At 31.8% G+C, this 123275-nt stretch overlaps 2 protein-coding genes across 3 annotated transcripts; both read left to right on the top strand.

The window, feature by feature from the left end:
- Window positions 1-8337: 8337 nt before the first annotated feature.
- tsnax (translin-associated factor X) lies at window positions 8338-24105 on the top strand. Its single transcript, XM_051126986.1, has 6 exons — window positions 8338-8651; window positions 8756-8848; window positions 8927-9041; window positions 11069-11199; window positions 19734-19846; window positions 23419-24105. The coding sequence occupies exons 1-6, from the start codon at window positions 8636-8638 to the stop codon at window positions 23797-23799; spliced, it is 849 nt and encodes a 282-aa protein (XP_050982943.1). The 5' UTR covers window positions 8338-8635; the 3' UTR covers window positions 23800-24105.
- A 7011-nt stretch (window positions 24106-31116) lies between these two features.
- Window positions 31117-98866, top strand: disc1 (DISC1 scaffold protein). Of its 2 annotated transcripts, none has more exons than XR_007828964.1 (14): window positions 31117-31678; window positions 44016-44851; window positions 46290-46359; window positions 49308-49461; window positions 51307-51403; window positions 51610-51821; window positions 55022-55076; window positions 60104-60206; window positions 61669-61857; window positions 74044-74104; window positions 80668-80908; window positions 81279-81317; window positions 83825-83869; window positions 90476-90574. XR_007828964.1 is itself a non-coding variant. In XM_051126226.1 (14 exons), exons 1-14 carry the CDS (start codon window positions 31585-31587, stop codon window positions 98221-98223), a joined length of 2460 nt encoding a protein of 819 aa, XP_050982183.1. In that variant the 5' UTR covers window positions 31117-31584; the 3' UTR covers window positions 98224-98866. The 2 variants fall into 2 exon arrangements, 1 of the variants encoding a protein (XP_050982183.1); XM_051126226.1 differs by lacking the exon at window positions 81279-81317 and adding an exon at window positions 98039-98866 and having other exon boundaries at window positions 90476-90593.
- The last annotated feature ends 24409 nt before the right edge of the window (window positions 98867-123275 follow it).

Raw genomic sequence — 123275 nt, 5'->3', positions numbered from 1 at the left:
TGCCTTAAACTGAATTGAAAGCGATCTTAACTTAATCTACTAGTCTAACTAAAACCTAGAATTGTTTTCTTCTTCTTCTTTATTTATACTAATTATTTGTTTAGATGGTTATTACACCTGTTTGTTACACAGTTAAGAACATAAAGACAGTAGATCTACTTTCAATGCATTGTTAGTGCTGGAAATGCGTTTTGTAATGTCAATCATGTAAATAAATGGTATTGCAGCATAGACAGGGCGAATAGGTTACTGGATGGACTGATAAATGCACTATAAGGTTACAAACATATTATACATCTTTAGTCTATATATTCTCAGTTCTGGGAGAAAAGAGATTGGCCTACACTGTAAAAAATAAAAAACACAATTTGTTGAGTCAGCTTAAAATAGTTTGTTACCCTGCTGCCTTAAAATTTTACGTTCAGTCAATTAAAATAAGTTTAGTCAGCTTGAAATGCTAAGTTGTACTAAGTAGCAACTTATATATTTTTGTTTGCTAAACTTAACAGATGGGTAAGTAACCCAACTGCCTTAAAATTTTAAGTTGATTCAACTCAAATATCTAAGTTGTCACTTAGTATAATTTAACATTTCAAGTTGAAAAAACTTTTTTTGAGTTGACTGAACTTAAAATTTTAAGGCAGCCAGGTTACAAATTATTTTAAGTTGACTCAACAAATTGTTTTTTACAGTTTAAGGCAGGGGTTTGCCAAGGTGTCCCTTAAAGCGTTTAGGGAAAAACAGGGTTGAAAAAAATGACAAATGTGACCCTGGACCACAAAACCAGTCATAATGGTCAATTTTATCATCATCTGAAAGCTGAATAAATAAGCTTTTTATTGATACATGGTTTGTTAGGACAATATTTGGAAGAGATACAACTATTTGAAAATCTGGAATCTGATGGTGCAAAAAAATCAAAATAGTGAGAAAAAAGTTTAAAGTTGTCAGAATGACGTTCTTACCAATGCATATTACTCATTCAAAATTAAGTTTTGATATATTTACAGAAGGAAATTTACAAAATATCTTCATGGAACATGATACTTAATATCTTAATGATTTTTGGCATAAAAGAAAAATGTATAATTTTGACCCATACAGTGTATTTTTGGCTGTTAATAAACCCGTGCTACCTAAGACTAGCTTTGTGGTCCAGGGTCACAAATAAGGTTAAATTAAATAAATGAAAATTAAACTATTAAATAATAAATAAATAATATATAATAAATTGAAAATATACAAAATATAAAAAATAATAATCAGTGTCGGGGAAAGTTACTTTTAAAAGTAATGCATTACAATATTGAGTTACTCCCTAAAAAAGTAACTAATTATGTTACTTAGTTACATTTTATGGAAAGTGATGTGTTAATTTTGCGTTACTTTTTAAATCTGGGCAGGACTTGCCTGTTTGTTTTTTAATATAAAAATGTCTATTTTTGGCAAATGTAAAAGCCTTTTCACACCAAAAGCCTCAGGCTTTGAGAAAAGTAAATTCACGTCTGTACAGTAGACCGCAGAAGAAAAAATAACTCTTCAGCAAGAAAAAAAGGAAATGTTAGATTATCTTGAGTAATTTTTGCTTATTGGCATGGTTGAATTGGACCATCGAAGGTCGGCAGCAAAGACATCGGTTAATAAAATGGTATTAAATGCATAAAGCATATTTGTATTATTTAATGTTTAATTATTGCAGGTTTGCAGCATACTCTGAGTTGAATTTCACTGTGTTTATTCATTTTGAGGAATACTGAATCTGTTTTTTTTTGTGAGCGAGATCAATTAATTCATGTTTACATTTGTGACCCTGGACTACAAAACCAGTCTTAAGTCGCTGGGGTATATTTGTAGCAATAGCCAAAAATACATTGTATGGGTCAAAATTATTGATTTTTCTTTTATGCCAAAAATCATTAGGAAATTAAGTAAAGATCATGTTTCATGAAGATTTTTTTGTAAAATTCCTACTGTAAATATATAAAAACTTAATTTTTGATTAGTAATATGCATTAGTAAGAGCTTCATTTGGACAATTTTAAAGGTGATTTTCTCAATATTTTGATTTTCTTGCACCCTCAGATTCCAGATATTCAAATAGTTGTATCTCCAAATATTGTTCTATCCTAACAAACCATAAATCAATGGAAAGCTTATTTATTCAGCTTTCAGATGATGTATAAAGCTTGACCATTATGACTGGTTTTGTGGTTTTGGGTCACATTTATTCTAGAACTAACATCTTACTCCCGATTTCTCTCAACATGAGACAAGAGAGCTTTCAATCAATAAATGGGGGGGAAAAGTAACTCAGATATTTCTTGTCAATTAAAAAGAAATGCGTTACTTTACTAGTTACTTGGAAAAAGTAATAATATTACGTAACTTGCGTTACTTGTAATGTGTTACCCCCAACACTGGAAATAATACAACAGTATCAGAGAAAAAAATGTAACGCAATAAAGAAATATTTTCTAAATAACATTTTAGATATATTTTTCACAGTATAAATTGGGTCACAATTTATAACAATTTAATTTTAGGATGGGGGTCTCATGCATGAAGACGATTAAATTTGGAGGTCCGTAGCATCCGAAAGATTGAAAACTCACTCTAGTCACTCAATTTGTGCAGGTTGCCAAGTAAGCAAAAAAAAAGTATGGGATTGCAATAAAATGTGTAGAAATGTCATTTGATGATTATGAATGTGTACTTTGTTGTCCACTGCCCCCTATAGGAACATGCTGGCACCCATTCAGATAGTGAAGACGCTCTGTGCTGCACGTACACAGTTGGCATGAATCCTTCAGACAAGGTTCACAGGGAGGAACAGTAATCTGATATACTGTATGTGAAATCAAAGGAAAGGGCCTCTCAGCTAGCTTTCATTCACAACACTTGTGTGTATGTGTGTCAAAGACATGATATGTGTGTACTTGTGTGTGTGTGTGTGTGTGTACTTGTTTTTGCTACATTATGGGGACCAAACGTCCCCACAAGGATAGTAAAACCTGAAATTTTTGATGTTAAAAATGTTTAAAAAATTATTAAAAATAGTAAATGGTGTTTATCTGAAAATGTAACGATGCAAACATGTTTTCTGTAAGGGGTAGGTTTAGGGTTAGGGTTGGGTTAGGGGATATACAGTATCGTTTAGTATAAAAACTATAGAAGTCTATGGAAAGTCCCCACAATTCACAAAAACAAACGTGAGTGTTTGTGTGTGCCCGCGCGCATAATTTAAAGATTACCACTTTTACTTATTTTCCTACCACTTTTTTAAACATGCCTTGGTATATACAAAACTTAATGCAATCCCAAAAAGTCACAGCAAAAAGTAAATATTAATAATAATAATAAAACGAAGATAATAAATCAACAAAACGATTTCATCAACAAAAAAAAAAAAAGTTTCCACAATTTACGTTTTTTGTTATGACATTTAAAGAAATCTTTAAGAATCTGAATTTGTGATTAAAATAGTTGACCAAAACTGCAATATTATTAAGCAAAAAATCTGTATCCAATTTCAGATTGAAAAAAATATATATATTTTATAGTTTTAAAATAAAAACCAGGCTCTATCTATCTATCTATCTATCTATATATATATATATATATATTAATATGTACAAGTCAGAATAAGCATGTTGTTTGAATTTTTACAGAAATATTGTGTTACACTGAATGACAATGTAACATTATTTCAACCAAAAACGTAATTAAAACCTGAAAAGTAGACACTTTACTTACATTTAATGTGCTTTCTATAGACATAAAAAATCACTTTTGTAAATTTCTTTTGATGTGGACATCTTAACGTTTTCTACAGATGGTTAGTCATCCCCGTTGCCAGGCACACTGCGGTTGGAGCGGTTAGCCAGGCCCGGTTGTATGAGGTGCTAGACGGTGCTAAATACCCTCAAATGAAAGCAAAAGCAACTGAAGATCTGGCAAACTATGCAAACTATTTTCGGCCCGAGTCCGACCTGAGCCCGTCTTTTCCCCCCTTCTCCCAAAACAGCTTATACAACTGTTTCAGTTATTAAAATAGTTCAGTTTTGTATGCAATGGCAAAGTGGTTTTATTTCGTTTTGAAGCTTTTTTTTTTTCGTTAAATATAAGTTTTTGTCTTTTAAAGTAACGACAAAGCGGTCAGCGGAAGACTGATCATAGATTGATAAATGTTGCCTTCTTAAATCATCAGGACTTGCCTAAAATAAAATCTATAGATATAACAGTTGAAGTATAAAACAATGTTAGTTTAAACGTTAAACCTAGATAAATGTGCGCTATTAGGCGTATATCCAATCATTTGTGCAGAGAGTGGAAGCTAAAGCGGCTTTGCAAGTCACGGAGGCGACAGCGCGATCACTTGCATTTTTTTCAGTGTAAACAATGTAAAATATTCCGTAATTTTTACTGATAAAAGTAAGAATAATGCATCATTCGCAACTGTAAATGGTCTACTTTTATTTGTGTGCACTCACAATATCAGCAAAACATTGCAAACAGTGCTTCTATAAAGGAAAGAAAACAAACACGACACGCTTTCTGTTCTCAACAGGAGCGCTTCACAAAAATGAACCGTAACTCAGCGAATACTTACCTCACAGACATGATGCATATATCTATAGAAAACTTTAAATTATAACTTAACGAAATACAAAGCAAATCGAAAACAAAAACTCTTTCATTATGTAATTTGTAAAGATGCATTTCTCTCAAAAGCCGCATCCAAGAGAAGATGGCGAGTCAGGATCGGCAACTTCATCCTCAGAAAACACTAGTTTATTAATAAATAATTCAAAAATCACCTTACTATTTCCCCCCTACAGATTCATGGTAATAACTTTTGCCAGTGCTTTGCAGCAAGCTTTAGCCTGTAGACCAATTATCTGTTTGTAAACATTCGGGATGCGCGCGCAGCATGGTTGCAGAAAACCGGGAGAGATCGCCTTTACAGCTAGAGAATTACAAGGATACGGCACAAAATACTTAGATTTAAAAAGAGTATAGACTGTATTGATTAGATGTCATTTTCAAAATGTTATTCGCATATTACAAGAGCTTGTCACCCCGCCATAAGCAATGTTATTCAAAGAAACTGGCGTTAGATAGTGGGATAGTCTTACAGATCCAAAACCGGGATGACGTTTTTAAGGGCGGTTCAATTGGCAGTCTATGGAGCCATGGAATAAAAGAATAAAAAAGGTCAATTTGATGTTATATTTCAAAATCCTGACTTTATTTTTATATCTCACAAATCTAGAGGAAAAACAACTGGTCATTCTCTCTTTTCCCCTCGGCTCAGAGTTTATATCCCACACATCTGGCTTTTTTTACTATTAGTTTTGTTAAATCGAGTTATAAAGTCTGAATTAGTAGATATAAACTTGCATTTGTAAGGAAAAAAGTCAGAATTGTGAGATAAAATTTAAAAAAATTTCGGTAAAAGGTTAATAGGTTTAAATAATATTTCATGCTGTAACTGTAGGGCTAATACAGTACATCCCCTATGAACAGCATATGTGAATATTATGTGTTTAAATCAAATTTATGCTTTAAAAGTAGAGTAATCATAGCAGTTTTCATCCATAGTATGTCCGTTTAAACGTCTGCGTTTAGCTTCAAATGGCGTCTTTGACTACAGTATTGTTTAAAAATTATTTGCATTCCGAATGTGACATCAAAAGGCACAAACATGTATATATAGAAAAAAACATGTATATATACATGTATAGACTGCATCTTTCATATATAGAAAGTATTCAGACCCCCTTCAATTTTTCACTCGTTATATTTGTTATATTTTTTCCTCGTTAATGTACACACAACACCCCATATTGACAGAAAAACACAGAATTGTTGACATTTTTGCAGATTTATTAAAAAAGAAAAACTGAAATATCACATGGTCCTAAGTATTCAGACCCTTTGCTCAGTATTTAGTAGAAGCACCCTTTTGATCGAACACAGCCATGAGTCTTTTTGGGAAAGATGCAACAAGTTTTTCACACCTGGATTTGGGGATCCTCTGCCATTCCTCCTTGCAGATCCTCTCCAGTTCTGTCAGGTTGGATGGTAAACGTTGGTGGACAGCCATTTTTAGGTCTCTCCAGAGATGCTCAATTGGGTTTAAGTCAGGGCTCTGGCTGGGCCATTCAAGAACAGTCACGGAGTTGTTGTGAAGCCACTCCTTCGTTATTTTAGCTGTGTGCTCATTGTCTTGTTGGAAGGTAAACCTTTGGCCCAGTCTGAGGTCCTGAGCACTCTGGAGAAGGTTTTCGTCCAGGATATCCCTGTACTTGGCCGCATTCATCTTTCCCTCGATTGCAACCTGTCGTCCTGTCCCTGCAGCTGGAAAACACCCTCACAGCATGATGCTGCCACCACCATGCTTCACTGTTGGGACTGTATTGGACAGGTGATGAGCAGTGCCTGGTTTTCTCCACACATACCGCTTAGAATTGAGGCCAAAAAGTTCTATCTTGGTCTCATCAGACCAGAGAATCTTATTTCTCACCATCTTGGAGTCCTTCAGGTGTTTTTTAGCAAACTCCATGCGGGCTTTCATGTGTCTTGCACTGAGGAGAGGCTTCCGTCGGGCCACTTTGCCATAAATCCCCGACTGGTGGAGGGCTGCAGTGATGGTTGACTTTCTACAACTTTCTCCCATCTCCCGACTGCATCTCTGGAGCTCAGCCACAGTGATCTTTGGGTTCTTCTTTACCTCTCTCACCAAGGCTCTTCTCCCCTGATAGCTCAGTTTGGCCGGACGGCCAACTCTAGGAAGGGTTCTGGTCGTCCCAAACGTCTTCCATTTAAGGATTATGGAGGCCACTGTGCTCTTAGGAACCTTAAGTGCAGCAGAAATTTTTTTGTAACCTTGGCCAGATCTGTGCCTTGCCACAATTCTGTCTCTGAGCTCTTCAGGCAGTTCCTTTGACCTCATGATTCTCATTTGCTCTGACATGCACTGTGAGCTGTAAGGTTTTATATAGACAGGTGTGTGGCTTTCCTAATCAAGTCCAATCAGTATAATCAAACACAGCTGGACTCAAATGAAGGTGTAGAACCATCTCAAGGATGATCAGAAGAAATGGACAGCACCTGAGTTAAATATATGAGTGTCACAGCAAAGGGTCTGAATACTTAGGACCATGTGATATTTCAGTTTTTCTTTTTTAATAAATCTGCAAAATGGTCAACAATTCTGTGTTTTTCTGTCAATATGGGGTGCTGTGTGTACATTAATGAGGAAAAAAAATGAACTGATGATTTTAGCAAATGGCTGCAATATAACAAAGAGTGAAAAATTTAAGGGGGTCTGAATACTTTCCGTACCCACTGTATATATATATATATATATATTAGTGATCGACCGATATTGATTTTTTTTATAACCGATACAGATAATTTGCATAATCATGTCCCCGATAACCGATATTTATTTACTGTCATAAAGTAAATCAGTGACTGAGTGAAGTAAGTCCATACTTCACTTTGGTTTTTCCTCCTTTCAGTCATCTTAAAAAGTGTTGAAAATTAGCAGTCTTTCGTGTTAAATTTAAACTTCATATTACTAATTACAGCAAAGCAAGAAAGCAGGCTATGCTTTACCTTTGCACGCCGTTATGTCGGGTCTCCCCTATCTCAAAACTCAAAACACCCACAAGATGGCAGATTTATCGGTGTTTATCGGTGAACCCGATATTACAAAACCGATAACCGATTATGGTAAAATGCTTAAATATCGGGAAAAATATTGGTAAATTGATATATCAGTCGATCTCATATATATATATATATATATATATATATACAGTATATACAGTATATATATATATATATATATATATATATACAGTATATATATATATATATATATATAGTATATATATATATATATATATATATATATATGTGTGTGTGTGTATATATATATATACACACACACACACACATATATATATATATATATATATATATATATATATATTTTTTTTTTTTTTTCATTTGCAGATTTTCTATATTCATGAAAATACACGTTCCAGTGACTATATCTGCTTCAGAAAAGTCTGTATCTGAGGAAGTCATTACAATGACATTACATTCATACACTTATACATTCAGAATTTCAAACCGAACCTTTTTAGTCTTCAGGAAAGAAGGGAAATATAAACCTTTAAATAGAAAATAGAGTCACTTTCTCTTTGGTGAAAACTAAAACATGATTTTTCCTTACTTGACTAAAAACATCCTCATAAGTCAATGGACCAGTCTAAACTACATTACCCAAAATGCCGTGCGGTGCCACGCAATTAAGACGCGCAGGTCCCGTGTAAACAATGGAAGTCCGTTCGCTTGCCAGTGTTCAAAATAAAAGGAATCACAAGCAACACGCTGTTTTGACAAGGAATACACGATATTGAGAGCACATTTATAAAATACGTTGTTTCTAGGTTTCATACATGAGGAAGTACGTCATCACACAGGCACATGTGAAAACTCACGATGAAGGCGTTCAGCTGGATTTAAACACACTAAAAACCACAATCAGCTGATAAAATAAAAGCAGTTTACTGTGCATCCATGAACACACGTGTCCATTAAAACAGACTTCATTACAAAAATGAGTAAACGAGAAGGTAAAGCCTGACTGCGTCTTTCACCGTAGTTTGTTCATAGATTATGATAATGGTGAGTTGTGCTTTTGTTTATGTTAGTATAAATGTTTTGAATGTTCTCGCAGACGAGGGATGCCACCGAAAACGAAAGACAGAAGCTGGACCGAAATCAGAGGATTGTGTGAATCCGAATTCTGCTGTCATCGCTGCTTTCAAAGGTGAGCGACAGAGGTGTGTTTAGCGCTACAAATGAATGAATGTTATACATTTACTGGTTTGTTTTCACACTTCGACAGTATTCCAGCAAGAACTCGACACCAAGCATGATAAATATGAGCGTTTGGTGAAAATCAGTCGAGATATCACCATTGAGAGCAAAAGGACCATATTCCTCCTTCACAGAGTCACCAGGTCAGATTCATGATTTATTTTCCCCCCCAGAAAATTTGTTTGTTTTTAATTTGTTTGGGTGAATAAGAAAAAATATTTTTGCTCTAAATGAAAGGAAAAGCCTATATATTTTTAATTCAATAAATTAAAATGCTACCACACTGCATAAATAAATACTGCATACATGTATGTACGTATGTATGTATGTGTGTATGTATGTATGTGTGTGTGTATATATATATATGTGTGTGTGTGTGTGTGTGTGTATATATTTATTATATTTGTATATATATATATATATATATGTGTGTGTGTGTGTGTGTGTGTGTGTATATGTATATACTTGTATATATGTGTATATATGTATATACTTGTATATATGTGTATATATATATATATATATATATATACACACACACACACACACATATATACACTACCGTTCAAAAGTTTGGGGTCAGTACATTTTTATTGTTTCTTTTTTTTTTTTTTTTTTAAGAAATTAATACTTTTATTCACCAAGGATGTATTAAGTTAATAATTAAAAGTTTATTAAAAGTTAATAATAAATAATTTACATTGTTATAAAATATTTATATTTTGAATAAACACTGTACTTTTTAAACTTGTTATTCATGAAAGAATCCTGAAAAAAAAAAAAAAATCACAGGTTCCAAAAAATATTTGGCAACACAACTGTTGATATTATCCAACACTGATCATTCTAATAATAAATCAGCATATTAGAATGATTTCTGAAGGATCATGTGACACTTAAGACTGGAGTAACAGCTGATAAAAATTCAGTTTTTCATCACAGGAATAAATTCTATTTTAAAGTATGTTAAAATAAAAAACATTATTTTATATTGTAAAAACATTTTGCAATATTACTGTTTTTTTTTTTTTTATATTTTTAAATCAAATAAATGCAGCCTTGATGAGCATAAGAGACTACTTTAAAGACTATTACAAGTCTTACTGACCCCAAACTTTTGAACGGTAGTGTATATATACAGGGGTTGGACAATAAAACTGAAACACCTGTTTTTTTAAAAACAATTAGTACGTTGTTGAGCCTTTTTGTGCCCAATGCAGCATCATTTCATCCTGGGAATGACAAATATAAGTCCTGCACAGTAGCCAGAAGGATTTTAAGCTATTCTCCTCTTGCAAAAAAAAAAAAAGTGTCCAGGTCACTACGTGATGCTGGCGTAGGAAAACTTTTCCTAACTCGCTCTTCCAAAACATCCATCAATAATATTCAGATCTGGTGACTGTGCAGGCCATGGGAGATGTTCATCTTCACTTTCATGTTCATCAAACCACTCTGTCACCAGCCTTGTTGTGTGTATTGGTGCATTATCATCCTGATACAAGGCACTACTTTCAGGGTACAATGTTTGATCCATTGGGTGCACATAGTCAACCTTCACTCTCTGCTCTTACTGGTGCAGTGTGCAATCAGTGAAGATAGGCCACCAGGCTGTGCAAACATATCCATGAAACCTCCAACACTATATTGGCCAGTGTTTCAGTTTCATTGTCCAACCCCTGTATATACAAACTTGTATATATGTATATGTATGTATATGTGTGTGTTTATTTATATATATATAAATATGTATGTGTGTGTGTGTGTGTCTGTGTGTATATATTTTTTTTATTTATTTATTTATTATATATATATATATATATATATATATACATACATATATATATTTTATACAAAAAATATTTTTTGCTGTTGCAAATAAAACAAGGATTACTGGAATACACTTAACAAGAAAATACTATTTCTGCCTTTGTATTTCACAATTTCACATTTAATTCAGTGTGTTTCTTTGCCATTTCTATGTAATTATTTGTGAAATTAACTAGCAGTGTTTAAGTGATAATTGTTTTCCAGTGTAAATTTTATTTATTTTGTCCCCAAATGCAAGATAGATAAACAGATAGAGTTGTTCCTGCTTTAATGAAATGCGGAAAAATTACATGGTTTGGAGCATCTGCTGAATCAGTGTAAATAAGCATGAGTGTTTTTCCAGCGTTCCAGATGTTGAGGAGATCCTGAACGAGGCAGATGTGAAACTGGACAGTGTGAGGCAGAAGATCGGACAGATCGCAGAGGAACTGAAAGGAGAAGATTTACACCAGTTTCATAGAGCGTTTACACCAGGTGCGGCCACAAACACTTACAATAGACAGATGATGTGTCATGAGACTAAATAATATTTGTATTGCAATACAATATATTTGCAGATTTGTAAACATGAGTAGATAATGTTATACATATTATGCACTATTCTTAGAACATCTTAAGTACAGGGTTCAAACAGGTTCTAGAAATCCAGGAAAATACTTGAATTTCAATGTTGTATATTCAAAGTTTAAAAAGTGCGTGAAACTTCTTGAAAGTCCATGTGGATTGATTATTTATATATTTACAGAAAACGAAACCTCTTATTGCATATAGTCAAATTATATCAAGTCAAAAACTTGCAACTTAATAAGCTCTTAAAAATCGTCACAGATCTACAATCACTTTAAAACAATCTTTCAGTGCATCCTAAGGAAACAGACTTGTTAAAGGAGAAGTCCACTTCCAAAACAACAATTTACAAATAATTTACTCACCCCCTTGTCATCCAAGATGTTCATGTCTTTCTGTCTTCAGTCGTAAAGAAATTATGGTTTTTGAGGAAAACATTTCAGGATTTTTCTTCATATAATGGACTTCATTGGTGCCCCGATTTTGAACTTCCAAAATGTAGTTTAAATGCAGCTTTAAAGGCTCTAAATGATCCCAGCTGAGGAAGAAGGGTCTTATCTAGCGAAACAATCGGTCATTGTTTTCAAAAAATAAAAATTTGTATACTTTTTAAGCACAAAAGCTTGTGTAGCACAGGATGCGCGTCCATGGATCGTTCTTGAACGATTTGTTCATTTTGACCAAACTTTATAGTGACTCAGGAAGAACGAGTCGTCTCCGGGAGTGATTCGTTCAGTCGTGCATGCGCAACATCCTATTAGGTTCTGTACTGGAATTAGTTCACCTGTTTTGAGTCTTCGGGTTTTTCAAGTCGTTCGTTCATCTTATGGGGCTGTCGCATGATGCTGATTTTGCTAAAATGAACGAAATGACTCAAAAAGATTTGTTCATTTTGCTGAACGAGACTCAAAGATCCGAGTCAGTAAAATGATCCGAACTTCCCATCACTACTACGAATCACGTCTAAGTTCATCGTCTGTGTACTCCGGCTAAAAAAGGTAGAGTATGACGAAAAACTCCATCTTATTTTCTCCTACAACTTCAGAATCGTCCAACATCGTTGTAGCTTTTTGTTTGTAAACAGCGTTTGACTGACTTGCACTTTCTTAGTCTTTGTGCATTGTGCATTGGGTCATGAACGCGCCACCAAAACCTGTGCTACACAAGCTTCTGTATTTAAAAAGTATACACATTTTTATTTTTCCCCAAAAAAAAAAAGAGCCCTTTGAAGCCACATTTAAACTACATTTTGGAAGTTCGAAAAAATCGGGGCACCAATGAGGTCCATTATGTGAAGAAAAATGCTCAAATGTTTTCCTCAAAAACCATCATTTCTTTACGACTGAAGACAGAAAGACATGAACATCTTGGATGACAAGGGGGTGAGTAAATTATTTGTGAATTGTTATTCTGGAAGTGGACTTCTCCTTTAAGCAATGAACAGTTTGTCCACTAGCAAATTGTTATTTTGTTTAGTTTTCTAATCTTTTTTTCTCCAGAATCGTGAGAGAATCATGGTCTCCAATTTATTAAAAACAAGGGGGAATCTCAATTTATCCAGAATCGTGAAGCTCTTTTTTAAATGTTGTTTATTACTGCATATAATTCATTAAAATGGAAGTTTAATTTCATAAAGTTCAAAATGCAACTACATTTTTTTGCATTGACTTTTTCAGTTGAATAAAATACTATTTTCCCTATATATATTTGAGGATTTCTTAAGAAAAGTTTAAAAATCTTGTCTCGATCTCGTGAACCCAGTCTCGTGTCTCGTCTTGTGGGATAAGTGTCTCGTCACACCCCTACATATTGCTGATTTTATTTTATTTTTTTACTTTATTCTTGAAATATTGTGACTTCAATCTAATATTGCTGATTTTATTCTCATAATTTTGACTTTATTCTCAAAATATTGCAACTTCAGTCTCATATTGCTGATTTTATTCTTTTTTTTTTTTTTTTTTTTACTTTATTCTCAAAATATTGCAACTTCAGTCTCATATTGCTGATTTTATTCTTCTTTTTTTTTACTTTATTCTCAAAATATTGACTTCAATCTAATATTGCTGATTTTCTTCTTTTTTTTTACTTTATTCTCAAAATATTGACTTCAATCTCATATTGCTGATTTTATTCTTATAATCTTGACTTTATTCTCAAAATATTGCAACTTCAGTCTCATATTGCTGATTTTATTTATTTATTTTTTTTTAATTTTTTTTTTTACTTTATTCTCAAAATATTGACTTCAATCTCATATTGCTGATTTTATTCTCATAATTGACTTAATTCCCAAAATATTTTGACTTCAGTCTCGTAATCCTAATGTTGTTTGCAGTGTGTTGTATTTGAAGACTTTGTTCCTATTGTGCACAAGTTTGTGCTGTTGGTCTCCACTACATAATATCTCAAATTGCTTAATGTTTCAGAGGTCACTGTGCTTTTGCAGCCATTATTATTTCTGTCTTTCTAAGAGGAGAATGGGCAGACACGATGTCTGCGAACTTCTGAGAAGAGCGTGGATAAGGCAGGGAGGGGACCTACCAAATTCTGCAGTTATCTAGCGGTGAGGGGAAGTCATTTTTAGATTATAGTCGCAGAGAAATCATCGGGGTCTTTCTTGCAACGTGACCGAGGTCAGAACCTACTAATTAGCTTTCTATTTTTCTTATTATCTGAAGAGCTTTATTGGGCTGTGACCCTCAGGCTCAAGCGTTGGGAAAGCATTTCATGAGCTTGTGTTCGTGCAGAAGCCATTAAAGGTGCTCAGGGCTGAACTTGACAGTAATTGCCGCAGATGCGGTGGTCTGATTAACATCAAGTTTAAGCTGCTTAAGAGGTAGCAGAAGATTTTAATGCAGCTGGCATTAGTGCATAAACAGGTGATATGATGATAAGGTGACCTTCTGTAATCAGAAGAGTTTATTAACTGAATAGCAGCTTAATTTAAGTTGATTTCAAGTTGTCAGAATGAGCTTATTTATGAGATGAGTGCACTTAAACACAGCAATAAAAGACAGTGATTTAAAAAAGGACAGACTTTATGCATTGATTTAAGAGTAATAGAGGAAAAAATAGTGTTATTGTTATTTACTGAAATTTTATTTGTAAATGTTCATTGTACAGTTTAGTTAGCATTTTCCATTTTTATCTGTAAACATCAATTGTGCACCTAATGCACAGTTATTGTTCATTTTGTTGTAGTAGCACTAAACAAGATTTTTATTAGGATTTAAAATGGAAACTAAGAATTCTTACATATGTATGTATTATTTATTTATTTATTTATTCATTCATTTTTTCCTTATTTTGTTCACGCTTATCTCTTTTTTTATTTTTTCCTTTTTTTGCCAATTTTTACTTATTATTATTATTATTATTATTATTGTTGTTGTTATTATTAATTGTGTCATAATAAAAAAAGTAATTATTTGATTAATAAGTTAGAAAGAACAGCATTTATTCAAAATAATAATCTGTTCTAACAATACTTCTTTTGTATCACATTTTTTCAAATCAGTTTAACACAAAAAGTATTAATTTCTTTCAAACAAATAAAGAAAAAAGTGCTAACCGCAAACATTTGAATGGTAATGTATATTGTTACAAAATAAATGTGATATTTTAAATAAATCCCGTTCTTTTAAAAGTGTTTATTCATCAATGAGTCCTGAAAAAAATATCACAGGTTTAAAAATAATAATAATAAAAATATATTTATAATATATTTAATATATTAAATATATTTATAATATATTATAATATAAATAATAATTTAAAAAAATTAATCAGCATATTATAAATGCCGTTCTTTTAAAAGTGCTTATTCATCAATGAATCCTGAAAAAGAAAATCACAGGTATAAAAATAATAATAATAATAATATAAATAATATATTTATAATATATTTAATATATAAAATATATTTAAATATATTTATAATATATTATAATATAAATAATAATTTTAAAAAATTAATCGGCATATTAGAACGATTTCAGAAGGAGCATGTGACACTGAAGACTGGAGTAATGATGCTGAAAATCCAGGTTTAATCACACCAATAAATTACATTTTAAAATATGTTTATAAAGAAAACAATGATTTTAAATTGTAAAAATATTTCAGTATTTTACTATATTTTTTGAGTGAATAAATGCAGCCTCGATTAAGCTTCTTTAAAAACAAAATAAAAAAACATTAAAAATCTTACCAGTCCCAAAATCTGTTTGTTTGTTTTTTCCTCAAATGCATGTTTTATTTCAGCCAAAATAATTAAATGCACTTCATATAATTTATAATTATGACTTTAGAACTTAAGCGGCATCATTATCTAAATCATTCTTTTATCTTTTCAACAATAGAAACCATTTATTCCTCTGCTAGTCTCGGTACTGTCAGAACATTTAAGCAACAAAAGGTGATGACAGCATGCTTGCATGAAGAGTTTCCTGGTTCATCGCAGACAAACACACAGTTTGTTTATTATCCGAAACGGAGTGCCATTGCTGTGCAGTGACCATGAGGAGTGATTTCTACACGCTGTTCCTGATAGAAATGAAGATAATGCATCACCCGTATTAGAAGTGCCGCTTTTCTTTCATGCCTGGCACCGAAATTCTCTATTGCACAGCCTTTTGACACAAGCACACAGCCTTTTGGCTCAGTCTGACATGGATGTTTTATACATATTTTGTACTGTATAAATGATTAAATGTATTGTTAACAAGGTTTTTGTTTTTCAGAATAACTGAAATCAAAGAAAAAGGGTCAAACAGCCTAAGCTAAGTTGAGCTGTAGTTAGTGTTTTGGATTAGCAGCCTCCGTGTGTTTACATGCAGTAAGGTGACTGTTCTGTCAAATTAACCTCCAAAGAAATGTCTTGCAAAGGGAGTCTCCAATCTCATGCTTGATAATGTTATCTCATTTCCTGTTGAGCCTGAGAATACAACAAAACCTTCTGTACGTTGAGCGTTTGTGGGAACCGCGACGCCCTGCGCTCTTTCACGTGCTCGGCGTCGTAGAGCCGCCGCGTTCGGAGCCGAGACTCACGTTGGGATGCAAGTAGAGCTGTGAGCGGGGAGCGACAGATAAGAAAGACTTTGATGTTAATTGCCACTCCAAAAGTAAAGCTTAATCACAAAGTCTTCCGTCCTGTCATTATTGGCTTGATGTTTATACAAGAGCGGGACATAAATATAGAGGTCAGTGTAACATCATCTGACAGAGACGAAAAATACTGACTATAAATGCATTTGATGCTTTTTATAAAAGCATAGTTTTTTGAAGAGATGTGCAGTATAAATACACAATCTGAAATAAATTGTACAATTGATATTACCAAAGTGCTTAAAACATGCACCGTTCAGTTGAATGATAAAGTTGACCCTCTTTAACTTTATCTTTTGCTGTTTTGTGTTCATCTGCTTCTTCCATTTGCTCTTTTTACACTGACTAACACTCTATTTGGACTAATACAATCATATGCAACAATAATTTCTCAAATATTTATATACAGACTTATTGAACATGTATTTTAATAGTATGAGATGACCGGATGCTCTCAAATGATTTCCTATTGAACTGTCACCAACTGAACTTAAGTGTTCAAACTATTTCAATCCGGTTTAACCAGTTGCCTCATCTGAAAATGTTTGTAGATTTGTATTAGATGTTATCTTTGTAATGCAAATACTGATATTTTATTTGTACACATCTTAGCTTAGCTTATTTCAGCTAATGTCATAAACCTACCGAGCTAAGCCGGTAGTATTGGCAAGGTTGTGTAAACAGACAAAGTGATTCAATTGAGTGAGTTTGAGTGAGTCATTTCAATCGGACCGCGAATCATTTAATTCAGATCGGAACTTCAAAGCGGCCGGATTTGCGAATCATTTCGGGAAATGATTCAGTCGGATCGTGAATCATTTGATTCAGATCTTTAGAGCGGGTTCGCGAATCATTTTGCGAAATGATTCAATCGGATCGCGTATCGCGAATCGTTTGATCAGATCTGGATTTTGGAGCGTGGATCGCGAATCATTTGATTTAGTTTAAAACTTCGGAGCGGGTTTGCGAATCATTTCGCGAAATGATTCAATCTGATCGCGTATGGTAAATTATCTTATTCAAATCGGCATTTTGGAGCGCGGATCAGAACTTTAAAGTGGCCGGATTCGCGAATCATTTCGGGAAATGATTCAATCGGATCGCGAATCATTTAATTCACATCGGAACTTCAAAGCGGCCGGATTTGCGAATCATTTCGGGAAATGATTCAGTTGGATCGCGAATCATTTGATTCAGATCTTTAGAGCGGGTTCGCGAATCATTTTGCGAAATGATTCAGTCGGATCGCGAATCATTTGATTCAGATCTTTAGAGCGGGTTTGCGAATCATTTCGCGAAATGATTCAATCTGATCGGGTATCGTAAATTATCTTATTCAAATCGGCATTTTGGAGCGCGGATCATTTGATGTTGATCGGAACTTTAAAGTGGCCGGATTCGCGAATCATTCGGGAAATGATTCAGTCGGATCGCGAATTATTTGATTCAGATTTTTAGAGCGGGTTCACGAATCATTTCGCGAAATGATTCAATCGGATCGCATATCGCGAATCGTTTGATTCAGATCGGGATTTTGGAGCAGCCGGATCCGCGAATCATTTTACGAAGTGATTCAATCGGTTCGCGAATCATTTGATTCACATCGGGATTTTGGAGCGCGGATCATGGATCGCGAATCATTTGATTTAGATCGGAACTTCGGAGCGGGTTTGCGAATCATTTCGCGAAATGATTCAATCGGATCGCGTATCGCGAATCGTTTGATCAGATCTGATCAAACGATTCGCGATACGCGATCCGATTGAATCATTTGGAGCGTGGATCGCGAATCATTTGATTTAGTTTAAAACTTCGGAGCGGGTTTGCGAATCATTTCGCGAAATGATTCAATCGGATCGCGTATCGCGAATCGTTTTATTCAGATCGGGATTTTGGAGCAGCCGGATCCGCGAATCATTTTACGAAGTGATTCAGTCGGTTCGCGAATCGTTTGATTCACATCGGGATTTTGGAGCGCGGATCATGGATCGCGAATCATTTGATTTAGATCGGAACTTCGGAGCGGGTTTGCGAATCATTTCGTGAAATGATTCAATCGGATCGTGTCGCGTATCGCAGATAATTTTATTCAGATCGGGAGCGTGGATCGCGAATCATTTGATTTAGATCGGAACTTTGGAGCGAACCGGATTCGCGAATCATTTCGCAAAATGGTTCGGTTGGATCGCGAATCGTTTGATTTAGATCGGAACTTCGGAGCGGGTTCGCGAATCATTTAGCGAAATGATTCAATCGGATCGCGTATCGCAAATCGTTTGATTCAGGTCGGGATTTTGGAGAGCAGTTTTGAATTATTTGATTTTGATTGGGATTTCGGAGCGGGTTCGCGAATCAGTTTTTCATTAAACATGGAAAACATTAAATCATTAAGGCAATACAGTAAGGCAGGAATACACAATACAAATCCCCTAAGAAAATTAGCCATGGTTTTACTATAATAAAAGTCTAGTAACCATGTTTTTTGTTGTTGTTGTTGTTGTTGTTGTTGCTGTTTTTCTTTAAAAAAAAATAAAAAATAAAAAATAAAAATAAAACCATGTTCATAAGGGATGTGTTCCCAGGTTAACAACAACAACAACAACAATAATAATAATAATAATAATAATAATAATAATACATTTAAACCATAAGAGGACACATAGGATGAATATACAGGGTGGGCCATTTATATGGATACATCACACATCAAACTTATTGGGAATTTCACAAGAAAAACAATGGTGTGCTTGGTTTTAATGTAACTTTATTCTTTCATGAGTTATTTACAAGTTTCTGACCACTTATAATGTGCCACAAACAGGACGTTAATATCACCAACCATTCCCATTTTATTAAGGTGTATCCATATAAATGGCCCACCCTGTAGAGGTACATTTTTATAGCATCAGAAGAGTGACAAAAACAGCACCTTACTTGAGTGTTTGACTTATATTATAATTAATATAATTTGGATTTACTCATCAATCTGTTGTTTGACATCTTGCAATATCCAGCGACTACTAACTTGTCCATAGCAATAATTTTAATCAAACAATTAAATGTCTGTTGTCTGCTGTTATGTCCCCACCAGTGCCAAAATCAAACCTACGCTCTTGTTATTGGCTGATAATGAGTTATTCAGTTAATCTCTAAGCAGATTCAGATAATCAAAACAGCGGGTTTATCATAGTGCATGCTTTTATTTTGAGCTATTATTGAAATAAATGAGCGTGGGCTTTTTGAAGTGTTGTAAAACAATCAAATGAACTCTTTGAGCACTATCAAATGACTCAACCGTGATAATGGAGAGAGTGTCCTTGTTTTATTTCCAGGTATTCAGGAGTATGTCGAGGCCGTGTCCTTCCATCACTTCATCAAACATCGCTCGCTCATCAGCCTGGAGGAAATCAACGCTCGTCTGGTCTTCATGAGAGAAAATAATAAGGTATTTTGAAATCAACATTATGCATCCGTCTTAATATAAACACGGCCTCCTTAGTGTTGTCTTGCCAAAACAGACGCGCTTCGTTCCCAAGAGCACTTTCACCAGGTTTATCAGATAGCTGACAATCGCTCCATCTTTTGCTGCCATTTTTAGAAGCAGTGGTGGCTGCCTGCTTTGCACGTCTCTCTGTAATTGAGATATTTTTAAATGCACTGGACCAATTTGGGGGAAAATGTTTGCCCACTCTGTGGGGCATGTGTAATTTCTCAGTTTTTTAGGTGTTTTGTTTGTAATTCAACTCTTAAATATAGTGTTAAAATATGCCTGTGGTGAACACAAGCTCAAGATATTTTTGCGTTTATTCCATGGCATGAAATACATCAATAACACCCCACTCAAGATTCTTTTTTAAAGCTTTTATTTGTCTTGAAAAATGAAAACAAGTGGTTATATGGGACTACTAAGGTTGCTGGTGACAATAAATGTTATTAAACAAACAGGTAAACTCATCTACTCACTAGTCACTTTCACAGCCTCTCATTATACATTATCACCAGTGTTTTTGTCAACTTGTTTTCTTTCAGTTAGCACATGTTTTGTGTTTCTTTTTGAAACAGATTGGTTGTAAGGCTTATTGATCTGAGCTTTTGCATGGATAATTTTGGTAATATTACATAAAATATGAAAAAAACGCATCCCAGTTAAAGGAGAAGTTCACTTCCAGAACAACAGTTTACAAATAATTTACTCACCCCCTTGTCATCCAAGATGTTCATATCTTTCTGTCTTCAGTCGTAAAGAAATGATGGTTTTTGAGGAAAACATTTCAGGATTTTTCTTCATATAATGGACTTCAATTGTGCCCTTGATTTTGAACTTCCAAAACGTAGTTTAAATGCAGCTTCAAAGGCTCTAAATGATCCCAGCTGAGGAAGAAGGGTCTTATCTATCGAAACAATTGGTCATTTTTTTCGAAAAATAAAAATTTGTATACTTTTTGAGCACAAAAGCTTGTGTAGCACAGGATGCGTGTTCTTGAATGATTCGTTCATTTTGAATGGATCTTTAATGTGACTCGGAAAGAATGAGTCGCCTTGGGGAGTGATTCGTTCAGTCGCGCATGCGCAACATCCTTTTAGGTTCTGTATTAGAATCAGTTCACCTGTTTTGAGTCTTCTTGGTTTTCAAGTCATTCGTTCATCTTATGGCGCTGTCACGTGATAAACGAACGACTCAAAGCCGAAAACTTTAAGCTTTTGTGCTTAAAAAGTATACAAATTTTTATTTTTCGAAAAAAATGACCCTAGATAAGACCCTTCTTCCTCGGCTGGGATCGTTTAGAGCCTTTGAAGCTGCATTTAAACTACATTTTGTAAGTTCAAAATCAGGCCACCAATGAAGTCCATTATATGAAGAAAAATCCTGAAATGTTTTCCTCAAAAACCATCATTTCCACAGTAGTGTGCTTTAATGTTTAACCTGGAATGTTTTGAAATGCTTTTATCTTTATCAAAGTGGCACACTTGTAGTGTCAAAAATGTCTGGTCTACAAAAAATAACGTGTAAGTTTCTTGCCATTTGTAGCAGAAATACAAAACCTGTCTTAATTGAAAGAAAACAAGATGACGAAAAGATTGAATGCTGTATGTTTGGTGATAATATAGCATAACAATCAATTTACAAGCAATTTTTAAAAAACAGATCATTTTTGATCGTGAACACCAAAAGTGTTAAATAAGGACTGAAAGAGTTGTCAGAAACCATTGTGTAGTTCGTTTATAGCCTTTGTTTAGCTTTACTTGTGGCAATTGTATTTTGGCTTCAAAATTCATAAATGTTGTGTGCATCAATATTATCACGAACAAAACATGCAAGAATCGTAAAGTTTTTATTCAATTTATGAAAGTGCTGTAAAATTTAATTGTTATATGCTACTAGTCAAAAGGTTTTTTTGTTTTTTAAAGAAGTCTCTTCTGCTCACAAAGCCTGCATTTATTTGATCCAAAATACAGCAGGAATATTGTGAAATATTTTTTACTATGTAAAATAACTGCATTCTATTTGAATGTATTTTAAAATGTAATTTATTCCTGTGATCAAAGCTGAATTTTCAGCATCATTACACCAGTCTTCAGTGTCACATGATCCTTCAGAAATCATTCTAATATGCTGATTTGCTGTTTAAGAAACGTATGATTATTATCAATATTTAAAACATTTTTTTTTCAGGATTATTTGATGAATAGAAAGTTCAGCATTTATCTGAAATAATAGGTTTTGTAATATTATACACTATACCATTCAAAAGCTTTGAATCGGTATACTTATTACTATTATTATTCATTTATTTATTATTATGTTTTGAGAAAAAAATTGTAGAAATTAATACTTTTATTTAGCAAGGATGCTTTAAATTGATCAAAAGTGGTGATAAAGACATTTATAATGTTACATTATATCGCTGTTTTTTTGAGCAGTAAATCATAATATTAGAATGATTTCTGAAGGATCATGTGACTGGAGTAATGATGCTAAAAATTCAGCTTTGATCACAGGAATAAATTGCATTTTAAGATATATTTAAATAGAAAACAGTTATTTTAAATAGTAAAAATATTTCAACATTTTACCGTATTTGCTGTACCTTGGTTCAAATAAATGCAGGCTTGGTGAGCAGAAAAACACGAAATCTGGTAGTGTATGTTCTATTTTACAAAACTATCATATTTTGTTCCTTTTACCTTATGTTTTATTGTAAATGGAAAATAATTTCATTAATTTAACCAATTTGCTGCCAATATAGACTGTATTCATTGCATCCATCATGTTTTCTTAAATAAACATCTTCCTCTAAAAATCCTTAAATCAAGATACATTTACTTGACATGCAAAATAAAGATAAGAAGTGTAAAAAAATGAGTTTATGCTTAAAACAAGAGCAAGGACACCCTCAAGTTTTTCTAAACTTGTATGAATTTCTTCTTGTGTTGAACACAAAAGGAGATATTTTGAAAAATGTTGGTAGCCAAAGATGTGCTGGTAGCCATTGACTCCACAGTATGGGGGGGAAATACTACGGAAAGCAATGACTACCAGCAACTGTTTGGTTATTCTCTACAAATCTTTTAACAGAAAATCTTACAGGTTTGGAACTACATAAGGGTGAGTAAACGATAACAACCTTTTCATTTTGGGGTGAAATATTCCTTTAAATTTATTCCTTACTTAGTCTTAAGAAGGTCGTAAAAAGGCTTAAATTTTCTTTTATAAAACCTGCAGAAACCCTGTTATTGACGCCCTTAACTCAAAAACATGGATTGTAAAGAAAGTTTAGAGTTTCCCACCCATAATTACAACTTTGCTGTGGCTTTCATGTGTTTGACTCGTAAAAATTATGTTTCCAACATAACTACAAACTACAAAAATACATTACTGCAGCTCTCTATTGGTCAACCTGAAGATTAGAGTCACCACTGATTAGCCATTCATTTATTAGTTAGAATAGAAAATAATAATCCAAAAGCCATTTTTGGCAGTAGAAACATATTGTTTGCTCATCTCTTTCTCTGAAGGGTGAAGCTGAGGTTGCATGGACCGGCCCGAGCGTATTGACCTTCCATATAACGCCGACCGACTACCTGTTGGGCGTAGCGGACCTAACGGGCGAGCTGATGCGCATGTGCATAAGCAGCGTGGGCAACGGCGACATAGACACGCCCTTCCAGCTCAGCGGCTTCCTGCGGGAAATCCACGACGGCTTCTCCTACATCGGCAACACGGGACCCTACGAGGTGTCTAAGAAACTGCACACGCTGCGGCAGAGCCTGGGGAAGGTGGAGGACGCGTGTTACACCCTACGCGTGCGCGGATCCGAGATTCCCAAACACATGCTGGCTGACGTGTTCACCAGCAGGGCGGCGGCGCATTTGGACCCAGATGATACGATGGTGTGAGATTCCGAGATGCAACGCGTGTCCTTTCATGTGCATGTTGGACTTTGCAAACTGACTGGGCAAATTATTGGTGTATTTTAGTGTAAGACTCATGTGTTACAATGGTTGCATGTTGTTAACATGTTTGCTTCTTCAGTTTTGAGCTGTTGTATTTCATATAAATTGCTAAGTGTTTAACAGGTGTTGTTCCTTCGGTTCTACCTGAAAGTTATAAACATGTTTACTATTATTTTGAAATCAAGAAGCCTCAGAACTGTCAATAAAACTGGTTTTGGTACAAACTTTGACCCTCTGGCTACATCTCAACAGTTCAGTAAGAGATTAGTTATTTATTTCTTAAATACCCCATTTGTTTTACCCATCTGCACTCAGTTTTATGTATTAATTGATTTTTACTTAAGAAACTTTTTCGCTCACTGAAATGAGAGTTGGAAGGATTTTCAAAGATGAGAAGTGACACTGAAGTCAGCAAGATCTATTAATCGATTTCAAATCTTTTTCTGAATTTCAATTTTTTTTTTTTTTAATGCAGAAACACCTGGAACATTTAATAAATTGACAGTTTTATTAAATTAAATATTTACATTTTTAAATAGTGTTGCTAATGAATATACATAATGTGAACATAAAAACGCAATGCGTAGTCGAATTTAAAGTTTGATTAAAAAATTCACAGGTAACCATAACAACAGAAAATCGCTTGAGCAATCGTAATGGAACGTAAATACTGCGATCGCTCGTGCAGTGTTCTGTTGCTATGGTTACCTTAGCCTAAAGAGCACTTGTGTTGGTTGACTTTAATTCCTACATTTATTACGATTTCTTACAATAAGTATATTATTATTTACTATATATACACAGTGCTACGTAATGCAGAAAGAAATTGTAGAAATTAAAATCGTAAGATATTACGATCGCTCAAGCGGTGTTCCGTTACTACGGTTACCTCAGGCGAAGAGCACTTGTGTCCGCCAACTTTAATTTAATTTGTACGTTTATTACACGTTCTTACAGTATGCGTATTATTATTTATTACTATATATATACAGAGCGCTGCATAATGCGTAGAAATTAAAATCAGCTGAGGTTACCATAGCAACAGAAAGCCGTGTGAGCGATCACAGAAATTGCATTCCATTACAATTGCATGAGCGGTGTTCTGTTGCTATGGTTACCTCAGTCGAAAGAGCACTTGTGGTCGCCGACTTTAATTCCTACATTTATTACACTTTCCTACAATATGTATATTATAATTTTTACTACATATACACAGCACTACGTAATACGTAAAAATTATAAATCGGCAAATGCAAGTGCTCTTTGGCTGAGGTAACCATAGCAACAGAAAACCGCTCAAGCAGTTGTAATAGAAGGCAAATTTTATGATCGCTGGAGTGATGTTCTGTTACTATGGATACCTCAGCCGAAGAGTGCTTGTGTTGGCCAACTTTAATTTAATTTCTACATTTATCATTCGTTCTTACAGTATGTTTATTATTATTTATATTTATATACACAGAGCGCTATGTAATGCGTAGAAATTAAAATTGGCGAACACAAGTTCTGGTTGGCTGAAGTAACCATAGCAACAGAACACCACGAGAGCAATTGTAGTGTTTGCATTTCATTACGTTCTGGTCTGTTGCTATGGTCACCTCAGCCGACTTTAATTAATTCATACGTTTATTACGCATTCTTACACTATGTATATTATTTATATTTCTACAGTAAATACAGAGCACTATGTAATGTGTAGAAATGAAAATCGGCAAACACAAGTGATCTTCAGCTGAGGTAACCATAGCAACAGGAAACCGATCAAGCAATCATAATGGAACACAAATGTTATGATCGCTTGAGCGGTGTTCTGTTACTATGGTTACCTCAGCCGAAGAGCACTTGTGTTCGCAGGCTTTAATCCCTACGTTTATTACAGTTTCTTATAATATGTATATTATTATTTATTACTATATATACAGAGCGCTACATAATGCGTAGAAATTAATATCGGCAAACACAAGTGCTCTTAGGGTGAGGTAACCATAGCAACAGAACACTGCTCCAGCGATTGTAATGGAACTCAAATACTATGATCGCTTGTGCAGTGTTCTGTTGCTATGGTTACCTCAGCCAAAGAGTGCTTGTGTTTGCCAACTTAAATTTAATTCCTATGTTTATTACACTTTCTTACAGTATGTATATTATTATTTATTACTATATACACAGTGCAACGTAATGCGTAGAAATTAAAATCAGAGAACACGTGCTCTGTTAACCATAGCGACAGAACACAGCTTGAGAAATCTTAGAATTTGCATTCCATTAGAATTGCTCAACCATTGTTAGCAGTTTTCTGTTGTTATGGTTACCTCAAGTGAAGAATGCTTGCCGATTTTAATTTCCACGCATTACGTATCGTTTTGTATATAATTAATAATAATATACATACTGTAATAAATGGCATAATAAACGTAGGAATTAAAGTCGGCAAACACAAGTGTTCTTCGGCTGAGGTAACCATAGCAACAGAACACTGGGCGAGCCATCGTAGTATTTGTATTCCATTACAATTGCTCAAGTGGTTTTCTGTTGCTATGGTTACCTCAGCCGAAGAGCACTTGTGTTTGCCGACTTTAATTCTTACGTTTATTACACTTTCTTACAGTATGTATATTATTTTTATTACTACATAGACACAGCGCTACGTAATAGATATACATTAAAAGTCGGCAAACACAAGTGCGTTATGGCTGAGGTAACCATAGCAACAGAAAACCACTTGAGCAATCCTATGATCACTTGTGCTGTGTTCTGTTGCCATGGTTACCTAACTACAATCACTCGCGGTGTTCTGTTGCCATGGTTACCTTAGTAGGAAAGAACACTTGTTTTCACTGATTTTCCTACATGTATTACGATTTCTTACAGTATGTATATTATCATTTATATTTATATATACAGAGCGCTGCCCAATGCGTAGAAATTAAAGTCGGCAAACACAAGGGCTCTTTCGGCTAAGGTAACCATAGCAACAGAACACTGGTTCTGTGTTCTGTTGCTATGGTTACCTTAGCCACAAGAGCACTTGTGTTCACCGACTTTAATTCCTACACTTTCTTGCAGTATGTATATTGTTTTTATTACTGCATATACACAGCACTATGTGAAACAAATTTAAAATCTGTGAACACAAGTGCTTTTTGACTGAGGTAACCATAGCAACAGAAAACTGCTTGAGCTGTGTTCTGTTGCTATGGTTACCTCAGCCGTTGAGTACATGTGTTCGCCTACTTTAATTTTCTGCGCTTTCTTACCGGAAGTCTCACCCATAAGCTTACTTTCGCGCTGAAGAAAAAGGTGAATAAGGTATGTAGCTTGTATATATTTATCACAAATACAAAAACTAAAGTAAAAATTGAAGCATATATATGCCCCTGTCATGAATGGGTATGAATGAATAAAAAGCATATATTTTTAAAAGCATGCATTTGTTTACCTAGTCGAGCACTGTAATATTCTCTCAGTCTTTACTGTATTCTCTCTAAACACCGTTTCAACACAACTCCCCTTTGAGAGATTTTGCGTGAGGTTGTACAATACTGACACATAGTGGCTGTCTCAAGTAATTGCATATCCACAATAATTCGACATGCAGTTATTCAAATATTACAGTATGATGGGTAAATATAACAACTGTGTTTAGGTCTCAAGCCAGGATGTTTTTAAGTAAATAAGCTGGAATATAGACAATATAAATATAAAACAGTTGCACATTTTGTGACTACACAGTTTCACTGATTTATCATGCCATTTGTGTTATTCCATATAGTTTTGATGACTTTACTAATATTATAAAACGTGAAAACAGTCATAATAATAATAAAAAAAAATTAACTGGTAGTATCTTTGACTTTCATGTGTCAGCAAATGTCAAAGGTTAAAGTACTATATTTATACAACATTTCTTACTATATATTTATATTGTTTTTAAGAAAGAACTGTCTTTTGCTGGTTCAGTGGTTCATTGGGTCCTAAAGTCACGAGATCAGTTGTTAATTTGATTTAGCTGCTTCAGTAAGAGACTTTGATTCTGACGCTCTGGGCAGTTTAGCTCAATTAAACCATTATGAGACAAACACAGACCTCGAATGAGACTTTCCACTGGCTGTAGAGCATGACACAAAGAGCGCCTCTGTTCGGCCGCTCACTGCTGCTTCCTGGAGCTGAACGAGACAAAAAGACAGAAAGACACACAGCGGGAACACATTCAAGCAGTGATTGCATTTAGCAAATGAATCAGATGTCTGATTATTCCAGGCAGTTTATTATTCCAGTTTATACTTCATGATAACGGAATAAAAAACTCTCAATTTAACATCCATGTAAATGATACATACATGTATTAAGAGTATAGTCAAAACCAACTGGTTACAGAACAGCTTCAGCCCAGACATCTGCTAAAATCGGCTTTGAAACTTAAAATATACTGATAACCAACATATAACAGGGAATGTTATAAAAACATTCTGGCAACATTCTTCCAGTAACATTAATAGAACATTCGTCCAAATGTTCAAATGCTTTTATGCACATCAAGGCTGCATTTACTTGATCAAAATTAGAGAAAAAACACTGAAATATTATTACAGTTTAAATGAATGGTTTTCTATTTTAATATATTGTAAAATATAATTTATTCCTGTTATGAAAAGCTGAATTTCAGCATCGTTACTTCAGTCTTCAGTGTCACATGATCCTATAGAAATCATTCTAATATGCTGATTTATTATTTTATTATCAATGATGGAAACAGTTGCTGCTTAATGTTTTTTGGAACCCTGTGCTTGTTTAGGGATTCTTTAATAAATAAAAAAGATAAAAAGAACAATATTTATTCAAAATAGAAATATTTTCTAACAATGTACATCTTTGCTATCACTTTTTATAAATTTAACACATCCTTGCTGAATAAAATTTTAAATGGTAGTTTATAGATTTCTATTTTAAATAAATGCTGTTCTTTTTATCTTTTTATTTATTAAAGAATCCTGAAAAAAGTATCACAGGTTCCAGCAAAATATTAAGTAGCACAACTGTTTTCAACATTGAAAATAAATTATAATGATTTCTGAAGGATCTAGACAGTATTTTATTGTGTTGTAATAAAATATAGCATCGATTTTACATTTATTGTATTACCAGTTAGCAGGTTTTTACAAAAAAGTTTATGAATGTCACTGAAAAAATATCAAGTGTCTATATGTGTCTCAAATGCTTCACTTTTCTTCATTTCTTTGCTCGGTGTCTTTGAACAGCAGGTGTTTTAGTGATTTTAGTGGATGTCAGTTCTCCTCAAATTCACACAGGTGTTCTAGCAAAGTCATTAAAAGTCATCTGTCATGACTTTAAGACATTTTAAGATCATGTGTGACATAAGTGTCCAAATGTGAACCGATTTTAATGCGTAACTTTAATGCTTAAATGGAATTTTAATGCGATTTTAGTACAATTTTAATACACTTCGAGTCAGGTGGTTCTTGGCCTCCACGTTGTGCATTAAAATTGTTTAATGCACAGCTATTCGTGCATTATCCCTTACATATTGTCTCTGGGGAAAAAAATGAATAGTATTTTATTACTTCATTGTATTGTTGAATATATAGCATGTTGTGTCTTCTTATCCTAGCAAGTAATAATGACTCATGACGACTTGACGTAAAACAAAGGAACTGCTTTACTGAAGTTTCGAGCAGGATTTATAAAAGGATGACTTTTCTAAACTGCGCACACACATACTCTATCATTCACTTCTTCTTCATTCTTGTGCACGTTCACGATTCTGAAGCATTATGAGCAACTATTCTTAAAGGGGGAACTGCTCAATAAATGAATGTATAAATTATTTCTGTTCTTATTACTGAAATCAACAAATTAAACATATGTTAAGCATTTATGAAAATGTTTAAGAATGTTATTGATAAAATATCAAGTGTCTGTATATGTGTGTCTCAATAAATGCGGCAATATTTCTTCATTTCTTTGCTCAATGTCTTGGCAGGTGTTTTGGTGATTTTTAGTGGATATATGAAGTCAGTTCTCCTCAAATTCACACAGGTGTTCCAGCAAAGGAACCACAGGTGCATTTCAGATATCATTTTCAACACTATATTCATTGCTTAATCATTTCAAACCTAACAAACTTCTGTTTTGTGAAATGTTTTGTTTTGCTTGTGCATCTATGTTTAAAATAATGCCACTTTGTTTAGTATTTGTCATGAATTTAAGACATTTTAAGATCATCTGTGACACAAGCATCCAAATGTGAAGCCATTTTAATGCATAATTTTAATGCATAAAATAAATTTTAATGCGATTTTTATGCACTTTGTGTCAGGTGGTTCTTGGGCTCCACGTTGTGAAGGTCGTCGGGAAATGAACAATATTTTATTACTTCATTGTATTGTTGAATATATAGCATATGTTTTACATTTATGTCCTGTTAAATCCAAAACAATTTTCCAATGTTGTATGGTTACAGTTAAACCACCTAGCAGGTTTTTACGAAAAAGTTTATGAATGTCACTGAAAAAAAGATCAAGTGTCTGTACATGTGTGTTTCATGTGACTTTCAAACATTTTAAGATCATGTGTGACATAAATGTCCAAATGTGAAGCCATTTTAATGCATAATTTTAATGCATAAAATAAATTTTAATGTGATTTTAATGCACTTTGTGTCAGGTGGTTCTTGCCCTCCACATCGTGCATTATAATTGTTTAATGCACAGCTAGCCGTGCGTTATTCCTTACATATTGTCCCTGGGGGAAATGAACAATATTTCATTACTTCATTGTATTGTTGAATATATAGCATATGTTTTACATTTATGTCCTGTTAAATCCAAAACAATTTTCCAATGTTGTATGGTTACAGTTAAACCAACTAGCAGGTTTTTACGAAAACTGTCATTAAGCATTTGTGTCTCAAATGCTTCACTTTTCTTCATGTCTTTGATTTATGTTTTGGTGATTTTTAGTGGATATATGAAGTCAGTTCTTCTTAAATTCACACAGGTGCATTTCAGATATCATTTTCAACACTATCCATTGCTTAATCATTTTCAACCTAACAAACTTCTGTTTTGTGAAATGTTTTGTTTTGCTTGTGCATCCTTCTTTACAACAAAGCTTGGTTTGGTATTTGTCATAACTTTCAGACTTCAAGATCATAATGTGAAGTCCGTCCAGTGTGTGAAGTTCATGGGAGTTTCGCTTTGGTGTGAATCAGTGAATCAGAGGAGTCAAATTCCAGCAGACGTCACACAAACTCCACCACAACACGTCACATAACGGGACAAAGTGCGGCTGTGATCCGGCTCTCGTCTGCCTTTTTTGACAACCATGTCCTGTGGCTTCATTTTTCCAGAGGATGAAGGCAATTAAACAAAGAACTTTGAAATATTTGCTATGCATTAAACAGAGGAACTCAAACGCGAGGTTTCTTCAGGTCTCCCTCAGCGTTTCTCTCTCACAGGAAACACGCCATTTACGTCTCAAGTTGGATTTTTGCGGATCTGTTTTTATTTAAGCGTCGATTAAAATTGCATATCTGACAACCCTGCTATTTGCAAACTGTTAAGAGGCAAGTGTAAACAAACAATTCATATATCCGAAGGAAAGTGAACGCGTTCGGTTCATGCGCAAATGCGCTTGGAGAATGACGCGCGGCGTTTGGAGTTTAACTGACCGCAACTAGTTTTGTGGATTAACCGGCTTTAAACCATCATGATGTTCGCAGGAATGATAAGGGTGGAAAACAACTCAAAAACACACAAAACTGACACCGACTCCACGTGTCACCGGTGCGCTGTGAGGACAGGTAAGACAAAATACCATGGTATTTCTTGATTTACCTTATCACTTCCTGTAAATAACTTGGCACTTGGTTCGTCTGATGCTGTTATCTTTTTAGTGCTGTCATAAATTGAAACACTAAGGATTAATCATCAAAATACCATGGTATTACTGTGTTTTATTGAACATGATATACTGGAATAAGTACTATATAACAGCTGTACCATGGTATTTTCTAAAGTAGCTTGTGAATACCATAGTATTCCTTGATGTAGGTTGGCACTGCATGAAAATAGTTCGGTGTGTTGTGTAAAATGACTATTTGAAGTTTATTGGAGTGTGTTTGGCAAGAAAATGCTATTTCAGTCTACCAGTCAAAAGATTTTTAATGTTTTTTAAATAAGTCTCTTTTGCTCACAAAGTCTGCATTTGTGTGATTAAAAATGCAGTAAAATCAGTAAAAATGTGAAATATTATTACCATTTAAAATAAATGTTTTCTAATTTATTATATATAAAAATACAATTTATTCCTGTGATCAAAGCTGAATTTTCAGCATCATTACTGCAGTCTTCAGTGTCACATGATCCTTCAGAAATCATTGCTGATTTGCTGTTCAATAAACATTTTTTAATATTTAAAACAGTTGAGTGCATTTTTTTTCTGGATTCTTTGATGGATAGAAAGATCCAAAGATCATCATTTATCTGAAAAAATAAAATAAAATAAAAAATAAATAAAACAAATCTTGGAGACAGTATGTTTTTTTTAATCTTTTATTTATCAAGGATGCTTTAAATCAATCAAAAGTCATGATAAAGACATTTATAATGGTACAAAAGGTTTCTGTTTCAGATAAATGCTGTTCTTCTGAACTTTCTATTCTTCAAAGAAAACTGAAAAAAATCTACTCAGCTGTTTTCAACATCATCATAATAATAATAAATGTTTTTGAGCAGCAAATCAGCATATTAGAATGATTTCTAAAGGATCACGTGGCTGGAGTAATGATGCTTAAAATTCAGCTTTGAAATCACAGGAATAAATTATATTTTAAAATATATTCAAATAGAAAATAGTTATTTTAAATAGTAAAAATATTTTACTGTCTTTGCTGTACTTTGGATCAAATAAATGAAGCCTTGGTGAGCAGAAGAGACTTCTTAAAAAACATAAAACTCTTACTGTTCAAAAACGTTTGATGTATGTGTGAAATCTACTAGCAATATCTCCGCCAATTTCTTACCTTGTTTTTGACCATATTGTTGCTTTTTAACCATGGTAATTCATTAGGTACCATGGTAATATCAAAATATGATGCTGTTACCATCTCATACCATCACTCTGCCACCGCAGTATTTTGTACTGTGACTAATGAGATATTTTCTAAACTTTAAGCTTCATGTTTTGATTCCTAATGTGCAATATGATCTTTGGGAACGTTGTCTTTTCTTTTACTCCTTTTGCCACAATCCCTTCCCACATCAAAGCTCAGCAAACAGTGTCAGAATACATGAGGACGGAGCATCTGGTGGTTCAGCGGTTTAATTATTTTTAGACATCCATCAGAAGGTTAGATAAGTTTTCACTGTGTTTAATGAACTGTTCCAATCATAACAGGCCTTTGCAATTCAGATCTGGCTTTCAGACATAATATTGTTGGTGCCCACAGGCAGGCGGCTCTGGAGAAACGTGAAACTCGTGTAAATACACTCGATGTGGAGAGTAACTTGAGCAAACATTCAGATTTAGTCTGAAAATTCTGCCTCGTCACAATCTGTAAAATACTTACGAGACAGATTTGTGAGCGTATGTTAGCAGTTGGCATGCTGCTAATTGGCACGACAGAGATTAGGGTCGACAGCCATTATGATTAGAGTCAGTAGAAGCTACTTAGATGCATCTGTGTTGTCAATCTGTCAAAGTCCCTGTTTTGTTTTTACGTCAATGATTTAGGTATTAAGGCCAGTTTGAGCATCTAACATCAAGATTACAGCCATGTAGTGCATTGGAGAGCTTTAAAGAAAAGTTCATTTGCGTTTTATTTGTATTTTATGAAAGCAAAAAAGGTCTAAATTGCTTCTACTGGTGTATAGGATTATTTTTGTCAAACATAAGGGTTTGGAACAACAAGAGGGTGTGTGATGACAGAATAGACTAGTCCTTTTTGGGAGAACTATTTCTGTAATGTTTTCTGTTACAGTTTCATAGATCTTGTTCTCCTTTATCATCAGATTTGCTTATGTTCTGAGCTGTTTATGTTCAAATAGTTTGCTCAGTTCACGTGGTTTAGTGTGTGTGTGTGTGAAGTGATTTTCAGCTGGTTTGTGTCTCTGTGAGCGAACAGGAAGTGCGTCGAGACTTTTGCCAGAACTTCAACAGAAGTGCAGCTGCTAAATTTAAAAGCAGTTCGGAGGGTTTCTTTTGTTCGCAAATTCCCCTGTGTATGAGTCCCCACCTTAACAAATTAGACCATAAAATGATCCTGTTCTTTGAGAAGTTGATGACTCATTATTAGAGTTATTTAATTTGCTATAATGTATTAACCCTTAAAGACCTAGGACCTAAGACACCTGACACGCCTGCACTTTTCTTTGGTTTTTCAGACCTATTCTTGCAGTCAGCATCAAGTGCTACATATCATTGTAAACAGGAGAACTTCGAAAAACTTGAAGTTTCAGTCTAGCTAATTTAAAGGCCCAATTTTCCTTTTGTCTTCTCTAAGAATGAAAGAATTTCTAAAATTTTAAGAAAATCGCAAGCAACAATTGGAGGTTTTTTACAGTGCGCTCAAACAGAAACTCATGAAGTTTGGATTTTTTTCTTTAGAAAGTTGTATTTGGGTGTTTTACACTTAAAAATAAAATTTTATCTACATATCTACAAGTTATAGCCATTTATTACAATATTGTTATAGGCGCTTTTCAGTAAAAAAGACGTCTATTTAGTTTATTGACAACACAGATGTGTTCAAAAATGTTTAGGAAGTAAAGTAAATGGGAACAGTATTATGTAATAAGAAAACACAGTAAAAAAAAAATTAATAAATGAAAGGTGAGTTTTTTTTCAGAGAAATATATTTTCAGAGAATGAACAACAAACGCAAACAGTGCAGCAAGTAGTGAAAACAATCAATAGGATAAACGGTCTTGTGCAACAAATACACAAACAGTGCAAATGATTCACAAACTAAACACAAAATGAGAGAAAATATACAGAGTGCAACAGAAAAAAATAGTGCAAATGATCTTTATAAACTATACGAGAAGAATTACCATAATATAACAGTCAAATGGATCGATCCACTGGCTGTATTCGAGTTTTACTGGGACAGTGCATAGAGATGTGAAAACAAATTTCAGCGCGTTATCAGATATGTACTGCTGTTTCATCCTTTTTTTTGTTTTGTTTTGTGTCAGAGTGCTCTGTCGTGTGTTTTTCTATGCTATTTCAGAGAGTGCTGTCATGCAAATGTGCTATTTTGTGTTCGTTTTCATGCACGCACGACATACTTTACTTTCACTTTGAGTTTGTTCAAATTTCCAAAGAAACATGCTAACTGGTGGTTCAAAAGTCCAAAACTATGTTTATTGGTTGAATAGATAATAGTTTGAACCAATCTGGGCACGTGAGAGGGACTAAGCGTCAACAATCGTTCCTGCTTGGCTGAGAGGAACAAAATGCATTGGTTTCCTCTGACGAATCAATGCGATCAAAATGTGATGACGTAATCACGTTCACTATGGAGCCTCTGAATATCCAAATGAGGCAAGCTTGATACAGGACAAAAAGCAGAGAATCTCAGCTTTGCGGTACTTTTTAAAGCATTCAGATTGGATGAGCAGTTCAAAAGTTATTATACATTTGATAACAATAGTTATTTTTAGCCGCGGGCGGCTGTCTCGGTCTTTGAGGGTTAAGAAAACCCTACAAATAACAAGTTTATTGCATCAATCTCTAGCTGTTGTTTTATCTATCTGTCTATTGATCTGTCTAAAAAGTTTTCACCAGTTTCAACTTAAAAATTTAAGTTCAGCAGCTGCCTTACAATTTTAAATTAAATCAACTTAAAACTACAAGTCATTTCAACTCACTGCAATAAAGAGTTAAAATGACTTGTGCTTTTAAGTTGATTTAACTCATGAGTTGAAATGACTTGTAGTTTTAAGTTGATTAAACGTAACATTTTAAGGCAGCTGTTAAACTTAAGTTTATAAGTTGAAACTGGTGAAAACTTTTTACAGTCACAGGACTTTGCACCAGTGTTAATTTTAATGGCAAATTTTGATTTAGTCTTAGTCATAGTCTTTTAGTCATCTGAATGGATCTGAATGGGTCAGCGATCTCCAAGTCTCGTAGAGACTTGAAACCTGGAGGGATGGTAGTACTTACACCACCTAAAACATGACCAAGGCTCGCCCCAATCGGCCTGACGGGGGCGCTACAGCGAACAAAAGTATGAAATCACTCATAACTCCCAAACCATCAGTCACAGGCTCAAGTGTCTTATGTCGCTGGAATCCTTGGCTTACGCTGGTCAAAATGCTTGCCTCTGTTGTGATTGTGATTTTCGGGTATTTTGGATTTTTTAAAAACTAGTCCTAGGTTTTTCGCCTGATCTGAACCAGAACGCTGCAAAAAGATTGTCTGGAGACTGAATATCAATCAAAAAAAGTTGAACTTTCCACTCGCCGTCGCAAAGGGACCCCAAAACATTTGAAAGGGGCGGGGGCACTTTTAGTAAAATGCCTATAACTCCTGAGCGGAATGAGATATCTTCACCAAACTCAGAACACTTACGTAAGAACTCAATCTGAGGTCACAGGATATGCATTAGTGTCTGTGAATACTGAAACGCAAAAACACGGTTTAAATAAGAATCCTGCATGTTCCGTTTGCCTCTGTATGTATGAATGGCAGAGACGTGGATTTGTTTACTACGTAAATATTAAAGCACGCGTGACGCTCGCGGTGATTTCCGGCCTCTACGTCTCAATATATGACGACATGAACACTTAAACTTAATCTTGCTGAGTCACTTGCTGTGAATTTTACCGTTTCATTTGAGAAAACTAGCATCATATCATACAGCATACAAACAGAAACTAAACAGCAACCCGTCAAAATAAAAGTACAATTTAACATGTAACAGAAATATATAAGTCTTGTATTACTTTTGTACAGTAAAATGTAGGTCTTTTATATATATTCCTATTTCTTCCAAATTTAAATAAAACAATTAAATGATTAAAATGAATATTACTGCAAGATTAACCACTTAATTGTAGAGAAAAATACTACACTTATTATTAAAACTTTTTGAACTGAATATTCATAGAATTTGCCTTCCATGTATTAATTTTAACAGTAAACCTCTGTAAAAAAATAAATAAAAGGGTTTAATTTTCATTTAATAAAAAAAATGTTTAATGCCTTCATTTGGTTATCAGAAAAATAAAAACACAAGAATTTCTGGGGGGAAAAAAAAATATATATTGTAGGGCCCTATTGTTTAAAATGTTGAAATTGAAAATTTTGGGGCTTCTTTTTTAGCTGAAATAAATGTACAGTACAGAATAAAAAGTACCGTTGGGTAATGGCACCAGCTCCCCCACCCCCCCAAAGCTGTAAACCTAGGGGAAACACTGAGTTTTAATTACATTTTGAATGTTTTTTAAAAACATTTCTAAATAGTTTTATTTTTATTTCAGTTTTAGTGTTTCATTTAGCAATTTTAGAACTTCAACTTTCAGCTGTTTCACTTAGTTGCCAAGTAGTATTTCTAATTTTCATGCAGTTTACACTTTATAATCTAATGTTTGATTCGATTTCAGTGGATGTTTTCGTTTTCGTTAACAGTTAAAACACTGCTGTGAACATCGTGTTTTGGTTATTGTGGGCACACAGAGAGCTGAGCTTGCTCTCACTTTTGTCTTGCCTCTGCTGTGTTAAAAAAGAGAAAAAGACTTGCAAAAATTGACCGTCGAACTCTCACTTCCTCAAACACGCTGCCGTCATTGGACGACTCACATTATACATGCATGTGTAAGTGTGGTGAATCAGCTCAAATGCTGAAACTTTTACTAAAACGGATTGCCGTTTTCTCCTCAAACGTTTCCTTTCCTCTTCACGACCTCCTGGGCATACCACTGTGTGCGTGAAGCGTTCGTGAGCGGCCAATGGGAGGCAGAGTAAAGCAGAAGTGTGTTTGGAGAGGGCCTCACTAATCGACAAAGGTAAACACACATGTTTCTCTCAGGGCCTTCAGCTCACTGGAAAACAGCTTTTCAATATTGTTTGGTGTTTTTGTTAGTGGTTTAAACAGTTTATCAGTAATTAGTGGCGTTTGCTAAGTCAAACAGATGTTACTGTTGCACATCTCTCCAGACAGAAATTATTTCTTAAATCATCTGTGTTGTTGAGAAAAGGTGTGATGCTGCAACACTGACACAGTTTTTTAACCGAATTGAATTAAAATTAATCATTATTTTCTTTGTTTTTTCACTTTTATAACACAAACCACTCAGATATTTGCTGTATACTTCTCGTTTTTTCTGTTTGATGTTTTTAAAGAGGTTTCATCTGTTCTTTTTGGGAATTGTGACAAGCATGTGTCTTTACAGAGACTTGTGAGCGTTTCCTTCCCTTTTGAAGGGGAGAGCAGTCCTTTATTTGGCTCAGTGGTGTGGTATCACTGTTACTAGTCGTCTATTAAAGGTTAAGTGATCTAAAGCTGAACTAGACGGTGTCTGTGACAGATGGAGGATGATGGTGCGTCTCAGTTGTGGTTGTAATTTGAGTGCAGATGTTCACAGCGATAGGTTCGTGTTTGTATGGTCATGCAAAGATGATCTGCAATGTATATTTTCATTCATGCTGCTCTTTCTGTTTCTTTAAAATATGTTTTTCAGTGTTCCACAGAAAAATGAAAAGGGAAAAATTAGTGTTTTGCATACGTCATAGAGAGTAAACAATCATTGTAGGTGAAGTACAGGGTTTTCCAAACAGGGGAATTGCAGGGGGTTTGAGTTGATGAAGAGCTGATTAACGTAATTGTATAAATAAAAGTGACCTGAAATGTGAACTTGAAATAATAAATATAAACAATCTGTATTGTATAAATTGTTATAGAATTAATAATTAGTTTAATCGTGACGTAAGGTGGATGAAAAGCTAATAATTACTTGAATCATAAAATATAAACATTCTGTAGAATTAATTTAATCAAATAAAAGTGACTTGAAGTGTGACTTGAAGTGGATGAAAAGCTAACAGCTGATTAAAAATATAAAGTATTGTAAAATATAAAAAAAAAAATACTGTAAAAATATACAAGTATTGTATAAAGTGGTGTATAAATAAAAGTGACTTGTAATGTGACTTAAAGTTGGTGGATGAAAAGTTAATTACTCAAATCATAAAATACTAACATTCTGTTTTGTATAAAGTGTTAGCATTGAGAATTCATTTAATCACATGAATAAAAGTGACTTAAAGTGGATAAAAAGCTGAAAAAAAAAACATACAAACTTTTGTATAAAGTGGTGTATAAAAAAAGTGACTTGTAATGTGACGGACAAAAAGCTAATAATGACTTAAATCATAAAATTTAAACATTTTGTTTTGTATAAAGTGTTATAGAATTGAGAATAATTTAATCATATAAATAAAAGTGACTTAAAATGTGATGTAAAGTGGATGAAAAGCTAAAAACTGATTAAAAAATGTATACGAACTATTGTATAAAGTGGTGTTTAAATAAAAGTGACTTGTAATGTGACTTAAAATGTAACAAAGTGGATGAAAAGCTAACAACTTTTAAAAAATATATAAACAGTTTATTCAATAAGGTGCTATATAAATAAAAATGACTTGAAATGTGAACTTAAAATCATAAAAATATAAACAATCTGTAATGTATGAATTGTTATAGAATTAATAATTAGTTTAAACATAAATAAAAGTGACTTAAAATGTGACAAAGTGGATGAAAATAAACTGCTGTATAAATAAAAGTGACTTGTAATGTGACTTAAAGATGGTGGATGAAAAGTTAATAATTACTTAAGTCATAAAATATAAACAATCTGTTTTGTGTAAAGTGTTAAGAATTAATTTAAGAATTAACTAAGAATTAATTTAATTAGTGTGTGTGTGTATATATATATATATATATATATATATATATATTTATATATGTGTGTGTGTGTATATATATATATATATATATATATACATATATACATATATAGACACACACAATATATCAAATGTTTTTTTTTTTATTTACTGTAAAACAGCTCTTTAGGGTTGCTGCAAAAAATATTTTAGTTTATTTAATTTGGTTAAAAAATTGAATGAGTGAATGAACTTCAAAAATATTTATTTATATTAATTTGTTAATCAGTAATATTACTGCATGAAAATATATATATATATATATGTCCACCCTCTTTGTTTCGATGTTGGAGCAGGGATGTAAGTTAGACAAGAATATCTCTGATTGAGTGATTGAGGTGTTGTGTTGCTGGATGTAATAATGAACATAGTGGTCGTCATTTACTCCCGACATCTGAGCCGCTGAAGATGCAGTGGATTACGTTTGTTTGTGAAGGGAGTGCACCTCCCGATCTACATATATCCGTCTATGTTCACGCGAATCATTCATGATCCAGCTTCACCTACGGCAGAAGTGTGTATAAGGGGTTTTTTTTATGAATCTTTGAGATCGCCTTTCCTTATAATGTGCTAGTTAGCAAGTTTAGCTGCTAAACGTGCTAAATGCGGCAAAAGTAAACAGGCTCGTCGCTCCACAGAGAGTAGAGAGGGGCGGGGCGAGCAGAGCTCATTTGCATTTAAAGGAACAACCCCTTAGAATGAGGTGATTTTTGCAGAGCTGATTTTGGCAAGGTAAAAAGGGTGTTGTTTTACAAAACCATTGAGAATTTTTAACCAAAGTATATTAGAGACTTTTCATTAAGACCCTGAAGAATCATATCAACTTGTGGAAAATGGGCATCCGATGACCCCTTTAAGTAGCACAGGTGTATTTGTCGCAATAGCCAAAAATACATTGTATGGGTCAAAATGGTCGATTTTATGATTATTATCATGTTCCATGAAGACTTTTTTTGTAAATTTCCTACCGTAACTATATCAAAACTTAATTGTTGATTAGTAATATGCATTGCTAAGAACTTCATTTGAACAACTTTAAAGGTGATTTTTCTCAATGTTTTGATTTTTTTTTTTTTTTTGCACCCTCAGATTGCAGGTTTTCAAATAGTTTTATCTCAACCAAATATTGTCCTTTCCAAACAAACCAAACATCAATGAAAGCTTGTTTATTCAGCTTTATTCAGTCATGGTTTTGTATTCCAGGGTCACAAATGAAAAGAAAATTGACGCTGACTCTGTTGTTTTCTGTAAAGCTGCTTTATAGCTGAAATCAAATTTGTTTCATAATGTTAAAAAATTAACATCAGAGAACTGTGAGCATGCAAATTAAACTATTAAAATATTAACTTCATATCTCATGGGGACGTAAAGTATAATGTTATGTAAAAAGGGATCGGGTGTCAAAAAGGCTGCTTTAGTCGACTGCTGAACAAGCTCCTTTTGTTCAAGAGGATGTGTCTCTTTCTCAAGCAGCTCTTCCTCTCTCTAGAAAACATTCTTGAGCCGTGACATCATCTGCTCTTCATTAGCTCCGTGTAAATTATGGTGAAAGATCGCAATGCCAGAAGATAAAAAGAGATTCTTTGCCATCATTTTTCTTGCCTGACATATTTAAAACCTTTTTTTGAGAACAATATGCACACCATTTCAAAATATAGAAATATAGTAAAGTTTTTATTTTAAACATTTCATTCTTTTTTGGAGGTCAGGTTTTGTCTCACTGACAGTCTAGTGTGTTTTCTCGGGTCTCACAGTCGTGTGAATGGACTCTCTGTTATCTGTTTATGTTTAAAAGATCTGCTAGAGAGACATTGAACTGCAGCTGTTCTCACTTTGCATTGGCTGCAGTGAGGGATTGTGGGAAATGCGTTTAAAGAGCCAATCACAGCTGCAGACAAAGAGTCCGTTTGAGAGTTTTTCCACTGATCCCTCCCTTTCACCCTCAGAACAACAGACCGATGTGTTTTGTTGATTATAGAGATGTTGAGGTTTTGGTTTCAGACTTGTTTTGTCTTTGTTTTGGGGTTCATAATTTTATAAAGGCTCTGTCATTTATGCATTTGAACTCATTAACTCATTTCAGCTCAAAGTACAGTCAGTTTTAATCATCCAGAGGAAAGTTTTATTGCTATCATAGTTTGGAAGATTAATGAATCTTAATGAGGTGCCAAATTAATTTCAGTATTTTTAAATGTATTGTTTAGTTCACTATAAAACAGCTCTTTAGGGTTGCTGCAATAATATTTAGTTTAGTTTATTTAAATTGTTTAAAAAATGAATGAATCTTGGTTGACCAAGATTTTTTTCTTACTTTTTTATTTATTTTTTTGTCATCCCAAAACTGTTGGTCGACAAAGATTTAAAATGATTTTTTATTAAATTTGATTTATTATATTTAATATGAATTTTAAAGTGAAGCATTTTTTTATTTTTTGTTTAGTTTATCTTGAAATAACAAAAACTGAATAATGAACTAAAATTATATATATATATATATATGTATATATTTATATTTATATTTATTTATATTTTTTAATTTACTATAAAACAGCTCTTTAAGGTTGCTCCAAAAATATTTATTTTAGTTTTAATTAATTTTGGTTGACCTTCGAATTTTTTTTTTTTTTTGCTATATATCATCTCAACATTGATGGTCTACAAATATTTAATTTAATTTAATTTAATTTGTCATTTTTCATGTTTAGTTTATGTACTTGATGTGCTAAAATAACTAAAACTGAAATAAAAATTTGTAAACACCATACAGAAATATGAAAAAAAAAAACGTATAAAAATCATAAATACAGCAAAAAAATTACCTAAATTTTAACTAAAAATTTAAATATAAGTAAGTAAAAATCTAAAAACTAATTCAAACAAAAACTTCAGCAATAACTTAAAATTGATTGTCAACAAATATGTAATTGTAATTTATGTAATATTTATATTTTATATGAATTTTAAAAACAAAGATGTAAGTTTAATTACATTTAATTTTTATTATATTTTATTTCATAATTATATTTAATATGAATTTTAAAATGAAGCCTTTGTAATTTGTCTGTTTAGTTTAACTTGATGTACTAAAAAATGTGGATGTACTTAAAGTTAATATATGTTATTTACTATAAAACAGCTCTTTAGGGTTTCTGCAAATAAGATTTATTTTAGTTTATTTAATTTGTGTTTAAAAAATACATGAATGAATGAATGGTTGACCTTTTTTATTTAATCTTTTTCTTCAATTTTAATTTATTTAATATTTATATTTAATATGAATTTTAAAGTGAAGCATTTGTGTGTGTGTGTTTAGTTTATTTAATTTGTGTTTAAAAAATGAATTAATAAATGAAAGAATCTTGGTTGAGTTTAGTTTAACTTGATGTGCTAAAATAACTTAAACTAAATAAACTAAAAACTAAATTTAAAAAAACTATATAGACATGAAAAAAACAATAGTCACAAATATTGAAGTAAATATTAAAGATTAATAATTATATATATTTTATTTATTTATTGACTGTAAACAAATATTAATATCTCTTCTGAGACTCTAGAGGAGACACACCTAAGATTACTCAGATATTAGATATTAGCAAAAAATCTCATTAAAGAGTAAAGTAAATGCATTAAGTATTAAAAAGTAAAGTAAATGCGTTATTAAATATGATTAAATGTTAAATATAATGATCTGAAACCCCAAAGAGATGTTTTGCTAAATTAAACAATCCATTTCAAATATTAAAACATAAAAAAGTAAATAATATAAAAATGCAATATTTAAATTTAAAGACGTATATTTAAAATGTACTTTTTTTTATTTGAATGTAAAATAAATTTAGCAAAAAATGTACAGTATTTAATGATGACCATGTTATTGAAATGTCCATATTTTTTATATTTAAATTGTGTCTTAACACTGTTATTGAACTCTTACAGTTGTTTTTACTGTGCATTTCCTCAAGTGCCATCCGTTTTCATTTCTCAACAGCTGTATTGCATTTGTCACACCGATCATAGGGAGATTTCATAGCTGAAACCCATGACAGCAGCTGTTACAGCTCCTTATTTGTTTACAAAAATGCCATTGTGAAAGTTTGCACATCGGATATCCAGTTATAAAGCCCATTTCACAGTTTATTATCACGACTTAAGACGTTTAATCAGTAATCTGTTCCCAACAGGTGGTGCGAGTCCGACGGCGGCAGCGGGAAGCCATCGGAGGAGGAGTTTCAGACGGCCGGGATACATGCGCTCGGATCCGCTTAACCAGTCATGTGACTTTGATCGAGAGCGTTCCAAAACTCCAGTTTCTGTCACGCCTACTAATGAGAACACTCAGAAGAGCGCTTCAAAAATACCCAGCAGCCCTAGTGAGCGATGGCTTCAGGATGTTTTCGAGAGAAACGACGATCGGGATTCTTCCAAAACTCAGCGTTTGCGTGACGAGGAGGAAAATTCCTCAATGCCTTCTTGTGATGTTTTCAATTCAAGCTTCAGTTTCATTCAGCAGTCGCTAGAAACTAGTGATCTAAGTAGTGATGTGAGTAGGCGATCTGAATGGGACCAAAAGTCTGAAACATCAAACACAGGAACTTTAAACCCTCACCTGAGCCAATCAGAGATCAGCACTGTTCCAAACAGCGAATCAGAACATGAGGTTTTCTCATTAAGCAATTCGCCTTGTGCGATTGGTCGCTCGGTGCAACAAAAAGGGCTGTTATTGGACCGAGAGCTTTGGCTAGCGGATCTGGACGTACCCTGGCGTTGTAACAGACAGATGTCGTCCTCCATGACGTCTTATGTGAAAGAAAGCATCCAGGACTCAGACTCTGGCTCTTTGGACACCGAAGTCACGTCTTCGCTCTCGATTGACTCGTCAGATTCGACCTCGGCATCGTCGGTCACGTCCGGCTATGACAGCACGACCCCATCATCAGATCAGAGTCGGGACGGCTTGATAAAGAAGTACGAGGATGTTCTGCAAGACTGTCTTCAGAACAATCGCACAAACACAAAGGTCGGTATGACACAATTTAAAGGAGAAGTCCATTTTTAAAACAAAGATTCACATGTCATTTACTCATCCCCTTGTCATCCAAGATGTTCATGTCTTTCTGTCTTCAATCGTAAAGAAATTATGTTTTTTGAGGAAAACATTTCAGGATTTTTCTCCATATAATGGACTTATATGGTGCCCCGAGCTTGAACTTCCAAAATGTAGTTTAAATGCAGCTTCAAAAGGCTCTAAATGATCCCAGCTGAGAAAGAAGGTCTTATCTAGCGAAACGATCGGTCATTTTTTCCAAAAATAAAAATTTGTACACTTTTTAAGCACAAAAGCTCGTCTAGCACAGGCTCTGGGATGCGCGTTCACGTACTATTGAATCATGTCGAAAGGTCACGCTGAACGTAGGCGGATCTACAGACCCAGTGTTTACAAAGCGAACGTGCAAAGACTAAGAAAGTGCAAGTCAAACGCTGTTTACAAACAAAAAGGTACAACAATGTCGGACGATTCTGAAGTTGTAGGAGAAAATAAGAGTTTTTCGCCAGACGATGAACTTAGACGTGATTCGTAGTAGTGATGGGAAGTTCGGATCATTTTACCGACTCTGACTTTTGAATCTCGTTCAGCAAAATGAACGAATCTTTTTTCCGAGTAATTTCGTTGATTTTAGCAAAATATAATTAAAATGTTACGTGTTACTTCCCTAACACATCTACTACTTACACAAACGTTGATCACACTACAAACAAGACAAAACTATAATGCTATAAGAAACAGAAAAGATTCATTCATTGTTTACCTGGGACTTTAGTCTATGATTAGCTCACCTCACCTCTTATCTGACAAGTTTTCGAGTTTGAGTTGCTCGTTCGTCACGTGACAGCCCCATAAAATGAACGAACGACTCAAAAAACTCGAAACAGGTGAACTAATTCCAGTACAGAACCTAATGGGATGTTGCGCATGTGCGACTGAACTAATCACTCCCTGAGACGACTCGTTCTTCCCGAGTCACTTTAAAGATTCGTTCAAAATGAAAGAATCGTTCAAGAACGTGCATCCCAGAGCCTGTGCTACACAAGCTTTTGTGCTTAAAAAGTATACAAATTTTTATTTTCCGAAAAACACGACCGATCGTTTCGCTAGATAAGACTCTTCTTCCTCGGCTGGGATCGTTTAGAGCCTTTGAAGCTGCATTTAAACTACATTTTGGAAGTTCAAACTCGGGGCACCAATCAAGTCCATTATATGGAGAAAAATCCTGAAATGTTTTCCTCAAAAACCATAATTTCTTCACGACTGAAGACAGAAAGACATGAACATCTTGGATGACAAGGGGGTGAGTACATTATTTGTGTATTGTTGTTCTGGAATTGGACTTCTCCTTTGTGTCTTCACTCGCCATCTTTAACAGTTTTTAATGTTTCACAATGTTTTATCCTCTCAGATCGAGTCCATAATGATGAAGCTTCAGAGATTACAGCACAAAGCAGTTCTGGATGACGACTATGACACAGGTCGGATGTTTTACATCCTCAGTGTTGGTTCGATCATTATTTGATGAAGTATGGTGGATTTTCTAGCTAGTAGTGTTTATATGAAGTGTTAAACAGAGTTGATTTCTTATTCTAAAGTATAATTAACACACTAAAATTAACATTTAATCTTACCGAATGACCATGTATGTGAATTTCAGCGCAGTTTTGTGTCCTAATAAGTGCACAGCTGATGACAGAAGACAAAGATGGTTTCGTCACATTCATGTGGTTCAAACACACCCAAACACTCCCAGCTGATCGTCTGTAGTCAGCGTTAGTGACCTTAAACTAAACCAAAAACACTAACTTGTGATTGCTGACTTCATAGCAACAATATAGCCTTTTTACACGTGTTTGTTTGATTAGCAATAACACAATTAACACTCAGCTATCTGGAAAGGAACATTACCATTCTACTCACATTATTTCTGTACACTGAATTTATTCTCAGTAGGATCCCTTATGAAATGTTTGTTTTTGCATCAGGATTATTATCGTTATCCAAAAAAACAAAAAAACAAAACAAAAAAAAACATAAAAATAATAATACTTTTTTTTGGTTACTTGAAATAAAATAAACATAAGTTAAACAATTTCTCAAAATACTAAAATAATTAATAAATAAAAACAAATAAATACTATATAAACATATAAAAAACAAAATAAAAACTAATATAGATGACAAAAACACACAACAAAATTACTAAAAAATGTAACTAAAATTAAAGTGATAACAGAAAATATAAAAATAATGCAACCCAAAAATGTTTTCTATAAAACACACAATATCAAAAAATATCACAACTTTTATAGCATATAATAAAATTTTATTGCATGTGTATTTTCTTCGGACTGAGCTTTGAAATGTATATCTTTGCGTCATGATTATTTTTCATTAACTAAAACTTAAAAATTAATAATAAATAAACATAAAGAAACATTAGCTGAATAATATAACATTATTAAACTATAACTTAAACTTTAAAACTTAAGTGTATTTTTTTTCAGTTCCTAAGGCATTTCTTAAAATACTAAAATAACTTAATAAATTAAATATAAATAAATACATTAATTAATTAATAAACTTGAATAAATAAAATTAATAAACATTATTTAGACATAAAAAACAAAAGAATAAAATTAATAAACACTATTCAGACATATAAAAAAACTAAAGAAAACAAATAACAAAATCACTAAATAAAATAAATAAAAAATAAGCACTATTTAGACATAAAAAACAAAAGAATAAAATTAATAAACACAATAAACATAAAAAAAAAAAAAAAACAACAACGACAATTTCTAAACTAAAGCAAAATTACTAAACTAAAAACTTAAAATAAAAGTGAGAACAGAAAATTTATATTTTATTTCAGTTCCTAAGGCATTTCTTAAAATACTAAAATAACTTAATAATTAAATATAAATGAATACACTTAAATAAAACTAATGAACATTATTTAGACACATAAAAACAAAAGAATAAAATTAATAAACACAATTCAGACATATAAAAAAAACTAAGGAAAACAAATGACAAAATTACCAAACTGAAACAAATAAAACTGATGAATAAAAATCTATAAGCACAATAAAATTAATAAATAAAAAATGAATAAGCACTATTTAGACATAAAAACAAAAGAAAACAAATTAATAAATTAAATATAAATAATGAACTTAAATAAAATTAAGAAATGTTATTTACACATAAAAAAAACAAGAATAAAATTAATAAACAATTCAGACATGAAAACTAAAGACTAAAGACTAAAGAAAACAAATGACAAAATTACTAAACTGAAACAAATAAAATTAATAAATAAAAATTAATAAGCACTATTTAGACATGACAAACAAAAGAAAACCAATAAATGAAATATAAATTAATAATAAATTTGAATAAATAAAATTAATAAACGTTATTTACACAAAAAACAAAATATTACAATTAATAAACACAATTCAGACATAAAAAACTAAAGAAAACAATGGTCAAAATTACTAAACTGAAATAAATAAAATTAATAAATAAAAATGAATAAGCACTATTTAGACATAAAAAAAAAACTAAAGAAAACAAACGGCAAAATTACTAAACTAAAAACTCTAAAATGAAAGTGAAAACAGAAAATATAAAAATAATAACAAATATTATTTTAATATTAAATAAAACTGACAATATCAAAACATTAACAAAAAGGTTTGTAGTATATATTAAAACACATTGCATGTGTGTTGTTTCACATGCTATTTTTTAAACATTATTAGACCGTACAATTTTGAGATGGATCTGTGATTCAGTGTTGAACAGCGCCATCTGCTGGTTATTAACACATTTACACAAGACCAGCATGCTTTTCATGCTTTCAAGCAGCAGTCTCATAGTTTTTATTTTACTTTGTAAATTCTTTATCCTTTGATTCACTGCTTAGTTGCTGTACTCAAAAGTGTCCCTCGATACCTTCAGTGTGTGTCTGGAGAATCATCTTTAACTTCTTCTTTATCAGATCAGATGATTGACCTACATTTGTCAGCTGGAAGTCTTTTTCCCCCCTTTTTAAGCATGACAAACCTTGTGACTTACATAACTGGACTTTTCCCAGAGCCTGATCTGTGTGTGTGTGTGTGTGTGTGTGTGCAAAGTGGGTAATTTGTGTTTTTGTTTACACACACACACACACACACAGACGTTTCCTGCAGTGTTTTAGTTGCATATTAGAGCATAAGTGCTGCAAAGTGACTTGTTTTTGTGTAAGACTGGGTTTTAATGAATGATAGATCAATATATCTTCATTTAAATTTGTTTTAAAGTTGATTTCAAGAGAACAGGAACTTTCAACATTTAATTTAATTGTGTATTTGTGGTTTTGGCCATGAAAGACTGCTGAAAGATGAAGTCTAAATTGTGTTTGTGTGTTTAGCGGAGCGTTTCGGTAAGAAGCTAGAGGAATTGAGGAGAGAGCGAGCGACACTTAAGCCTGGTTTACCGTCCAGACATCCGGAGGTCGCTGGATTTCTAGAGCGTCTCAGGACGGCCGTTCACAGCGTCATTCACAGGACACACGCGCAATGCAGGTTTGGAAATGTTAAAAACTCAATATGCCCTGTTTTCTGCTCACTGAGGCTGCTAAAAACAGTTAAATATTTTTAGAATTAAAAAAAAAGTTTTCTGTGTAAATATATTGTAAAGTGTAATTTATTTAAGTGATCAAATCTGAATTTTCAGCATCATTACTCCAGTCTTCAGTGTCACATGATCTGTCAAAAATCATTCTAAGATTCTGATTTGCTGCTCAAGAAACATTTCTGATTATTAGCAATGTTCAAAACAGTTGTGCCGCTTCATATTTCTGTCCAGTTGAAAGTTAAAAAAAAAACAGTATTTGAAATAGAAATCTTTAGTAACATTATAAATGTATTTACTGTCACCTTTGATCAATTTAATGCAACCTTGATCAGTAAGTAATAATTTGCTATAGTATATGTCACTGTTGTATTTCAAGGCTGGTTAGTTGATAGTAGTTTCAGAAATAACCCAATAAACAGGAAAGCACTCAGGTGGGGCACCAGATCTGCTGGAATGTGTCTAAACAGCACTTCCTGTTACGTATTGTTTCCATATGTTTATCATCGTACAGTATGGAGTCTGTAACTGAGCTCAGAGATGCATCAGCAAAGGAAAGACACTAGATTATAAATGATCATAACTAAAAGCTGAAGATGTGGACATCATTTTTTATATTACATTTATTTATATTTTATATATTTTAAATTATATTTATTTTTATATTAGCTGTTTTTATTTTCAGTGTTTTTTGTCATTTTTACTTAAACATGTTAAACATTTTTTTAATGTCTATGATTTTTTTAAACTTAGGTTTAACTTTTTAGTTTTCAAGTTAAACTAATATATATATATATATATATATATATATATATTGTATTTTTGCACAACAACATTTTTATATTGTATTTTATTTTCAGTTTATTTTAATCAACCTGCATTTAAATTAATGTTTTGACTTTATTCTAGTTAAATTTATTTTCTGTATTTATTTTCTATCTATTATTGATTTTTTTTTTTTAATGGTTTTGGTTTTAGTTTTAGCTAGCAATAGTAACTCTAGTTATAAGCAACTTTTTTAACAGCCAAAATCAATTAATTCACTATAATCATTGAGACATTGAATAGAAATGACACAGATCTAGTGCTATTTTAATATTTATTGATTTATTAATTTATATTTTGCATAAGTCTTTATTTTCATATTTACATTTTTCATTTTTGTTTAGTTGTTTTAGTGATTTTGTAATGTGCATTTGTCATGTTTATTATTTATATTTTTATATAAAATATAATATTATATATATATATATATATATATATATATATATATATATATATATATAAAAATATATATATATATATATATATATATATATATAAAACTTTAATTTATTTTTAATTCACTTTTAGCTTTAGTAATTTTAGTACTTCAACTTAAGGTTTTTTTATTCTAATTTACAAGTTTGTTTTTATTTTTATTGCAGCTTTATTTAAATTACCATACAATTTTATTAGTGTTTTAGTTTACAACTGTTTTATTTTAGTTTCCTCGAGAAACTATAATAGTTTTTGTTAATATTTTGAATAAAAAATTTATATTTTCTGTTTTCATTTTGTTGTTGTTGTTAATTATTTCAGTTTTTGTTTAATTACATCAAGTTAAACTGAATGAAACTTGCAGAAAAAAATAATCTCAGAAGTCTTTATTTATTTATTATAATTTTTTATTTGAATGTTATTTTATTTTAGTTAAAAATGTTACTTTTTAGGTTTATTTATATAATACTCGTTTTTAAAAATAACATTTCTAGTCATGTTTTATTGTAAGTGATTATAAATACTTTTTCAAACAGGCAAAATGGTGAATCGAGTGACGATCGGGGATCAGGCAGCTCTCAGAGTCGAGCTCGAACACGAGAGAAGCTGTTAGAAGAAAAACAGAGGATTCAGGTGAACAGAAATATATGATCATCACTAATATATATGATTAATGAGAGCATAATATATGCATGTCAATGACTTTTGACTGTTAGCGTGAAATCTGGTTCTTTTTGTAGCTTGTTTTTGGCTTGAGACTATCTGACCGATCTGTTGTGAAATGTTGATTATAGCTCAGTAATAGGTTAAGAGGCTGAATATGTGTTGTGCTTGTACAGAAGGAGATGTGTGATCTTCAGCGGAGGCTGGAGGAGCTGCAGGAGCAGAGCAGAGCTGTGGAGGAGCAGCTGGAGATGGAGGAGCTGGAGGAGCCCGTCCTGAGAGCCTGCGATTCGGCTCAGCTGCGGCTGATGGGTCGAGCGCTGGAGGACATGATCGGCTCCGAACATCGGGCCCAGATCAGCGTGTCTCCACCTGCAGACATCATCAGGTGAGAGGAAACAGCAGCAAAATATGGAAAAATATGAGCTCTTATATCTCATTTACACACATTCAGACCTGCATGTCGCTAATGGTCAAGACACACCAGAAGAGTATGATGTGTTTTGAGGCACTGTTTTGAAAAGCACAAATGTAAGTGAGGTTTGTGAGGTAAAATCATACAGGTTTAGAAAAAGTCAATGTGAAGGATTCCTTTAACTTCCTAAAATCATAAAAAAATTGCAGATTTTTGATTCTGTAAAACAGCAGTAGCAGCGTTAAGTTATTACTATTTATTATTTTTGAAGATGATGATTATTATTGTCATTATTTATAATAACAAAATATTAAAACATTAAAAAAATCAATATTAGTGTTATTAGTTTTATAAGATTATTTATTATAATATAAAATATATATTTATATATAATAACTACAACAGTATGATAATGTAAAGATTAATTACTATAATGATTTACTATCGATTATTTTTAATAATAATTATTATTGATATTAATAATAATAATAATAATCATGATGATGATTTGTTGATTTATTCTTGATGATAGTTCTATTTTTATTTTCTGTTTACAAATGATAAATCAATTTTTATTTCATGTTATTTATTTAAATATTATAATATTTAATATATTTATTATTATTATTATCATACAATAATAATGTAAAGATTTATTACTATGATTTATGATTGTTTATTATTACTATTATTGATCATTCTATTTTTCTTTTCTGTTTACAAATGATAAATCAATTTATATTTCATGTTATTTATTTAAATATAATAATATTTAATATTTATTAATATTATTATTATTATTATTATCATCATCATCATATGTAAAGATGTATTACTATAATGATTTATGATTTATTGTTGATTTATTATTATTGATCATAATTCTATTTTTATTTTCTGTTTACAAATGATAAATCAATTTATATTTCATGTTTTTTTAAGTATTATAATATTTAATATATGTATTCATATCATAATAATGTCAAGATTTATTACTGTAATGATTTACTATTGATTATTATATCATTATTGATAAAGATTAGTATTATTATTTATATTAATAATAATACTAGTGATGGTTATGATGATGATTTGTTATAATTTACTGTTGAATTATTATTATTATTGATCATTCTATTTTTATTTTCTGTTCACAAGTGATAAATCAATTTTTCATGTTATTTAAATATTATAATATTTAATATATGTAAATTAAATTATTATTATTATCATAACAACAATAATGTAAAGATTTATTACTGTAATGATTTACTGTTGACGTATTTTATTTTTATTGATGAAGATGAGTATTATTTATATTAATAATAATACTAGTGATGATGATTTGAATTACTGTTGATTTTTCATTATTATTAATGATAAAGCTATTTATATTTTGTTTAGAAATGATAAATCAATTTATATTTCATGTTATTTATTTATGATAATATACAAATATTGTAATATTTAATATGTGTATATATATATATATATATATATTATTATTGATAATTCTATTTTTATTTCTGTTTACAAGTGATAAATCAATTTATATTTCATGTTATGTATTTAAAATATTATAATATTTAATATATGTATATTAATTATTATTAATATTATTATTAATATCATAGATTTACTATTGATTATTTTATTATTATTAAGATTATAAGACCAGCATTATTATAGTATTATTAAATTAATAATAATTGTATTGATGATGATGATTTATGATTTAATGTTTATTTTTCATTACTGTTATTAATAATTGTTTAATTTTTCTGTTTATAAATGATCAATCAATTTGTATTTCATGTTATTTATTCATAATAATATACAAATATCATCATATTTAATATATGTTTTTTTTTTTTTTTTTATTGATGTCTGTATATCAGCTGTTTTGCAGTGAATTATGATGTGGCTTATTCAGTCAGGTTTAAGATCCAGAACTATGTGTTGTAAACAGCATTATGTCATCGGGTTAGTAATCAATATTCACTAGCGTTGACATTTGAGACTGACGTGGTTCCGTTAAATCTTCTCTTCAGTGCATTTAGTTTTTAGAGGAGTTTCAGGGAGATGCACTGGTGAAAAAACAAAGGTCATCTCTAGCGGCGATGAAACGTCCGTCTCTGAGCAGAGAAATATTGAACTCTAGATTGCATGACTCCGTTTGGTCTCTCACAGATTGATTTTGATGCATATGTAGATTTATTGGAGGTACGGTGCAGATTGAGGTCATAACACTGAGCTGAGCTAAACAAACCCTGCTGAGAGATTGATTTATTTTCTCCTGCACTGAGGGCCACTTTAAAGCGAGTTTTGAGGAGAAGCAGCTGAGTCCACATGGATTCTCCATGCAATCCTCTCTCTTTTATTGTATTTTTACCTGGCACTTCTGAAAATAGACACACTTTTCAGCACGGTTATGAATTTTTATTGCTTTCAGGCCTCACAAAGTTAATGGTTTCAGATGCTGGCGTGGACGAATATCAGTTTTCTGTCCAAAACCTCTGCGTAATACTTAAGAAGAATCGCTCAAGGCTCTTAAAGAGAAATGACTGATATTTTAGAGATGTGTTTCTGACATCTTATCCACTTATTAAACCATTATATAACCAGCAGGAGGTGCTTTATCCATTTGGGTTAAATCACAGCAGTGTTATTTTAACATAGTTGATATCCTGTTATATGTTTTTGTTAATATTTTTAATTAATGTTATTTTCTGTTATCAGTTTTAATTTTAAAGTTTTAGTAAGTTTGTTGTATATTTTCATCATTTTTAGTAGTCTTTATTTTTTAAATGTCTATGAAATATTTCATTTTTATTTATTACATTTTAGTACTTAATCTAAATGAACATGAAATAAAATAATAAAAGTTTAACTTTTTTAATATTTTATTTTAGTTTACATTTTATTTTAAGGAATGATTTTTTTTTTCAAGTGTTTAAAATGTTTTTTAATTGTTTTAGTTGCAGTTAATGATAATAACCATGAATCACAGTATATATTGCATCAATATTGTTTGCTTCTCTGTATTTATTAGTGTTGTTTGCCAAGTCAAGCATCATTATTACTATTCCTTGTATATGGCATCATTTTTAAGTGTAAAATTCATGTTTTTACTGTTCATTATTGACATTTATATGATTTACCTTTACTTTCAGACTTCAGGAGCAAGAGCGAGCGCTGAGTTTATCCATCAAAGAGGCGACGGCTAAAGTATGTCCACCTTTTTATCACATATTAATCATCTGTTCTTGCCCTATTTTATTTTATTTTATGTAGGTTGCATTTAATATCTTTTGTTTTGTTTTATTTAAAGATAATCTCTTAACGAAAAAAAGTTTGTGGCAAAAATATTGTATTAAAGATCTTTTAGCCAGTGAACTAACCAGTCAGAATTAAATCATTAAATATGATAACACCTAATGTTGCTATTGTGTGTAAGTTGGGTAAGATGTGTTTAATACATGTCAGTAAGCTGAAGTGTTTAAAATGTACATCCACAGTTTACCCTCTTTAACTTCATCTTAACATTTTATGCTGTTCTCCCATTTGCTTTTTACATTGACTATCACTATATATGGACTAATACAATCAGATACAACAATAATATATCAAATATTTATTACAATATGTACTGCTAAATTGAACATTCACCTAAATGGTATAAGATGCTTTCTATTGAACTGTCACCAAAATCAAGAAATCAAACAGAAGAATAAATCGCGAACTCACTCCAAAATCCTGATTTGAATCAAATGATTCGCGATCCCGCACCGAAGCTCCGATCTGAATCAAATGATTTGGAATTCGCGCTCCGAACTTCTTGATCTGAATTGATGGTTCGTGAATCATTTAATTTAGATCAGAACTTCAGAGTGGGATCGCGAATCATTTGATTCAAATCTGGACTTCGGTGCGGGATCGCGAATCATTTGATTCAAATCGGGACTTCGGTGCGGGATCGCGAATCATTTGATTCAGATAAGAGCTTCGGTGCGGGATCGCAAATCATTTGATTCAGATAGGAGCTTTGGTGCGGGATCGCGAATCATTTGATTCAAATCGGGACTTCGGTGCAGGATCGCAAATCATTTGATTCAGATAGGAGCTTCGGTTCGGGATCGCGAATCATTTGATTCAAATCGGGACTTCGGTGCGGGATCGCGAATCATTTGATTCAGATAGGAGCTTCGGTTCGGGATCGCGAATCATTTGATTCAAATCGGGACTTCGGTGCGGGATTGCGAATCATTTGATTCAGATAGGAGCTTCGGTTCGGGATCGCGAATCATTTGATTCAAATCGGGACTTCGGTGCGGGATCGCGAATCATTTGATTTAAATCGGGACTTCGGTGCGGGATCGCGAATCATTTGATTCAAATCGAGACTTCGGTGCTTGATCGCGAATCATTTGATTCAGATCGGGACTTCGGTGCGGGATCGCGAATCATTTGATTCAAATCGGGACTTCGGTGCGGGATCGCGAATCATTTGATTCAAATCGGGACTTCGGTGCGGGATCGCGAATCATTTGATTCAGATAAGAGCTTCGGTGCAGGATCACGAATCATTTGATTCAAATCGGGACTTCGTGTGGGATCGCAAATCATTTGATTCAAATCGGGACTTCGATGCGGGATCGCGAATCATTTGATTCAGATAAGAGCTTCGGTGCGGGATCGCAAATCATTTGATTCAAATCGGGACTTCGGTGCGGGATCGCAAATCATTTGATTCAGATAAGAGCTTCGGTGCGGGATCGCAAATCATTTGATTCAGATCGGGACTTCGGTGCGGGATCGCAAATCATTTGATTCAGATCGGGACTTCGGTGCGGGATCGCGAATCATTTGATTCAAATCGGGACTTCGGTGCGGGATCGCGAATCATTTGATTCAAATCGGGACGAATCATTTGATTGTGGGATCGCGAATCATTTGATTCAGATCGGGACTTCGGTGCGGGATCGCAAATCATTTGATTCAAATTGGGACTTCGGTGCGGGATCGCGAATCATTTGATTCAGATAGGAGTTTCGGTAAGGGATCGCGAATCATTTGATTCAAATCGGGACTTCGGTGCGGGATCGCGAATCATTTGATTCAGATAGGAGCTTCGGTGCGGGATCGCGAATCATTTGATTCAAATCGGGATCGGGATCGCGAATGCTTGATTCAGATAGGTGTGCGGGATCGCGAATCATTTGATTCAGATAAGAGCTTCGGTGCGGGACCGCGAATCATTTGATTCAAATCGGGACTTCGGTGCGGGATCGCGAATCATTTGATTCAGATAAGAGCTTCGGTGCGGGACCGCGAATCATTTGATTCAAATCAGGACTTCGGTGCGGGATCGCGAATCATTTGATTCAAATCGGGAGGAATCATTTGATTCAAATCGAGATCGGGATCGCGAATCATTTGATTCAAATCAGATTTTCGGATGAATCATTTGATTCAGGGTTCGCGATTCTTTTTTCTGATTTTTTTTTTTTTTTTTTTTAAACAAAACGAAGGAAAAAGAAAGACGGAAAAGATACACAAGAAAATTAAGCATGGTTTTTATTATAGTAAAAATGTAGTAACCAGGGTTTTTTGTGCTTTGTTTTTTTTGTATAACCACAGTTTTACTAAAACCACTGTTAAACTATGGTTAGTATAGCAAAAGTGTGTGGGAAATACAAATTTAGTGCTTGTTTTTTACGTTTGACATTAATTGCATTATACGAGTTCATTTCAAGCACATTTCAGATGATAAATAAACTGACTTGTGTTCAGGGAAATATGGTACTGGTGTCAATCCGAACGTGAAGTCTTCAGTTCCAGTTGTAGTGCATTATGATGTGTTTGAGTTAGTTAGCATGTGTCTATCTCTCCCATGACAATCAGACAGAATGAGCTGCTTTCCTCCTGTGAGCAGCATGAGAAACAGTCATTTATCTGTGTGTGTGTGAGCTGGTGTCTGGGATCGGTGTGTGTTTTCACCGCGGGTGGAGCTGAGAGGAGATGAGCTGCCTGAAAAATGGCACAGTGTGACTTTGCCCTCTGGTACGCCATTATCTGATGGCAGAGCCGCGGCGCGTCCGGCTGCAGCGCAACCGCCTTCACATCGGGGGACCAGCGTGTCGTCTACTGTGGCATCTGGCCCACCATTACTGGCTTCCAGAATGCTCAGTGACACAAATGTGCTGTTTTATTTAGGGGTTTTTTTATTGTATTTTATGTATTTTCTTTTAAATGTTGTATGTAACATTTTTATTTTAGCTATTATAATTTTTTTATTTTATTTCAGGTATTATAGTTTTAAATTAGAGACAAAAAGCTCTCACACTTCTTATGATATGAGGTGTTACTTATTTATTTATTTTTTATGTAAGCTTCTCTTTAAAACGTTTATTTGGCACAAATGTTGAATTTAAGATTAAAAAAAATATTTTAAGATATCTTAAAAATGTTTATGTGGCACAAAGGTATGATGTATTTAAGAATTTTATTTTATTTATTTATTTTTTATTTTATTTATTAAGGTTCTCTTAACAAAAAAGTTTGTGTGGCACAAATCAATGTTGTATTTAAGATTTTTTAAATTATTTTATTTTATTTCATATATTATCTTAAAAATATGTGTGGCACAAATTTATGTTGTATTTAACATTTTTATTTAATTTTAATATTTATTTTATTTATTAAGGTTCTCTTAAAAATTCTGCTTATGTAGTGTGTATATATATATATTCTCTTAACAAAAAATGTTTATGTGCCACAAATGTATGATGTATTTAAGAATTGTATTTATTTTTTATTTATAAGGTTCTCTTTAAAAAGTTTGTGTTGCACAAATCTATGTTGTATATTATAATTTGTTTTAAATTATTTTATTTAATTTAAGATATTATCATAAAAAATGTTTATGTGGCACAAAGATATGATGTATTTAAGAATTTTATTTTACTTTATTTTATTTTAATTAAGGTTCTTTTTAAAACATTTGTGTTGCACAAATCTATGTTGTATATAATATTTTTGTTTTAAATTATTTTATTTTAACATTTATTTTATTGATTAAGGTTCTCTTAACAAAATTCAGTATATGTAGTATACACATATAAATAAAATATATTTTATTTTTATATATATATTATGCCAAGATATTCTCATAACAAAATAGTTTGTGGTACAAATGTATGTTGTATTTAAGAATTTTATGTTGTTATTTAGTTTTATTTATTAAGGTTCTCTTAACAAAAAAGTTTTGTGTTGCACAAATCTATGTTGAATATAAGATTTAAAAAAAAAAAATAATAAATATATATATATATATATATATATATTATTTACAATATTATCTTAACAAAAATGTCTACGTGGCACAAGTGTATGACGTATGTAAGAATTTTATTTTATTATTTTATTTTGTTTTATGTATTAAGATTCTCTTAACAAAAAAGTTTGTGTTGCACAAATCTATGTTGTGTATATAAGATTTTTTAAAATTATTTTATTTAAGATATTATCCTAAAATGTTTGTGACACAAATGTATGTTGTATTTAACATTTTTATTTTATTTTATTATTTTATTTATTAAGGTTCTCTTAACAAAATTCAGTATATATATATTTTTTTTTTTTACTTTTTTTTTTACTTTTTTATTTTTTATATATATATATATTTATTTATAAATAATATACTTTTTTTTGATAGATTTTAATTAATTTTAATTTTAATATTTATTTTATTTATTAAAGGTCTCTTAACAAAATTCAGTATATGTAGTATTTGAGATTTAAATAAAAAAATACATTTAATGCAAGATATTCTCTCAAAAAATAGTTTGTGGCACAAATGTATGTTGTATTTAAGATTTTCTTTTAATCATTTTTTTTTAAGATATTATTTTAACAAAAATGTTTATGTGGCACAAATTTATGATGTAGACTTTCACACTTCTTACAAAATGGGGTGTTATTTGATTTTAAAATCATCCGATGTGAAATTGGGAAATTTTCTGATAACCTCTAAATGTGCTTTACTTTTTAAGAGTTTAACCACATAATTTATTGCATTTTCTACATGAATAAACATCTGAATATTAACAGCAGTCATGCAATCACATTAAGCATTTATGGCTAGAACATTTAGTTTTTTCAGCTGCATTTTTTGTTAGTTTTAACTTTGATCTCAGTAACTTTAGTGACTGCTCTTTTCTTCAGGTTTATGGTATCTGTTTCCTCTGGTTCAGGTGGTGATGAGTCAAAGACTGGGCTCTAGTTTGCGACGGAAGGTCAGCGAGAGTGAAACGCAGCTGCTGGCCCTTCACGAGGCGAAGCTCGCGGCCATTTCAGGTACCACCGCACCTCTGCGCTCCTCTTTCTGTGCTCCTCTGAACCCGTCGCCTCCTGTGGCTGTTTCAAATGTCACTGTCACTTTGTGCTTGACAGCACTAGACAATACAGATGTAAGAATACTTTGACAGACTCAAAGTACAGCCCGTCCTCCACTGGGATATTTTAGCACTGTCTACATTCACTTCTGTTCAAAAGTTTGGGGTCGGTATGATTTCTTAATGTTGTTGGAAGAAGTTTCTTCTGCTCACCAAGACTGCAGTTTATTTTATTAAAAATACTGTAGAAATTGTGAAATATTATTACAATTCAAAATAACTGGTTTCTATGTGAAGGTATGTTAAAATGTAATATATTGATGAGATCAAAGCTGAATTTTCAGCATCATTACTCCAGTCTGCAGTGTCACATGATCCTTCAGAAATCATTATAATGTGCTGATTTGCTGCTTAAGAAACATTTTAATTATTATTAATGTTGAAAATTATGGAAGCTTATTTCTACAACTGAATAAAAAAGACTTGTGATATATATATATATATATATATATATTTATATATAATTTTACATTTTTCCAGTTGTCTTAAGTTTATTTTATTTTATTTTATTTCAGTTGTCTTAGGTTTGTGGCTTTATTTTATTTTATTTTATTTTATTTCCAGTTGTCTTAAGTTTGTGGCACTAATGTATGTTGTATTAAAGATTTTGTTATTTTATTTTATTTTATTTTATTTTATTTTATTTTATTTTATTTTATTTTATTTTATTTTATTTTATTATTTTACTTTTTTCCAGTTGTCTTAAGTTTATTTTATTTTATTTTATTATTTCCAGTTGTCTTAGGTTTGTGACATTATTTTATTTTATTTTATTTTATTTTATTTTATTTTATTTTATTTTATTTTTTTATTTTAAGGTTCTGTTAAATAAAAAATCTCAGTTATGTTTTTTTCAGTGGCAGAAACAAGCTTGACTTTTTTCGCTCATTTGCGAGTTTACATGTTATATGTCATAATTCTTAGACAAAAAAAAAACATAAAAGTGAGGCAAAAAGTCTGATTTGTGACAAACTCAAAAAAAAAAGTCATGATTGTGACATGAAAAGTCAGATATCTTTTTATTTTTTTATTTTGTGGTTGTGCAGCTTAATGTTTTTTTCAGAAATGGTGATTATATTTTATTTTTCAGTATTTTTCAATAAATAAAATATTCAAAAGAACTGCATGTATTTGAAATAGAAATCTTTTGCAACATTATAATTGTCTTTAATGTCACTTTTAATTAATTTAATGCATACTTGCTGAATGAAAATATAATTTAGTCCCCAAAAATCCTTTAAATCATAGTATGCTGACAATACTATTATTTTTGTTAGTTTTTTTTTTTTAAGTGTTTGGTCTTTCGACTAATAGTTTTGATGTTTTTCATCTAATATTCTGCTTCTGTTTGGTTCTTACTCCAGGAAACGACTTCAGCAGCGCGAAGGAACTGAAGGCAGAAATCAGGAACGCGTACGGCGAGAGAGATCGTCTGGAGGGGCTGGAGAGGAAGCTGCAGGCGCTGAGCACAGGAAGTGGACGGGATCTGAGTCGCATGAAGGAGCAACACAACCAGATCAAACTGGAGCTGCAGGAGAGAGAAGCCCAGTACGGTGAGTAACGTCCGGCTTTAATAAAAACTCAAGACTAGTTTATTTCTGCTGACACAGGGGGGAGCCATTTCTTCATGGAGATCCAGATACGTCTCCGCTAGCAATGTAGACGTTTTCTCTAGTTTTCTAGGGTTTAGTATTGATTTACATAGAGAGGATCTCTCTATTCCTCACATTTGCTGTCAGTGTCTTTCTGAATCATGTGTTTGCAGTCAAATTACAGTATAAATTGTCCCTTGACAGTGAATCCTTATTGTATGAGTATAATATGACGACAACTCTATTATTATTGATTATGTTGAGTTAAATACGGCCGAGTGATTCTCACAATGAAATTCTCATATTTCAGAGCAAAATTAAAAGGAAGAAATTATATTAGTAATATATGCATAATGTTTTAATATGTGCATAAAGAATATAATATAATATAATATAGTCTAAACCTATTTTTGTGGAGCAATTTTTGTTTTTATTTTAGCATTTTCATGACAATTAAACATTTTTACAAAAAGCGTATTACTGTAATACGATTTAAAAAATATATATATAATATAATATAATATAATATATAATATATAATGTAATATAAACCTATTTTTGTGGAGCAATTTGTGCAGATTTGTTTTTTAGTGATTTTCATGACAGTTAAACATTTTCACAAAATCCTATTACTGTCAAAGTGAAATTAAAAAGAAAAAAATATATTTATAATATGCATAATATTTTAGTATGTGCAAAAAGAGAATAAAGAAAAATATAATATAATATAATATAATATAATATAATCTTATTACTGTAATACATTCATTAAAATCAAAATTCACATTAAAATGAAAGGGAAAATATATTTGTAATATATGCATAATATTTTAATATGTGCATAAAGAGAATTTAAAAAACTATAATATAATGTTTTTTTGTGGAGCAATTTGTGCAAATTAGTTAATTTAGTCTTTTCATGACAAATAAACATTTTCACAAAATCTTATTACTGTAATACATTAATTAAAAGAAAATTTTACAGTAAAATTAAAAGGAAAAAATATGTTTATCATATATGCATAATAGTTTAATATGTCCATAAAGAGAATTAAGAAATATAATATAATATAATATAATATAATATAATATAATATAATATAATATAATATAATATAATATATTATAATGTAAATGTAAATGTATTTTTGTGGAGTCATTTTCATGACAATTAAACATTTTCACAAAATCTTATTACTGTAATACATTAATTAAAATAAAAATATATTTCTAATATATGCATAATATTTTAATTTGTGCATAAGGAGAATTAAAAAAAACTATAATATAATAAATATAATATAATATAATATAATATAATGTAATATAATATAATAAACCTATTTTGCTGAAGCAATTTGTGCAAATTTGTTTTCATTTTGTCATTTTTATGACAGTTAAGCATTTTCACAAAATCTTATTACTGTAATACATTCATTAAAATCAACCTATCCAGGCACACACGTTATTTAAAACAAGCATTAATCAAATTCAATGTACAAATATTGTTATAATGCATGAATAGAATTTCATTTTTCTTTTTTTAATTCATTATGTCAATTATGCAGAAGGCTTCATTATTTATTTATTTATTTATTTATTTATTTTTATATTTTTTTCATTAATGAAAATCATCCTATCCAGTTGTTTGTATATTTATTTATTTATTTATTTAGAAATTAGCTAATTAAATTCAGTGTATAAATAGTGCCATAATTTATGATTTTTTTTATTTTTCTGGGATTTTAAATCTTGCAATTCTGACTTTTTCCATCAGAAATGTGAGTTTATGTCTTGCACTTCAGTTTATTTTTTTTTTTTACAAACTTTTAGACACATTTCTGAGATCAAAAGTAATAAAATTTGCGGTTGCCAGTATCTTGCAGTTTGGTCCCTGAAGTTTGAGCTTTTCCGCTCCATTTAGGAATTGTTTAGAGGGTGAGATCACGACAACAGCTCTTTGTTTCTGCACAAGCCGGGGCAAAGACTCATGTTTAAAAATACCATTTAATATGCGTAAATATCTTCCTAATTACGCAAGCGCCAACCCAACAGCAAACTACAACCCCGACGTGACAAGTGACGCACGCGAACCCTTTTTCCTGTGCCCAAAACAGTGATTTGATGGCAGTTATGTGGCAAATGCGTGTGTCAGCGTGTTATTACACGAGTGGGAAGACAGGCTAATGAGAGCCTAGCGGGAGCGGCCCGTTCATGTCAAAGATCTTTTGTGTTCTGTATCATATTCGCCCGCTTTGCATATTTAGCATCAGCGCTCAGGCTATCATTAGCTCACGATCTCTCTCATCCCGGCACAAAGACGTGGACCGGCCGAGCTCTTTGTTGAGCAAAATGTGTGTGTGTCAAATTAAGCAGACGAGTGTAATCCCTCTAACGGCTGGCCGGATTCCCGTTGGCTGTCAGCCGCCGTCTCCTCCTGTTGTTGGACGTGTAGGGAAGCGAGTAAATGACAGACCACCTCCCGCAATCTCCGTCCCGCGAATCCTCGTGGGAGGACGGAGCCAAGTCGAGAAGATTTTAATGTGCATCTGGTTATTATCGCCAACAAGTCATGTGATACCAGACCGGTGAATTCATCTTAATGTGCCTCTAGTTATTATCGCCAACTTGTCAGATGATACAAGAACACCGGATTTACACCAGTTGACGTTTTGACATCCTTGAGCATTAAACACTGGGTGAATTTCACTAAACATGTCAAAAGCATGTCTAGATCATATTGCACCTCAAAGACAAAAGGAAGAGTAGAAGAAATAATCATTTGCATGAAGAAAATGAAGCTTATTGCATGATAGTGAATATAAAATTAAATAAATACATTCTAAAATCTACATTATGCCAATATTTGTACAATTAATTTAATTCATGTTTATTTGTAAATTATGTGCCTGCATAGGATGGTTTTAATTCATGTAAAAAAAGGTGAAATTATAATTTGCATGAAGAAAATGAAGTTAACATTAACGTTAGCAAATAAAGAAATGAATAGATTTTAAAATATATATTATGATAATGTTTTTACAATTAATTTAATTCATGCTTTTTTTAAGTGTTAAAAAAAATTGCATAGGATGGTTTTAATTAATGTAAAAAAAATTATAAATTAAACAAATATAAATAAATAAAATTTAAATAAATAAAATAAAAAATTAGACAAAGAAAAATTTAAATTAAAAAGTGCTGTGTCTGCAAAAAATATAAAATTATATTCTGCATTAGGAAAATGAAGTTAAGTTACAATTAACATTAGTTAATATAAAATTAAATAAATGGATTCTAAATATACGTTATGACAATATTTGTACAATTAATTTAGTTCATGCTTGTTTTAAAAAAAAATGTGTCTGCATAGGATGGTTTTAATTAATGTAAATAAGAAATTATAAATTAAACAAATATAAATAAATTAAATAAAAAAAAATAAAATAAAATTATAAATAAATAAAATAATAAAATTAAACATTTAAATGTAAAATTAAAAAGTGCGGTGTCTGCAAAAAATATAAAATTATATTTTGCATTAACACAATGAAGTTAATTAAGTTAAAATTAACATTAGAAATATAAAATAAAATAAATGAATAAATTCTAAAATATATATTATGACAATATTTGTTCAATTAATTTAATTCATGCTTATTTTTAAATTAATTCATGTAGAAAAAAGAAATTATACATTTTATATTTATATATATATATATATAATTAAAATTAATAAAATTATAAATAAATTAAAGAATAAAAAAGATAAAATTAAACATTAAAGAATTTAAAATTAAAAAGTGCTGTGTCTGCAAAAAATATGAAATTATATTTCTCCAGAATTGGTGGGCCAGAAGGTGGACACTGCCAGTCAAAAGTTTTTAAACGGTAAGATTTTTTAGGGGTTTTTTAAGTCTCTTCTGCTCACCAAGCCTGCATTTATTTGATCCGAAGTACAGCAAAAACGATAACATTTTTAAATATTTTTACTATTTAAAATAATTGTTTTCTGTTTTAATATATTTTAAAATGTAATTTATTTCTGTAATTTCGAAGCAGATTTTTTAGCATCATTACTCCAGTCACATGATCCTTCAGAAATCATTCTAATATTCTGATTTGCTGCTCAAAAAAACATTTATTATTTTTATTATGTTGAAAACAGCCGAGTGGATTTTTTTCAGGTTTCTTTGATGAATAGAAAGTTCAGAAGAACAGCATTTAACTGAAATAGAAATCTTTGTAACTTTATAAATGTCTTTATCATCATATTTTAATTAATTTAAAGCATCCTTGCTAAATAAAAGCATTAATTTCTATAATTTCCTTCCTAAAAAAAAATAAAAAATTATACTGACACCAAGCTTTTGAATGATATAGTGTATAATGTTACAAAAGCTTTTTAATTGCAGATAAACGCTGATCTTTGGATCTTTCTATTCATTAAAGAATCATGAAAAAAATACTGTTTTAAATATTGATAATAATAATATCAATAATAATAATAATAATAAAATATTTTTCTTGAACAGCAAATCAGCATATTAGAAAGATTTCTGAAGGATCATGTGATACTGAAGACTGGAGTAATGATGCTGAAAATTCAGCATTAAATCACAGAAATAAATAAAATTTTAAAAAATATTCAAATAGAAAACAGTTATTTTAAATAGTAAAAATATTTTAAAATGTAACAGTTTTTTCTGTACTTCGGATCAAATAAATGCAGGCTTGGTGACTTCTTTAAAAAACAAAAAATCTTACTGTTCAAAAACTTTTGACTGGCAGTGTAAAATATGCACAGTTTTAATCATATACCTAATATGCTGAAAACCGCTAATGGTTAAGTTTTCTTGTCTCATCACATTCAGTTATGAATCACATAAATCAAAATTTGGCACAAAAAGACTAGTTGCAACACTGGGTAATATTGGGCAGTTTTAAGATATCTATTGTAAAACAATTGTCAAATATGAGATGTTTAGCTACTTGCATCTTTCTTATAATCTTTGTGAATTAGTTACAGTTATTTAACCTTTTGACATGCATATAATTTGCAGCTTGAAGAATAACACATGCATTTTAATGAATAAGTGCACAACAAGTCTCTCGTTACATGCAACGAGGACATTTATGTAGGAGTCTTAAAGGCGCAGCAACAAAAAAATGTCCCATTTAATTCTAAGAGAGAGAAAATGCTCTTTATTCGTTTATTAGTTTATAAATGTCTATTCTAAGGCTGTATAATATACATCGGCGAGGACCACGCTGCAGTACCATCATCTTTAATGATCGAAGGTTTGAGTTGACAGGACTCGCTGTTTCAGCTGAGACTCATGTGATGCTGTTTACATCCATTAATGCTGCAGAGCTCCTGCTTTACTCAGGTACCGCTGTCCTGTGGAGCAAATGAAGGTGCCTCGTTGTTGGGTGAAGTGTTTTGTCCATAGGTGGAGATATAATTAGAGGAGGAATAAATGGAGCGGGCAATGTGAGCAGATGACAGAGGCTTTCAGAAATAAGGTTGTGTGTGTGTGTTTGCTGTGCTTTATCTCTGGGTTTCTGCAAAGATTCACTCACAAAAATAAATTCTATAATGCATCTCTTTTTGTGTTTGCTGCTACTGAAGTGACAGACCTTTCATTTCTTATTGACTAGATTCAGATTGTATTGGATAACCATTTTGTGTATTTTGTTGTGCTTACTTAATTTGCACAGCAGTGTATTATAGTTTTTAAATATATTGATTATATAATAATATATAATAAAAAAATAAAGTTTATTTTTTTTTGAAAACAATGTTTTTTAAATATCTGTATATTTTATTCATGTTTATTTTATTTTTATTTATTTTATTTGTTTTATTTTACATTTATTTATTTTTACCTTTTCATTAAATTTAGGTTGTATTTTGTAATTTTGTTTATTTGTTTTTTAAACATATGTAGTTTTTGAATTAGTATTTAATTTTATATTTTCTTTTTAATTTATCTTAAGGCTTTGGTAAATTTGTGGGGTTTTTTGTCATTTTGTAATGGCTTTTTTTTTTTTTTTTTTTTACGTCTATATATTTTTATTAATGTTTTCAATTTATTTGTACTTTTTCATAAAAATGTTTTTGTTTTTGTCATTTTGTTTATTTGTATTTTAAACGTATATAGTTTTTATTAATATTTTGAACTTGTATTTAATTTTATATTTCTATTTTAATTTATCTTAAGGTTTTGGTAAATTTCTTTTTTTTTTGTAAATTTGTAATGATTTTTTGTCATTTTGTAATGTTTTTAGTTTTTTTAATGCCTGTATATTTGTATTTGATATTTTATTTTATTATTTATTTATTTATTTATTTTTACTTTTTCGTAAAAGTTAGGTTGTTTTTTGTTTTTGTAATTTTGTTTATTTGTATTTTAAACGTGTATAGTTTTTATTAACATTTTGAATTAGTATTTAATTTCTGTTTTAATTTATCTTAAGGTTTTGGTTAATTTGTGTTTTCTGTAAATTTGTAATGTTTTTAGTTTTTTAAATGTCTATATTTTTATTAATATTTTAAATTATTTATTTTATTTATTTATTTTTTTTACTTTTTCATATTTATTTATTTTTTTAATGTCTATAGTTTGTATTAACATTTTAAATTAGTATTTATTTTTATATTTTCATTTTAATTTGTTTTGGCAAATTTGTGTTTTTTTGTAATTTTGTAATGGTTTTAGTTTTTTAAATGTCTATATATTTTTATTAATGTTTTGTATTATTTATTTAATTTTAATTTTGCATAAGATTTAGAGGTTTTTGTTTCTGTAGTTTTGTTTATTTATTTTTTTTTAAACATCTACAGTTTTTATTAACATTTTGAATTAGTATTTAATCTTATATTTTAATTTTAATATATGTTAAGGTTTTGGTAAATTTAGGTTTTTGTCATTTTTATAAATTTCTGTTTTTTGGCTTTTATGGTTTGTTAATTTTTGGTGTGTGTTTTTGTCAAATTTAGGTTTTTGATGTTTTAAATGTAGATATAATTGTTCATTAATATTTCGGAATTATTTTTATTTGATGCGTTTATTTTAATTAAATATTTAATATGTAATTTTAATTACAGTTTTTAATGTAATTTTTTTTGTGTTTATTTCTCTCCATTTTATTATTTTTTTTAAGGTATGTGTCATTTTTTAATAAATATTTTGGCGTTTTTATTTTTATATTTTGCATTACCATTTTACCATTTTAATTAACATGTTAATGTTTTGTGTTTTCATGATTTTAAATTTTTTTAACATCTGTATTTTTTTAAATTATTTTAATTCAGTTTTAGTCATTTCTGATTTTTATTTTTTTTTAATGGAAATTTAATTAAATCAAATTAAAAAAATAAAATAAACAAATAATTAAAATTAAATAATATTTTTATACATTTTATTTCAGTTAACATTTAATTCCAGTAACATTTTAAAAGTTTTAGCTTTAGTTAATGAGTATAACCCTGACACCAAGTATTAAGAAGTAATAAAAGTACTTTATTGTCCTTGAAAATACCTCGAAAGGTCACTGCATGACCTTTTTGCCACTAGCTTAGCATATTGCTTTGAAAATCAAAGCTCATGTCAAACAGCGCTAACACCACACCTGTTTATGCTCACGGTTCGTGCTCAGGAGGTCAAGTTTGGATGCTCCTTGTAACTACGACAACAGTCTGTGCGTCTGTAAGTGCTGACTAAGATGCTTTTGTGCGTCTCTCTCTATGCTGTTGTGCTGAAGCTCAGAAATTCAGACAGAGGCCCATTAATCACAGCCGTCTCCTCTGACTCAATTAATACGACAGGCTATTCCTCTTATTGCACCAGCATTTCATGCCCACGCATCTGCATCTGCTGCGAAACGCACGCTTGCAGGTGTAGCGTCTGCTTTTGAGGCCTATTAATGCTGTGAAAGAGGCTTTGTGTTCTTTTACACACGGCAAATAATTACCAGCTTCCTCTATAATAAATGCATGCACTTTTTGCGATCATTAGCTCATGAGCGTCCTTCAGATGCATTAGCAGGATGTTTCTGTTTGTGTTCACAGCACAACGCATGATACTTTGATTCTCAAGTTGTCAGAAAAGTGCTAATTAATGAAGTCATTTCATATTTTGTCACATCTGAGGTTGCTTTATTAATGAGGCAAGACTTACAGCTTGTGAAAGCAAGAAAAATACAAGCTTTGTGTTGTTTTAATGCCTCCGAGTGATGTTATGCATGCTTTTATTCACAATTATAATGATCAGAATAGCATGCTACCATACTACTCATACTATTTTTGCAGTGTGCATACTGTATTCAGTATGTAAATGTGGTTTGCATGCGATATTGTTTGCAAAAATGAGCAGTTTATACTGTATACTGTATTGCATAATGCAATTCACTCAACTTGACCTTGTATTTTAGGTTATAATTAATATATTTTTAATATTTTACTCATTTGACTAGACTGCTTAAAAATCCTTAATTCAGTTTAATTAAATTTAAGGTAATAAAAAGTCTTATATGATATAGCAAAAGTCTTAATTATCATTTAAAGAGGTCTTGAATTGTGATATGGCTTGATTTCATTATCAAACTTCAAAAGCAAATGTTTAAATTTCATAAATATTAGCGCTGTTTGCTTATGGTCTACTTTTGATGAAGTATGGCAGTTTATTAATAGTTTTTATGTTGTAATTTGTTATAGACGGTTGAAAGAATGCATTAAATAAGCAGTTGGAAGTAGTAGTATAGGCATTTCAAAATAAGAGAAAAAAATTTCAAACTTGTTTATAATTAAAAGTCCTGCATTATTCTGGATATTATTTGTATTTTGGTTACACAACAAACTGCATCTGGCATTTAATTTGACATAAGCTCTTGTGTCTTCTCCTTGGACTGTCATAAAACAAGAAGAAAAGACTATGAACCTTAATCAATATATTGGTTTTGCTAGTATTTTACAGCACAATAGTCTGTTTATTGCCTTTCTTTAAAAACGTTACTATCATATCAGCAAAATCCAATATCAATTCGCCTATTTATTTATTTATTTATTTTTACCTTTTAATAAAGGTTAAAAAAAAAATTGAGATTTCATGAATTTGTTCTGTATGGACATACGGTACAAAACATTTTTGTTGCTTTAAATAATAAAATAAAATAAATTATTAAACAAACAAAAAAAACTTTTAATTTGTTTCAGCAACATTTCTCATTTTCATTTAATTTAAAACTTTAAAATTAAAACTGATATATAAATAATTTTTGTTTTCAAATTTTTAACTATATATTTTTAATTTTTTAATTTTAATTAAATTTTATTTTATTTTATTTAAGTTTTATTTTAAAAACTAATACAAACAAAAAATACTAAAACTACTTAAAATCAAAATTTACTCAGAAAATATAAAAATATACACTACCAGTCAAATGTTTTTAAACAGTAAGATTTTCAATGTTTTTTAAGAACAAAAATAGAATTTTTAATAATTATGAAATATTTTTACTATGTAGAATAACAGTTTCGTATTTTAATATATTTTAAAATGTAATTTATTCCTGTGATTACAACACTGAATTTCAGCATCATTACTCCAGTCTTCAGTGTCACATGATCCTTCAGAAATCATTCTAATATTCTGATTTACTGCACAAAAAATATGTATTATTATTATTATTATTATTATTATTATTATTATGTTGAAGTACAGCATTTAACTGAAATAGAACTCTTTTTTAACATCATCAATGTCTTTATCATCACTTTTGATCAATTTAAAGCATCCTTGCTAAAGAAAAGTATACATTTCTATAATTTATTTAATAAAAAAAATGCTGATCTTTGAATCTTTCAATTCATCAAAGAATCCTGAAAAAATGGTTTTAAATATTGAAAATAAAATAATAATAATAATAATAATAATAATAATAATTATAAATGTTTCTTTTATTAACAGCAAATCAGAATATTAGAATGATTTCTGAAGGATCATGTGACAATGAAGACTGGAGTAATGATGCTGAAAATTCAGCTTTGATGACTGAAATAAATTACATTTTGAAATATATTCAAATAGAAAACAGTTGTCTTAAACCATAAAAATATTTCAGAATTTTACTGTTTTTGCTGTACTTTGAAAAAAATAATAAAATAAAAAATAAAAAAATGTGTGTATATGTATATATATGTATGTATGTGTGTGTGTGTGTGTATATATATATATATATATATATATATATATATATATATATATATATATATATAAACTGTATTTTTAATTAAATTTAACATTTTGTTTTATTTTAAAAACCAATACAAATGACAAGAACACAAAAATTCTAAAACTACCTAAAATTAAAATTAACTATATTATATTTATATATTTATATTGTATTATCAAGACTGTCACTGGCTGGATTTGAACCTGCAGCTCCCATATGAGCACCACAGCCGGTGCATGTACACATGCTGCTAGGCCATGACTCCAACAGCGCTATATTTGCATTCTCACAGTGTTTTCCACTCGCTGATGATTAACAGATTGCTGCATGATCTACTGTCCAAAAAAACCCAAAAGCATGCAACACTTCTTCACTGTGCCACTATCACCATCTGCTGCTGAAGATACTTTCATCTCTGCAGTATGTTGCGAACAGCATCTCACACCGTAAAGACATCGACTCGCTCGTCTGTGGTTTGCTGGGTAAAGCTTATGGACCAGTGGGCCGCATTACAGCACATTTCAGTGATTGAATCTGAATTCATGTCTGTCATGAGATCAGGTTAAGATTGAATCAGGGCTAAAATTCACAGATTTTTTCTCTCTGTGGGATTTTAGGTCTGTGTGTGGTGTTGGAGTTGAAATTGCATTAGGAGGAGATCACAGTTTGAAAACGGCACTGTCAGGCTCAATGTGTGCATGTGTCAACACAGACAGCCGCGTCCTGTTCACTGGAGATTGCGCTTGACGCTGTTAAATCAAGATATAATCAAGATAAAATAAAATAAAAACCTTAAATACAGCATATATTAGTACCACAAACATAAAACAACTGGAAATAATAAAATAAATTAAAACAAAATAAAATAAAATAAAATAAAAATCTTTATTCCAGCATATATTAGTACCACAGACATAAAACAACTGGAAATAATAAAATAAAACAGAACAAAACAAAAAATTAAATTAAATTAACATAAAAATCTGGAACTGGAAATAATAAAACAAAATAAAATAAAATAAAAATCTTTAATATAACATTAATTAGTGCCACAAACTTAAGACAACTGGAAATAAAATAAAAAATAAAATAAAATAAAATAAAATAAAACAAAATTAAATTAAATAAAACAAAACAAAACAAAATAAAATAAAATAAAATAAAAAAAGTCTTTAATATAACATTCATTAGTGCCCCAAACTTAGGACAACTGGAAATAAAATAAAATAAAATAAAATAAAATAAAATAAAATAAAATAAAATAAAAAATCTTTATTACAGCATATATTAGTACTAACATAAAACAACTAGAAATAATAAAATTAAATTAAAATAAAACAAAACAAAACAAAATAAAATGAAACAAAGCAAAATAAAATAAAATAAATAAAATAAAATAAAAATCTTTAATATATCATTCATTAGTGCCACAAACTTAGGACAACTGGAAATAAAATAAAATAAGATAAAATAAAATAAGATAAAATTAAACAAAGCAAAACAAAATGAAATAAAAAAAATAAAATAAAATAAAAATAAAATAAAATAAAATTAAAAAAGTAAAAATCTTTAATACAACATATGTTCGTGCCACAAACTTAAACCAACTGGAAATAATAAAATTAAATTAAATTTTATATTTTTTATATAATATATGAATAAATTCAGAATAATATATAAATAATTAAATTGTAGTAGTAGTAGTAGTAATATATAAATAGAAATATAAGCAATTATATATATGTCTGTGCATTTCATTTTAAAAGATTTAATTGTCATTGAAACATGATCTGGACATGTGATGTGAGTTTCGTTCAGGATATTCAGGAAATGACAGTCTTGCCCAGACATGAATATGCATGATATGGCAGCATCTCTGTCTGATGTACATTATGTTTTTCTTCTCAACAGAGCACAGTTTAAAGGAACACACTGTGAAGTATATTGAGCTTCTGGAGGACAGACTTCACAGGTAATGGATATTTCTCATCTCTCTTTCACACAAACAGCCTCTCGTCTCGTCCCTCGGGTGATTTTTCCTTATTTTTTAGGCAGTTCACACTGTCTGGTCTTATTTTGGTTCTGTCTCTCTGGATGTTTCAGTGTATTAAATCATTCAGGTCTGCTCTGACTGCATCAGTCTCTTTCTGATGAGCTCGTCTTCATCTGTCCAAAGTGACATCTCAAAATTAGTGAAACGACATGAAAAAAAATGGAGAAGTGGACTGCCACTTTAATAAACAGTCTCACTAAAAAGTGTATTTGTTTTGAGCACTCTTGGCTGTTTTTTTCTGTGTTTAATGATTTTTAGAGCTCTAGAACCACTTGTGACATGTGAAGTGACCAATCAACTTATTTAACTATATAACTAACAGTTAGGGTGGGTTTTTCTGAAATAATAATAATAATAATAATAATCATCATAATAGTAATAGTAATAATAATAATTGATGCTAAATGCATTATCAAATGCAATGAATTAAGTAACCATGTGTGGTCAGAATTATTATTATTATTATTATTAATAATATAACTATTATTTTTATCATTATTATTATTATTTTAAATATTTATATTTTTAAGCCTGGATATCCTTGAAATATATATAATAATTATAATTTGGTGATAATCACCAAGGGTCTGCTTTACATTTGACAAAGTATCAATAAAAACTGCTTATTTTTAGCATCATTCTAACATGTCAAATCCTACTGGAATCAAACATTCACACATCGAATCAACACATCGAATTCTATTGGAATCCAAGATTTTCCCATTATTCTAACATGTCGAGTTCTATTGGAATATGACATTCTGGCAACATTCTAACACATCCAGTTCTATTGGGATCCAAGATTTTAGCAAAATTCTAACATGTTGAATTCTACTGGAATCAAACATTTTGGCGTTATTCCAACACACTGAATTCTATTGGAACCCAACATTCTAACATATTTTTAGCATAGTTCTGACGTGTCGAATTCTACTAGAATCAAACATTTTGGCATCCTTCTAACACATCGAATTCTATTGGAATCCAACATTTTACCAATATTCTAACACATCGAATTCTATTGCAATCCAAGATTTTAGAAACATTCTGATTGGAATCCAAGATTTTACCAATATTCTAACACATCGAATTCTATTGGAATCCAACATTTTACCAATATTCTAACACATCGAATTCTATTGCAATCCAAGATTTTAGAAACATTCTGATTGGAATCCAAGATTTTACCAATATTCTAACACATCGAATTCTATTGGAATCCAACATTTTACCAATATTCTAACACATCGAATTCTATTGCAATCCAAGATTTTAGAAACATTCTGACATGTCGAATTCTATTGGAATCCAACATTCTGGCAACATTCTAACACATCGAATTCTATTGGAATCCAAGATTTTGGCATCATTCTAACATGTTGAATTCTACTGGAATCAATCATTTTGGCATTATTCCAACACGCTAAATTCTATTAGAATTCAAAATTTTACCAATATTCTAACACGTCGAATTCTATTGGAATCCAAAATTTTGGCATCATTCTAACATGTTGAATTCTACTGGAATCAATCATTTTGGCATTATTCCAACACGCTAAATTCTATTAGAATTCAAAATTTTACGAATATTCTAACACATCGAATTCTATTGGAATCCAAGATTTTGGCATCATTCTAACATGTTGAATTCTACTGGAATCAATCATTTTGGCATTATTCCAACATGCTAAATTCTAGGGCTGCACGATTAATCGCACGATATTGTGAGGCGCGCTTAGTCAATGAAGCTGGTACTTTGATTAGTAGTAAAGCTCCAATATCGTGCGATTAATCGTGCAGCCCTACTAAATTCTATTAGAATTCAAAATTTTACGAATATTCTAACACATCGAATTCTATTGGAATCCAAGATTTTACCATCATTCTAACACACTGAATTCTGTTGGAACTTAACATTTTTAACACATCGAATTCTATTGGAATCCAACATTTTACCAGTATTCTAACACATCGAATTCTATTGCAATCCAAGATTTTAGAAACATTCTGACATGTCGAATTCTATTGGAATCCAACATTCTGGCAACATTCTAACACATCGAATTCTATTGGAATCCAAGATTTTAGCATCATTCTAACATGTCGAATTCTGTTGGAATCCAATATTCTGACAACATTTTAACACATTGAATTCCAATGGAATCCAAAATTTTACCAATATTCTAACATGTCGAATTTTACTGGAATCAGACATTTTGGCAAAATTCTAACATGTTGAATTCTACAGGAATCTAACATTTTAGCAACGTATTAATACGTCAAATTCCATAAAATGAAAATTAAAAATCTAAAAATAAAAAAATTATAAATTTAACAATAAATTCAAAATATTTCTAAAAACTATAATAGTATTCCAGTGCTACTAAAAGAAGACTAGATAAACATTAATATCCTTGAAATGTATTAAGCAAAAATATATAAAAATAATACTAAATGCAACTAACAGCTGCAACTAGCCATCAAATTATTATTGATTTAATTATTAGTATTATGTTAAAAAAAAAAATCTCTATTTTTTTATTTTATAAATCTAGATATCCTTGAAATGTATAATGTAAAAATATATAAATATAGAAAAATATTGTTAAATGCTTTAATATTATATTTTGCATGGTGTTTAATGCATCATTAATAATTTAACTTTAATTGCATTTAATGCGTTATTAATAATTTAAGGACTTTACCATTTAATTTTGTACGAGAAATAATTATGGGTGGTCATTTGGTGTTGAGTGTAAAATTTGGGTCCTGAAGCAAAACCATTTGAGAAGCACCGGATTAATTAATGTGAAAATGGGAACACCATCCCGACCTGTTATTTCTGACCTTGTGATATTGAGTCCACATGATTGGAGGACCAGAAGCTGTAAATTTCATGCATAGTAATGGAGACAAAAGGTTAAACGAATGCCAGACACTCAAAATCCAGCTGCAAATCTACACGAGCAACGTAGTTTTATTTAGCATTTCTCTCGACATAAATACGACACAAATTGGTATAATTGAATGAGTTATTAGTTGCCGTACCCAACCGTAGAAATGTAGCATTCATTACATTTCAATAAAACACTATGGGCGGCCATCTGGAGGGAAGCGTGGCATATGGTTTACCGTTCGCTCCTTTGCAAGAGCACATGCTCGGATGCCAGAAGCGCTGTCTGTTGCCAAGGTGATTACTGTACGAGTTGCAGAGGAGGGGCCGCGGCGCGGGACTCTCTCCGGAAACCCTCGCTTCTCGCTTTCCTTCAATTTTATTTTAGCCGGTGTGATTGTTCTCCTTGTTACTCACCATGGAAACCTGCCCGCGATGACTCTGAAAGCAGGCAGGCATTAGCCGGCGGTCACACTCAACCCCGCCGTGGGTTCTTTTGTTAGCCGCTCTCAAATAAATGGACTCTGCCTCTTTTTAGTTTTCTGCAAATGGGAGTATTAAAGCAATAGTTCAGCCAAAAATGAAAATATACCATTCGCTCACTCTCAATGCTAAATTTGCGATTTCTGAAAGATCAGGTGACACTGAAGACACTGAAAATGCAGCTTTGATCACAGAAATAAATGATCTTTTAATCTTATTTAAGTCCAAATAATATTTCACAATATTACTGCTTTTACTTGGTTTTTGATCAAATAAATGCAGTTTTAAACACCAGCTACACTGTCACACGCGTATCTCTCACTCAAGGCCATTAAAAAGCAACAGCTGTGGGATTTGAGGTTGTAAAATCAGGTCACTGTCTCACTCTAGCACTGACTGTCCCCGTCACCTCCTCCATCAGGGGATTCCTTTTTGTTTGTGTACATGTAGACGTTGAGCTAATTGACTGGTTTTCCCTACTTGCGGGTTGTGAATTCAAAAATTCCACTAGCCCTTTTTCCTGCAGGAGGATCCTGTCAATCATATTACTGTGTCTGTTTGATATCAGAAAACACAGACAGGTGATTGTTGGTCTTTTTTTGGTGCCAAATTAATCATTTTCATTTTTTTAAAGCATCAATTATAGCCCTCTTAAGTCATCTGGTGATAATCACCAAGGGTCTGTTTTACTAAGCATTTGACAAAGTATCATTTAAATACTTAATGGTTTTACTACATTCACTATTATACCCAGCAGTGTTGTGTGTTGTGAATTTGAGCAACATTATAACACATCAAATTCTATTGGAGTCCAAGATTTTAGCAACATTCTGTCATGTAGAATTCTCTTGGAATTCGACATGTTCTACTCTTAGGTTTTGAATTCGAATGGAATCCAGGATTTTAGCAACATTCTAACACATTAAATTTTATTGAAATCCAACATTTTACCAACATTCTAAAACATCAAATTCTGTTTGAATCCAACATTTTAGCAACATTCTGACAGATCAAATTCTATTGGAATTTAACATTTTTGCACTGTTCTAACATGTCAAATTCTACCAGACTCCAGTGTTTTAGCAACATTCTAGCATGTGGAATTCTATTGGAATCTAACATTTTAGCAGCATTGTAACACGTCGAGTCCAAGATTTTAGCAACATTCTAACATGTCAAATTCTACTGGAATGCAACATTTTACCACTGTTCTGACATGTCAGATTTTACCAGGCTTCAGCGTTCTAACACATTGAATTCTATTGGAATCCAAGATTTTACCAACATTCGAACACATCAAATTCTGTTTTAGCCCAACATTTTAGCAACGTTCTAACACATCAAATTCTACTGCAATCCAACATTTTAGCAACATTCTGACAGATCAAATTCTATTGGAATCCAACATTATAGCGCTGTTCTAACATGTTTAATTCTATTGAAATTCAACATTTGAGCAAGATTCTAACATACTGAATTCTACTGGAATTCAGCATTTTATGAACATTCTAATAAAGTTTTATTAGAATTTAGCATTTGAGCAACATTCTAACATGTCAAATTGAATTTGAATCCAACATTTTGGCGACATTCTAACACATCAAATTCTACTGGAATTCAACATTTTAGCAACATTCTAACGCATCAAATTCTACTGGAATTCAACATTTTAGCACTGTTCTAACATGTCAAATTCTACCAGACTCCAGCGTTTATCAACATTCTATCATGTTTAATTCTATTGGAATCCAACATTTTGGCAATATTCTCACATGTTAAATTCTACCAGACTCCAGCATTTTAGCAAAATTCTAACATGTAGAATTCTACTAGAATCCAACATTTTAGCAGAATTCTGACAGATCAAATTCTATTGGAACAGTATTATAGCACTGTTCTAACATGTCAAATTCTATTTGAATCCAGCATTGTAGCAACATTCTAACATGTTGAATTCTACTGGAATTCAACATTTTAATATCATTCTATCATGTTTAATTCTATCGGAATCCAACATTTTGCCAGTATTCTCACATTAAATTCTACCAGACTCCAGCATTTTAGCAACATTCTAACATCAAATTCCATTGGAATCCAACATGCAGAGATCCTTAATGCACCTTTATTTTACTTCTCAGCTCTATTTTACTTCTGACACAGGAAACCAAACACAAACATGTAAATGAATCTCTGTAGATTTGTGTGGCAGCTGAATGAAACCACCAGGAGGAGCAAAGTGGGATATCTGGGGAGGGTACGGCGTTGTCCGTTATCACTCTAGGAAGCTGTTTGTCTCTAGAGACACAGGTGTGAAGATCGTAATTATCATCCTCTCTGTGCGCTCTCACAGTTTCATGGACTGGAGGAGCCAGCAGGGAGCTTAAGTGTCTCTATATAGTAACATATATGAAGTTAAGGCCAAAAGAATCCAACCCAGTCTATTGTGGTTCCTCCTCCATGTACGTCTATCATATGTTTTTGTCTGTCAGGTGAAAATCATAAGTTTGACTGTAGTAAACATCACTATTAGCATTAAATTTGATACCTTCTAGCACTGAAAGAGCTCTCAAATGTCCTGAAACCCATGATACATTTTTTTTCAGGATTTCTTGATGAACAGGAACTTCAAAAGAAGAGCATTTAGAAATCTTTAGTAACAAAATAACGATCTTTTATGTCATTTTTGATACATTTAATGCATCCTTGCATTAATGAACAATAATGTGTATCTAATATTGAGAAAGCTTATGGTCATGAAATGTAGTTTTATATTCTATTAAAATTGATTTTTAACGCATAAAAGTCACTGCAAAGCCCCAGGCAAAGACAAAATGTCTAATTTCATGAAAATACGTCCTTTTCATTGACGCAAGTTCAGTCTCATTCTTCATAAAAATGCATTAATGGAAAGACACCATTAGTTTAAAAGGACTTGGTGTGATGTATCAAGTTTGACAGTAGTTCAGATCACATACTCAAGATTTGTCCATAAACTCACCCAGAAACTACTGTATTACTGCACTTAAGATTTTGAAGTGTCTGAATGTCATTGCATGTAATTGCAAAACATCAAAGCGAGTGTTATTAATTATATTTCTCTCTATAGCTGTGGAAGTCCAGCACTTGAACACATTTGGGAGGCTGATATGGAGGCTTGTCATCTCCTCCTGAAAGGCCTCGATCAGCGCACATCCAGCATCTCCGAAACGGAGGATCTGCCCTCCATCCCTGGATCGGGTTCAGATGTCCTGCCATTCACTAAAGAGGAAGCGGACTGCGCCATGTTGACCGCTCTAGGGGGGCGCTGGTGTCCTGAGGCTGACCTCCAACACTCGGAGTTCACTAAGGTAAAGCCAACTCATTAAATATCATCTACTTTTTTGTAATTTGTATATACCGATATGTGTGTGTCATCTTTGCCTGATTTGAACCTGACAGGTACAGCACTATCACACGCTGGAATACAACTTGTGCTTTTGAGAGACTCACGAAATGAGAAACTAAAAATAGAAAGCCTGTTCCTCCGTCTCCCTCCATTTCCCTAAAAACCATCCATTTGCTGAATGACTCTAATTTCCACTCTGTTCTTCTTCCTTCACTGCCCTTCTTGTTCATAACTTTCTCTAAGTCGTTCTAATATCTTTCAGCTCAGCAGGGCTCTATTGTGTCTAAGTGCATGGCTGTATCTTCTCTGTTTTTGTCTTTTGTCTGTTGAAGATCAGCCACTCCTCCTAACACTCCTCCAGGACTCTGAAGGTGAGGTGACGCAGCGTCTCCCACTCACTGTTCTTCATCTCTCCGCTTCTCACATACTCTGTCTGTGTGTCTGCACAAGCCTACACAGCATATTATTAATGCTATATGTGTATTATTTGTATAGCAAATCTAACAAATATGAATAAAAGCAGTGTAATTATTATTACTGGACACAGTTGCACAAAAATATTTATTTAATTCAATTTATATAATAATTATATATGTAAGTGCAAGTTTGTTCAAAGAGCATAAATAATTGTATATACATATATATGTGACCCTGGACCACAAAACCAATCTTAAGTCACACAGGTATTTTTTTGTAGCAATAGCCAACAATACATTATATGGGTTAAAATGAGAGATTTTTCTTTTAGGCCAAAAATCATTAGAATATTAAGTAAAGATCATGTTCCATGACGATATTTTGTAAATTTCCCACTGTAAATATATCAAAACTTTCTGATTAGTAATATGCATTGCTATGAACTTTAAAGGCTTAACTTTAAAATATATAAAATATAAATATATATATATATATATATATATATAAAATAATAATAAATAAATAAATATTGATAATAATAATAATATAGCATATTATGTTATATTAGATTAATAAAATAATGATTATTATAATAATACTTATTATTATTATTTATGCTATTTGACACATATTACAAGTGATATTAAATACTAAATACTAATATAATTAAATAATAATAGTAAATGAAAATATATTTATTTATCGTTAATAATAACAATAATAATTATAAGATATATTAATAATAATAATGTATGTATAATATATCGTTATATTTAATAATAATAATAATTATTATTATTATTACTACTATTATTATTTATGATATTTGACATATGTATTATAGCAAATTATATTCCTTACTAAATACTAATATAATTCAATTATAATAGTAATAGAAAATCTATATTTCAGTAGTAAATTATAGTTAGTAATAATAATGATAATAATAGGTAATAATAATAGTAATAATAATACATGTAGCATAATATATCATTTTATATTAGATAATATTATTGATAATAAAACAATAATAATAATAATTATTATCATTATTTATGCTGTTTGACACTTGCACACATTTGAATTACAGTAAGTGATATTAAATACTAAATACTAATATAATTAAATAATAGTAATAGAAATATATATTTTAGTAGTAAATTATAATTAGTTATAGTAATGATAATAATAGATATGTATAATAGTTATAGTAATAATAATTGTAATTATAAATAATAATAATAATTATTATTATTATTATTATTAATAAAAAATAAAACAAAAACAATAATAGTATTGTACACTTGCACATATATGAATTACAACAAGTGATTAAATACTAAATGCTAATATATTTAAATAAAGTAGTAAATTATGGTCAGTAAAATATGTATAATAATAATGATATTATTATTATTATTATTATTATTAGTAGTATGCTATTTCGACACTTGCACATATGTATTTATTATAGTAAATTATATTACATACTAATATAATTAAATACTCATAATAATAATTAAACTAATATTAATAATTCAAAATAGGTATTACAATTATTAATGTAATTTACTACGTTTATAATTTATATTGGACATTAATTTAATTAATCACAATAGTACTGGAACTAGGTATTAGTAGTAGTAGTAGTAAATTATAGTTATAATAAAAATTATGATTGTAATAATAATAAAAATAATTATTATTATACATACATTATAGTTATGTATAGTAATAATGATGAAAATAATAATAATAATAAGAGAAATATGCATTCTTATTATTAATAATAATTTACTGATAATTACATAATTATAATTTGTTATATTAATGTTATATGTTATCAATATATTATGGTATTGGGCATATATATATATATATATATATATATATATATATATATATATGTGTGTGTGTGTGTGTGTGTGTGTTTGTATACTTCTATACTTTTTGATACTTGTTGCCTGCAGTCGTCTGTTTCTTATGATTATATTGCTTTAGCAATAAACCACTGACGTTTTGACAAGCTAAATATGATTTTAAAGCAGGTCAGGATCTAATAAAAGAGGCAGTGGTCTACGCCGACCACGGGCACTTTAATATCGCTCCTGCCGACAGGAGATGATAATTAATATTGTGTCATTTAAATCCCAATCTATGAGAAACAAAGCTGTAATCTGTTTTCCTGAGGTCGGCTCCCATCAGCTCCAGTTGAACTAATAGATCTGCCACTGAGTGCTAATTATTGTCTGCTTTAGCACACGACTCCTGAATGCAATCATTAGCCACACAGATGGGCCGAACCCGCTCAATTATTTTTCTTCTTGTCAGCCGTAATGACGAGTTATTGCGCACTTCCCGTAATGTCAGTGCGCTGAGTGCTTTTTAATAATAGATGAGGTTTATTGTTTTGTTTTAATCTTCGGCTAAAGTGACTCATTCGTCCTTCTGTGTCTTGCAGAAATTAGAGGAGTTTCTCTTCTGTTTGGAGGACTCGTCTCCTGAGGTGAGTGACGGACGTCGCTCTGCCGTGTTTACAGGAATCTGATGGTATAAATGTGGGTTGGTAAAGTTCATCCAGAAATTAAACTCGCTTATCATTTATATTTCGGTCTGTCCGTCAGAATATAACTTTTTAAAGTAGCGTGGGCTTCGTTTATGGTACTTTTTTCATTCTTCAACCTTGACAACCTCTTTTATTCACTTTTGTAAGAAAGAAAATCATATGTGTTCAGAATAACTTTAGAGAAGGTAAATGACAGGAACTGACTATGTGTTTACAACAGTCATATTAACCCTTAACCCTCGTTAGAAAATGGATTATGACAGAATTAAAGTGTTATTTTAGTTTATATGATGATATAGTTTTTGTTAATGTTTTGAAATGAATTTTATTTGTATATTTTCCATTTTCAGTTTAATTTGACTTTAATTTATTTTTAATTCAGTTTTAGTTTTTAATTATTTCCAGTTTGTAATTTTGTGCTTCAACTTCAACTTATTTTAGCTGTTTACTGAGATTTTCTAATCATTTCTATATTTTATTTTATTTTTTATGTGCTTTTTTTATTACTGTTTGTTTAATCTGCTTTAAATATATATTTTTTAAATATTTTTTGTTTTGTTTTTGTTTATTTAGGTTTTATTTATTTATTTCTTTATTTTTACTATTTAGGTTTCATTTGTTTTATTTCAGTTTTAGTTTTTATTTATTTCCAGTTCATAGTTTTAGCGCTTCAGTTTATTTCAGTTAGTTGCCAAAAAGTTTCATCTTTTAGAATTTTTATAACAGCTTTCTTTATTTATTAATTTATTTATTGTATTATTTTGTTATTACTATTTATGTTTAATTTATTTAAATTTATTTCTTATTTTACTCTTTAGGTTTATTTAATTTTAATTAATTTTAATTTTATTTTAATTCACTTTTAATGTTTTCAGTTCATGTTTCTCATCTAATATTTTTATTTTATTTTATTAAAAAAACTTTTTTTAGTTTTTAATTACTTCCAGTTTGTAATTTTTAGTGCTTTAACTTCAACTTATTTTAGCCATTTACTGAGATTTTCTAATAATTTCTATATTTTAGTTTTTTATTTTTTTTATTTTTATTTGCTTTTTTTATATTACTGTTAGTTTAATCTGCTTTAAATATGTATGTATTTATTTATTTATTTATTTATTTTTACTATTTGGGTTTCATTTGTTTTATTTCAGTTACAGTTTTTATTTATTTCCAGTTCATAATTTTATTTCCAGTTTGCAATTTAGTGCTTCAGCTTATTTCAGTTAATTGCCAAGTAGTTTCTTTCTTTTTTTTTTTTTTTATAATTTTGCTATGTGCTTTTAACATTTTTATTTATTGATCTAATTATTTATTTCTTGTTGTATTACTATTTATGTTTAATTTATTGCTATTCATTTTTTTATTTTACTATTTAGGTTTAATTTATTAACAGTAATTTTTCTTTATTTTGCAATTTTTGTTTAATTTATTATACTTTGGTTTTAGTTTTATGTTTCTCATCTAATATTTTTATTTTATTTTATTTCAGCTTTATATCCATTAACAAAAATGTTTGTATTATCTATGTATTTTTTAAATTATTTTTATTTATTAGTTTTCATTTATTTAGTTGTTTATTTTAGAACTATGTTAAACTAAATGAAAATGAGAAATATTCCCTTTGCAACAAGTAGAATTAATTTTTTTTCAGTTCTTTTTTTATTATTATCATTATTTTAAGTAAAATGCCTTTTTGTCGTTTTAATTTAATTTTAGTTAACTTTAATAACCCTGAGTTAAAGTAGGTCGGTCTCACAGTCAGCATTAGAAAGCATCATGCTGTTTGATCACTTGTGCATAATACGTACAGTATTGCACTGTGGGAAATGGAAAAATCGAGTCTGTAATGGGGTTTGCATAAGCAGGGATTTTAATTAAAGCCACTCTGACCTCTTGGTCAATAGTTGAACTTCTGCACCTGACTGTGTGAACCATGTTTAATTGATAAGCAGCTCATCAATCCGTCCATTCAGTGCAGTGTTTGTGTGAGCGGTGCCTCCTCAAAGACCAGAGCTACAGCAGACATAAACTGTAAAAATGTAAAAATTACAGCCCTTCTGAACCAGGAACCAGAACTACAGACCGAAAGCACTGATGAATGCTTAGAGGTATCACTGACACCTGTATCAAATCAATTTAAAATACCAATTTCAATAGGAAATGTTTCATATAGGCAAAATGTTTGTGTTCAGTGCATTGCTAACAGTCTGACATCGTCTGGTCTGCATGTGGTTTAATGGGCTTTAATAGATGTGGTGTTAAATGTCTGCGTGGACCAGTAAGGGTCAGTACTGTGTCTGAACCAAGAAAAAGCCTTGTTGCAAGAGCAGAGAATGAATAATGTAAGTCTTTTTAGTGGCTCATGTTTTATAGCAAAGTCTTAAATTATCAGAAATTATCAGAAATGATATCAGAAATGCTCTTATTCAAAAGTTATTTTAACCACTCTTTATAGACAGCAGCTCAACTCATTTGATGTCATTGTGTGTTCATCACAAATGTTGTTAATCACAAAAAGCAATCATACTGTCAGTCATACTAATCATAACTTTATCAGTATATTTAATGACAAAATGAAACATGTTGCAAACTTGAGTTTGTCACAGAGCAATGCATTCTGGGATTGCCTTTTTGCAAAGGATACATGCAATACATCTTTAGATATTGCCCTTACTTCTGTATTATAACTTAATATTTTCAAGTTTTTTTTTTAACTTTTACTTTAGTTGTTGTGTGCTGTTGACACTTGTATTACTAGATTTGATTTATTTATTTATTTTTACAATTTAGGTTTCATTTATTTTAGTTTTTTTATTTTACTATTTAGATTTAATTTATTTTTATTTCAGTTTTTCAGTTTATGTTTTTTATCTAATATTTTTTGCAACTTTATTTTAATTAACAAAAGAGTTTTTCTTTTAGTTTTGGTTCTAGTTAATAATAACCCAGATGGTGGCATAAGATGTTGTCTAGGTAGGGAGCTCAGTGGGTTTTGGGACAGATTTTTATATTCTTAATTTCTTAAGCATCCATATTCATAATTATTTATTTTATTATATATTATTAATTTTATATTTTAATATTATTAATAATTTGAATAAGCTTTTTCATATTTTTTATTTTAATTTTATTCAATTTTTTAGTAATTATGTAATGTGGTTTTGAAATTTAAAAAAAATTTTTTTTAATTTAATTTTTATTTTTTTGTTATGTTTTTATGTTATCAGTTTTATGTAATATATATTTTTTTCAGGCTTATTTTAAATAAAAATGTTTTTAATAAATTTACTTTTCATTAACAACAATAAAACAGATGGTGGCATAAGATGTTGTCTAGGTAGGGAGCTCAATGTGTTTTGGGACAGATTTTTATATTCTTAATTTCTTAAGCATCTATATTCAGAATTATTTATATTATTATATATTATTAATGTTATATATTAATATTATTAATATAAAATTGTTCATATTTTTTATTTTAATTTTATTACATTTTTTTAATAATTTTAAGGTTTATTTTAAAGTGTCACAATTAAAATTAAAATAGTAATTTTGTTTTGTTCTTTTGTAATTTTTAATATTTATTATTTGTGTTTTAATATTAAAATTAACTTAAAATTTATGTATATATATATATATATTATTAATTTGAATTTGATTTTTATATTGTTTATTTTCATTTAATTGTAATTTTTAGTAATTATGTAATGTGGTTTTGACACTTTTTTTGAATTTCATTTTTATTTTTAGTTCTGTTTTTATGTTATCATTTTTATCTTAGTAATAATTTTAAGGTTTATTTTAAATACAAAAATTTTTAATATGTCTACTTTTTATTAACAATAATAAACCATATTTTGGTTTTATATTCCTAATTTCTTAAGATTTTATAGTCATAATTTAACTATTGTGTTTATTAATATTTTCAATTAGCATTTTTCTATTTTTTCTATTTTAAGTTTCCATTTTAATTTTAGCTTAAGCTTTATTAATTTTGTCATGTGCTTTTGACGTTTGTATTATTTTAAATATTACTATTTATGTAGGTTTATTTTATTTTTCCAAGTTTTTTTATTTTACTTTTTAGGTTTAATTTAATATTTATTTCAGTTTTAGTTTTTATTTATTTCCAGTTCATAATTTTAGTGCTCCAACTTGATCTTATTTCAGTTAGTTGCCAAGAAAACTAGGTTTTCATCTAATGTTTATGTTTTATTTGCCATAGTTTGTCATTAGTTTTAGTTAATGATAATAAGCCAGAGTTTTATCTTCTCCCTTTCTTAAGTTCGCATAGTCAGCGCTAGAGGTCCGTGAACCAAACCTCACATTAAATAGCCTGCAAATCTCTTCTTAAGTGCATTTGATATGATCAGAATTATCCTGATCTTCCCTTTGTGAAGGATTTTAGTAGTAAAATGATCATCACGAAGGTACAATTTCTCCAGTCTATAAGCAGTCTGCGTCCTTTAAGACGCAATAAAGCGATCGCGGTGACCTTTAAAAACGAACGCCCAGCGTGATTTCCATTACGCCTCAATAACTGTATCACGCCGACCGTTTGCCGCGGCTGTTGTTCTCGAATGCGTCCCCGGAGACTCCAGCCTCATTCAGAAGTGTTTTAATTCGCCCGCAGTGTGATGTTAGCATCTATAAAAGGTGTTTCATTAGCTGGTGTGGGGGGTCTAAGAATAGACCGCAGACCTCATTAGAGCGACACGAGGCCGTTCCTGAGAGAAACGGGCGGACATGAGTCCGTCGACCACCTCAAGACGCTCTCTGACTCTGAGCGCTGGAGAAAAACAGTGAATCACGCTTTGATGGAATTGGGACGGAGCCGACCGTGCGGGCCTGTCCCACTTACCTGGCCGCCGCTAAACTGTTGGGTGAAGTCATTAGCGCGGCGCGGAGGAACGCGCTGTCGGTTCGGGACTCTGATGAGGGGAAGAGAAGCTGACAGCCGCGCTCACGTCTGACCCCGCAGACGCTGATTTAACATCAACGTTTATACTTCACTGCTTTAAGATTTACAAATCAGGATTATGGATTGTTTCACTGTATTCAATGACTGACCCAGTTAGCAAATAGGAGAAGCTTGTGAAAGATCATCTGGAGAGTGTCATTTTTGTATACAAACCATACAAATCAGCTTTATTTTAGTATTATTTATATACTATTATAGTGTTTATTAATATTTTGAATTAGCTTTTTTTTATACTTTAGTTTTGAAATACTTGAAAGTTTTGTAATGTTTGGTGCTTTTGTCATTTTTTTAATTATTTTTTTTTTTAAATATATTTCTGTTTAGCTTTTTTATTTCTGTTTTAGGAATTTTAGTACTTAAACTTATTTTAAGGCAGTGTCAAATGCAATATTTCTGTTTTTAAGTTTAAGTTTTATATCTTAATATTTAAATTTTATTTTTATTTTTTATTTTATTATTTCATAATTTTATATATATTATCTCTAATATATATAATTTTTTTTACATCCTAGCAATTCCCTATTTTATTTTTTTTAGATTTTTAATTTTCATTATATTTTAGCTTTATTTAAATGAACAAAAATTATTTTTAATAGTTTTAGTTGCTTGATGCTTGTGAAAGTGTCACAATTTATTTTATCCCTAAAACTTTTAGTAATTTTGTTTTGTTCTTTTGTAATTTTTAATATTTAGCTTTATTTATTTATTTAGTTTTAGTCATTTTTAGTACTTAAACTTATTTATTGCAGTTAGTTGCAAACTTTTTTTTTTAAAGTTTATATTATAACATTTATACTTTATTCAGCTTTATTTAAATTAACGAAAATTATTTTTAGTAGTTCGAGTTTGCTTGGTGCTTGTAAAATATAATCAGGAAAGCATCATAACCTATTTTATCAGTGTTATTTTAGTATTATTTAGAAACTATTATAGTATTTATTAATATATTTTAAAGTTTTAATTTAGATTTTTCAGTTTGAGTAGTTTTGTTGTGTGCTTTTGTCATTTTTATATGTCATATTTGTATTTTTTTCTATTTTAACTTTTTTGTTTTAGTTACTTAAACTTATTTTATTTTAGTTGAAAAGGCAACATTTCTATTTTTTTTTTTAAGTTTTAATTTTTAAATATAATTATTTTATTTCTGTTATTTTATTTAAATTTAGCGAAAACTATTCGAACAAGTTTAGTTTTAGTAACCTGGGTCTTTCTACACCCTTAAAATACTTCTTAAATTTGGGAAACCTCTGGAAAAGCTCTGTCAGAGGTTTCTCTAGCATATAAACAACCAGAAAGAACAGATTCTTGCTAATTTAAATGCTCTGAAAACATCTGCTGAATGTCATTCTGACTTGCGTCTGTTTTCCGTCCGTGTATTTTAATGACATTGCAGATGAGCAAATGCTGTAAAAATGACATCTTCCAGATGAAAATGCACACATTTGGTGCTGTATGTGTGCTAACAACCATTACCAGCATATTAGCACCACACTTGAGCAGCTCGAGATGTGTGTGAGCAGCATTGGGTGTTTTGCAGGTTTAATGGGTGTGTGTTTGTGTCTCAGGATCTGTGCGGAGAGACGACAGAGCTGACGGAGCGCTGCGAACTCATCAGTGAGCGACTGCATTACCTAGAAGAGCAGCTTCAGACTGCCATAGACCAGCACGACAAGGACCTCACTCATATCCTTAAAGAGCTTTGTGTGTGTGCATGGATACTTCAGTAGTTAGGTCACTATTAATAGTGCTTATAGTTAGTGGTAGGGGTTTGTTCAAATCACTGAAACTGAGTATTACAAGGTAACAATTTTGACTAAGCAGACAGTAAAACAATTCCAAAATCAAACACTGAGTGAGAAACACAAACTGCATGACTATTTTGACTTACCAGATAGCAACCACACAATGCCATAGGAATCACCCTAAAACACCCCAGCTACACCCTAACAACCACCCAGAACACCCTAGTATGTCAACGCCCTAAAAACCACCTAGAAAGCCTTAGGCAATTGTCCAGATTGCCCTAGGAACCACCCTAAAATGCCCTAGGAATGGCCTATCAACCACCCAGAATAGCCTAGTGTAGCAACACCCTAGAAACCACCCGGAACACCCTTGGAAAGCAGCAGCAGTACAGTCACCCAGAAAGGCTTAGCAACCACTGGGAATGCCCTAGCAATGACTTAGAATAGTCCCGCAGCACCGCATAGAACACCCTAGTAACACAACTCCCTACAAACCGCCAATAACACCTTAGCAATGCCCTAACAAGCACCCAAAACACCCTAGTAATGCATCGCCCTAGAAACCACCAAGATCACCCTAGCAATACTGAACAAACACCCAGAACACCCTAATAATGCATCGCCCTAGAAACTACCAAGATCCCCATAGCAATGCTCTAACAACCACCCAGAACACCCTAGTAACGCATCGCCCTAGAAACTACCAAGATCACCCTAGCAATGCCCTAACAAACACCCAGAACACCCTAGTAACGCATCGCCCTAGAAACTACCAAGATCACCATAGCAATGCCCTAACAACCACCCAAAACACCCTAGTTACGCATCCCCCTAAAAACCACCAAGAACACCCTAGCAATGCTGAACAAACACCCAGAACACCCTCGCCCTAGAAACTACCAAGATCACCAAAGCAATACCTAAGACCACCCAAAACACCCTAGTTACGCATCCCCTAAAAACCACCAAGAACACCCTAGCAATGTGAACAAACACCCGCATCGCCCTAAAAACTACCAAAACCACCAAGAACACCCTAGCAATGCCCTAAAAAACACCCAGAACACCCTAGCAATGCTGAACAAACACCCAGAACACCCTAGTAATGCATCACCCTAAAAAAACACCAAGATCACCGTAGCAATGCCCTAACAAACACCCAGAACACCCTAGTAATGCATCGCCCTAGAAACTACCAAGATCACCATAGCAATGCTGAACAAACACCCAGAACACCCTAGTAACACATCGCCCTAGAAACTACCAAGATCACCGTAGCAATGCCCTAACAACCACCCAAAACACCCTAGTAACGCATCGCCCTAGAAACTACCAAGATCCCCATAGCAATGCCCTAACAAACACCCAGAACACCCTAGTAACGCATCGCCCTAGAAACTACCAAGATCACCCTAGCAATGCTGAACAAACACCCAGAACACCCTAGTAACGCATCGCCCTAGAAACTACCAAGATCACCATAGCAATGCCCTAACAACCACCCAAAACACCCTAGTAACGCATCGCCCTAGAAACTACCAAGATCCCCATAGCAATGCTCTAACAACCACCCAGAACACCCTAGTAACGCATCCCCCTAAAAACCACCAAGAACACCCTAGCAATGCTGAACAAACACCCAGAACACCCTAGTAACGCATCGCCCTAAAAACCACAAAGATCACCCTAGCAATGCCCTAACAAACACCCAGAACACCCTAGTAACGCATCGCCCTAGAAACTACCAAGATCACCATAGCAATGCCCTAACAACCACCCAAAACACCCTAGTAACGCATCGCCCTAAAAACCACCAAGATCACCCTAGCAATGCCCTAACAAACACCCAGAACACCCTAGTAACGCATCGCCCTAGAAACTACCAAGATCACCATAGCAATGCCCTAACAACCACCCAAAACACCCTAGTAATGCATCGCCCTAAAAAACCACCAAGATCACCGTAGCAATGCCCTAACAAACACCCAGAACACCCTAGTAATGCATCGCCCTAGAAACTACCAAGATCACCATAGCAATGCTGAACAAACACCCAGAACACCCTAGTAACACATCGCCCTAGAAACTACCAAGATCACCGTAGCAATGCCCTAACAACCACCCAAAACACCCTAGTAACGCATCGCCCTAGAAACTACCAAGATCCCCATAGCAATGCTCTAACAAACACCCAGAACACCCTAGTAACGCATCGCCCTAGAAACTACCAAGATCCCCATAGCAATGCTCTAACAAACACCCAGAACACCCTAGTAACGCATCGCCCTAGAAACTACCAAGATCCCCTTAGCAATGCTCTAACAACCACCCAAAACACCCTAGTAACGCATCGCCCTAGAAACTACCAAGATCCCCATAGCAATGCCCTAACAAACACCCAGAACACCCTAGTAACGCATCGCCCTAGAAACTACCAAGATCACCCTAGCAATGCCCTAACAAACACCCAGAACACCCTAGTAACGCACGCCCTAGAAACTACCAAGATCACCATAGCAATGCCCTAACAACCACCCAAAACACCCTAGTAACGCATCGCCCTAGAAACTACCAAGATCCCCATAGCAATGCTCTAACAACCACCCAAAACACCCTAGTAACGCATCGCCCTAAAAACCACCAAGATCCCCATAGCAATGCTCTAACAACCACCCAAAACACCCTAGTAACGCATCGCCTTAAAAACCGCAAAGATCACCCTAGCAATGCCCTAACAGACACCAAGATCACCCTAGTAACGCATAACCCTAAAAACCACCAAGATCACCCTAGCAGTGCCCTAACAAACACCCAGAACACCCTAGTAATGCAATATCCTAACAGCCACCCAGAATCACAGTGGTGACTCTTGCATGGCCTGATGCCACACTTGTTCAGTCAGTTACTCAGGACTCATTATGTGTGTGTCTCTAATGGAAATCCTCAGGGTTTCTTCAGGTCGCTCTGATTGGTTGTTAGGCTGAAATAAAATGATCTGTGCACTCCGTTCTCATGTTCTCGGTCGGGCCTAATAAAAATCCACGAGTGGAGAGGAAATGACTCATCAGCGCTTCATCATTGTGCTGTCACAGGAACACGCCTCACACACTCATTAGAGCCCCTAATGTAACTCACCCGTCGCTTTAACCCTGCAGAAGAGCTGCTTCACGGAGAACCGTCTCATTTGACAGCACACGACGCTCTCTTCCGGACAGGAATTAAGGATAAGCCTGAACGGATCACTGGCCATTTCTTCTTTTCTTTTTGAGTGATATTGAATATGAGGGATAAGATTTGAGTTATTAGAGGAATTCAGAGCTCAGCAAAGGCTGAAAGAAGGCGTCAGACAGAGAAAAGGGAAATGGAGACAGACTAGTCGGCCGTCACTCTGAAGTGAGATTAAAGCAGTGAGATGAAGGGAAAGGTTATGACATAGTGCGCTGTCATCGCTCTGACATCTTCATATTTCTCTGGCCACCTGTGTGCCGAACGAATCCGTGCTTTTGCACTGACTGAGAGGAAAGCGTATAGATGAGATTGATCTGAACGTCCCCATTTTGTTCTGCTTCATTGTATTCAACTTTGTTTGACTTTGTTCCTCAATAGCAGTAGTTCTCAACTGGTTGTGCTTCAGAATTATAGTTTTACATTAGACAGTGAGCAGAGGTCATGTAAGAAAATTGTTCATCATAGGCGTAATTTTTTTTTTATCAGTGATGGAAAAATCTGAAGGTCGTTAGTCACTTTACAATAAGGTTCATTAGTTAACATTAGTTAACCATATTAGTTAACATGAACAAATGAACAAGACTTCTACAGCATTTATTATCTTGGTTAATGTTAAGTTCAGCATTTACTAATGCATTATTAAAATCACAAGTTGTGTTTGTTAACATTAGTTAATGCACTGTGAACTGACAATGAACAACTGTATTTTTAGTAAGTATAGTGTAATAAATGTATTGTTCATTGTTCGTTCATGTTAGTTAATAAATGAATGAATAAATAAATATATAGTAGGAATGTCCCACACTTTATATATATATATATAATTTTGTATTTATTATTGAATTAAATTATTTTAATTAAATTAAGTCAAATTTATAATAAATAGTTTGATTTATAAATAATAAATTTTTATTATAATTTATTATTTATAAAATGTAAGTAGAAATATTCCATATTGCATTTTTATATAATAATAATTATAATAATTTTAATATAATTATTATATAGTGATGCATTCTAAATTATATTATCAGTTGTTACAGTATTATTAAATTAAATATATTTAAATATTTTTAGATGGAAATATTTTTAATTATTAAGTTAATATTGAATTAAAATATTTAATTACATTTTGTCAAATTTATAATAAATGTTTGATTTATTTCTAAATATATATTTTTTTAAATTTATTTATAAAGTAGGAATATCCCATATTGCATTATATAATAATAATAATATTTTTAATATACTTATTATATAATTTCAAAGTAATATAATGCTAAATTCTAAGTTATATTATAAAAATCAAATAATAAAATTTTACTGTAATTTATTATTTATTAAAAAAGTAGGAAAATCCCACATTGCATTATTTATATAATAATAATAATAATAATAATATTTTTTTACATAATTTATTATATAATTTAGAAGTAATATAATTCTAAATTCTAAATTATACTATAAAAATCTAAACTAAATTATTAATATATATTAATAAATATATTAAATGAAATGTTATATTTTAAATTGTTGCATTATTGTTGAATTAAATTACTGATTATATATAAATGTATATAAAATTAAAATTATTTTTATATTATTAAATATTATATATATATATATTTAATAATATTAAATATATAATTATTAATAATTAATAATAATTTAGAAGTAAAATAGTTATAAATGATATTGTTTGAAATCTAAATTAATTATTATTATACTTAATAGTAAATTATTACATTATTGTTATTTAAACAAGTACGTACATTTGTGGCCCACTAATTAAAAACCACTGTTTAATGTGAATGAAACACTGTGTTAATCATCTGCTTAATGAACAGTGCCATCATGCTAATTTGTTGGCTCGTTTTGTTCCATAATGTCTCGCTCTGTTGAAGACACAAATCAGACCTTGACAGAATATTATGTCAGAATCATATGCTCAGATATGCAATGTATTGATCAGCCAAACAATCGTGTGTAATCTTGTTCATTTACGTCTTATGATGGAGTTCTATCGATCAGCACAAGTATGAGGAGAAAATGAAGCCTGCTGCAGTGCCATCATACGTGCATGAGGTTTGGTTTTCATGAAGATGACAAAAATAGTAATTAAAGCCGCAGTAACTTGAGGAGCACATAAAGCTGGTTTGATTGCACTGGTTAAGAAGAAAGATGAACAAATAAACACATAATAAACTGAGGTTTGTGCCTGAAGAACTTCATTAGATCCGTCCGTTCAGCCGGAGGGAGATCTTACCGATCCTCTTTCATAATTCATGAAGCGCTCTTTAACGGCTGCTTAATTATGAATGGGGACAATCTGGGGCCATTTGGACAGCAAAACGTGCCCGTCAGGCCCCATCTGCCACGAGAGGCGTCCCTTTGATTCGCCACTTATACCGGACACTCGGTCCCACTCGGACGAGTTAAACAATCCAGCGCTGATGAGGGTTGAGCCCCGTTCTCATGAAACCGCATGAATTATTTAGGCGAGATTGCTTGAACTGAACGGGGTCCGTCGGGGAGATGAACCGAGCCTTTGAATTATGAAGGGTCGCTTGGGGGGGGAGACGACCGGCGTGATCGCATAATTGTGAAATCGGTGTCAGGTGGTCGGGCCACACATAATGAAAGTGTTTAAGACGGGTTGTTTAGACGGGAGTTCTGGTATGTGGTTAGTGTAACAGAGAAATGATGACAACTGGGTCCAAAATATAAAATGTCATGTCACACCAGCTAATGGTGGGTGAATTGGAAAAATATATATATAATAATAATAATGCATAATGCATGGCTGGTAATAATAATATTTTATTTAATTTTATTTAGAACATTTATATTTAGAACAATATTGCAGAATGCATGGATTGTAATAAAAAGTGTGTTTATATCATTTTATTAGATTGATTTTAATGAGTATATAGCATAATGAATGTCCAGTAAGTATGTGTGTGTGTGTGTGTATATATATATATATATATATATATATATATATATATATATATATATTTATGTATTTATTTATTTATTATTTTTATGTATAACAATAATGCAGAATCTATGGATTGTAATAAAAAAGTAGTTAGTTTGTAGCATAATAAGTGTTATAGAATTATATTTTTTAATGAAAATAATTGTAATAAATTATTTTATTTTATTTTATTTTATATATATATTATTTAATATAATATAATATTATATTAAAAAATACTAAAAAAATATTTTGTATATATAATATTTTATTTTTAAGTGTATTTTTGTTCCAACGACAGTAGAACCCTGTGGCCAGTAAGAATTATATATATTTTTTTAATAATTATAATTATTTAATTATTTATTTAAAATAATTATTTTAAAATCATTGTATTAATAAAAACAATTATATAAAATTAATTAGAAAAAAATTATATACATTATTTATTTTATTTTATTTTATTTTATTTTATTTTATTTTATTTTATTTTATTTTATTTTATTTTATTTTATTTTATTTTATTTTATTTTATTTTATTTTATTTTATTTTATTTTATTAAAAGTGTCTATTTGTTCCAACAACACTGGAACCCTATGACTGAAAAGAATTATATATTTTTAAAATAATTCTTTAAAAAAAATATATATATAATTATTATTATTATTATTATTATTATTATTTTATATATATACACATACATAATTTTACATAAATTATATGTATATAAATTTATTTTTTGTTAACTGCACTGATTTTCTTATTATTTTACAATTCAAAGTTTTACTAAAAGTGTATTTTTGTTTCTATTGCAATTGAACCCTTAAGCTTATTTGTCTTGTTTTTTAGGTATATTAACATATTTTTAAAAAATAAATAAATAACTACAAAATTAGGCATGCCAGTTGTTGTGGCAGATTTAGTTTTTCATTTTCATTTTTTTTTTTTTAATCTTTGAATCACTTATGTGAGTGTCAAACGTTTGATCTCACAGTGGATTATGTTGTAGTTTTTCATAAAGTTATCAGGCTAGTTACCAGCCAGTTTCTATTGTTTGGTGTCTGATGTGTTAATTTTGGATCCTCTCTGAGTCTTCATGTCTCTATTATTTGTGGATATTATGTTGAATGAGTAAATTACATTTTGCCACATTTTCTTTAACTCTACTGCCCACTATCCTTAGAGAAGGAGGTTCAGGAAGTAAAGGCTGATCTTCAAGCAATGCTGTCACAGCTGAAGGAGGAGGAGGACGAGGAGAAGGAAGAGGAGGAAGAGAAGTACAGTGATGTAGAAGAAGAAGAAGTTGAAGATGAAGAGCTAGAAGAGGAGCATTACTTCAGTGACAGCTGGGAGATCTGAACAAGACTCAGTTTTCATACTGTCATCTTGCACTGAGCTCTAGCACTTAAAGGGAGGAGTTGATCTTTTTCTAGTTTTCTAGTCATTTACTCACCCACATAGAATTTCAAAAGCACTTGCTATATGTTTACACTCTGCTGCGTTTTAGTATTTTTACAGTACAAACCACTATCCACTTTTACTGAAAAGCAAAATCTTGAACATTTCAGTCATTTTTGTTTCATGCAAGTGAGAAAATAGTGTTTGGAATGACATGTGGGTGAATAAATGATGACAGAAATAATTTTTCGGTGAATTATTTAATGATTAGGACCACTAACCATGTGCATCTCGTCAGGAGTTGCCTTAAAATACAAAATATAGCTTGTTTCAGTGTCGCCAACCACTATTTTATTCTTATTATAATCAGTTGGTGTTTATTTATTTAACTTACTATACTTTGCAGCTTTGGCATCACATTGCAGAGGGCTGATTTCAGGATATTTAAGCAGCATGGCAACCTATTTATTTATTTAAATTGCTTTGATATATCATTATTTCCTGAAAAAAAGAAAAAGAAAAAAAAAACATGCATAAGAATCTGTTTGGGACCAAACTTTTCTTTTTATAGATGTAAAGAACAATAAACACCAAAATCCTAAATCTGAAAAAGTAAATGGAAACATTCCGGTCGTTCAGATTATGAGCTCAGGATTGAAGTGTCGCTTCCGCAACTCATTTCCGCCGTATGATTGAACTCTGTTTTTTCAGGTTCATGACAGAAGTATGTGGTGCTTTGACGTACGAAACGACTGTATTTCAGCCCTGCTGATGTTCTGTGAATTATAAGGGTCATGTAGCAATTTGTCTCCTTATATGAAGCAGAAACAGGTGCTTCTTTTAAAAATTCTTTTTGAAAAAGTTTTACTTTTTAAGCAAAGCACTTTTAAAATGTAAGCTGTTTTTGTCTTTGTTACCTGTGGATTTCACCTTGTTTGTTTGTACTAATCACATGAATGTATATTTGCATGTTCATCATCTGGTTTTACTCACCATTTTTCATTTTTCCCATATTTAAATGATTGTGATACATTATTGTTTTTAAATATATTTGATACCCCTACAAAAATGCCTTTGTATTTTTTTCCCACAAAAAAGGGACACTAGAGCATACAATTTGATAACAACGTCATTATTAAAAGACTTTCAACGTCCATTTGTGTAATATGAATCTGAAAAAATGTATCATTGCATCATTTGCTCACCAATGGATCCTCTGCAGTGGTTGCCGTCAGAATGAGAGTCCAAACAGCTGATAAAAACATCAAAATAGTCCACGAGTAATCCACACCACTCCAGTCCATCAGTTAACATCTTGAGAAGCCAAAAGATGTGTTTGTAAGAAACAAATTTATCATTAAGACGTTTTAAACAAAACTATGAGTCTATAATCCATAATAATGTTTCCTCCAGTAAGAAAGTTGCTTCATCTGAATCAGTAGAGAAATCTGCACAAGCACCGTTTACAAGCCAAATCAGTCCAAAACGGCTCTAAACAAATTAGTGGCTGGATTGTGATGTGAGAGACAAAAGGAGAAGGACTTTTTCTATTGAAGGATGCATTATTATGAATTATGGACTTGTATTTTTGTTCTAAACATCTTAATGATGCATTTGTTTCTTACAAACATGCATCTTTTGTCTTCTCAAGATATTAACTGATGGACTTGAGTGGTGTTATTACTGGATTATTGTGATGTTTTTATCAGCTGTTTGGACTCTGAACAGTGTTTTCAGGTTCATGACAGAAGTATGTGGTGCTTTGACGTACGAAACGACTGTATTTCAGCCCTGCTGATGTTCTGTGAATTATAAGGGTCATGTAGCAATTTGTCTCCTTATATGAAGCAGAAACAGGTGCTTCTTTTAAAAATTATTTTTGAAAAAGTTTTACTTTTTAAGCAAAGCACTTTTAAAATGTAAGCTGTTTTTGTCTTTGTTACCTGTGGATTTCACCTTGTTTGTTTGTACTAATCACATGAATGTATATTTGCATGTTCATCATCTGGTTTTACTCACCATTTTTCATTTTTCCCATATTTAAATGATTGTGATACATTATTGTTTTTAAATATATTTGATACCCCTACAAAAATGCCTTTGTATTTTTTTTTTCCCACAAAAAAGGGACACTAAGCTTTTGTCTTCTCAAGATGTTAACTGATGTACTGAAATGGCATTAATTGTGAATTATTGTGATGTTTTTATAGTAGTGAATGGGTGCCGTCAGAATGAGAGTCCAAACAGCTGATAAAAACATCAAAATAATCCACAAGTAATCCACAACACTCCAGTCCATCAGTTAACATCTTGAGAAGACAAAAGATGCGTGTTTGTAAGAAAAAAATCCACCATTAAGATGTTTTAAACAAAAATATGAGTCTATAATCCATAATAATGTTTCCTCCATTGAGAAAGTTGCTTGGTCTGAATCAGGAGAGAAATCTGCACAAACACCGTTGACAAGCCATATCCGATCCGATTGGAGTGCTTCGAAACAGTAAGTCATTTTGCGACGCAATGGGTTAAATGATTAACGTGTTTTCTAAAAATCGATCGATGTCGGGTTCGTGAATCTTTTGATCGGAAGTTCAAAATGGGTCACTACGCAAATATTCGGGATCCGCGGTCTGTAGTCCCGATCTGTATAATGATTCGCGCACCATCATTTAAAAGCGGAACTTTGGACCGCTAATCGCGAATTATTTAATTCGCGAAGTGATTCGTCACTCATTTCGAACTTCGAATGATTCGCGAACCCACTCCAAGGTCCCGATCAAATGATTCGCGAAACGCGATTCGAAATCCCTATTTGAATTAAATGATTCACGATACGCGATCAGATTGGAGCGTTTCGAAGCAGTGAATCATTTTGCAACGCAGTGGTTTAACTGATTCAGAGTATCAAAATCTCTGTTTCAACCATCACTATACGTGCTTTTTTAAAATCATTACAAGCGATGTCAAAATTAAAAAATGAATGGCTCCTTTTGATCTTTTTTTTTTGCTAGTGAATCACTTGAAATGAATGATCGAAGCTCACGAGTTTGAATCAATCGGAGCGGTTCCAGCGTAAATGACTCATTTGAATCAGTTTGTTTGTTCATCTGCTTTTGGCGTCTTCGGCCATGTTTATACCATGATGTCAATAGGAAATCAAATAAAAAGGATCCAGTCATCTCATACCATTTAAGTGAATGTTTGTTTAGTTTATCAGTATAAATATTTGAGAAATTGTTGTATCTGATTGTATTAGTCTATATAGAGTGATAGTCAAGTCCAAATCAGTCATATCAGTCCAAAACGGCTCTAAACAAATTTGTGGCTGGATTGTGATGTGAGAGACAAAAGGAGAAGGACTTCTTCACTGGAGGAAGCATTATGATGAATTATGGGCTTGTATTTTTATTCAAAACGTCTTGATGCATTTGTTTCTTACAAGCATGCAGGTTTTGTCTTCTCAAGATGTTAACTGATGGACTGGAGTGGTGTGGATTACTTGTGAATTATTGTGACGTTTTTATCAACTGTTGGGACTCTCATTCTGACGGCACCCATTCACATCCATTGGTGAGCACGTGATGCAATGCTGCATTTCTTCAAATCTGATGAAGAAACAAACTCATCTACATCTTGGACGACCTGAGGGTGAGTAAATAGTCAGCAAATTTTCATTTTTGGGTGAACTAAGCCTATTCCTTTAATACTCCATCTCACATCGTCACTCAACAATGCACACATCCAGCAGAATAATAGTCCAGGTTTATGAGCAGCACATTCATCAGCTCTAGGCAGATCACATGCGGCACCTGCAGCGTTCAGTGGACGGGTACAATCTTGTCTCCTAATTGAATCTTTGTTTATGCCAGGTTGCCACTGCTCAGGTGGATTCGTTTCGCTCTTCGCTGTTAGATACAGACTGGCTGGTTTGTTTGTGGTACACAAATCATGTAGAACTGCTGCTTATTTTGCACTGTGGGAAATGTGAAGTAGGCTGTCTTCATAAACACTCATATGATTATCAAAAGTTGGGATGTCATTCACATTTTGGTCTTTTTTTTTTTTTTTTTCCATCCAATCTCATTTTGTAAGTGACTTTACTTTCTTTAAGAAAAATTGTATTTGTGTTTCCTGCTAGCTAAATTTCACATACATAAACAAAACCTGTCTCTAAACCTCTCTTTTCTTTACTTAAAAGATCTGTACAATTACGTGTGAATCCCAAAGCAGTGAAAACTGCATCTCTTAAAATGAAAAAACATGGGTACTAGTTAAACCATGGTAAACACAAATTAACCATTATTTTGGTACACTAATCATATTTTTTTTTTTTTTTTTTTTATAGCTGTAATGGTTTGATATTTTGACCTGTTTACTAAAAAACATAGAAATCAGAAAAATTAGGGATATGCGCTCCTAAGTCCCTAGCTGAATCAGATGATTCATGATCCGTGCTCCGAATTTCCGATCCGAATCAAAAGATTCACGAACCCACTCAGAAGTTCCGATCTAAATCAAAGGATTCGCGGTTCACGCTCCGTAGTCCCGATCTGAATAATGATTCGCAAATAATTCAATTGCCGAAATGATTCGCCAACCCGCTCCAAACTTCTAAACTAAATCAAAAGATTCACGAACCCGCTCCGAACTTCCGATCTAAATCAAATGATTCGTGAACCCGCTCCGAACTTCCGATCAAATGATTTGAAATGATTCATGATACGCGATCCGATTGGAGTGCTTCGAAACAGTAAGTCATTTTGCGACGCAATGGGTTAAATGATTAACGTGTTTTCTAAAAATCGATCGATGTCGGGTTCGTGAATCTTTTGATCGGAAGTTCAAAATGGGTCACTACGCAAATATTCGGGATCCGCGGTCTGTAGTCCCGATCTGTATAATGATTCGCGCACCATCATTTAAAAGCGGAACTTTGGACCGCTAATCGCGAATTATTTAATTCGCGAAGTGATTCGTCACTCATTTCGAACTTCGAATAATTCGCGAACCCACTCCAAGGTCCCGATCAAATGATTCGCGAAACGCGATTCGAAATCCCTATTTGAATTAAATGATTCACGATACGCGATCAGATTGGAGCGTTTCGAAGCAGTGAATCATTTTGCAACGCAGTGATTTAACTGATTCAGAGTTTCAAAATCTCTTTTTCAACACTATACGTGCTTTATAAAATCATTACAAGCGATGCCGAAATTAAAAAATGAATGGCTCCTTTTGACCTTTTTTTTTTCAGCTTGAACTGAATGATCGAAGCTCGCGAGTTTGAATCAATCGGAGCGGTTCCAGCGTAAATCAGTTTGTTTGTTCATCCGCTTTTGGCGTCTTCGGCCATGTTTATACCACGATGTCAATAGGAAATCAAATGAAAGCATTCAGTCATCTCATACCATTTAAGTGAATGTTTGTTTAGTTTATCAGTATAAATATTTGAGAAATTGTTGTATCTGCTTGTATTAGTCTATATAGAGTGATAGTCAATGTAAAAAGAGCAAATGGGATCAGCAGTTGAAAACAGCATAACAACATTAAGTTAAAGAGCGCAAACCTTTTCATTTAACTGAACTGTACACATGTTTTATGTGTTTAAACCTTGGCTACCTTATATGTTCTTACTCATACTAAAGTACTTTCTCTTCTAGCATATTTACTTTAACTTCTCAGGTAATATCCACTTAATATTTATTTCAGTTAACAATGTTTTTGTATGGGTTTAGTTTTAGTTAACAGTAACAACACTGCAGCTCAGAAATTACTTTTAAAATTGGGGACCAGATAAAACAACTCTCATCTGTCAAATATCCGCAGTGAACTGAACTAAGTCCAGTTGTCCGTTGAACGTTACATTTGTAAATCAGCTCTTTTCAGGACCTGACAGGCCCTGATTGTGATTGAATACAAGGAAACATTTGAAGGGAAGAAACATTGAAATGACCATTTAATTTGAAGAGAAAGTGTGTTTGGACTTAATGAGCGTTCAGGAGGTCTGAAGCAGCCGTCAATGCGTGAGATGAGACGCGGACAGGGCCGAGTGATGAACGACAGAGCAGAAATGGTTTCGCCTCATTCTTATTCCGTCATTCTGCCAGTGGAAATCACACTTAATTATGAGCACAATGCCGCTGGGAGCCGCGCCACACACACTCTCACACGCTCTCGCACACGTCATTTAGGGCTGGATGAGATGTGACAGGCTGCCTGCTAATGGCACAAATCCTGAGCTGCAGGACTGAACTGCCATTGTTTCACCAGCGGCTTTCTTCCTTTACCATTTACCTTCTCTTACCTTCACATCTCTGAGTTCCTGTGGAATATAAGTGGGACTTATTATTGCTGCTTCCTGCAGCAGAAATTAATAAAGCAGATACATTTATCAATTATTAATGATCTCTCAGTGATTCTTTGTGTGTATATATATAACAAACATAAATACACACAAAATATTTTTGTTTTTGAAAGAAATCTCTTATGCTCAGCAAGGCTGCATTCATAATACAATAAAACAGCAATATTTTAAATTATTACAATTTAAAATATCTGTTTTCTATGTGAATACGTTGTAAAACGTATTTTATTCGTTCAAACTTTTGGTACAATTTGTCTCTTCTGCTTACCAAGGCTGCGTTTAAAAAAAAAAAACAGTAAAAATATTGAAATGTTATTCTAATTTAGAATAAGTATTTCTATATTTGAAATGTATTTTAAAAATGTAATTTATTCTTGGGATCAAAGCTGAATTTTCAGCATCATTACTCCAGTCTTCAGTGTCACACGATCCTTCAGAAATCATTTTAATATACTGATTTGCTGCTCTAGAAACATTTCTGATTATTATCAATGTTGAAAACTGTTGTGCTGCTTCATATTTTTGTGGAAACTGAGATATATTTTTTTCAGGATTCTTTAATGGACAGAAGGTTAAAAAGAACAGCATTTATTTAAAATAGAAATCTTTTGTCAAAAATTTTTAAATGTCTTTATTGTCACTTTTCATCCGTTTAATGTTAATTAATTTAATTAATAATTATTAAATAATTGATTATTTAAATAAATTAATTAATTAAATAAATAAATAAATAAATGAAATATGACTGACCCCATACTTTTTAACAGTAGTGTACATGTTGCCATAATGCCATAAAAAGTAATTTTTTTACACAATATAATAATTGTTTAACAATTATGAAACAATTTGTTAGGGGGAAAACCAATATAAAAGTTTTATATAATAAATGTATTAAAATATGTTGTACAAAACCTACAACATAGCAATTTAAAACAAAAATAATAATTTTACTTCTCTCATATTTTGCATGTGTCCATTTTAGCACATGATGCCCCTATGATGGAGCACTCCAACTTATATTTGATTATTTTTATATTATTTAATTGTTTTGTTTTGTTTTTGTTTATTTATTTATTTAATTTATGTATTTTAATTGTATTTATTTCTTTATTTTCATTTGTTTATTAAATAAAACAGTACTTTCATCCAGCAGAGTAAAAATATTATTAAAGTAAAACATACTATTAAAATAAAATGTTTTGTAATGTTTTAAAAGTGTGTATTTATTTTTTCTTTTTGTTTTTTTCTTTTTTGTAATTTTTATTTATTTGTTAGATTTTGTTTGTTTGTTTACTTTTTTTTTGCATTAAGTTTGATGCATTAAGTTGATCAAAAATGACAGTAAAGACATTTACAATGTTACTTTTTTGTATCAAATAAATGCTGCTGTTTTGAACTTTCTATTGACTGAAGAATCCTAAAAAATAAAATGTGTTAGTTTCTGCAAAAATATGAAGCAGCACAACTGTTTTTCAACACTGGTATTAATCAGATTCTTTTTTTTTTTTAGCAGAAAAAAACAATGTGTACATTTGATGGACTGATTTATTTATTTATTTATTTAATAATTAAAGAAATTAGTACTTTCACCCAGAAAAGATTTATTAAATTGACTAAAGTTTATTCAACAAAGAATCCTGAAAAATAAAATGCATAATGTTTCCACAAAAATATAAAGCAGCACAACATTAAAAATTATTTTATTTTAAAATAATTAAATATTTTAATTTTATTTATCTATGTGTCCCTTTTAGCACATGATGCCCCTATGACGGAACACTCCAACTGTGACTCACAGGAAGTGACATCATTGGAACAAAAATGGAGGGAAAGCATGTAAGAACTTGTTTTTGTTATTGTTTCTAACACAAATTTGAACCCTATCACCAATGTTAGAGTAAGAACAATTACCAAATGTAAAAACTATATTTTGTGGAAAAGATGAACATGAACTAAATGTGCTCATGCCTGTTTTTAAGATTTTCAAGTCCTATTTAGACTCCATTTCGGTCAATAAACAGATAGTGGAGGTATTGACAGATAATAAGTAGATTTATTGACTGACATTCTGATATTGGCTGAGATGTTTCCAAAATCGAAAACGGCAGCCTTGTAAATATTAATGCACATTAATGCAGTGTCAAGTGTTAAATAAATGCCATTTTTACAGTTTAAACAATCCTTTGCTATCATTAAACTGTGTCATAGTTCCAGCCGTTGATATCAAGCTTGATATCAAAGGCCGTCTGATATTTCAATCCATTTTAAATGTTAATGAGAAAACCATAAAGTCTAGATAATGAGGTCAGTATCATGTGTGGCTGCAGGGATCGGTGTGTTTTGACAGCAGGTCTGTTTAAATCACGTGTGACACGAGCGCAGATTCACGGTGGTCAGTTCTGCACACTGACGTCTGCTGAGACTTGAGCTTATAGTGCTTGTGTGTCAGAGGACATGAATGCAGATGCTTGTGTGTTGAGTTGTCATGGATCAGTGCTGTTTGATCGCTGCATGGACTTGGCAATGCTGTCGTGTGATGTTTCGTCATGTTGAGGAGTGTGGGGCACTGAAGACGCAGAGAGCTTCAGCACTTCATAATGACTGATTATTGGTGTTTGTTGTTGGAAGAAAATCTTAAATCTGTTTCCTACGGGAAGATCATCTGTCCATTGCACATGCAAAACAGACAGACTGTTGATTTTTATATATATATAATATTAGGGGTGTAGTGATACATGTATTCGTACCAAACCGTCATGGTATGGGCATTTCGGTTCAGTGCATGAGGCCTTGCAACGAATAAAGGCAATTCACCCTCAATCCAGAAGGGGGTGCTCGCAGTAATGCAACTCTGTTTGGTAACCGCAAGCAGAAGACCAGCGAATGCCAGAAAACAAAGCCCACTAGACAGTGACCATGTGCTGATTCTGAACGCGTCTCTCACTGACAAAGGAGTATAGCGTTACTTTAAAGGCTTGCGCACTCAACTGTTTGCGAAATGGAGCTTTGTGCTCTTGTACCCTACCTCTCTCATTCGGCACAAATCCAAATATTCCATAATATTTTCATATTTACGATGTATCCAAATGCTAAACTATTATTTATTATGTAAATGATAGACTTTGTACTTCAGTCACGTTCTAACGGTGACACAGTGAGGCGGCGCGCTGATGTTTGGTTCACTGTGTTTTATTTTGATAAAGTACCAACTGCGCTGTCAAGTTAGCAATGCTGGAAGCCTGGAACTGATATGTTTTGTGTTTGTGTGCGCCGGCGCAATTACTTCAACTTTCCTCATACCAGCAAAATCAGCTTAAACAAAAAACAAATAGGATGCCGCTTTCAGCCATTTGAGTTTTGCTTTCTGTCACAAAACTGAATTGAAAGTATTTATTCCTTGTATGTATATATGTACTGCAGATTTTATAGTCTATATGACATTATAATTTGATGTAATATTTAGTATTCTTACATGTAGGTGGAAAAAAATGTAATTTGTATTACTGCCTGTTTAAAATAAATGAAAAGAAATCTAGCATAGTAGATTTTGTTTTTTTTTCTGTTGTACTGAAATCGTATCGAACCGTGACCCCCGAACTGAGATACGTACCGAACCGTGACACCTGTGTACTGTTACACCCCTTATATATATATATATATATATATATATATATATATATATATTAGGGCTGTCAGTTGATTCAAATTTGTAATCTAGTTAATTATTGATGTTTCGATTCTAATCACACAAAAAAATTAGCTTTAGAAAGAAAGTTAAAATTAATTACACAAACACTTATGGCCTAATGTCAACTATAAAACATAGAAGATAATTTGAAAAACATCTCAGTGAAAGTAATTGGTAACCACAACAGCTTTACCAACAGTTTTCAAAATATCATTGTTTCACAAAAGTTTTGAAATGACATGAGAGTGAGTAAATGATGACAGAATTACATTTTTTTGTGTGAACTATCCCTTTAATGTGTTTTTATTTTTTTTATTATTTTTTTTTTATTTGTATTTTTAAAGGGGTCATCGGATGCCCATTTTCCACAAGCTGATAAGATTCTTTAGGGTCTTAATAAAAAGTCTCTAATATACTTTGGTTATAATTTCTCAATGGTAGTGTAAATAACACCTTTTTTTACCTTCTCTAACTCAGCTCTGCAAAAATCATCCTGTTCTGGTCGAGGCTGCTTTAAATGTTAATGAGCTCTGCTCGCCCCGCCCCTCTCTTCTCTCTGTGGAGTGACGAACCTGTTTACTTTAGCTGCATTTAGCGGCGTTTAGTCGCTAAACTTGCTAACATAACTAATTAATTAAAAGTTAACGCATTAAACTCACAGCCCTGACTTATATATATAACTTATATATATTAAAAGAGTCTCTTCTGCTCACCAAGCCTGCATTTATTTGATCCAAAGTACAGCAAATTTGAATCTTTCTATTTATCAAAGAATCCTGAAAAAAATGTACCTAACTGTTTTAAATATTGATAATAATAATAACAATAATAATGTTTCTTGAGCAGCAAATCAGCCTATTAGAATGGATCATGTGACACTGAAGACTGGAGTAATGATGCTGAACATTCTGCTTTGATCACAGGAATAAATTACATTTTAACAATATATTCAAATAGTAAACAATTATTTTACATTGTAAAAATATTTCACAATATTACTGCTTTTACTGTATTTTGCAAGCTTGGTGAGCAGAAGAAAATTCTTAAAAAAAAAATCTTACTGTTCAAAAACTTTTGATCCTTTTTTGTGTATATACATACACATATATATATTCTGTTCAAAATATGTGTGTGTATATATATATATATATATATATATATATATATGTGTGTGTGTGTGTATGTGTATGTGTATGTGTGTATCTTCAGCATGGTTGTTGGAAGCAAAATAAATGTGGGTGGGTCCTGCCCCCCAAAAAAATACCGGAGTATATGCCGTATTCTATAGTCTGGTGCCTTTTATTATGTATATTGCCTCTGACAACACTACAAAATACAGCCCTTTCAACACGTTTCTAGGGGCCCTCAGCGGTAAAGCAAATAGATATAGTTTTTTGACACAAACGACACGAGTTCGCGTCCGCCTGTTGCGAAGTCAGTCTTTTGCTTTTTCACATCTCATTTTACATCTGAAAGGCATTTGTTTTCAATAAAAATAAAAATGAAGGAAATAATCAAAAAGTTTGAATAAAGTATCGGGTAGGGTTAGGTGTATCTGAGCAGCAGATACATTCACATGCTTTGTTTACTTTGCTGTGTTACAGAAGCGCAGCAGGCGCAAATATCCCCTAAACACACCCAGTAAAGACAAGCGATGCGGCCAGGGCCATGGCGCCCGCTTCCTTTGAAATATATGTTTGATGATTGCGCCTGATGCACCCGCTCCGTCCACTCCTCCATGCTGCCTGTTTATACACGTGAGCATAGAGCTTAATCTATTAGCGCATTCGTCATGTGAAATGGATTTGACTGATGGCGCTCTAAAAAGTGTGCAGACATATTCGCTGAATTAGAGATGGTAAAAGTGGGTGGGTCCAATATCACTGGCCTTCAAAAGTGGGTGGGTCCTGTCCCACCCGTATTCAATGGTTCGGACACCCATGATCTCCAGTACTGATAATTATATATATATATATATATATATATATATATATATATATATATACACTACCGTTCAAAAGCCGTTTGGGGTCAGTACATTTTTATTGTTTCTTTTTTTTTTTTTAAAGAAATTAATACTTTTATTCATCAAGGATGTATTAAGTTAATAATTAAAAGTTTATTAAAAGTTAATAATAAATAATTTACATTGTTATAAAATATTTATATTTTGAATAAACACTGTACTTTTTAAACTTGTTATTCATGAAAGAATCCTGAAAAAAAAAAAAATCACAGGTTCCAAAAAATATTTGGCAGCACAACTGTTGATATTATCCAACACTGATCATTCTAATAATAAATCCGCATATTAGAATGATTTCTGAAGGATCATGTGACACTTAAGACTGGAGTAACAGCTGATAAAAATTCAGCTTTTCATCACAGGAATAAATTCCATTTTAAAGTATGTTAAAATAAAAAACATTTATTTATATTGTAAAAACATTTTGCAATATTACTGTTTTTTTTGTATATTTTTAATCAAATAAATGCAGCCTTGATGAGCATAAGAGACTTCTTTAAAGACTATTACAAGTCTTACTGACCCCAAACTTTTGAACGGTAGTGTATATATATATATATATATTATCAGTACTGGAGCATCATTATGAATCTGTATGAACACTATGACAGCATATTAGATTGTTTGAAGCAGGATAAAATAAGCAGAGAAAACTAAATGTTCCTTTGGCTGATGCATCACGTCACAAGCGATGAACCTGACGACTGATTTCTGAAAGCAGACAGAGAGCTGAGCATTTCTTTGGGAAAAAACTCTGAATAAGACATTTGCGGACAGAGAACATATCCCTGACCTCTTGTTCACTCTCACCGTCATCTCAAAGTGATCTTTACACACAAATCTATACAAATATTTATAAATAACATGTGAAACGGTAAACATTATGCCAGAATAATCAATAACGCTGCAGTGCTCGTATGACCTTATTATGTTGCATTTTTTAAATTAAGCCACTGACATTCAGTTCTCATCCCAAAGACGAATGGGTTATATATAATGTGCACTGATGCATACTGCACGTTTTGGCAAATGTAGAAGAAATACAGAAAATTCAGTATGCATCCTTCTTTTAAAAAGAAGTAGCTAGTATGCTGCTTGAAACAGAATCCTGATGTATTGATTCAGACACTGGGGCGTTTTGATTCATAACTGGCTGTAAAGTGAAGCAGCTTTTGTTTTGACAGTTCTTCTGTCAGCATTAAGTCATTCACCCAAACGGCCTTCAGCTCACCTTGGCTGTGGAAGCGTCACCTGTGGGCTGAAATATCACCGTCTCTCCTCCATCTGCTCCACGCGACAGGGCCGGATCGCACGCGCCGGAGGAGGCGATCGATAGAGCTGATGGATGAGGACGCTGGCCTTTGACAGCTCAGATGTGAGAGCCGCTGGAGGATAAACTACAGGGGGATTCGCACGTCACCTTTCCCAGCGGAGAGCAGCACGTGTGGCCTGGTGAGATTCACACGCCCTTCTGTCTCTGGAGGTGAGATGGAGCCTGTTTTGGTTTCCCAAACAGATTATATGATGAGGTTGACTGTATGTAATGTGGTGCATTAACAGCAACTCTTCATATTATATTATTAAATTTGGGTTTAGGATTATGCTGAAGTCCTTTTTAAAGCAGGCAGGTTCAGACAGAGGTTATCATGGTCTGATGAACAGTCAAGCATGTTTATCTGCTGAATGAGAGAAACCAAAAATGTCCAGATCGCTTCAAAAAGCTTAAATTTCAGCAAAAAAAAAAAACTAGATTTTTTTACATTTTCTGAAGAAAATGTGAGTGGTGCTAACCTGTGCAAAACATACAATGATGAGGTGTTGTGTGTTGTGTGTTGTTTTTATATATATATATATATATATATATATATATATATATTTGATTGTTTTTATTTATTATTTAATTTTTTTTGTTGTTTGTTTATGTTACATTTTTATTTTTTATTTTTTTTTCATTCATTAAAGAAAATACTACTTTCATACAGCAAAGAAAAAGAGTACTATTTTTGATTTTCTGATTTATGTATTTTTATTTTTATTTTTTATTTTATTGTTATTTCATTTGTATTTATTTACTTTATTTATTTATTAAAGAAAATAGTACTTTAGTTCAGCAAAGAATAAAAGCACTATTAAAGTAAAACATACTATTAAAATAAAACTTTTTCTTTTTGATTTTTAATTTATTTTCTTTTTGATCTTTTTATTTGTTTACTTTTTATTTACTTGAATTTATTTCTTTATTTTAATTTATTTAAGAAAGTACTACTTTCATTCAGCAAAGAATAAAAATAACTTTTATTTGATTTTTATTTACTTGTATTTTTATTATTTAATTTGTATTCATTTACTTAATTTATTTCTTTATTTTTTTTATTTATTAAAAAAACATACTTTAATTCAGCAAAGAATAAAAGTAATATTAAAGTAAAACATACTATTAAAATAACTTTTTTCTTTTAGTTTTTTTTTTAATTTTGATTTTGTTATTTGGTTATTGGTTTTTGTTTACTTGTATTTTTATTATTTAATTTTTATTATTTACTTACATGTATTTCTTTATTTTAATTTATTTTTTGAAGAAAATACTACTTTCATACAGCAAAGAATAACAGTTTTTTTTTTTATTAAAATAGTAATAGTACTTTATTCAGAAAAGAATAAAAGTACTATTAAAGTAAAACATTACTAAAATAAATAAATATATATATATATATATATATATATTATTATTTTATTTTATTTTATTTTTTTTTTATTTTGTTATTTGGTTATTTATTTTTATGTATTTACTTCAATTTATTTCTTTATTTTAATTAATAAATTAATTAAAGAAAATACTACATTCAGGAAAGAATAAAAGTATTATTAAATTATTATTTTTTTATTTACTTGTTTGTTTGTTTAATTTTTATTAATTTGTATTGATTTACTTCAGTTTGTTTCTTTATTTTATTTATTTATTAAAGAAAATAGTACTTTTATTCAGCAAAGAATAAAAGTACTGTCAAAGTAAAACACACTATTAAAGTAAAACGTTTTTGTTTTTAATTTATTTTATTTTTGATTTTGTTATTTTTGTTTACTTGTATTTTTTATTTTTATTTTTATTTATTTACTTTTATTTCTTTATTTTATTTATTAAAGAAAATACTACTTTCATTCAGCAATGAATAAAAGTATTAATTTTAGATTTTTTGATTGATTTATTTTGATTTACTTGTAAGTTTATTATTTAATTTGTATTTATTTACTTCAATTTATTTCTTTATTTTTATTTATTTATTAAAGAAAATAGTATTTTCATTCAGCAAAGAATAAAAGTACTATTAAAGTAAAACACACTATTAAAATAAAACGTTTTTATTTTTTTTATTTTATTTTTTATTTTGTTATTTTTGTTTACTTGCATTTTTTATTTTTGTTATTTCATTTTTACTTATTTACGTCTATTTATTTCTTTTTTAAATGTATTTATTAAAGAAAATAGTACTTTAATTCAGCAAAGAATAAAAGTACTATTAAAGTAAAACATACTATTAAAATATTTTTTCTTTTTATTTATATTCTTTTTGATTGTTTTATTTATGTTTATTGTATTTTTTATTTTATTGTTTTAAGTAATTTGTAATGTTACAAAAGATTCTGTTTCAAATAAATGCTGTTCTTTTTATTTATCAAATATCCTAAAATATGAAATGTATCAGTTTCCACAAAAAATAACTGTTTTCAACATTGATAATAATAATAAATGTTTCTTAAACAGCAAAACAGCATATTAGAATGATTTCTAAATAATCATGTGACACTGAAGACTGGAGTAATGATGCTGAAAATTTGGCTTTGATCACATAAATAAATTACATTTTAAAGCATATTCACATAGAAAACATTTATTTTAAACTGTAAAAATATTTCAGTATTTTACTGTATTTTCAATCAAATAAATGCAGCCTTCTTTAAAGAATAGAATATTTAAAGAGGATATTTTTTGGTCTTTGTCAGCTAACGATGAGAATAATAAATTATGCTGTTTAATTTTATAGATCTCCTAACCCTTCCATCATCTGAAGCCTCAGCTGCCCTCAGCCGGACGTCTGGACCCCGTTACTGACCCTCATCATTAAGGCTGATGTGTGGAGGACACGCTGACCTTCAGCTATTTTCCGGCTCGCAGGAGCATAACGGCGGTCAGGAGGGAGTGAAATCACAGGCCGTGTGATGGGCTCCGGTTTAAGAGCTTTACAAGACACCACGGGCAGATGTTCACACGTGCACCGGGACAAAACGAGGAAATCTCTCCGTGCACACGCACGCGTTCTCAGGGACGATAAGTGGGACTGGCAGGCCTGGTCAACACCAGAGGGCTCGAGTTGACTCTTGGCTCTCGTGAATCGGCAGTTGTTGAAGCGTTGCTGTGTTAATCTTTTTTGCATAATGTGATAATGAATCTATCGCTCACGGGAAGATGCTTTTAAATGCAGCGGGTTGCCATAATGAAACGCACGCAATAGACACTATCCAGAGCAATATTTAGGTTGTACTGTGTCTACAGATTTACACTTACGTTAATCTTTTAGAAAGATCACCTTTATCATATTTAAGGAATAAATCAACTTTTGCACCAGTCTGATATGAAACTTCCTGACGGTTTATAGGTGAATCTCTCAAAAAACATGCCTAGGTTATATTTCACCCTTAAAATCAAAAGACAAAAAAGTTATATTTTGCAGAAATTAATAATAATTTTTGCATAAATAGAGCCTTTTTTCCTGTCATGCAAATGAGTACAAATGAGTTCACACCAGATGTAAGCTGATCTTTCATATTTTATATATATTTTATAAAATAAATAAAATTTTACCAAATCTTTTATCATATTTACTTTAACAACTTTTGCACCAGATTCGTGATGATCAAATTCTTGGTGGTAAATTTTATGAAAACTAGCCTGGGTAATATTTCATACAGAATTTGTGGACAGAATAAAGACTAAACAATAAAAAAAAAATAATAATAATAGTTATTAAAAAGCTGTAATTATTATTAATTTATGGAAAATAAAAGCATCAGTTAATTTTTTTTTATAATGTTTTTATTTAAAACTATTAAGATTTTTTTTTATTTTTTAGGCTGTATTGTCCACAAATTCATACAAACTAAATATTCGTTTTACACGATACAAGCTGACCTTTCAAAAAATCACTTTTTTTTTATTTATTTTATTTTATTTTTTATTTTATTTTATATAAAAAATAGTTATTAAAAAAGCTGTAATTATTCTTTATTTATGGAAAATATAACTTTTTTTTTGTCTTTTTGTTTTAAGGGTGAAATATAAGCTGATCTTCAAAATGATAATTTTTATCAAATGTTATTTTATAAAATATATATAAACTAGTCTGATTTTTTGTACCAAGCTAATTTTTTTAGCTGAATTTCAGCCCAAAAATCAAAAGACAAAAAAAAGTTATATTTAGCATAAATTAATGTATTTAAATAATGTTTTTTTTATTTAAAATTATTAAGATTTTTTAAAAAAATGTTAAGCTGTATTGTCCACAAATTCATACAAACTAAAAATTCATTTCACACGATACAAGCTGACCTTTCAAATAATCACTTTTTTATTTTATTTTATATAAAAAATAATAGTTATTAAAAAAGCTTTAATTATTATTAATTTATGGAAAATATAACTTTTTTTTTTTTTTTTTTTTTTTTAGGCTGTATTGTCCACAAATTCATACAAACTAAAAATTCATTTCACACATGATACAAGCTGACCTTTCAAATAATCACTTTTTTTAATTTAATATAATTTTGTTATTATTTTATTTTATTTTATTTGTGACTCTTCACCACAAAACCAGTCATAAGTAGCACAGATATATTTTTTACGATTTTTCTTTTATGCCAAAAACCATTAGGATATTAAGATCATGTTTCATTAAGATATTTTGTAAATTTCCAACCATAAATGTATTAATATTTAATTTTTTATTAGTAATATGCATTGCTAAGAATTTCATTTGGACCACTTTAAAGGTGATTTTCATAATATTTTGATTTTTTTGCACCCTTCAGGTTCCAGATTTTCAAATAGTTGTATCTTGGCCAAATATTGTCCTATGGAAAGTCTATTTATTCAGCTTTCAAATAATGTATAAATCTAAGTTTTAAAAAAATTACCGTTGTGACTGGTTTTGTGGTCCAGGGTTACATTTATTTATTTAAAGAACATTTGTTGTGCTTTTTTGCATTACGTTATTTAATGAATTTAAAACTACACTGTAACATTTGGCCCTCTAGCAGTTTAAGTGTAAAACTACAAGTTACGTGCGGAAGAACATTGTTTTGGTCAGTCGTGCTTCGGCTCTACTATTCTGCGCGGATGAATCTCCCAGTTACATAAGATAAAGTTGGAAACTACAACCTGGCAAAGCTATTTATAGGCAAACAGACCAAATAATAACTGGTTTAGAGAGTGTTACTAATATAAACATACTTTTATTACTCCTCAGAGCGTGTTTACCTCATTTATTTATTGACATTATTGATTAAAAGTATGCAGATTCTCGGGAAATCCGTCCCGACAACTCATAAATAATAGTTAAAGACTTAACTTAGTGACATAAGCATTGGAACGTGGTTTAATGATGTATATGTATCGTTAATGTCGAACAATAGCATATCGTTAGTGTAGCTTTAATTGTCATTGCGTGCAAAACAATCCACAAGATCTTAATAATGGTACTTAAATAGGCTAAATCTTCTTTAAGCGCAATATTTTGTCTAGAAATGTGACCTGAAAATGTGTCTGACGGGTTTCGTGAGATTCCACCGAAGAAAAGTTAGTAGGATGGACGGTGAGAGACGCACACTGTGAGCACATCACAGCCAGACAGATCAGAGCCGGAGGAAAGACGCCGCGCGGCTGCTGTGGGCTCCAAGGACAGAGAGAGAGAGTGAAGGTTGGGAAAACCACAGATGGTGACTCAATACCTGCAGGGAGGGAATCTAAAACTAAAATGAGCTTTGCCTTTGGTGAAGGAGGTCATGATGATACCTGCTACATTAGAAACCATGGGACTGTTATTCTGTGATCCATTGTGTGTAGGAGGATGTTGTGTTCATTCAGCTGCTGGGAACTATCACTACTTTGCCTTTAATAATGCACTAAATGCTTAATTTTCCACGAACAGCTGAGTGCGCGGTCCCGATCTAAATCAAATGATTCGAAGTTCCGGTTTTAAGTCAAATGATTCGCGATCCGCGTTCAGTAGTTCTGATCTAATGATTCGCGAACCGATCATTTCATAATTTTAGGTGCTTCGGAACGCGGATCATTCAATTCGCGAAATGATTCGCGAAACCACTTCAAAGTTCCGATGTGAACCAAATGATTCGCGAACCGCACTGAAGTTCCGATCTAAATCAAATGATTCGCGAACCCCCTCGTAAGTTCCGATCTGAATCAAATGATTCGCGAACCCCCTCGTAAGCTCCGATCTGAATCAAATGATTCGCGAACCCCCTCGTGAGTTCCGATCTGAATCAAATGATTCGCGAACCGCACTGGAGTTCCGATCTGAGTCAAAAGATTCGCGAACCCCCTCATAAGTTCCGATCTGAATCAAATGATTCGCGAACCGCACTGGAGTTCCGATCTAAATCAAATGATTCGCGAACCGCACTGAAGTTCCGATCTAAATCAAAAGATTCGCGAACCCCCTCGTAAGTTCCGATCTGAATCAAATGATTCGCGAACCGCACTGGAGTTCCGATTTGAGTCAAAAGATTCGCGAACCCCCTCGTAAGTTCCGATCTGAATCAAATGATTCGCGAACCGCACTGGAGTTCCGATCTGAATCAAAAGATTCGCGAACCCGCACTGAAGCTCCGATCTTAACCAAATGATTCGCGAACCGCACTGAAGTTCCTATCTGAATCAAAAGATTCGCGAACCCCCTCAAAAGTTCCGGTCTGAATCAAAAGATTCGCGAACCCCCTCGTAAGTTCCGATCTGAATCAAAAGATTTGCGAACCGCACTGGAGTTCCAATCTGAGTCAAAAGATTCGCGAACCCCCTCGTAAGTTCCGATCTGAATCAAAAGATTCGCGAACCCCCTCGTAAGTTCCGATCTGAATCAAATGATTCGCGAACCGCACTGGAGTTCCGATCTTAACCAAATGATTTGCGAACCGCACTGGAGTTCCGATCTGAATCAAATGATTCGCGAACCGCACTGGAGTTCCGATCTGAATCAAAAGATTCGCGAACCCGCACTGAAGCTCCGATCTTAACCAAATGATTCGCGAACCGCACTGAAGTTCCTATCTGAATCAAAAGATTCGCGAACCCCCTCAAAAGTTCCGATCTGAATCAAAAGATTCGCGAACCCGCACTGAAGCTCCGATCTTAACCAAATGATTCGCGAACCGCACTGAAGATCCGCTCTAAATCAAATGATTCGCGAACCCGCACTGAAGCTCCGGTCTGAACCAAATGGTTTGCGAACCGCACTGGAGTTCCGATCTAAATAAAAAAAAAAAAAAAAAAAAAAAAGAGTTCCGATCTAAATCAAATGATTCGCGAACCGCACTGGAGTTCCGATCTGAATCAAAAGATTCGCGAACCCCCTCGTAAGTTCCGATCTGAATCAAAAGATTCGCGAACCCGCACTGAAGCTCTGATCCAGTGGCGGTTCTACACGGAGGCCTAGGGAGGCCCGTGCCTCTGTAGACATGTCCCTGGCCACCCCTGTGGCCCCCCCGTGCTGACCAAATAAAACAATTATGAATTTATTAAGATTTTACACACGAGCGCCAAAAGCGGAACTAATGCGACGCATCGTTCTACACGGGTAAATTAGAGAGGCGCACCGAAACACTGTGGCGCTGCTCGGTGAATGAGAGCGCAGCAACAACTAACTACTCTTGGATAGAGGAGCTACGATTCATTTCTCCTGTTGCAAGAGTCGAAGGTAAGCGAAACAATTTCATCTCGTGAGTGACTTGTTGTTCTTGCACATAACCGTGTTACTTTTGTTTTTCACACTGATAATGAAATCAAGTTTGTAAATGGCTGGTTTCGAGATGTTTAAAAGCTTGTATGATGTTTAAAAGCTTTAAATGTTTGTATGATTTTAAAGTAAAATAAAGTTTATAATCTTTAAATATCATTTGTTGTCATTTTTAATGTGCCCCTCTGGTTAAACACTGGCCCCTTCTTGGCCCCCCTAGTAAAATTTGTCTAGAACCGCCACTGCTCTGATCTTAACCAAATGATTCGCGAACCGCACTGGAGTTCCAATCTGAATCAAAAGATTCGCGAACCCCCTCGTAAGCTCCGATCTAAATCAAATGATTCGCGATCTGAATGTAGCGCTTCGAAACAGTGAATCGTTTTGTGACGCAATTGGTTAACTGATTCGGAGTTTCAGAAAGCCCAGTTTCACCCATCACTACGTGTTTTTTAAAAATCATTACAAACAATGCCGAAATTCGAAAATGAATGGCTATTTGATCTGGTTTTGGCCAGGAGCGGTTCCAGCGTAAATGACTCACTCAATTGAATCGGTTGTCTGCTCCTTTTCCTTTTCGCATTTTCAGCAATGTTTACACGGCGCTGTCAGTACCAAAACTGGCTTAGCTCGCTAGAAAAAGCGGAAAAAGTTTGATGTTTAAAAATAAAATATCCATATTTCTATTCCAAAGATAACATCCACCAAAATTATGGGATTATTTTTGTGCCAATAAGAATGAACGTAACTTTATAAAACTGAACGTAACTTTCCAAGAAACGATCAAAAATATGCCACTGCAAAAGAAGAAAAACACAATGAAAATGAAAAAATGAACTCAGTCGCACGAATTTAACATGCTCTTCAAATATGCTTCATTCTTTGTTAATGATTTTCAAAGAATCGTTTTCGCGAATCATGGATTCTGAATGCGTTGCCACAGCTTTCGCTACGCTTCGCTACGCTTCGCAAATTTTCGTTTGCTGTTTTGGCACAAACCTCTCGTGGGGGCGGGCTTAACAGCGATCTACTCTGATTGGCTAATGAGCTTTTGATGGACAGTTACTCTCTGAACTGGAAGCACGGACGGTGACGTCAGTGGCGCACATATTGGAAAGTTGTTGCGGTGTGCAATACCTCGTGCTTTGTTTATATTAAGTATTAATGTTATTAGTATTTCACCTACGGTCGTCTCTTAGTTTCTAAAGATGAGCTCCCAGGAGAGACACGGAGCAGCATCATCTTCCACCTCAGCTTGTCCCTCAGAGCAGCTTAAAGTAAGTTGTGTTGCTAAAGTAACGTTAATCAATAACATCGATAAAAGTTTTATTCATGCACAGTGTGCAACAGTTCTGATAGTTTCTATAAACAAAGCACGACGTATTGCGCCACTGACTTCACCGTCCGTGCTTCCAGTTCAGAGAGCAACTGTCCATCAAAAGCTCATTAGCCAATCAGAGTAGATCGCTGTTAAGCCCGCCCCCACGAGAGGTTTGTGCCAAAACAGCAAACGAAAATTTGCGAAGCGTAGCGAAAGCTGTGGCAACGCATTCAGAATCCATGATTCGCGAAAACGATTCTTTGAAAATCATTAACAAAGAATGAAGCATATTTGAAGAGCATGTTAAATTCGTGCGACTGAGTTCATTTTTTCATTTTCATTGTGTTTTTCTTCTTTTGCAGTGGCATATTTTTGATCGTTTCTTGGAAAGTTACGTTCAGTTTTATAAAGTTACGTTCATTCTTATTGGCACAAAAATAATCCCATACAAAATCTATACGAACATGTTCAGGTGAGGTAACCGGTTTAATGCTAACTAGTGAAAACACTCCATTAATAAGACGAGCTGCACCTCAAAATACATGTTAGGTGAAAACATTGTGCATTATGATCGAGTTTGTAGCTTAATTAACTATATATTTAAATAGTTTGAGCTTTGCAATTCAAGTGGAGACAATTCAATAGGAATTCACTTGGAACGCATCCAGTCATCTCATTTAATGTTTTGTTTATCAGTATATTGTAATAAATATTTGAGAAATTATTGTTGTATACAATTGTATTAGTCTGTGATAGTCAATGCAAAAAGAGCAAATGGGAGCAGCAAGATTAATAAGATAAATGGTATATACTTAGTTTCATGGTAAGTGTGTGATTAATCACACAAAAAGGATGTAATTAATCTGATTTAAAAAATGTAATCTATTGACAGCCCTATAAAAAATAATATAATCACGACAAGACAACTGGACATTTTATAATTTTAGAAACATTTTAAAACATTTTTATCCCCTAAATTTGTTGGAATCCATCCACCTCGTCAGTCTCATGATATTAGTAAGTGTATGCTCACATTTTGTAACCAATTGTCTGTGCTGTTTCCCATAATGCCTTGTAGCCTTGATGTGCAGCTACAAATATGTTGCCAATGATTAATTTTTGTTCACTTAATAACATCCAGCAGTTCATTATCGTTCTCAACAGTGGTACAGTGTAACACACTTCAGCACACGTTCTCTATAGGGACCGCTGTAACGGCTGATTAGTCTGAAATGCGTAATGACTCTGTACTTCATTATTGAATCTGGCTTCTCATTTAGTTTTCTCGGGTTTCCCGTCGGAAGTGATTAAAACGCTCATCTACGTAGATCTATTTAAATCATACCGTTATAAAACTCTACATATCAGGCTGCTGGCTTTGTTTGATTATTTCTGTACTGCATTTTCCCTCAAATCCTCTGAAGACAAAAGCGTACAATATATTATGGCGTATGATTTACTTCCCAAGGTTATACAGAGACTGCATCTATTAAACCAGTAATCTGTAACCCATGACCATAATCTTGCATGTTAACCCAGGTTTAACCTCTTCTCGACTGGAGCAGAGTCCGGTCAGCTCGAGGTTTTTGTGTCATTTTGTCCCAGCTCATCATTAAAACATGCATTTACTCCTAAGCACGCTGAAGTTTGACACATTTGAGGGTGGAATCCATGGAATTTTGCAAAAAGGATTTTAATATATTAAAATGTTTCAAAGGATTATGATTTTGACTTGTCCTTTCCTTTTAAAAAAAGCAAAAATCAGTTACATTAGTGCACTTCCAATAGAAGTACACAGCATCAGACAGTTGCATCACTTGCTTATGTGTGATAAAACTGCTTACTAACCTTGTCTGTGTGAGGTTATATCCAATTTTTTAACTTCTATTCATGGCATGTAAGATAATATAAATATAAAGTTGTCAAAAGTTTGCAGGTCTGTTTTTTTTAGCACTGACCCAAATAAGATATTTCACATGAAAGATATTTACATATAGTCCACAAGAGAAAATAATAGTTGAATTTATAAAAATAACCCTGTTAAAAAGTTTACATGCATTTGATTCTTAATACCGCTGTTCTTCAGAAAAATCTTTAAGGTTCCACAAATTCTTTGGTTTTTCAGCATTTTTGTGTATTTGAACCCTTTCCAGCAATGACTGTATGATTTTGAGATCCATCTTTCAATCAAGTGTATGTAAACTTTTGAACGGGGTCATTTTTATAAATTCAACTATTATTTTCTCTTGTGGACTATATGTAAACATCTTTTATGTGAAATATCATATTCAGGTCAGTGCTAAATAAAAAATAACATGAATTTTGTATGATCCATCTTAAAATAATTAACATTTTGCAGATTCTGTAAGGTGTATGTAAATTTTGGACTTCAACTGTAAGTAAACCTAGTAACTTTTATGATGCATGTGAAGATACAAGATAAATATTTTTTACACCAAGAAAAAAAAAAAACAACCCAAAACACACAAATGCAAACATTTTCTTCCTCAGTATTTTTCTCTTGTTTCCCCAGTATCTAACATCTTAAAATTAAGATACATTTACTTAAGAAAATATAAAGTCTTGTTTTC

Source organism: Labeo rohita, chromosome 13 (assembly GCF_022985175.1).
Source record: "Labeo rohita strain BAU-BD-2019 chromosome 13, IGBB_LRoh.1.0, whole genome shotgun sequence".
Taxonomy (NCBI): domain Eukaryota; kingdom Metazoa; phylum Chordata; class Actinopteri; order Cypriniformes; family Cyprinidae; genus Labeo; species Labeo rohita.
This window is presented reverse-complemented; position numbering and strand designations above follow the sequence as displayed.

What these genes read in the sequence shown, in the direction of transcription:
- tsnax (XM_051126986.1), top strand. An exon ending in TGTCATCGCTGCTTTCAAAG is followed by an intron (nt 8,849 to 8,926) that starts GTGAGCGACAGA and finishes ACACTTCGACAG; the next exon opens with TATTCCAGCAAGAACTCGAC. An exon ending in CTCCTTCACAGAGTCACCAG is followed by an intron (nt 9,042 to 11,068) that starts GTCAGATTCATG and finishes GTGTTTTTCCAG; the next exon opens with CGTTCCAGATGTTGAGGAGA.
- disc1 (XM_051126226.1), top strand. Translation starts at nt 31,585, where the DNA reads ATGATGTTCGCAGGAATGATAAGGGTGGAAAACAACTCAAAAACACAC. An exon ending in AAGAAAAACAGAGGATTCAG is followed by an intron (nt 51,404 to 51,609) that starts GTGAACAGAAAT and finishes GTGCTTGTACAG; the next exon opens with AAGGAGATGTGTGATCTTCA. An exon ending in CTGGAGGACAGACTTCACAG is followed by an intron (nt 74,105 to 80,667) that starts GTAATGGATATT and finishes TTCTCTCTATAG; the next exon opens with CTGTGGAAGTCCAGCACTTG.